Below are 109,326 nucleotides of genomic sequence, written 5' to 3'. Positions count from 1 at the left end.
TATTAAGCTGTTTGGACCCACCTGTTAATAAATAGAAGTATTAGGTACTTCTTTTGGCTTAGCTGTGCTGTGAAAAAGTTACTGCAACACTAAAGGGCACCATGAGCTGAGAAAGTATTGAGGACATCTGTGGCATAGGCAAAAATACACTAAAACCAAAGTCACTTCATTGTTCATTTTCTACCTAAGAAATTTTGTAAATAGTTATATATGAAAGGGAAAAAATATATACAAACGTACATACAAAGTTTGGATTTTTATTGAAATCTTGTGTTAGGTATCAAACAAAATCTGCTTTCTTCAGATAAAAATATTCTCTCAGATGTCTCCAGATAACTGCTAAGTCTAAGTTGGTCCTTTAATGTCTTATTTTACTTTTATTGTCCTCATGAAATGTTCGTATACACTCAGGATGTTCCCAAAAGGATTTTTATCGTGTAAAGGATCGTACATGACGACCTCTACCACTGCCTCCACTGACAAACTTTCCTCTTGAGCCTCCACTGCCGCTATTTGCACTTGCCCAGGAAGGTCCAAGTCCCCCACGACCTCTGGAAGCACGGTCACGAGGACTTGGGCGGTAGCCTATAAAAAAAAGAATATAGTTTTTAGTCATAACACCCTTTACATTCCCACTATAGAAATAGTAACCTATAAAACTGAGCTCAAACTAAGAGAGGAATTACTCTTTGCCCCTTTAAAATCCACGTGCAGGTTCTTTCTGTAAATGTGATGAAGACTGCTGAACTGTCTACCTTAAATAGGTAAATTGTATGATATGTGAGAATTATATCGCAAATAAAGCTGTTATAAAAAAGTAAGTGAATATGAAACCAAAAGCTACCTCTGACCAGAAGAATTCTGGACTTGATACAGTAATGTTTGAGGAAAAACAGGTTATGTGCCTACTCACACAGCACCAATATTATAAACAAAAATAGAATCCACTGTATGAAGATATCTCTATTACTAAAATACTTTGGTCAAAAAAGTATCTTAAGGATTGGCTTTCATTATCAGCACATCACTGTGAAACTGCTCAGATTATACGTGTATTCAGAATCCAGAATTTTTTTATTCCCACAGAATATGAACATTGGGCATTCATTTGCAGATATAAAATTAAATTGACTTTAGAATTATAAGTCTATGTTCTAAAATATCCTCTCTCAGAATGAGAGTATATGACATCTGACAACTTAAAAAGGATTCACCCCCGCGCCCCACCCAATTCCCTGCCTCAGCGATATCAACTTGGAAGGATGTATACCTGTAGAACTAAGTGGTCGCAACGGTGGAAGAGGTCCTCTGTTAAAATTGCTCTGGCCTCCACGACTTTCATTGTAAGTTCCTCGAGGAGTATTCTGAGCACTCCAACTGGAGCCTCTTGTCCCCTCCCGACGACTATAGTTTCCTAAAAAGAGAAAACACAATCAAAATCTACTATTTTCACAACTTCAACTGAATTAAAAAAGACTCAACAGGCTTTTCTTATTCTTCAAAGTAATGAAAGAGAAACAGTGAAATTCTGGCTTATATACTACAGTGTGGCAGCATCGTATGTGGTTAGAAGCAGAGGCTCTACAGCCAGACCGCCAGCATTCAAATACCGGTTCTGTCACTTACATTTATATATCCTGGTCAGCTGATAGTTTTCTCTTCTGTAAAGTGGGTGTACTAACAGAATCTACCTCAAAGGGTTGATATGAGAGTGTTTTACATAATAGTCCCAACACAGCTATGTATTTGCTATTAATATAAACTGCTATTCACTTTCACTACCAACCTCTTTAACTCAGCAGCATGAAAACATGTCAACAATCCACTAGCGAAGTATAATTTCTACAAGTATACCTAATTTCTGAAATCTTGAAACTTTTTTTAAACAAGGAATAATGTTTAATAAATCACAGAAGCAAAAAATATCATGCAGTAAGTTAAAGTAGCCACCTTTGACAATCAATAAAACAAGTTTTGTGGTTTTCTGTTACATTCCACAATAGTAGGGGCGCCTGGCTGGCTCAGTAGGTGGAGTATGCAACTCTTGATCTTGGGGTTGTGAGTCTGAGTCCCACATTGGGTATAGGGATTACATAAAAATAAAATCTTTAAAAAAATTTTTTCCACAACAGTAACTTAAAATAAAAGAAACAAGATTTGTAACTTAAAGCTCTGCTGTGCAGGGGCGCCTGGGTGGCTCAGTCAGTTGGGCGGCTGACTTCAGCTCAGGTCATGATCTCGCGGTCCGTGGGTTCGAGCCCCGTGTCGGGCTCTGTGCTGACAGCTCAGAGCCTGGAGCCTGTTTCGGATTCTGTGTCTCCCTCTCTCTGACCCTCCCCCATTCATGCTCTGTCTCTCTCTATCTCAAAAATAAATAAACGTTAAAAAAAAATTTTTTTTTAAAAAAAAGCTCTGCTGTGCGGTGGTCTCCCTAGAGCCCATAAGGAGGGTAGCATTCTGAAACAGGTATGACAGGTGTACAACATTTCAAATGGAATTCATTCACAGGCAAAATCTTGAAATAATTTAAAACAGATTAAATAGGGGTGTCTGGCTGTCTCAGTCGATAGAACATATATCTCTTGACCTTGGGGTTGTGGATTCGAACCCTATGTTGGGTGTAGAGATTTAAAAATAAAATCTTAAGGGGCGCCAGGGTGGCTCAGTCAGTTGAGCATCCAACTCTTGATTTCAGCTCAGGTCATGATCTGAAGTTTGTGGGATCAAGCCTGTGTCAGGCCCTCCACTAAGTGTGGAACCTGTTTAAGATTTTCTCTCTCCCCCTCCGCCCCTCTCCCCTGCTTACACATTCTCTTTCTGTCTCTCTAAAATAAAATTTAAAAATAAATAAATAATTAAATCTTAAAAAAAAACCCACAACAAATTAAATATAACATCAAGAAGCAAGTAGATAAGAGAATCAATGGTTAACTACGTAGAAGAATCCTAAGGAAATTGTTGGCAAGTAGAACTGTGAGATTGTATATGTACTATTCAGAAAGGATAAACACAATTTTCAATAAAAAAAGGAAAATAATTAGCCAACTGACTTCTTTTAAACTTATCGCTAAACATGCAATTAATTAAATATTAACCTAAAAAAGATTTTTTCTGGGGTGCCTCGGTGGCTCAGCTGGTTAAATGTCCAACTTCAGCTCAGGTCATGTCGTGGCTCGTGAATTCAAGCCCTGCACTGGGCCCTGTGCTGACAGCTCAGAGCCTGGAGCCTGCTTCAGATTCTGTGTCTCCCTTTCTCTCTGCCCCTCTCCTACTTGTACTTGCTCTCTCTCTCTCAAATTAAACATTTAAAAAAATTTTTTAAATTGTTAAAATTTTTTTAAAAATTAAAAAAAAAAAAAAAAGATTTCTTTTTTCTATCCAATAAAGTACTCAGCAAATAGTTGCCAGTGGTCTGAGAAGTCGCTTAATTGTAGTAACTGAAAAGTACTTCATCTGAATCACTTATATCTAAATCACTTCTTTTAAAAAAAAGTGATTTTTTTTTAACTTTTTTAAACGTTTATTCATTTTTGAGAGACAGAGAGAGACAGAGCATGAGCGGGGAAGGGGCAGAGAGAGGGGGAGACACAGAATCTGAAGCAGGCTCCAGGCTCTGAGCTGTCAGCACAGAGCCCTACGCGGGGCTTGAATTCACAAACTACGAGATCATGACCTGAGCCGAAGTCAGACGCTCAACTGACTCAGTCACCCAGGTGCCCCACATCTAAATCACTTCTATTAAATATGCTAATATTCCAATATTCTAACCCACTAGAAAATATACATAAATAATTACCTTTTGAAGCAGGTGGTGTGAAAAACCTATTCTGACTGTGAAAAGCACCCCGTCCTCCTCGATTGCCTGAAAATCCACCACGAGAAGAAATCTTCTGTGATACTTTGAGTGGTCGTTTTGGTGGGGGTATTCCATCTTGAGGGACCACTTCTTTACTTTCAGCTGCAACAAAGTCATCCACGTGCATAGATGGTGGTCTGCTTGTGTTCTGTTTTCTCTGACGAAAAATATCATGGGGTCGTATACCCTGTCCAAATCCTCCCCTGCCCCTTCCTCTTGGTGGTGGCACAACATGAGCTCGTTTGGCAGGTTCGATGTATTCAGACTTCCCGCTATTAAAATAAAAACACTCCATGAAAACTTATTCTTTTTTTTCCTATTTCCAATGAATATTTAAGTCAGTCTTTGTAATATTGAAAACTACATTTCAATTAGTTCTTATTTCAATTGTGTTAACACTGCAAACATCTCTATTCCTCTCCAGGGATGGACAACAAAACTAGCTAAGAATGGTACTCACATTTTATGATATGACTAACAATTATTTAAAATAATCCAGTTCACCTCTTGTTCAAACCTTCCAAACTCTCATAAAGTAGAAGAACATAACAAAAGTACCAGGGATATCCTGGCCAAAGTATTATCTTAAAAAAAATTCCAAACAATATTCATGACTCAAGTATTATGTCAACTTCCTTTTTTCTCTTATAGTTAGTGTCTATCTTAAAATACATTGCAAGAAATAAGCTTCCATGACCACTGTCAAGATCTTCAGTAGAAAAAGTTTTACCTTGAAGTTATAAAGGTCTCATGCTTGTGCTTCCCAAGTTTGAATCCTTTAGTAGTCTTAGTTCTCCCTGGAGACGATGGTTCTGACAAAAATGAGCGCTCTAATTCTGAGTGCAAGTCAAAGTCACTACAGCATTTTTCAGAGAGCTCAATTAGGTCAACCTTTACCTGCAATCATAAAAATTAAACAAAATGAAAAATAATCTTAAATATAATTATTAATGTAACATTTATTAAAATTCTTATTTCCTATAAATTAGCTTTGACTCTCATAATAAATAAATTACAGGTCGGCCTCTTTCCCTCATCCTTTTTTTTTTTTTAATTAATTAATTTTGAGAGAGCGAGAGAAAGAGAGGAGAAAGAATCCCAAGCAGGCTCTGCACTGTGAGCAGGGAGCCCAACACAGGGCTTAATCCCACAAACCAGAGATCGTGACCCGAGATGAATCCAAGAGTCAGACACTTAACCAGCTGAGCCACCCAAGTGCACCCCCCCCCACCTTTTTTTTAAAGAATTTATTTTTAAGTAATCTCTACATCCAACATGGGGCTTGAATTCACAATCTCAAGATCAAGAGTTGTATGCTCCATTGACTAAGCCAGTCAGGCACCCCTTTCCCTTATCCTTTCAAAAAGCAACATCATTGGTAGTTAAAAATCTTAGGAATTCAGCTGCATTTTGGAGGGATGGAAGAGAGTGGCATTCTTCCTCAAAGAAGGGTTGTCAAATTTGGGAGGCCTCTGCTGTCTGACAAGGAACTCAGAATTTATCTATATAAATTAATAAAGTAGCATCTCCAAAACGTTTCCCAAAGAATCTGAAAATAACATACTTTGTAAGCCCTGTATAGTCAACATATCTATTATAAAAGGATTCTGTGCCACAGATCTCAAAGTTCTATGCATTTAATGAGGGTCCAATCTAAGTTTACTTCCAGAGAAATAAAAATTATGTTTACTTAAGTTTTATTTAAATTTAGCAAACCTAAAACCCCAAATTTTCTAAACCATGTAAGGTTACAATAAAGACAGTTGTGATTCAATATAAAAGTTATAAAAAAAAAACAACATCCTTCTAACAAATATTTTAGATCTATGATGCTAGATATGGTAGGTAGCCCCTTAACCTCTTGCGCCTATTTAAATTTAAATTAATTAAAATTAAATAAAAAATAAAATTCAGTTCTTCAGTCACACTAGCAACATTTCGTTGTTCAACAGTCACATAAGGCTAATGGCTACTATACTAAACAGAGCACATTTCTGAACATTTCTATTACTGCATACAGTTCTATTGGACAGAACAGTTCTAAAGAATCATTGGCAATTTACACTAAAGAAGAAATTATTTTTTTTTTTAATTTGAGAGAGCGTGTTAGCAGGGGAGAGGGGCCGGAGAGAGAAAATCTTAAGCAGGCTCCATGTTCAAGGTGGAACCCAACATGGGGCTCAATCCTACAACCCTGGAACATGACCCAAGCCGAAATCAAGAGTCAGACACAACCAAATGAGCCACCCAGGCGCCCCTTTTTGTAATTTTTAAGCAAGCTTTACGCCCAATGTGGGGCTTTAACTGACAACGCCAAGATCAAGAGTCACATGCTTGCTCTACTAAGTCAGCCAGGCACCCCAAGAGAAATTAATTCTTTTTTTAAAAAATGTTCATTTATTTTTGAGAGAGAGAGAACAGGGGAGGGGCAGAGAAGAGGGGGACAGGGAGTCTGAAGCAGGCCCTACATCGACAGCAGCAAGCTTGATGTAGGGGTCGAACTCACATAAACTGAGATCATGACCTAAGCAAAGTTGGACGCCCAATTGACTGAGCCATCCAGGCACCGTGAGAAATTCTCTAATGCAATTTAAATCGGATTTTATGCGATATTAAATTTTTTAATGTTTATTTATTTTTGAGAGAAAGAGACAGAATGCAAGTGGGGGAGGGCAGAAAGAAAGGGAAACACAAAATCCAAAGCAGCTCCAGGCTCTGAGCTGTCAGCACAGAGCCTGACACAGGGCTCAAACTAACGGGTGGTGAGATCCTGACCTGAGCCAAAGTCAGACACTTAATCAACTGAGCCTTCCAGGCACCCCAGATTTTATGCAATAGTTTAAAAGAAGGGAAAGGAGCTCTCAAATATATTAAATACACCTTAAGCATGAAGTAAATAATTCTTTTAGTCTTATTGCATATAATAAATACTAACGCTTTTTGGACCAGGGAATAAGCAAATATATTTATTTTTCTGATCAAGAAAAAAATAATACATAGTATAATATGTGGCTGAAATCATCCTCCCTAATATGGCTCTGAGAAACATAAATCAGCATGCTTCTAATTTTAAATGTTTAACTATACTCTTACATGTTCAGCATTACGTTTAAGAATGCGAATTCCCTTTTGTACCTATGTTATTTTAATAAATAGATTCTTCACATTTGCCCCAAAATTAAAAGTAGATTGCCACAATACCATTCCTTTCCTTAAACCCCAAAACAGAAATGAATTATAATTCTGTGGGATACTTTTCTCTATTCTATACCCTACAAATATAAGAAAACAAAGTGCCTCAGAGTACTTAGGCAAAAACATAATTTTTCCCCAAAGAATCTCATTCTCAGGGCACCTTGGTGGCTCAGACAGTTGAGTGTCCAACTCTTGATTTTGGCTCAGGTCATGATCCCAGGGTCAAGACCTGCATCGGGCTCCCCACCAAGAATGGAGCCTGCTTAAGATTCTCTCTCTCCCTCTGGCCCTCTCCCCTGCTCTCACTCTCTCTCTAAAAAACAGAAAAAGAAAAAAGAAAGCATCTCATTCTCAAATATAGAGATCACTAACTAGAAAGAAGCAAAATAAGTAGCATAAGATACTGAATGTCCTGGATACCATTAAGTGGGCAGCCGATATGAAAATAATGCAGTACTGGTCCTCAAACGGGCCTTTTTTTGTTTGTTTTTAAGATTTTATTTTTAAGTAATCTCTATTACCCACCGTGGGGCTCAAACTTACTATACAATGAAGAGTTGCATGCTCTACGACGGAGCCAGCCAGGCATCCCCTCAATGGGCTTTTAACAGCCATACAACATGTATCTTATTTTAGTGCTAATAATACACACAAAAACCAAAAAAATCAACAATAACTTTTTTCTAAATATTTAGTAATAAAATTACTTATACCAAATCCAGATCTGTATCAATCTCTTCAGCCTGAAATGGAGTGAACCACATGGATTTCAACTGATCATCCATGACATCAGCTAGCACATATGCAGTCCTAGAACAGAAAAGACATTTGGTAAAAAGCAGAATTCCAAAATCAAATTATTTTAGCTTATCTTCTAAGCAAAATCTGTACAATGTACAATTTAAAATGTCACCCTCAAAACTGTTAGTAAAATTAGTACTTAAAAGCCAAGTTTATTACACTGTAGCAATGTGTACAGAAACTGGCCATATTTAATTTTTCTAAATTTAGAGAGTAATTCCATCACACTGAATAGTTATGCTCTAGAAGTATCAGTAAAGTATAGCCTCCATTCTGCCAGCCTGCTTGTGTATAGCCTGTAAGATAGAAATGATTTATTATTTAAGTTTTGTTTCATTTTGTTTTTAAGTAGGCTTCACACCCAGCACAGAGCCCAACATGGGGTTTGAACTCACAACACTGAGATCAAGACCTGAGCTGAGATCAAGAGTCGGATGCTTAACTGACTAAGCCACCCCAGGTGCCCCTATTATTTAAGAGTTTTAAAAAAACATATGAAACAAACAAAATGCTACAGAAGAATATGCAACATAGGCTGAATGTGGCCTACAAAGCCTAGAATTTTTATTATCCAGCCCGTAACAAAAATAGCTTGTTGGCCCTCTCTAGACCTCGGTCATTAAATATACAATACTCAACCACAAAACATTGCTTGTTTTACCTATTATTAAACAGATTCTGGAGAGATTCTGGAGCTGAAAGTACTGGTTCTATATCCTGGTCACCAAGAGGTAAAGGATCACCAGATGACTCCAGCATCTGCTTAAGTCCAACTACATTGTCCAACAAAGAATCCAGATTGTCATCATCTTTTGAATGTTCCTAGATAAAGACAAAAGCAGAATAAGATGATACAGGTAAAACTTGAACATTTATGCCCATAATCTACTGACTCTTTAGTAGAAAAGGTTGTATTTTTTGATTACTAAGAAATTTGGAAAACTGTCAAAAACTTATGAACATTAAACATATTCAAATAAAACAAATACCAAAAACATTTGTCATTTTATTTCTAAAGAATGGTAGCAGGGGACATCCTGCATTCAAATAGATAATTCAAAAACTAATGCCTTCTTCCTTAAGATTCATAACAGTATGGAGGACTTCACTCCAAATTATTAATTCAAAGAGTTATTTCAAACTTTATTACAGGTATCCAACTGAAGGTTCACTATTTAAAAAGGTCACTGAAAAACTTGCACTAGTCAAAAAGAGAAAAAAATATATCTTAGGAATGAGCAAATGTTTTTATTTTGCTTCTGTTTTTCTTTGTTTTTTGTTTTTTTTTGTTTGTTTGTTTTTGTTTTTGTTTTTGTTTTTGTTTTTTTTACCAAAACAAGCTTCTCTAGTTCAAGGAACAAATTTTCTGGACTTTCTTCTTTGCTTTGTAGAAGCTGTTTTAACTCTGCAGCATTAATACTCATTGTCCGTGACGGATGAGTTCCCTCTACTTCCATGAGACCACTATCATCTCCACAACATCCCTGTAAATGTCACACACAAGTTAAATTTGAGAGCAGAGAAATTTGCAAAGATGCTTCCACACTTATACAGATATTTAAGCCATTTGCTGCAATCTTCCCCTCAGTGTTTTGGTTTTACACCAGTATAAATGGCTAGTTTTAAGAAAGAGTTAATCAGCTTAAGGCTGAAATGCATTTTCTTTGAGTAAGACTCACATAATAAATAGCTAAACACACATATTCAACATACTAGCAGCAAGGTTTCTTAACAAAAATATCCAATGGCAAATACACTGGCACTTGCTGGGCATGTAACATACTGATTGATACTTAAGTTAATAAAATGCCTACTACTAAAATAAAGAACTGATGAAACCTGAATTTATCTTTCTAGAGATAAAGCAAAGAACTAAAGAAAACGGTAACTATTGTATTTAGGGCTATATTCTGTAATGAAAAAAGTTAATATTTCCTGTTTTAAAAAAAAGTAAGCCATATAGTAAAAGGTATTAAGATAGTGATACTCCCAAATTTCAATACAATTCCTATCAAAATCCCAGCAATCTTTTTGCAGAGACTGATATAGAGATGGAAAAGTAGATTAGTGATTGCCATGGGCTAAAAGGGGAAAAGAGGAGTTTCTGTTATGGGCACAGAGCTTCTTTTTGGGATTACGAAAGCATTCTGAAATTACATAGCAGAGATGATTGTACAATATACTAAAAACTAAAGGGGTGAATTTTATGAGATGCAGATCATACTTCAATAAACACATTACGAAAAAAGCAGCAGCAGGAAGGAAATCTAAGGTAATAGTGGTAAAATACAAAAGAAAATGAAATATGAAAGGTATTATAAATAAAACTGATACGAATGACAGCTGCTGAAGAGGATGAAGAAAAGGAGGAAAGTTGGCTACTATTTCATGATTTCTATCGTGAAGTTCAGGGAAGATCATGATATAAAAGTAAGACAGATAAATCAAGTTTATGGGGGAAGATAATGAATTTGATTTTGGATATTCAGAGATTCTATCAAGTAGCCAAGGGCAAGGAGAAACAGGAGAGGGAAAAGGTGCCAGATAGGATATTAGAAGGTGTAAGATATATGTCATAGATAGAAATGAAATGATGGGGGAGGGGCGGAAGGGATATTCTCCTCTGATTAAGGAAGGAAACAACAGGTTAGAAAAAACAGGGAAAGAATCTAAGGGAGAGTGAAAAGATTTAGAAACCGAACAGGATGGCCTTGACCTTCCCAATGAAGGAGGTAAGAAAAGGAAATGCACTGGTGAGGGATGAATAAAAGCATTAATTAGCAGTCCTCAGGGACCAGCAGCTTCTGGATAACAAGAATGAACACTGGTTAGTGGTTTTTGATTAGAAACTGTTTAATTGATGACATGCATAAGAAAATCTGTCAAACTGATTTATTAACAACACACCACTTAGGATCTGGTAAAACTAATTAGTCTTCCATTACATAAAAACTCCTAAAACTTCTTTACGGTAGCTATAGTGCTACCATTAAATATGCTCTTTACCTTTCAGAATCAAAATCTGATCTTTAATGATCAAAGCATCTGGTAAACTTAATCACTTTAATAAAGTATATCTGACACAAAGCAAACACAAATCTGCCAGTAAAATCAGTATAAAAAAAAACTACAAAAACAACAGGCAGCCAAGAGGTGCTTACTAGAGTAAAACAGAAAAAAATTTTTAAGTAGGCTCCATGCCCAATGTGAGGCTTGAACTCAAGAGCCAAGTCTCATGTTCTCCTGACTGAGCCAGCGAGGCATCCCTTACTGGAGGAGTAGATATTCTTAATATAAATTACACGCATTACATGTTTACTAAACAGTAATTTTACTTAATTTTACCTTATGAAATCATCCCATATTATATTTATTTTGGTAAAACTGAACTAAACAGGTCCTCCACAATTCTTCCCAAACACAAATCTTAAATATGAGCTGAATTTTTTTTTTTTTTTAAAGAAAGAAAGCGTGAGCAGGGGAGGAGCAGCGAGCTGTGCTGACAGCAGCAAGCTGGATGTGGCATTTGAACTCACCAACCATAAGATCATAACCTGAGCTGAAGTCAGATACTCAACCCACTGACACACGCAGGTGCCCTTGAGCTGAATTTCTTAAACCAGTGTTGACAGAATACAGACCCACAGGATGTTAACAGTATATGCACATGTACACGTACACACACACACACACACACACACACACACACACACAAAGTATTTTGCAGGCAATCCATTTGGGAAAAGCTAGATTAGACTATAGTAAAGCAAGTTTCTATTTATCCAGGAACTTTCAGAACTTTTACTATACTAATGTGCACAGTTAAGTTCCATCAGGGGAGACTTTTCCAAACTTATCTGACCAAAAACACTTTTTAAAGGCAAGCCTATTAAAGGTTTCTGGAATTGTGTCCACAACATATACTAGATTTTGGAAAATATGATGGGAGAGATTTTTTTTTTTAAGTTTATTTATTTTGAGAGAGAGAGAGAGAGAACGAGCGCACGTGAGTAGGAGAGGGGCAGAGAGAGATGGAGACAGAGAATCCCAAGCAGCCTCCACGTGGTCAGTGCAGAGCCCGACGCAGGGCTCAAACTCACAAACCATGAGATCATGACCTGAGCCAAAATCAAGAATCAGAGGCTTAACAGACTAAGCTACCCAGGTGCCCCAGGAGAAATTCTTAATTAGATTTTAACAGTAAGATTTTAGAGAAATAGATACTTAGTATCTATGATGGATCCAAAATACCCTAGTGTAATAAACTTTGCAATCACCCCGAAAGCACAATATCCAAAACACAATGAGTAAATGCTCAATTAAATGACAGAAGGTAAATATCTGATTAAGAGACTAATAAAATTTGACTGCCCTGAGTGTCCCTGGCAAGATAACTCAATGTAAAAAATTATATAAAAGATGAAGGCTCTGTAAGGAGTATTTTTCTCTAAGTTGCCAAGTTACAGAGTATTCACAAATTAATGATGTTTAATAGATTTAAAACGAGTTCAGTAAATTCTACTCTAAAACACCTATCTTTTTTAGAAATCAAAACCTTGCATTTATAGTCGGGTAAGGACACAGGAAAAAAAAAAAACATTATTCTAAGTTCAAACTTCCAAAAATATTTCAAGATATTTTTGAATGCAAGTGATTTTTTTTAACTTATGACAAAAGTCTATAAATTTAAAAAATACCAAATACATACATATACATTTATGTACACTTACCATTGTGTCAGAGTTAAGAATTTGTCTCATAAATTCCAAAAATGAAGATGCAAGTTCACCTGTGTCCTTACTAAACGTGCTGACCACTCGTTTCAGTAAACTATGCAGAGCATTACTGTTTTTCCTCAAAGAACTATAAATAAAGAGAGAATATGTCTCAAAATTTAAACATATAAATCTAGTATGAGAAATAAACGATCTCCAGTTCAGACAGAACAAAATTCAATCCATCATTTAAAAAATGTTTTGGTGTGCCTATGTACACAACACCATTTAACAAAGCAATATCTACAGGTACCTTCTTTTAAAAATAAGCTTCAAGCCCCCCATAAAAAAAGAAAAAATTTCCCCCAAATAATAAAGATATAAAACTTAGCAAAAGAAACTCAAAATTCCCTATTTTTTATACTTTTTATAGCCTGAGGGTTTCTCTAATACAAGGAGGTTATAGCCGTCTCAGAAGCCTGACCAGAAAGCCTGCTTTATGTAATAATTATTATGTAAATTATTTAATAATAATTATTATTATTACTATAATTTGACAGAAGAAAATCAAGGGTATAGACTGGGGGCCTGCAAACTTTTTATGTAAAGAACCTAATGGTACATATTTTATGCTTTGCTGGCTAAATAAAAACGCAGTCTGTTTCTCTCTATACACAACACCAGTGTCAGTCACTACTCAACTCATTTGTGTAGTGGGAAAACAGACATAAACAGCACATAAATGCTGGCTATGCTCCAACAGATCTGTATTTATAAACACTGGTGGTCAGCTGAATTTGACCTGTGGCCCATAGTTTGCCAATTCCTGATATAGGTAGATTTAAGTATAACAATCAACCATATCCAAGTCCTGCTAAAATTATTCTATACAATTACACAGCTCTTTGTTGATCAAAAGAGAATTTCAAGGACAAAGTATTCTAATATTCAAATGTGCCCTTTGAGTTGTAACAATTCATAATTAATCAAAATGAAAATAAGATTATATTAACACTAAACATGCAGTGTTTACATTTGAAAAATATAACTCAGATGGATTCTGAGATGCCATCATAGAAGACTTTGGTAAAACAATACAAAAGAGAAAGATAAAGACTCCTGCTCTTGAGAACTTTATAAAATACTGGAATGGACAAGGCACAACACACAGGAATGAGATTAAATACAAAGATAATATGATTAATGGAAAAAGAATGGATTTAAAACTGGACTACACCAATTACTAGTCTCTACATATAACCTTAAGCAAATACTTCCATGATCTATTAAAATCTGGGGTCCACTACATACCTATTAGAATATCTAAACTTTTAAGCTGGTATTTTTATTGCTCAACTTTTTTTTTTTAAGTTTATCTTTTTATTTATTTTGAGAAAGAGACAGAGAGCAAGTAGGGAAGGGGCAGAGAGAGAGGGACACAGAATCCCAAGCAGGCTCTGAGCTGTCAGCATAGAGCCTGACGCAGGACTCGAACTCACGAACTGTGAGATCATGACTTGAGCTGAAGTCAAGAGTCAGATGCTTAACCAACTGAGCCACCCAGCTGCCCCTGCAGCTCAGCCTATAAAGAAGTTGTCTATAAAAAGGTAGTACACTGATGGAACTGTTCTGTATGCAACTGTGGCAATAAACACATGACTCTATACATTTGTCAAAATCCACACAACTGCACAACATGAAACATGAATAAGGTTACAAGGAAAGAGAGAAAGCTAGAATCAACATCTAATATTAGAGTCAAAATGTCAGTATGGACTCATTTAAAAAAATACATACAAAGTGATGAATCACGGGAATCTACCCCCAAAACCAAGAGCATACTATATACACCGTACGTTAGCCAACTTGACAATAAATCATATTTTAAAGAAAAAAAAGAAGGAGGAGGAAGGCACTTCAATCAACCAGAGCAATGAGGCAAGCTGGATCCTGTCTGCCTCCCCTTGTTACAAACAGCCAAGCACCAAGCTCAGGAATAGAAGGGCTATTCTCCTTTGGGATATCTGATGCTGATGGCTGTTACTGAGCACAGAACCCAGTGGGAACCTGATGGCCATCCCTAGGAGCCCGCTGAGTAAGTGCCAGCTCCATGGCTCCTAAGGGTGAACGAAGACAGAGTCAGAAACACAGTAACAGAGGGAATCGCTGCAGTCAAGACCAAAGTGCGTTCAACATTTCCATCCAATGGGAATGTGATCAATGTAGAATAGAGATCTTTAACTTTATTTCCCTTAGGCCCAGCAAAGAGGCCAACTCCCCACTAATACATCTGGCCCAGCCTCCACACAAACAGCTCTCGGCAGGACCCCTTCTGATGCCCTAGGGCTCTGGATGTCCATGTAGTCCTAAAACCAAAAGGCCAGGGCCCCTTTGGCTCAACCTGTCCCACAGTCACAAGGGCTGGTCCACATTTGACATACACAAGCCAGAGATAGTGCTCTGAAAGACTGAATTTGTATGGACCCTGAGATGAACTCTGATGGATAATAAAGCAATGTCATGAAACTTGAAAAAAAATAATAAATAAAAATAAAAATACATACATACAAATAAATAGATACAAAAAGAAATGTAGACATATATATGCATGAGTTAGGACACAGGCATATATTTCCTAGCTCTATCCAATAAGAAGAAACAAAATCAGTGACACAAGCTGAGCAACAAAATGAATAACAATAGTATCAGATTATCATACAAAGAGAAAAAAAATAATGTCCATAAATTCATACTTATATCCCTGAATAAGTAAATAAATGAGGAGAAAGTGGTAATTCTTCTTTATAGAAGGATAATTAATAAATTAAAAAGGAATAAGAGAGAGGCACCTGCATGGCTCAGTCAGTTAAGCTTCCTGACTTTGGCTCAGATCATGATCTCAATTCCTGAGTTCAAGACCCATGTTGGGCTCTGTGCTGACAGCTTACAGCCTGCAGTCTGCTTCAGATTCTGTGTCTCCCTCTCTCTCTGACCCTTCCCCGCTCATTCTCTTTTGCTCTCTCAAAAATAAACAACCATTGGGGTACCTGGGTGGCTCACTCGGTTAAGTGTCTGACTTCGGCTCAGGTCATGATCTCACGGTTTGTGAGTTCAAGCCCCGCATCGGGCTCTGTGCTGACAGCTCAGAGCCTGGAGCCTGTTTCAGATTCTGTGTCTCCTTCTCTCTCTCTCCCTCCCCGTCTCAAGCTCTGTCTCTCTCTCTCTCAAAAATAATAAACATTAAAAATTTTAAAAATAAAAAATAAACCACCAAAAAAATTAAAAAAGGATTAAGAGAAATAGGAAACCAGCACTGGGATACCACAGTAAAACCTGCCACATGCCTAGATTCACTGATGAATACTAAAATTAGTGGACAAAAGGGTTTTTGTTTGTTTTTAACAATACTTTTAAATGTTTATTTATTTTGAGAGAGAGAGAGAGAGAGAGAGAGAGAGAGAGAGAGAGTGTGTGTGTGTGTGTGTGTGTGTATGAGCAGGGAGGGGCAGAGAGAGAGGGAAAGACAGAAAATCCCAAGCAAGCTCTGCACTGTCAGTGTAGAGTCCGACCCAAGGATTGAACTCACGAACTGTGAGATCATGACCTGAGTGGAAGCTGGATGCTCAACCTACTGAGCCAACTGGATGCTCAACCTACTGACTAAAGTTTTACACAGAAATAAGATCCTGTATTTGCACAATGGAAATATATTTTGGAAATATATTCTCCAAAATATTTAATTAAAAATGGAAAATTATTAAGTTTACAGTGCAGAATCCTGACAGACAGCACCTCAGTCAAGTGATCAAAGTGGATATCATCAGAAATATATCAAGCATTTCCTAATATGGTGCACTAAAAGAGGTATTTCTCTCTGTGTAATCTTCTCAATAAAGCATAATCTCAATCTAATTATTTGAGAAAAAATCAGACAAAGCTAAATTGAGGAACATTCTACAAAATAACAAGTACTCTCCAAAAATGTCATGGTCATGAAAAACAAGGATACAGGACACAAAGGATACATCACAACTAAAAGCAATGTAGGATCCTGTCTTGGATCTTAAAACAGAAAAAAACATTAACAGAAAAACTGTAAAATCTAAATAAATTTTGTATTTTAGTTAATAGTATTATGCCAAGGTTAGTTTCTCAGTTTTGGTAAATATTTAGTGGTTACATAAGACATTAACATAGGGGTAAAGGTGGATGAAAGGCATATCTGAACTCTGTACTATTATTTTTGTAATTCTTCTGAAAGTACAATTACCTCAAAAAAGAAAAGTTTTTGTGACGTGCTTCAGGGTTGTTGTTAGAACTATGTAAAAAGCATAAATAGTGACCTGCTCATAAGAAAAAAAAAGGCAGATAAAAAACCAGATCATTCTTTGCCTCTGCTCAAAATCTTACAATGGCCCTTATAATAACCCTAAAGGCCCTTGATCTGCTGACCCCCATCTTCCCCCCAGGTTACTTCTCCGACCTATGCCCTATCATTTTTCTCCTTGCTCTCTTACTCCAAAGATAGCCACAGTGACCTCATGACTGTTTCTCAGACACATTAGGCATGCTATTTGTGATTGTTCTCCCCCAGGATATTAACATGTTTCACCCTTCACCTTTGGGTCTTGGTCTTTGTTCAAGGGTCACCTCAGTGAGGACTTCCCTGATCACCTCCCCGTATTTCAAATGACAACTCCTACCCTCACTCTGGCACTCACCAGCAGCTTGAACTGCTCTATTTAATGTTTTTCTGTAATATACTATGTATTTTATTTACTCAATCTTTAGTACCTAGATCAGTATCTGGCCCAGAAGTGGCATTCAATAAGTATTTGTGGACTAAATGAATCCAGTGTCCATTTTTATTCTTTCATAGAGCCTACTATGTACCAGGTTTCTAAATGCTGGGGGACTAAAGTCAAGAAGACACAGTCCCTTTCTTAGGGTAGCTTATATTCAAATAAACAATAAATCTACATAATGCAATGTCAAACAGTATAAATACAGTGAAAAATATAAAGGGGGATAAGGAATGGGGACTCAAAAGATAGACTTATTTTAGTGTTTTGTTGTTGTTGTTGTTGTTTTACTTTAAGTAGGCTCCACGCCCAACATGGGGCTTGAACTCATGACCTTGAGATTAGAAGTCACATGTTTGGGGTGCCTGGGTGGCTCAGTCAGTCAAGCATCTGACTTCGGCTCAGGTCATGATCTTGTGGTCCGTGAGTTTGAGCCCCACATCGGGCTCTGTGCTGACAGCTCGGAGCCTGGAGCCTGCTACAGATTCTGTGTCTCCCTCTCTCTCTGCCCCTCCCCTGTTCGTGCCTGGTTTCCCTCTCAAAAATAAATAAACATTAAAAAAAAAAAAACCTCACATGCTCTACAAACTAAGCCAGTCAGGCACCCCAGGATACACTATTTTAGACAGGTATTTTGACAGGAAAAATATTTATACAGATACATGAGTGAAGTGAGAAATAAGTCTTATAAGGATCTAGAGGAAAAACATTTTAGGAAAACAAAACAAAACAAAAAAGTCTGGAGGTAGAAATGAGCTTGACAGGTAGCAAAACTGAGGATAAAAAAGCTATGAGGTTAAGTCAAAGAGATGAGCAAAGGCCAGATTGTATACAGCCTTAAAGAACATTATAGAGTTTGGATTTTACTGCAGTATAATAGGAAACACTGGAAACATTTCAGCAGAACAACAAATGTATCTGTTTTAAGTTTTTTGTTTTTTTTTTAACGTTTATTTTTGAGACAGAGAGAGAGCATGAATGGGGGAGGGGCAGAGAGAGAGGGAGACACAGAAGGAAGCAGCCTCCAGGCTCTGAGCCATCAGCCCAGAGCCTGACGTGGGGCTCGAACTCACGGACTGTGAGATTGTGACCTGAGCTGAAGTCGGACTCTTAACCGACTGAGCCACCCAGGCGCCCCTGTTTTAAGTTTAAAAAATCAGTCTGAATGCTCAGAAAATAGATTTTAGGGGGACAACAGTGGAAGCAAGAAGTAGACTGGAGGCTACTGAAATGAGTCATGCACGAAATGACAGTGAACTGGACAAGGGTGGTAACTACAGAGTGGACAAAAGTGATCAAATTAGGGATAAATTTTGGAGGTATAATCCACTGGACTTACTGATAGGTTGCACGTAGGAAGTAAGGAAAAGAGAGAAATCAAGATCTTGGTGTTTTGTGTGGACAGTTAACGTGATAACACTTACTGGGATGAACAAGACAGAAACATGTTTGAGAGCAAGAATTTCAAGAGCTCTCCTTTAAATCTGTTCAGTTTGAGATGTCCAATAGAAAGTCAAGCAGAGACATCAAATAAATGGATGGGTTATTTGGAGCTTAGAAGAAAAATTAGAGCTAAAGAGAGAAACTGGAATAGGTTAAGACAACTTAGGAAAAGATTACAATAGAAAAAAGACCAGAAACAGGAATCCAGCAAAATTAAACATATCACACATAATACTATGAGAGCTTAGGAATGGAGGAATCAAGCAAAGTTTTTTGGCTTTCCTGGAGATGGAGAGTAGAAGATGAGCTTTAAGGATATAGAGTAAATACCCAGGCAATAGGAAAAGGGGCATTCCAGAGTAAAATGTAAAGATTATGGTGAGAGACTAAGAAGGCGGGGTAGGAGGAAATGGAAAACTTGGATTTTCAGCAGGTGCCACCAACTGAAAGAGAATATAAAAGAGGAGACAGGTTTTTCAGGAGAAGGAAGTGGAGAAGGTAGGAGCCAGCACCAAAGAGCATTTGGAACGCAAGTTTTCAACCAATGTTACAAGAATTAACGAGAAGCACAAACATGTTTCCTTCTCCTTTCTGTCTCATAATCCTACAAACTTCTACAAATTTCCAAGCAAATCTACATAACATCTAGCTACCTTCCTAGAGAAGAAAAAGATGAGGGCATGGACAGAGAGACTGAAGCAGAAATTACACTTGAGGTTTACATCATCTCAAATTAATTTTATCTCAGCCACTTCTCTACAGAATAAAAAACACAGAATCAGCACAGAGTATCACAGCACCATCACAGCACCATCACTTCTGTTTGTTTGTTTGTTTGTTGTTTAAGTAGGCTCCACACCAATGTGGGGCTTGAACTCACAACCCTGAGAAAAAGAGCTGCATGCTCTACTGACTCAGCCAGTCACGCACCCTACACCAACCATCACTTTTAAAGGACTACAGGTAAATGTATCAACAAAACAAAAACAGTGTGAATTAATACCCCTGGAACAGTAAGATTCCCTTCTTAAATACTGTAAGATGTCCACATTAATTTGTCTATCTATTCAATTTATATTTTAATGCTGAAGATTGGATTACTAGCACACTTCACTACTAAAAAATCCTTTCCATAAATACAAATTTCTCCACATGAAAGAAATCATATCTTCAGCCTTCTACAACAGCAATGAATTAACTAATTTGGGGAGGGATGACAGAGTGAAAAGTTAAATCAAAGAATATATTAAATTAGATAAAGCATTACCTTTTTAAATGAAATAATCCATAATCATGCTCTGCAAGAAACATCATTGTTCTGACACATGTCAGTAGACAGCTATAACTGCTCTCAGAGTTAGCTAGCATAGCCAGTAGACAGTCACAGATTGAGGCCATCAATTCTTTGTTTGGTAGAGAATTGGAGAGCTGCTCCAGTTCAGAAATAGAACCTTCAGAAGAGTTTGGCAAAATAAGCGCAATGTCCTGTGAGGGTGGAGAGGAGTAGGGAAAAATTTTTCTTTCATTATTATCACAATCGATTAACATTTTTATTTCAGAAACACACAGCAACTAATACTTAGTAATTATCTCATCAAAACATTGTCACCTTCCCACACCAAATATAAATTCAAACACATTAAGAACAATGGCATCATTTTGCTCTTCTATAAAAGGTAATTCAAGGATATACACTTAAAGAAACAAAGACAAATATTTTACTTTACAATATTTTTACTTTAAAAGAATATCTCTTTTTAAGCTTGCACTTATTTATTTGTTTGATTGTTTGTCTGGCTCTATGCCCAACGTGGGGCTTGAACTCATGATCCCAAGATCAAGATTTGCATACTCTACTGAATGAGCCAGCCAAGTGCTCCTACACATTTTTCCTTCTGTACTGCACTGAGTGTAGTTTCTATCTTCAAGTGGTTACATTCTTTTGGTACTAAAAGATTTTAAATCATGTGTTATTGATTCATTTGAATATCTTTTTAATTTATAAAGAAATCATTCAATGAAATAAATTTTTAAATGTTTATTTAGTTTGAGAGAGAGAGAGAATGCATGTGCGGGAGAGGGGCAGAGATAGAGAGAAGGATAGAGAATCCCAAGCAGGCTCTGACTGAGCCACCTAGGTGCCCCCAGTGAAATTAATTTTAATGAACATATTGGAATTTAAAACATCACAAAAAGAAATGGATAGAGCAAATAAACATTTTAAGCACTGTCTTTCAACTAAATATTTTCCTCTAGTTTTTATATACTTTTAAAATTCAAGTTTTTCAGCACTAAGCAAGTTTAACCAACAATAACTAAAAACTCTCACCACTCTTTTTATAGAAGTAAATAAAGTAGATTTTACAGAAACATTTTTAGGGATGTCTCATTGCCTTTAATCACTTCAACATACTGTAAACTAGTATTCAACATGGGTTACAACCAAAAAACAAAGTTTGAATCAGAAGGCAAATATAGTAAGATGAGGCCAAGAATGAGGTTTACGTGATCAGGGCAGCTATGGTGCTATGGTGTCATTCAGATTAGTCATAAAACCTGACCTGGGTTATATAACAAACACCAGTCAAATGGACACTTTAGGGTATAAGGACTTAAAATATCCTCTCTGCCAGGTCCAAAACTATATTCTACCAGGTCCTCTTTTTGTGAAAACAAGTCACACCAAAAATGCTCCTTCTTAGGTGTTAAATGTAACCAAACTGGATTTTTGTCAGCTGAATAAAGATAATCTTCCAACATGGGATCCTATTAAAAATATTCTGCCTGGGGCACCTGGGTGGCTCAGCTGATTAAGAATCCAACTCTTGATTTTGGCTCAGGTCACAATCTCAGAGTTCGTGAGATCAAGCTCCCTGTCAGACTGCACTAACAGTATAGAGCTTTGCTTGGGAGTCTTTCTCTCCCTCTCTCTCTCTGCCCCTCACCCTGCTTGTGCACACGTGTGCACTGTCTCTCTCTCTAAGTAAATAAATAAATATTAAAAAATATACATTCTGCCTGAAAAAAATCACATCTGATTAGACAGGAGCATTATGATAAGCTAAGTACCATTAGGTATAGAAATCTTAAAAAATCTCAATCACAATGAGATTTAAAAGTTAAAACAATTTTCATTAACTCATGGAATTATAAACTGGAAGTCAATAATACACAAAGGTAGAAATACTACTACTTTTGGTCAACATCTGTAAGGAGAGTAGTCAGAAACACACTAAAACTGTAGTAGCCTATGATACCTTCAAAAGTTGTCCTAACAAAAAAACACATGGTATTAATTCAACCAATCACAAAGCTATAAATTTCAAGAATGAATCTGTGTATAAGTGGAATGAAAATGAACATGCTGGACATAACCAACCCCAACGAATATAGTGGCACATAAAGTAACTATCCAATGATGCAATCTCATAAAGAGCTCTTCAGAGAAACCTGTGAAGTACAAACCCAAAGAAAGCTATGAAGCACCAAACCATTTTATTATTGGTTCACTGGTCAAACAAGATCTCCCCGAACAACAGTAGGAATAATAAAACAGATGAGATCTCTGTGTTCACAGACAAGATTTATATCAAGGGAAGCTTTGGAACCATATACAAAAAATGAATTTATAAAATAACTATAAATACCTGATCACAGAGAGACTGCAAAATGGATGTGATATATTCAACACACTGTTGGCGAATAACACTGTCTCCAGGAGACCGCACCAAAGCTAACAGATCCTGGAATATCTCTGCATATCTTTCATCACCTTTAATAGTTCCATTAATTAGATGCAAAATAGCTAATTTACAAGCTTTGTGTGAAGCCAGAGCATCAAGAAGAGCAAGCAACCTGGTGGTTTGGCTAGTGTACTGTTTTTCTTTATCTTCTGAAGTGCTGAAATAAAATCAATACATTTAGTAAACAAAATTCTTAACTTTAAGGCATTATTTAACTAATATTTATTTTCCAACACATATCATCTTACACAAATCTTGTATAAAATATTTCAATCCTTGGATATTATGACTTCTTTGGAATTTTACAATTATTATAAAATTTTATAAATTCAGATTTCAATATATATTTTTTTAAATCAGAGTACTTTATAGTTCACCTTTTAAACACCCAAAATCAAGACCTTCAAGGTATCTTGCATGTGAAATAAAGTTTTCCAATTAAAAACAATCTACATATATTCATATACATACACAAATGTGTATGTATACCTGTGTATATGTGTACACACACATATATATATACATATATATATATATATATATACATACATATATACACACACACACACACATATATTATCTGAGCATTCTAAACCCTGGTTTCCACATTCTAAGTGAAAAAAAATGTATGTGTCAAAAATAACTTGAGGAAAAAATGTTTAATACCTTTGCAAGTCTTCTACAATCAAATCCAACACAGTTCTCATAATCAGAAGTGCAGTTGGTGAGGCAAGATCACACAATTGAACACAAATACGCCGTAACATATGTTGAATGGGCTGGCAGGTTGTGCCAGAGAAAGAGCGAACTATTTCTTGGAGCAACTTTGCTTGAACATGAAGGTGCATGCTCCACAATTTTCGGGTGTTGAGTGCCACTGATATATCATGTGGCTCAATAACCTGTTAAAAAAGTATATTGTGTGTGTACGTAGATTTTCTTTAATATTTATTTATAGTCACAAAAATTGTTCAGGAAGAACTGTTATGAAAAGAACACATGCTTAAAACATTTTTCTATTATACAATTAAACATTTGCTTGAATTCAATTCATCTAGAAAATCTTATTGTTCTCAGGTTAGCAGTCAGTAGAACAGAGTCCATTGGTGAACCAACCTAGTTAATGGCAAATTCTAACACATGATAAAGGGGAAAAAAAGGATTTAAAAATAACAAAAGTACAAGTATACATAACAGCATAATAAAATTCACATTAACAAAAATTTATTAAAATGTTGCCCCCCATATTTCTTTAATGACCAACTTGCTTCAGTTTTATCTCACCCTCATCCGGTTATTTTATGTCTTTTTTAGGGGAAGGGGATGAGGGTTGTGGGTTTGTTTTGTTTTTTTTTTAACAAAATCACTGGCTTTTTTTAAAGCGTTACTGCAGTCATTTATAAGATGCATGTTATATGGAAGTGATACCTGAGTTGTTTGCATGGGCAATGGTAGAGGCAGCAGCTCTGAAAGTAGTATGAGTCCAGAAAAAAATCCTTCAGGAACCTTCAAGATTGAAGAAAGAACTTCTTTTAACATTAAAGACCAAGTATTATTGGCCAGTGTCTCTTCTGAGATTGTGAGTTTTTCATTAACTCCTTGTGTAAAAGTCAGTAAGATATCAATGATATCATTTTGAATTTTCTGTTCATCACTATCCAAACGACCTGAGAGAGGGATAGAGCACAGGAGCATGTGTAAAGTCACAAGTGCTGAAGGAACACGCATGTCCTTAAACTCAAAGGATCCACCTCTCAGGAGTTCCGTTAACATAGTTTTAAGAAGAGTGAGTGTGCAGCGAGCCATTGAAATAGTAGTAACTCTGTGAAGGGTAGTCCCCATGTTGACATGGAGCCTCCAGGGCTGAGTCAGAATACTGTTCAATTTTTGTAGAACCCGAATAAAGGTGTCCATTCCTTCAGCAGAAAAAAGCTGAATAACGGCAAGATTCCATTTCAGGTCTTTCTGTTGACCTTTATATAGGATAAGGGGAAAAAAAACTAATTACTTATATGTTAATAATCAGTTAAGATTTTTTAATATTTTATTTAATAAATGACATTTATACTAGGCCTTAAGAATAGTTTTTAATGTATAATAGCCATATTACCTTCAACAGGAGGTGGTGGACACGCGACATTACAGAGAACACGCAAGGCAGTGGTAAGGCCAACTCCTTCTGGGGTCATCAAATTATCGATATTCTTTAAAAATAAAAATGAACAGAAAGTTTAATTCTTGGTGCTTTGATACAAATTGAGAAAAAATTCCCAAGAAGGCATTAGTTAAAAATACATCTCATAGTAAGTACTTACACTTTAAGTATCTTAATTAAATGTAAAACATGAATAATGCTTATGAAGTTTATAAAAGTTATTTTATAAAATGAAAAATTACAAAGTGCAAGTAGATTAAAAAGTGCTGATTAAAAACAAAGGTAACATACAAAACTGAATGAGACTCCTTGTATTAAGAATTTAAAATAGTTCTTTATCATATACTCTTTCTAAATACCCTCCCTCCCAAAAATGAAGCAATAACTGATTTTACAGAGCCTTATGGGCACTAAACCTCTTTTAAAACTGAGGAAGCAACAAGGAAAGTTTTAGCACTATATAACATACACTTAAATATAGATACCTAGTTGTGATGGTCAGTTAGGACATGGTTAAAGGAAAAAGAAATACAGTTGCCTATGTCCTTAGCACCTGCCCATGCCATGTTTCCTGACAATAGTTATGTCTGTTTTTGTAGTTTCTACAGAGAAGCACAGATGGTTTGAAAATCCTCAGAAAAAATAACATTTAAAAATGTTACTCTTTCAGCTTCTAAACCTCAGAGGAGGAACTTAAAAATTAGAAAATTCCTTTCCCTTATACATTTTTCACCTTACATCTTTTCCTCTGATTTCTTCCTTGCTGCCTTTCCATGATAATTCCACAAACTACATAAGGCAGCATGGAGCCACCAAGGGAAGTTTCAGTCTCAGATGAACTGCTTTTGGTATATCTTGGAATAAGAGTCATTCATTATTAAGTATAATTAACGAATAAGGATTTACAGAAAAGTCAAAATTCCTTTAATTATAGCACGTAATTTAAATTTCTAGAACTAAATTTCTTACTGGTTAAAATCTTGTACCCAAGTATCTGATGTTTACTGGATGTTTCCTTATATATTTTCCTGACCACACACAAGTACCCCGAATACATGACAACTTAAATTTACAGACCAAAAATGATCATATTTCTGCCAAATAAAAGACTGAATATAATGAGAAGCTCTAGACGTCATACAAAGCATAGAGTGAGGAACACAGAAGAATATGATGGCACCAAAGGAGATTAAAGTACTCTTAGGAAAGATGGAGTAAAAGGAGAAGATAAGGGAGACAAGTCAGTAAAGAAAAATCTAAAGCAGAGAAACCCAGATTAGAAAGAAATACATGTATGTTATTTTAATAACACATTTCAACTCCAAGACCAAGATGTTTTACACACACACATACACAAAAATACACAGAGTTTACCTGTTAAATGAAAGAGGAGATAATTCAAGGTTCATTCTTTTAGCTTAAACTTTTTATGCATCTATGACCACCTTTAGCCCTTCTTCCTATGTTACACTAACTTCTAAAACTGACAATACAACAATCTTAGTGAATTTTTAATTACTAATTACTTGAATTGTATATGAATTTTTCAAATGTACTATTATGAGTTTTATGATTTTCAACTTTCATGAATATTTTATTTATAGATGTGACCATCCCAAATTAACAAATTTATAACTAGTCCCCATTGTGCTTATCTGGAATTGACTCTTGTCAATTTTTGCCTAAAAATTTTGAAGGAAGTTCTTTTTTCACTAAAGTTTAACTTAAACAATTAATATGTTAAATTACTTAACTTTAAAACACTGTTGTAAATATCATCAAAATGGCAGTGATATTACTCCAATTTGAGAAAAAAAATATGAAAGAATCTGGTAGTGGAAAGTAGTACAGTACACAGGGTTGTCTGCATGTGTATTCCCATATACACACCGTCACATACCCATCTACATATATGTATGAATCTGCACCCATAAAGTCTAGTAAATCAATCAAGTATACTTAACAATTACTGCATTATCTACATAAATGATTTAAAGTAACACTACTATACACTACCATGCAGTTCCATAAAATCAAGGTACTTTTAGGTTTTACTTACCTGTTTAACGTATTCAATTAGGTTTGGGATGCAGTTAATTTCAAATCTAAGGTTTTTCAGAGGTTCAAGCCACTTGCCAAGTTCTTAAAAACAAAGAGGTCATTTATAATATAATATTTTAAAATAAAAGCCTTTATAACAAAGGAAGTAAAGGTATTCTTTTCCAAAGAACATTGTCAGATTCATACTGATTTCAATAATCTAAACTTCATACAGGGATGAGCTCATGTCTAATTTTTTTAAAAAAGTTTTAACATGAAATGTAAATGGACTACTACACTGGTTTAGAAGTAAGAAGTGACCATTCTTAGTTACTTGGTTTCTGAAAACTTAAGTGTTTACATGCTTAAACAGGACCATCAACTTACAACATTAAAAAGATTTATAAAAGACTTTTTATAAACTAACATAATAAAATAGTGTTTATTCACTTAATGCTACTGCTGCCTCCCACACCCCCCAAAAAGCATGCACAAAATATATTAATTTCCAACAGGATCAACCCTGTTGGGGGAGTGGTAGACATTTGCTGAGTGTCTTTTCTCTTAACATGAATTTTAAATTTTATCAATTTCCTTATTTGTCTTTATAAAATTAAAAATAATCACTATCATCCCAAAATAATAACACACTTTGCTTATAAACAATTATAAGTGAAATATACCATCTACCACAAATGAATTTAAAACTCTTCTAGAAAAAAATGAACAAACAAAAAAAGAAAAAACAGATCCATAAATATAGAGAAGAAACTGGTGGGTTGCCAGAGAGGATGGGGGTGGAAGGATGAGCAAAATGAGTGAAGTGGAGTGGGAGGTAAAGGCTTCCAGTTATGGTATGAATAAATCAAAGGGATGAAATATACAGTGTAGGAAATATAGTCAGTGGCATTATAATAGCACTGTATGGTAACAGATGATAGATACACTTGCAGTGAGCATCGCATAACCCTATAGAGTTGTGGAATCGCTATGTTGTACAATTAAAACTAATGTAACATTGTGTGTCAATTATACTTAAAAAAACTGAGTGGAATAATGTAGAAAAAAACCCTCTCCTAGAAGCTACGCTATAATACCTATACTTTATCACCAAAAATGTTTTAAGAAAAGCATTCTAATGTAAAAAGTGATATGCCAGTTCCAGACACTTTGTAGGAAAAACTAAAGGAAACAAAATAGTCATGTCTCTCCTTGGTTCTACACACTCCTCCATGAGGATTACAACCATGCACATGAGTATTTTTCCTATGTGTTTTTAAATTAACTCTTTCAATATATACAGAATATATTGTCCCAATGAAAAATATAAGGAATAATAAAACATATATGTGTACCCATCACCCAGAATAAGTAGTAAAGCATTAATAATACCTTTGAAGATGTTGTGTGACCTCCTTTTATATAGGCACACTACAGGGAAAAAACCTATTTCCTAGACGGGAAGCTGAATTTACTACCCAACTTTTACTGGTAGTACCACACATAAAATTTAAGATTAAAAAGAAAAAAGGCCACATGCTATTTATAGCATTTACTCAATGTTTTCAAATTTTCTATTTGGTAAGGTCAGAAAGCCAAAAATCAAAGCAAAATAATAAAAAACTGTGATTAAATACCTTTGATTTTTCAGGACTGCCCATATAAGCTTTGCCATAAACTTCACTCAACATTTAAAAATATTTAATTAAATATTTAAATATTTTAGAAAATAATGCTCGGGGTGCCTGGGTGGCTCAGTCGGTTAAGCATCTGACTCTTGATTTTGGCTCAGGTCATGATCTCGCTGTTTGCGGGTTTGAACCCTGCACTGGGCTCTGCACTGACAGTGTGGAGCCTGCTTGGGATTCTTTCTCTGCCCCACCCCTGCTCATGTTCTCTGTCTCTCAAAATAAATAAATAAACTTTAAAAAAAAGTATTAAAAAAAGAAAAGAATGTTCATATTCACTATCTTTCACTGTTAAAGATAGCACAATGTGTTAATGACAAATAGATTTCTAAGTTGTACTTAGAATAGTGTTATACTTAGAGATATATATAGAAAAACACACACATATGCAAACTATACACAAAACTCAACTTTTGAATTCACCTTTAAGCTACTTCTTCCATTTTGATTAGTAACTTCAACCAACTACCAATTACCATGATTTTCCAGGAAAAGGTACTTGCAACAACTTCCTAAAATTTTTTTTAAGAACACCATATAAAACACTTTCATATAGGGTACCCTGAGGCAATAACAGCATATTACTATGTATATTATCAAAACATGATAAAGTACTAATTACAGATATTCAAAGACTTTTCCCTTCACATATCATAAATGCTTAAACAACTTCAAGTACCATACCTTGTAATTTAGCATTATTTTCATCTGCTTTACAAAGCTTCAAGAGAGATGCTGCATGCTGTTCTAGCATTTGGACATCACTGGAAGACTGAACCACCACCAAAATAAGTATGCATGCATAATTATAAGCTACTGACTTCTTAGACTTGGAATCACTGAAACAAAATAAGGTTTTAAAGTTTTTGGTATGAAAACAAGTCTTCCAGGAACAATTTTAAACACTTTTTTTTTTCTATTTGGTTTTAAAGAGACCAGGGAATTTTACAATGAAACATAACTAACTTCCTGAAGACATGAAATCAGATTTTAACATTCACCTCCAATTCACCTGAAAGCACTAAACAAAGAACATGTATCACAATAGAAAGTGAAATTCTATTAAGAAATAAGATTGGAAGAACAATGAAATATTAACAATAAAAGATCCAGAAGTCTACTTCAATGGTCTCCTTTAAAACGTTTGTCCACTCCAGATAAGTAGGAACAATCAATCTACTGCCATCATCACTCAGTCTTCTGTGAAACTGCTGAGGTAGAGCTAGGCATGGAAGCCAATGGTGTTTCCTTTCTACCCCCCCCCCCCCCCCCCCACCAAAAGACCTATCACTCAAGGAGTCATAGCAAGACCCAGGCCAGCTACCTGGATGTCACTGCTCTGTATGACATGAGCCAGGAAGAGCATGTTTACCTCCTCAGACACTAAAATCCTCTGCCCTCCAGGGCAGCTCTTGAAAACTAGTATCATTCTAAAATCCCCCACATCCATTTAGTCAAAGTACTTCTGAAACCAGAGCACCACAGTATAAAGGTGAGGGAAAATTCAAGACAGCAAGATAGTCCTCATTACTCTGCAAGTATATATTTTGGTGCCTTAGGATTACTCTACACACAAATTAGCAAGGGTACTACAGTTGCAGTCTTGTCAACACCAAGGGGAAAGTGGAAGAAGCTGCAAAAAGATCCATTTCGTTGCTTTATAGCCATCTTATATTTTAGAGATTTCTGTCATACCAATCCTTAATTAACAAATTATGTATTATGTCAAAAAATAATTACAGTTTTTACTTTCAAATGCAACACCTACTTTTAAGAAACTAGCCCTTTACTGACACAGTGTTCCTGAATAATAAAAAATTTAACAAGTAAAAAGAAAATTACCCTAAGGCTTCTTTGGAATAGTACTCCATTAGAGTAATAAGACTTTGGAGATTTTTCTCAAGACTGAAAACATGACCAACAGCTGATCTTCCCACAGGGTTAAAAGTAATCAAATAAAGATTGTGAAGGGTTCCCAAGAGATCTGAATGGTCAGTTTCTTCACTGGCTGTGCAACGCTGAAAATGGCTGAAGAGCTCTGTAATACACTGCAATGTCTGTGTTGAGTCCTGTAGCCACAAGGCAAACGCATCATCAATGACACCATCAGACTGAAGACCCTCCTCTTCATCTTGATCATAAAGGTGACACAGAGCTCGGATCAACAAATTTGTTGCTTCATATTCCGACATAAAAAAAAGAAGACCCTTTTGTGACTGTGCAAGAAACTTTAAAACATCTTTTGTGGCTTGCAGCACACCAGGGTGGGCACTTGTTACCGGAATTGACAGAAGCAAGGTAACTAACTCCAAGAAGTGATGACTATGAAGATACCTGTAGAAAAATTAATTGATACGTGTGAAGTCAGTGCAAAACATTCTTCATTTACTCAATATTCGTTAGATAGGAGAGAGGTAAAAAAGTTAATGGCCACAATCTTTACCCTCAGCAATATACTACTTTAAGAACATAATGCAAGCAGCAAGTCTTCTCTCCACTGGGTCAAATAAAAGTGAAATTGCGTGAGGCTTTTTTCTAGCTAACATTCAATGGACGTTCAACAAATAACTGTGGACAAGTTTTCTCTTTCCAGAATCAACCTTGACTTTAAATTCTGGATGTTCTTTCCAGGCCACTTGTCAAATATTTCTTTTTCACCATGGTCTTCCTCTACTCATGGTATATACCAGTGTATCTGAATTAAGTGTATCCAGGAAAAATATAATACATGTACTACAAAAAATATGTAGTTTATTCAGATTTACTATAGGTAGTATATCTGAATTAGTACTTTCTACTAGAGTAAATAAATTAAAATTATCAATGTTTAGTATTTGAATAGTTAATACTATCATATAGCACTTTTATCAAATCTAAGAACCATTTTTTAGCATACATACTTTTAGTGGAAAAAAGCATGAACTTACTCAACACCCCAAAATAGACACAAATGCTACTGCGTTGTCCTAAAAATACTGTGCTCCATGTATTTATCCATTTCCCTCCCTCCAACCCCTGGCAATCGCTGATCTGTTTACTGTCTCCACATAGTTTTGCCTTTTTCAGAATGTCATGTATTTGGAATCATACAGTATACAATTGCTTCCTCATATTACTCCTTTAACGCAGGCTTCTACTTCAGGATAACAAACACCCCCCAGTAACTTCTTGACTACAAAAGCAAACAGAATCCTCAAGAAGATAAAATCCCAGAACCACTATACTCTAAGAGCATCTTTTAACTACTTTGTGGAGTGTTCAGAAACCGTTAATACTGCAGGCCTCAGACTGCTTACTCTTAGAAATGCCTTCTTTGAGGCTGGTCCTTGGCTGGCATCTGGGAACCCGGATTTGAGGAGGGGGAGGGTTGCATCCCCCAATTGGTAAGAATGCTCACTTTGCCTAAAATGTTTACGCAAACAACATGGTTTACAGGGAACACCTGCTTTCTTTCTGGAAGGAAAGCATTACTTCAAACTAATCTCTCCAAAATGCAATTATTTCTCCTTTCAAAATTCATTGCCCCTCCTAATTTACCAGGTTCTATCAATAAAATCCCAGTTCTAGTAGGTACCCTAGCTAGAAACCTCAAAACACCTTTGGCTCCTTCTCACTTTCTCTTAGCTATTAGGTCCAGTCACCAAGTCCTAGTAACTGCTCTTTCAAAACCCTCTTGCTATTAGCACAATATTTGTCTTTCCATTCCCTGTAAGTGCTACTATATTTGGTAAGTACTTAAAGTACAATCTAGACTGGCTCATCTACTTCCTTAACTCCAATTTCTTTTCCATTGCAATATATCTTAACAACATAAGATCTTAGAATGCTATTTTGATCAGATCAGATCTACTACTCTGAAACAGTGAAGAGTTTCCCACATTCTAAAAAAAATCCAAATTCCTTAGCACAGCATTCAAGGCCCTATATTTCAAGTCTGATATCTAAATGTACCTTCTCCAGTTACAGAGGAGAAAACAATACTTAATAAGCCTTGAATTATTGGTTTCCCCTCAGTAACTAAGAGCATCACTCCCTTCCTTAAAGTCACTACCCTCAGGTATCCTCAGTGCATGACTTCACCTCCTTTCTTATTAAAACTAAAGGGGTCAGTGTGAAGTGTCTTTGCTCTTTTACTGTCTCCATGTTATAAATGTATCTATATTTGTACACATAAGATTTCCTTTCTCCTGTTCAAAGCCAAACCTCTACACTTGTACTCTTGACCTCATCTCTTACCAGACCTTGCTCTAGCATTATCATCTTTTATTACCGTAAGAACTCAAACTAAGGCAAGATCTAATAGTTTCAGCGAAAAACAGGAATGGGTATGTACAGATTTTAGAATGGTTAAGCATCTCATCTTCTGTTAATGCAGTATGCCCTAAATCAAATGAAAAATTAATCACCGAAATAAGGAATAACAATTAAAATGCCATTTTCTCGTTAGCTACAAAATTATTTACAAGCAAAATGCCAAAAAATAAATTATCAAAAATTAAAACAAAATTTAAAAATCTACTGTGGGTGCTGATCCTAATAATGTCAAAACTCTATCAACAAAAAGAGTTAGATAGGGGCACCTGGCTGGTTCAATCTGTGAGCATTTAACCAGGTCTGTAAAATTAAGTTAGTAAAATGTAACTTTAACTTGCAACGTATTAAAATGATAAAGTACAAAGAGGTTCACACAGAAAAGTTCTCTCCTTCCTGGGCCATCTTCTTGTACCACCTTCCCAGAAGCAACTCTACAGTTTCTCATTTATTCTTGCTCATAGACATGCTTATGTAAGCACTGTTGTTAACTATCACTATCTTTAACTTAAATGACTATTACTAGTTTAAGTACTAATAAAATGCAGCTCTCCCACAGTAGCATACTTCTCAGTTTCACCACTCTTTTGAAATAGAGTATTCTTGGGGCGCCTGGGTGGCGCAGTCGGTTAAGCGTCCGACTTCAGCCAGGTCACGATCTCGCGGTCCGTGAGTTCGAGCCCCGCGTCAGGCTCTGGGCTGATGGCTCGGAGCCTGGAGCCTGTTTCCGATTCTGTGTCTCCCTCTCTCTCTGCCCCTCCCCCGTTCATGCTCTGTCTCTCTCTGTCCCAAAAAAAAAAAAAAAAAATTTAAAAAAAAAAAAATTAAAAAAAAAAAAAAAAGAAATAGAGTATTCTTACACAGATATGCACTGCCTACAGACAGATTTGAAAAACCAAAATCAATCACACAAAATTGCCTGTAGTGATTTGTGAAACGTATTTTCCCAAACTGAAAATGTCTTACCTAAAGAGAACAGGGTATGGGTCATCCCTTTCTGGAGGTCCAGTAATACGTGCCATCGTTGGGAAAGACTTAACAGGAGGCTGGATCATTGTATGAGGTGCAGTTTCCATTAAATGGAAAACTTCTTCCAGGAGGTTAATAAGCTTTTCTATTTCCCCTTCACTTATATTTGAGGATTCCAAAAGATCCATGTCCATTGAAGCCTCTACCTCATTTTCATATTCTGGGTTTGTTCTCTCAAGTCCTGCATCTGTGTCATGATCAGGTTCACCGTGGTTAGGAACAGATGAAGTCTTCTCTGCTAAATGGTCACCAAGTCTTTTAATCTCTGACAAGATTTCATAGAAATGGCACTTCTGAAGAATAGCGGAACCAGCAGTGACAACTCTCACAGTCTGATCTAAAAGTATGAGCTCCAAAAGTTTTTGATAGCCACTTTTTTCATTCTGCCTACCTCTTAAAAAAGCTTCCATTCCTTCTGTCATACTAATGACACTGTCCAAAGCTTTAAAAGCATTTAACTTAAGAGAAGATGACACATGATCAGCAAACAGGAGCTCAAATAATCCATTGATTACTCCTGCTTGTAGCAGTCCCATGACTCCTTGAGCCCCACATTCTGCTAGTGAGGACACTAATTTGGTCCCAGCTTTGAGTTGTCGGACATTTAAGGCAATGGGTTGGCGAAGAGCTACTTGTAAATTTAAAGCTTGCATGGTCCAGTCTACCAACTGGTCAAGAGAGTCTTGTTTTGTGTTTTTCAACTGCAAATAACTTAATCCTTTTATTATTAAACTTGGAATTTCTTCTAAAGCTGTTACCCACTTTGCACCTCTATCTTCCCGATACAAATCTAACAGTTCAGTTAACTTCACTGAGGCTTCTACTGCCCCTGAATTTTCTTTATCTGGACCTTGATCCTTCATCCTACTGATTTCAATTTCAAAAGTAGTCTTGTATGGACAGCTGAAGTATAAGAGTGGTACAAGTTCCCTATCATATGGATCATATGTCATAGGAGGAACTGAAGCTAAGTCTTCAGCAGTGTATTCAACATCAAAGTTTGGATACTTAAATGTTTCACGTTCCAAGTCAGCAATTCCATCTTCATCACTGGAAATTTGTTCATAACCATCATCCCCTGAAAATCAGTTTGAATATTTAAATATTACTGTTGTTTAATGCAAAAAAATCTAGTTAATCAAAAAAATACTTTATTTAGTACTATGGCAAAAAATTAGAATGATTTCCTCAAAAAAATTAACTCCTGATCCAACATCTTATCAACAATTACCAACATTTTATAATTTCTAGTAGAATAATTAATAAGAAACTTCATAAGCAAAGTCTTCTATCTGTTCAACTTTACAACTGACTCTTCTATGGATATCTTCTCTTCACAGAAATAAAACTAGAAATGTCTTGGGGTGCCTGGGTGGCTCAGTGGGTTAAGCGACAGACTCTTGGTTTTGGTTCAGGTCGTATCTCACAGTTCATGAGTTCAAGCCCCACGCTGGGTTCTGCACTGACAAGTGCAGAGTCTGCTTGGGATTTTTGCTCTCTCCCTCTCTCTGCCCTTCTCCACCTTGTGCATGAGTTCATGCTCTCTCTCTCTCTCTCTCTCTCTCTCTCTCAAATAAATAAATTTTTAAAAATGTCTTAAAGGAATAAAAAACACCTCTCTCAAGAAGGAAGAGGTTAACCTTGCCCTCTTTTAAAAAAAAATTTTTTTTTTAATGTTTTTATTTATTTTTGAAGGAGAGAGAGAGAGACAGAGCATGAGCGGGAGAGGAGCAGAGAAAGAGAGAGGGAGACACAGAATTCGAAGCAAGCTCTAGGCTTTAAGCTGTCAGCACAGAGCCCGATGTGGGGCTCGAACTCACAAACTGTGGGATCATGACCTGAGCCGAAGCCGGATGCTCAACCAACTAAGCCACCCAGGCGCCCCAACCTTGCCCTCTTAAGAGTATTTTTAAGATGGGGGAAAAACTGACAGGCAAAGATTATTAAATTTAACTGTAACACCATAATCACAAAGCTAAACCAAATTTTTCAGTGAAAGCATTTTAAGTTCTTTTTTAACATTAATTTCATATTCCCCAATTTTTTTTTAGATTTTAGTTAACATACAGTGCAATATTGGTTTCAGGAGAATTCAGTGATTCATACACTATCCAGTGCTCATCACAACAAGTGCCCTCCTTAGTACCCCCAACACCCACCTGGCCCATCTCCCACTCACCTCCCTCTGCCAACCCACGCTTTGTTCTCTTATCATTAAGAGTCTCTTATGCAGGGTGCCTGGGTGGCTCAGCTGGTTGAACAACCGACTTCAGCTCATGTCATGATGTCACAGTTCATGGGTTCAAGCCCCCTATCAGGCTCACAGCTGACAGCACAGAGCCCATTTCAGATCCCCTCTCTCTGCCCCTCCCCCACCCATCTGCGTGCACGCATGCACTTTCTCTCTCAAAAATAAACTTAAAAAAAGAAAATAGAGTCTCTTATGGTTTGTTTCCCTCTTTTCTTTCTCTTTTTTCCTCCCCTTCCCATTTATTCATCTGTTTTGTTTCTTAAATTCTACATATGAGTGAAATCATAAGGTATTTGTCTTTCTCTGATTGACTTATTTCGCTTAGCATGATACATTCTAGCTCCATCCATGTCGTTGTAAATGGCAAGATTTCGGTTTTTTTGTTTATTTTTGAGAAAGAGACAGAGCACGGGCAAATGAGGGGCAGAGAAAGGGAGATACAGAATCTGAAGCAGGCTCCAGGCTCTGAGCTGTCAGCACAGATCCCAACTCGGGGCTCCAAATCAAGAACCACGAGATCATGACCTGAGCCAAAGTGGGACGCTCAACACACTGAGCCACCCAGGCGCCCCCAGATTTCATTCTTTTTGATGGTTGAGTATCATATTCCTGAATTTTTATTTCTCTTCATTTACCTGCCACACAGACCTGTATTTTTTAAATTTTTCAAAAAAGTTATTTATTTATTCTTGACAGAGAGAGAGAGAGAGAGAGAGAGCGCGCGCACATGCACGTGTGTGCAGGGGAGGGGCAGAGAGAGAAAGAAAGAGAGAGAGAGAGAGAGAATCCTAAGCAAGCTCTGCACTGTCAGCACAGAGCCAGACTAAGCCACCCAGGCACCCCTCCTAGGTCTGTATTTTATTTTTAAAGAAAATTTATTCACTTAAAATGCTCAGTTGGACCAAAACAAAGCTTTCTTATCATTATACATGTGCAACTTTTTCCTGTATTTCAAATAAAACAAGGTTAGAGACAAAACTTGGTTTTACTTTTTAACACTGCTATTGCCTGGTTGTGGGAAAACTGAAATAATTGCCTACATAAGAAAAGGAAATGTTTCTAGAGTATTCTTCCAGCATCAGCCATCTGTAGACATCCTTTTGTTCAAAACAAGTTTGCTTTAGCCATATATACTCATCATTATTTGAAAAGATAAGGGCCTACAGAGGCCCGACTCTGGGATAAGCCAGATATCTTCTATTAAAAACCAAAGTAACCAGCCTCTTTCTCTCACCTTCTCTACAAAAATGATTAAGAAAACAGCCTGCCTGAAATCTAACTACTATTTGCCAAATACAATAAACATAAAAAATATTATTTGCTAATCTGGGAATGGGGGAAGATACAAAAGTATCACTCAATAACCTAATTATTTGTATTCTGTAAAAGGGCACCTGTGATACCAAAATGACCCTCATTCTCATGGAGAATAATCCTCACCCTATTTTAGAAAAAAACAAGGCAGTTTATGTTATTTTACATAAATGCTTTAACATTACATGCCGTTTCTTAGACAACTTAAGAGTCAATTAGCTTGAGTCGCTCTCACTTTTTGCTTTCAAAGGAAAAATAAAGCCTAATGAAAGGACTACATCATGCTGTCATACATCCCTGTATAGTTGAGATTTTTTTCCCCCTGAATTACTAAAAATGTAGCATTTGCTAAAGTATCTAGGTGGCAGGCATCTTTAGGAATTCCACCCAGCTTACACCATTCCTTTCTGAAAACAGCCTACCAAATCTCTACTCATGTATTTCCTACATGATCTTGCTTCCTGGCCAAAGCTGATGGTACCAAGGGACAAATGATATTGGAGCAAGCCAAACAATCTCCCAGAAAAATGCAAACAAGACGGAGATAGCACAGGTAGTGTAGGCTGGTTGGTTAAAAAGAGATTAAACCTGGGGTGCCTGGGTGGCTCAGTCAGTTAAGTGCCAACTCTTTTTTTCTTTTTTTTAGTGTTTATTTATTTTTGAGAGATAGAGAGACAGAGCGTGAACAGGGAACGGGCAGAGAGACAGGGAGACACAGAATCTGAAGCAGGCTCCAGGCTCTGAGCTGTCAGCACAGAGCCCGACACGAGGCTCGAACTCACAAACCGTGAGATCGTGACCTGAGCCAAAGTCGGACCCTTTACTGACTGAGCCACCCAGGTGCCCCAAGCACCCGACTCTTGATTTCAGCACAGTTCTGGGTTTGAGCCCCGTGTCAGGCTCTGCACTAGCAGTATAGAGCCTGCTTGGGATTCTCTCTCTCCCCTCTCTCTCTGCCCCTCCCCTGCTCTCTCTCTCTCTCTCTCTCTCTCTCAAAATAAATAAACTTAAAAACAAAAAAAGGAGATTAAACCTGTGGGGTGGGCAGAGAAACAACAGTTGGCTGACAGAAAATAAAGCAGAAACATAAAGCAAACAAAAAATGGAAATCCCCGTTCTAGTCAAGTCTTGAGGTGCAGCTAGAGTCTATCCCTTGAGTTTCTTGAAAGTCATTTATCTTTGCTATGAATTCTCTTGGATTGCTGAGAGCTACAGCAAGTCAGTTCCTAGTACTTAAAACCAAAACGTCCTTGGGGCGCCTGGGTGGCGCAGTCGGTTGAGCGTCCGACTTCAGCCAGGTCACGATCTCGCGGTCCGTGAGTTCGAGCCCCGCGTCAGGCTCTGGGCTGATGGCTCGGAGCCTGGAGCCTGTTTCCGATTCTGTGTCTCCCTCTCTCTCTGCCCCTCCCCCATTCATGCTCTGTCTCTCTCTGTCCCAAAAAAATAAATTAAAAACGTTGTCGAAAAAAAAAAAAAAAAAAAAAACGTCCTAACAAACATAACCTACCTTCACCTTCTTCATCCTCTTCACCTTCTTCCTCTTCATCTTCCTCTTCCTCCTCGGGGATACTGTCTACTGTATGGCGATCATCCTCATCCTCATCCTCTTCTTCCTCTACGTCCACATCATCTTCATCATCTTCTCCTTCTTCTTGCTGTTCCTCTTCTACTTCTCCTTCATCAGAATATTGCCCTTCTTGGGGAACAGAATTCCGATCAGGAGAAATGGGTTCAAAGTAATCTTCTCTGTGAGAAGCATCCTCTTCCTTATCACCAGATACTGAAAAATTGAGATTTAAGGTACAGATTATTTTAATGGTTTAAATAACATAAGGCAGCATACTGGATACTGCAACTAGTTAATGACATTTTGGATGATTTAGCTCATAAATACCCTTTAAAAAAAAAGTGGTTAAACTACTTGCTTTTAAAAATATTAAGAGTATATGTTGCACAATTTTACACAGTAAGAATTAATAAAGTATACTATTTTATGTTCTAACACCGCAAACTAATCCTTTTCTTTATAGCTATTAAGTACACAGGTTGTTTACTTCTTCCAATACATACTGCTTATTTTTAACTGGTATTCTTCTGTATACACCACTACAGTAAATTATTTTCAAAGCAATGCCGGTACAGCTTCAAATGAATTAACTGATTTTTTTTTTTTTTAAACAAGTTCATTTGCCAAAAGAAAACACAAGGAAATATCGCATAGGATAAAGTGTGAGGGGCATTCATCAAGATTTGATTAACGATATCTAATTTTTCCTTTAATCAAAAAGCACTATAACATTAATCAGGGGATGAAAAACTAGCACTGATTTTGTTCACACCTGGCAAAGGTATGGGATCATCCTCATCATCATCAGGTGGAGGTGGTCCTGGAGGAGTTCTTGGTCCCCTAGGTTGTGGTCTTGGAGGGCTTCCATTAAACTGATCTTCTTTCTCCCCATCAGCTTTTTTATTAAAGACAGAAAAAGAACTTTCAAATTATTAAAGTGAAATGAATGCATGACAAAAATGCTGTTATCAGCTGAGTCTTTCATCTTCAGAATTTATTGTTAAACTTTTCCTTCCTAACAGCTAACAAATTTTACAAATTAATTTATATTACAAACATTAGAATTTCTGACTTCCCACATACCAAAATATACTCTTGGGCATTATCCCAGAGAAATGAAGACTTATCTTCCTCAGGAAGATGTACACAAATGTTCATAACAGCTTTATTTGCAAAAGTCAAAAACTGGAAAACATCTAAGTGTCCTTCAATGATTGGATAAATAAACTATGATATATCCATACTATGTAATACTACTGAGCAATAAAAAAGAATGAACTATTGATACACACAACAGTGGATGAACTTCAAAGAAATTATGCTGATTGGAAAAAGCCCATCTCAAAAAGATACCTACTACAGGATTCCATTTATGCAATACTCATGAAATAATATAATTATAGAAATGGAGAACAGATTGGTGGTTGCCAAAGGTTTGAGATGGGTAGAACGGGTGTAGTTATTAAAAAATAACACCAGGCAATCTTGTGATGGTACAATCAAGTATTTTGATTGTAGTAGTGGTTATGAAAGGCTATACATGAATAAAACTGCATACAACTACACACACATACAGGCACACACACAAAGTGTACATATGACTGGTGAAATTTGAATGAAGCTCTACAGATTGTACCAATGCCAATTTTGTTTTGATATTGTTCTACAGTTGTAAAAGATGTTAACAGTGAGGGAGCCTGGGGAAAGAGTGCACAGGACTTCCTCATACATTTCTTTGCAACCTCTTATGGATCTATAATTATTTCAAAATTAAAAATTAAAAACACATACATCCATATAAATAAATGGATGAGCACAAATGCCAATTTTAAAACAATTCAGTAAATTAAACAAAAATTTTGAGTAGCCACTATATACACTAGGCACTGTGATAAAACTAGAAACACAAAATATAAGTAAAATATACTCTCAGCCCACAAGGAGCTCAGAGTCTGGTAAAAAAGACAAATGAGCACAGAAAACTAAAGGATTAAAAGAAAAAGTGAAAGATTAACCGCACTTAATAGGTAAGATTTAAGAAAAGACATGAAAATATGGTGTGTGACCATCAAAGACAAAGAGCTCACACGACACTATTAGATGATGTTTAAGAGAAGGTCATTTTATTTACTCATAAAATGCTCATTGTAAAGCAAAAGATTTTTCCTAGTGACCTCAATTATAACTTGAAAATGTATTCCTGAATCTCCATATTTCAACAGCTTACAGTAATAATACTGGAATAAGGAGATGAGACCCTCTGAAAGAGGAGTCCAACTACCTGCCTTATAGAAGGAGAGTCACTAAAGTTTAATGGAATTCTTATTTTTCTTGTCTCCACTTAATGAGCAAAAGGTTCTCAAAAATGGGGGGGGGCGGGGGGGAATCTGCATTTAGACATCTAACCAAATCTGAAATGCACTCCTGAAAAAAAAATACCATTAACATGAGTATTCTAACCATATATACCAAACTTACTGCCTATTCCTCAATTCCTTTGGAGATAATTTTGATATTAAACCATGAATAAACACTGGAATACATTTCACTTACAGATTAAAAAAAAAAACCCTCAGGTCAATTAAAAAAGTATCTAGGAAACTAGAGGAAGAAAACGTAACCACTTCAACATAAAAATAAACTCTTTTATAGGAAAGAATTGTGAGACTGACAAAGATATCTTCTCAAGTTTTAAGGAAGTTTCAAAAGCTCTTCAAAGTTTCAAAGAGCTACTTCGATTACCTTTTCCTATTATAATGAACATAGTGTCACTGACAAAGACAAATGTAAAATTCTCACCATGTTTTGGATTCCTTTTCAAACTTGGCTGTGGCTGGGGAGGAGGTGGAGGTGGAGGTGGAGGTGGTGGAGAGTCTCTGTCATGACTTATCACTCTATCCACTGATCCATATATTGCCAGTGTTAGACAATTATACCAGCCTCTTAGCACCAAACCATCAGTATTCACCTAATTTGTTGGGGGAAAATATCTTCCAGGTTAATCTTTTAATATGCCAAAAGTAAACTGATATCAAATTACTCTATGGTTAAACTAAAGTCTTTAAAAGTATGCTGAAAGTGCAAAGGTCAATATTGATGGAAATACATCCAGAGGCATAGCTTTTATATGGCTCTCCAGAATTGTCATACCTAAATTTGTCTCAAGACTACATCTCTCCTGTCTGATACTTTACATCAACTCTGTTCAAAATGCATAACCAGATTCCCAGTCAAGAGAAGGGAAATGAGAATGAAATTAAGTGAGAGTTACTGCCAATTAATAAATTAAACTCCAATAGTTATAGAGGTCATGGAGGTGCACAAAAGCACAAATTATGCCCAGTCTCAAGAATTCTAATCCGTAAAATTGTACAGCATTCTTTTTATATGCCCAACTCATACATGCAAGTATACTTAATGTGCCCATGTTGTACTTAAAAAGTAAGGGTAACCAGAAGCATTAAACAAATTGTTTTTGCAAAGAAACTTTCTCCTAAAAAGATCAAAGACTTTATCAATGCAATTAAACCTCAATATTTTCTTATAAAATAAAAAAAAAAACTTTTTTTCAATGCTTATCTACATTAATTGCCATATTTCCACAATACTATGAGAGGTAGCCAGAATGAGTACAAATATATAAGAAAATCAGAGTGTCAGTAGAAGAACCTGAACCAGAAACCAAAGCCCCTGACTTCTGAGTTCTTTCCATTCTACCATGTTGAGTAAAGATAAAGTAAGAAGTAGTAATGGGGCCCATTCTGGAGGCACGATAAGGAAGAATGAAATTATTATTCTCCTTGCGAACTCTAGCAAACTCCAGTAAAGGGAAACTGGGGACCAAAAGAACGGCTCAAAGACTATGCCCAGGAATTGACAGATTCTAAACAGAAGCCCCACTGGAAGACAAATAAAGAGATCAGGAAGATAACTTAATCTAAACAGCAAATAGAGGATTAAATACCCACCTCCCCACCAAGAAAAAACAAACGGCCTAAGTAAGTAGCCCCATACTAGGACAGTTTTTTTTGCATTTCAGATCACCCATGATTTAGCTTTTCTAGATGCTTATAGAATGGCATTTGTTAGGGGCGCCTGGGTAGCTCAGTCGGTTAAGCAGCCGACTTCGGCTCAGGTCATGATCTCACGGTCCGTGAGTTCAAGCCCCGCGTCGGGCTCTGTGCTGACAGCTCAGAGCCTGGAGCCTGTTTCAGATTCTGTATCTCCCTCTCTCTGATCCTCCCCCGTTCATGCTCTGTCTCTCTCTGTCTCAAAAATAAATAAACGTTAAAAAAAATTTTTAAAAATAAAAATAAATTAAAAAAAAGAATGGCATTTGTTATATCAAGAAAAAAGACATACTTTTGATACGAAAGGAATATAAAATATATTTGTTAAGAAACCTAAGGCACAGTGGTGTCTAGTAACAATTTACTTTCCTGTCATCTTCTGAACTTGCTCACCTAAATGAAAGAAGGGCAAGCACAAATGCTGGCCTCTTCCTGACTCACACTAAAATTAGAGGAAGAAAGAGCTTTATAGGTAGACAGTGACATTAGAATGTCTTTGCTCCATTTTAAAATAGCTTCTGGATGCAAGAGGAATCAGACAAGAAATGTTATCCTGCAGCACTAGAACCAAATAGGCCGATATTCTGCATCACTGGTTTATGTAGATCAAAACTCTCAATGAAAGTGAAAACAAACAGTAGTAACAAGATGAAAACTGACTTCTGCAATTACCTTTGAGTTGGGTCTAAAGATGATAGAAGTATTCTCATCATATTCCAGGCTGCCAAAAGAGTAGGAATAAATATATAGGCTCAAACACTGAACATCATTATTCATGAAGAAGTCTTTCTCAATTTATATGTTTTAATAAAACCAAATACTAGATTATTGTTTTAATAAACCACTAAGTTTAGTTTTAATTTACTTCCCCCAAAATGTTATCAAGTATAAAACAAACTCCCCAGAGATTCTGATTTAATTGGTTTGGGGTAAGTGTAGGTATCAGTATTTTTTAAAAAGCACCCCCAGTAATTCTAATATACAGCTAAGTAGAGAACCATTGCATTACAGCCTTCCTAAAATGTATAATGGGACCAAACAGAGAAAAATACCTATTTTTAAAAGTAGGTACTGACATAAGAAAAACATTCCATAATATTAAAACTTAACTACTTCAGATTATCTAGGTTTCCTTCATTTAAAAAAAAAGCCAAATTATCAATATAAATTAATATTGAGTGAAAGATCAATAAAATGACAACTGAAATCTAAAAAACTTAATTCATGACAGGGATAGAAGTTTTTCCATTTTTAACCTGCCTTTAAGTTTTTTTTATTTTATAAATGAGTTCTAGGGGGCACCTAGGTGGTTCAGCAGGTTAAACATCTGACTCTTGGTTTCAGCTCAGGTCATGATCTCACAGTTTGTGAATTTGAGCCTCATATCAGGCTCTGCACTGACAGTGGGGAACTTGCTTGGGATTCTCTCTCTCTACCTCTCTCTTTGACCTGCTCCAGCTTGCTCTCTCTCTCTCAAAATAAATAAGTAAAAATTTATAAATGAGTTCTTACTAAGCCCATTTAATGGTCAATTATTTTGCAGACATCAAAACAACTAGTTTTAGTAATACCTGGCAAGTATTAAATAATCCAAAATAGAGGTTTCTATTAACAAAATTCTCATTTTACAAAATATGCCCATGGAATTTTAAATTATGAAATAGTCTGATGTAAAAGATACAAATTATTAGTTACCAAAGTGTTTATACAGTTCTTTTAAAGAAATCAAAAAGCAATTTTTTCCAAATTAGAAGATTATTATTAAATCATTTGATGTGTGTATAAGAAATGTATACACCAATAAAAAGCAAACAAGATGGCTAATGTTTCACACATTTAAATTTTTACTCTGTAAAGAAACTCAACATCTTTCTAGGAGCTTGACATTTCTTTAATAATGCTAATTGGTAAAATAAACCCCGAGTTCTTGGGTCCAGCAACAGATACATCCTTTTCTTCTATCTAAAGAATAAAAAGGTTTTGCCTATTAACTCCTAAATTTCTGGTGCAATTACCTTGTAGGTACATACCTTCCCAACCTATCGAAAACTGGGGCACTTGGTTTGCTTACATTGTTAAAGAATAAGTCTAATTGAAATGTGTGTGGAGAGGTCTCCCTGTGAATGAAACAAAGTTGAAACATCAGCCTTTGCAATAATCAGTTCCTAAATTAAAACAAAAGACAAAGTAAGTACAAATTTAAAAGCAATCCTAGAATTATATCTTAAGATTTAAATAATAAAAATACACAGTTAATTGTAATTATTTTCTGTAATTTTTAAAATTCATATTCAATTTTTAAGTAGACACCTATGCGTTTTGAGTATTACTGAAAATGAAATTTTAATCAACAAGTATCTTTAGCTTGCTACTTGGGCCATTCTAATACACATAAATATTTTAAAGTCTTAATGTATTATAAAGACAAATGCTAATTAATTGTAACACCTACTTTTATAATTCATTATAGCATGATTCCCTTCCATTAGCAGAAAGAATCAGGAGTTAACTAACTTTGAGCTTTATAATTACAATTTGATTTCAACTTAACCTACATTAATACAAGATTATAATAATAATTTTGGCATTAGAGCCCTAAATTGTGACTTAAAGCCTAAATTCAAATTTGTATAGTAGCAATTTAGATAAACATTTTGATTTTTTTGTAGACTTACATAGTTAAGAGTAAAGCCTATTTAATTTGTGTTAGAATGAAATCTTACTTGATACATATTTTACCCTTGGCTGAAATTCCTCAGACTCAACTAAAAACCTTGATTCTAAACATCACATATTTTGTTATTTACAAAAAATTCAAATGGTAAAAGGAGTAATGCCCAACGTATATCAAATAGGTTCCCTTATGCACTGATAGAAGTACAAACACGCGCAATTGTTCTGAAAGGCAACATGGCAATAAAATTCAGGAGAATGAGAAAATGTTCATACCATCTGATGCAGAAATACCTTTTTTCTAGGTGTTTCTATGGAAACACTGATACACAAAAAAAGATTTTTTTTTCAAGAGAATGTTCATCATACTCTTATTTATAATTTGAAAAGTAAAAAACACCTAATGGTCCCCACATAAGGAACTAGCCAAACAAATTACAGTACAGTAGTACCCCCTTATCCACAGGGGATACATTTCAAGGCCCCCAATGGTTGCCTGAAACCATGGATAGTACCAAACCCTAAATATACTGTTCTTTCCATATATATTTGTACATATATATATGTGTGTGTGTATACACATATATACATACGTATATTAAAGTTTAACTTCTAATTAAGCACAGTAAGAGATTAACAATAATAATACAATAGGACAATTATAACAATATACTGTAATAAAAGTTATGGGAATGTAGTCTCTCTCAAAATATCTTATTGTATTGTACTCCCTCTTATTGTGATGTGAGATGATAAAATGTCTATGTGATGAGATGAAGTGAGGTGAATGACATGGGCATCACGACTTAGCATTAGGCTACTACTGACCTTCTGACGATCTGTCAGAAGGAGGATCATCTGCTTCTGGACTGCGGTTGACCGCAGGTAACTGAAACCCGGAAAGTGAAACCATGGATAAGGGGGGGACTACTGTACAGTCATTCATTAGATTATGCAACCATTAGAAATTATATTTTCAAATAGTATTTAATGATGTGAAAGTACTCCTGACGTAATGTTAAGTAAAAAAGAAATATACAAAACAGTATACAGCTGGGTTAGAGTAGCAAACATTTACCTAACCCAAATTCAACCGTATATGCGCAACATCTCTAGTCTCTCTTTCCTTTATTTCTTCAAACTAGACCCTAGGATACTAGGAATCCTTAGATTCCTTCAGTATCTAAGGAAAGGAAAAAGGTAACTCAAATGTAAATTCTTTACTTTTGAAGCCCCAAAAACTCAAGCACTGGTCAGTGAAAAGCAACTTAAAGAATCAATGGTGATTTGACTGCACTAGACTTCCATCTTAAAAGTTGACTCTAAAACCTAACCTCACATAAGATACCACACTTATAAAAAATAACAACAAAATATACAAACACCACATATAACAACAAAATATACAAATATACACATATATATTAAACAACACAATGCATCAAATGTAAGGATTTTCTTAGGAGGGAGGGATTACAGGGATTTTAATTTTACCTATACATTCCTGAATTTTATAATGAGAAAAAACTTCTTGTTAACTATTTTAATTTGTTGGCTAGATGTATAAAGATGTTTATAATGAGAAAAAACAATGCTGTAAAGTATGCTGCACAAATATCACTGGATCTCTAACATTACTTTCTGACATCTTACACTTATTTGCATTACTGTATTAATACTTTAATTTACTGTTCTATAACATATTAATGATGTATAAAGTTGTTTCTGATAATTTCATATTTGGAATTATTAAAACATGAACTGCCATTTACCCCCAGCTAAGAAATACAAGAGAGAAAAAAGGGAAAATTTAACAATACTCCTACCCATTGCAGCTAATGGAAGAGATCCATTTTGCCTGTTGTGCTAGCCAGCCTCCAGGACAGCCCCAGAGACCCCTCATTCCTGGTATTCACACCTTTGTAGTTTCTTCCCACACCATACCAGCAGAACATGTAATGAACAGAATATGGTAAAAATGATGGTACATCACTTCTGATACTGGGTTAGAAGTATGCGCTCTCACTCACTCTGGAGGAATCCATGTTGTGACATGAGCAGCACCATAGAGATCTCCTGGCAAAGAACTGAAGTCTCCTGACAACAGCCATGTGAGTGAGTTTCTAAGCAAATTCTCCAGTCCCAGTCAAATCACTGCAGCCCTGGACTATATCTTGACTATAATCTCATGAGGGAACTTGAACCAAATAAGCCACTTCTGGATTCCTGACCCTCAGAAAAAGTGTGAAATAATAAATGTTTACTGTTTTAGGCTGCTAAATTTGCTGTAATTTGTTATGTAGCAAGAGATAACTGATAGACCTTCTTTGACCAAAAGCAGTACAATTAGAGAAGACTGCTAGATTACACTGTCATCACTCCATCTTTTCCATTCTACACACATCTCCCTTTATAGGAAAAAACAAGAAGAAAATGATTGGAAAACATGTTTTTATTTCCTTAAACGCGGATAAAAAAGATATATGAAGTCAGTGATGATTTCTCATTATAAACATTAAATATTTTTATTGTTTCATTTTGTATTTGTTGTATTTTTGAATGATCTGAAAACCTATAAAGATTTTATATCTATTTCTACAAATAACCAACTACTTTTCATAATTATGAAGAAATGAGCCCTTCACTTTGAATCTGTACCATAACACTAAGTAGCTGGTTTAACTCTTTCAAGTAACAGAAATTAAGCTATTAGAACATGCACATAATAAAATGTGGTACTGAGACTATAAGCTAAAAACTCATATAAATATATTTACTGTATATGTTCATGCTTCCAAAACCAAAATTTGGCTTATACTTCCAATTCATGTAATTAAAATAAGAAGAAGAAAATGATTATTCATGGTACAACAGAGATCAAATTCCTCTGTTTTAGGTCAGCTGTTAAAGTTATCAACAACTCCACATCAGAGACCATGTCTTACATTTTGCTTATTTCCCACAGAGCCTAAGAAAGAGAAAGCATCAAATAAGTACTTGCTACTTAAAACTAAAGGCTAATGTGAAGCTACAAATTTATAAAAAGACACATGTATCAGGCTAAGAAGATCACCATTAAGTCATGAAAACTGATATAAAATAATATAAAAGATACATTTCTAAATATTCAGACTAATTCTTACTTATTTTCAAGGAAAAAGCCAGGTTAAAAATACTTCAATTACTAGACTGTACCACCCTAGAATATTTTAGAAAATATAAACCTATTTCACCGATTAAAAAAAAAATGAAGAAAAATTTTTTTCTGGTACTTAGATCAAATAATCGCTTTTCAAATTTATAATAATATGTGGATTATATAGAAAACCTATATCCAACATAACATAACTGAGTAAAGTTTTAGGTTGCTGTTTGTTTTACTTACAAAACATTACCTCAAATTTTTGCATTTAAGAATATGTCTAGGACAATCTTTTGTCACAAACACTTTTAAAAAGAAAGCTCACTTACCCGTATGCTCTATTATCTGGCAGGCTGCTATGGGCTCTTACTCCTGGGGGTATGACTCGGACTTCATTGATATAAACCACACATGGAAAACGTACTACATCTATATGAGAACTTTGCTTTAAAAAAAAAGAAGAAGGACAGGGACATACTGTAAGCAAAACCAAACACTTTCTCTATTCAAAATTTATTCATCTTCAATTTAATTTCTTTCAAAATGTCACAAATAATCTTAAACTCCATATCATTAAACAGCGTCTGGTGCCAGATGCTTTTCACAATCCTGAATTTCTGGGTTTTTAGAAAGGGAGTATGATACAAATATTACATGTTACTTAACACTCTCTGCTTCTGCTTTTGATTATCTTGTCATCAAAACATTAATATTTCTGCAGCTACATGTATAAACATTCATACTAAAAAAGATTGTAACTACCATGTCAGTTCAGATTAGACTGCAAGACCAAATGAATTCAGGGTGGACTTTTCTGCCATTTTTGAATTTCTGAATTATAAATAAGAGACTGAGACTACAGATCTATACTTAAATCAGTTTAATTTACTAAACTTACATACAACTAATAACAAGAGATGAAGGAGAGTCATTTAGGTATTTAATAGTTGAAGTTAAGCCCTCCCTGAAATAATCTGAATCCACAAACTGTTTATCAAAATAAAAGACATGGATAGCATGAATTATATTTAGTATACACTTACTTCTATGTATTATTTGACACAGTATCAAAGATAGCTCTCGTGATCAGTAATTTAAAATGAATGTTTCACATTGTTTTTGAACTATTTTACACCAACTTTTCCTAGAAGTTCAGCCAACCTGATTACTTAGTGATCAAAATTCATGAGAAAAATGGTTCATGTTATTTGTATCTAGAAAGAATGACTCTTGAGTCTCTCTTGGAAGCTGCAAAGAATATCATGCATATCAACAGACCAAAAGATTATTCAAGTTAGTCTTTCCTAAAATGTGACAGGATGACTTCCCAATTTTGCATTTTTTAATTTAACTTTTTAGTTTAGAGAGAGAGAGCATGTGAGTGGGAGAGAGGGGCAGAAAGGGAGAGAGAAAGAATCTTAAGCAGTGTAGGGCTTGATCCCACAACCCTGGGATCATGACCTGAGCCAAAATCAAGAGTCACTCAATTGACTGAGTCCCCCAATTTTGCATTTAAAAAAAAATTTTTTTAATGTTTTTATTTATTTTTGAGACAGAGAGAGACAGAGCATGAGCAGGGAAGGGGCAGAGAGAGAGGGAGACACAGAATCTGAAGCAGGCTCCAGGCTCTGAGCTGTCAGCACAGAGCCCGACACGGGGCTCGAACTCACAAACTGTGAGATCATGACTGGAGCTGAAGTTGGACACTTAAGCCAGTGTGAACACCTGATCATAACTTTTTAAAAAATTATTGAGTTATTTTATATTCTTTTCAAGTTTATTTATTTTGAGAGAGAGTGAGTGTGAGCATGAATGGGAGAGGGGCAGAGAGAGAAAAAGAGGGAGAGAGAGAATCCTAAGCAGGCTCCATGCTAATAGCATAGAGCCTGACATGGGGCTTGATCTCACGAACTGTAAGATCATGACCTGGGCCAAAATCAAGAGTTGGATGGTTATTAACCAACTGAGCCACCCAGGTACCCCATGATCACTAACTTCTGATCAATGGGATGGAAATGGAAATGATGCAGGCAACTCCAGATCATGTCCTTAAAGGGAAGGTTCAGACTTTAGAAACTCCTTCTACTTCTTATTCCAAAATTCTGCTGCCTTTCTAGAACACAGATGTTATCGGTGAGCTACCTTGGTTGGACAAGGCAGGCAATACCCTAAGGATGGCAAAGGAAAAGGACAGAAGGAATATGGGCCCTTGACACTGTGGAACTGTCATATGAGCCCTAGAATACTTAACAACCAGATTGAGAGAAAATCCTATTTTATCAAATCCACTGTTATTTTAACTTTTGTGACAGCAGCTGAACTTGTATACTTATTATTACAAATATACTATAGGTATTCTACATATACTACATAGTTTTACACAAAAGAAATTAGCATTTTGCCTCAAACTTTGGTGCTATGTTTCCTTCCTGTAAGAACTTCTCTACTTAACAAAGTATACTATATTGAAGATCCTTTGTTTACATATTATAAATTCTCATTAATATGTACAAAGGAAACTTAGAACAAAAGTTATTAATTGAATCCTCCTCTACCTTGCCCTCTACTGATTAATAGTATCAGTTTTTAGGGTGTAATCACTGTGGACCTAAAAAAAAATGAACTTAAAGTTTTATGAACAGACTTTCAAAATCCATTATTTCTGTAAGTAGAAGAGTTTCTGTATTAGTTGCTATCCTTTTATTCAATATTTATTTCTAAACATTTATTAAATATCTATTATGTTCCAAGGAATGGCAGGTCCCAAGGATACCAAGACAAAAACATAATCTCAACCATTAAGGAAGAGACCATCTATTGTGGTAGACAGATATATTGTTATGATACAGACTCACAAAGGAGTCTGTGCAAAGTCAAAGAGGTACTTACCTAACCCAGACTGTGAGCAAAAATTCGTGGAGGGGAAAAGAGGAGTGTCAGGAAAGATTTCCCCAAAGAAACAGCACTTGAGCTAAGTAATCATAAATCTTCCATGATTTTTTTTTAATTTTTTTTAATGTTAATTTATTTTTGACAGAGAGAGAAACAGAGCATGAGCAGGGGAGGGGCAGAGAGAGAGGAGACACAGAATCTAAAGCAGGGTCCAGGCTCTGAGCTATCAGCACAGAGCCTGACATGGGGCTCGAACTCACAGACAGTGAGACCATGACCTGAGCTGAAGTTGGATGCTCAACTGACTGAGCCACCCAGGCTCCCCGAGCTAAGTAAGTCTTTAAGGAAAACAAGAATCAGTGGAAAAGGAGGAGAAGGAATAACTTTCCAAGCAAAGGGAGAAGCATGCACATAAGGAAGGCAAACAAAAACCTGGAAGGTTCAAGAAATTGCAAGCATAGTTCACCATGGCTAGAGGGCAAAATGGAGGAGAAAAGTAGGGTAGAGTAGCTAAACACAATCAATAAAATTACAAGAAATAAAACTTTCATCCATTGCCATAAGTCAACTCCAAATATAAATCTCCATTTATGACCTCTCTCCCAAGCCCCGGACCACTATAACCAACTGCCAACTGGACATCTCCACTTGAATGTCCCTCTGGCACCACAAACTCAAGTCCAAAACTGAACTCTCCTATATCAGTGTTTGCAACACCATCCACACAATGACCAAGACAGAAACCATTATTATCCTTTGCTTCTTTCTCATTCTCTCACCTAAATCATTCATCTAAATATCAAGTCCCAGTGATTAAACCTCTAAAAAGCTCTCAAATCTGGTATTTCTCTCCATTACTGCTTCACTTCTCTAGTTCTAGACACTATTCACTCTAATCTGGATTACAGCAATAGGATCCTAACTGGTTTGGGGTTTCTTTCTTGCCCCCCTCCACCCATTCTCCTATTGCAATGTAGTCCTTCTAGAAGATAAATGTATCACTCCCCTGCTCCCCAGGCCAAATTTCTGGTCTTATAAACAAGTATAACCTCTTCTGATCAGTTCAAATTTATAGCCCCAACATACCATGCTCTTTCTCACCCTTCATGCCCTCACTCATGCTATATTATCTCTGCTCCCACACTCCTCTGTCCCAACTCCTTTTAGAGTCCACTTTTTTAAGAGTTTTTTTTTTTAAGTTTATTTATTTTGAGAGAGAGAGAGAGAGAAAGAGGAGGGGCAGAGAGAGATGGAGAGAAAGAATCCCAAGCAGGCTCTGTACTATGAGATCATGACCTGAGCCGAAAGTAAGAGCCAGACGCTTAATCCAGTGAGCCACTCAGGCGCCCCTCTTTTTATTATTATTATTATCATTATTATTATTATTGTTATTGGGGGGGCGGGGGTGGAGAGAGCAAGAGCACAAGAAGGGTAGGGGCAGGGGCGCCTGGGTGGCTCAGTTGGTTGAGCGTCCAACTTCAGCTCAGGTCACGATCCCACAGTCTGAGTTCGAGCCCCATGTCGGGCTCTGTGCCCGACAGCTCAGGGCCTGGAGCCTGTTTTGGATTCTGTGTCTCCCTCTCTCTCTACTCCTCCCCTGCTCATGCTCCGTCTCTCTCTCTCAAAAATAAATAAACATTAAAAAAAAAAAAAAAAAAAAAGAAGGGTAGGGGCAGAGAAAGAGAATCCAAAGGAGGCTCTGAGTTGTCTGAGCTTGATCATGAGATCGTGACCTGAGCCGAAATCAAACGGCTTACGAAATCAAACCATACGCTTAACTGAGCCACCCAGACACCCCTAGAGTTAACTTTCTCTTGGAACCTGTGCCAGAGCAAGTCTAGATAGATGCCTCTCCTTGTGAATCAAAAGCCTCTTATCAAACTAAATTGTAATTGCTTTTTTTATTTCTCCCATTACAGTTGTATCTCAAGAAGACAAGAACCAAGTCTCAGTTTATACTTTGTTATAATCAAAGTGCTTAGCATATTCATTTAATGAATGGAAGACTTTTAATAAGTGCTGAATAAAAGTTGACTGAATTGTGTTTTCAGAGAGTTGCAAATATTACAATGAAGTAGGCGCTTAAGATATCTAGAGGAGTACTTAAACCTAGGAAGACAAGGGGAATCATGGAAGATTTATGATTACAGAGATAGCAGGAATGTGAAGAATAAATTGGTCAAATTTCAGGACTCTGAACCACATTTACCTTCAGAAGGAGTCACTGTGTGTTTACAAGTCACAGTATAGCTGTCTCCCCCTCCTTATTCTTTTATCCTGCAACTATTTTCCCCTCTCTGTTTACCCTCTCCTTAAGGGTAAGCTAAAGCTATCTCATCTATTCCTACCACTTCCATTATCACTTCTGTTCAGATGAGTTCTAAATTAGTTTCTTAAAGAAACTCTAAAATGAAGCAGTACTTTCTAGCATCAATCATTATTGTAAGACTGTATTTTAACCTAGCAATTCTACTCTAGAAAGTAATATTCATGGGGCGCCTGGGTGGCTCAGTCGGTTAAGCGGCCGACTTCGGCTCGGTCATGATCTCGCGGTCCGTGAGTTCGAGCCCCGCGTCGGGCTCTGGGCTGATGGCTCAGAGCCTGGAGCCTGCTTCTGATTCTGTGTCTCCCTCTCTCTCTGCCCCTCCCCCGTTCATGCTCTGTCTCTCTCTGTCTCAAAAATAAATAAAACGTTAAAAAAAATTTTTTTTTAAAAAGAAAGTAATATTCATAAAATAACTTTAATATTTTTAATTTAAATAATTAAAGAATATCACATCATTGTAAAAAGTTAGAAACCTAAACGTAGGGGCACCTGGGTGGCTCAGTTGGTTACGCTTCTGACTTTGGCTCAGGTCATGATCTCATGGTTCATGGGTTTGATCTCCGTGTTGGGATCTGCACTAAAGGTGCACAGCCTGCTTGGGATTCTCTCTCTCAGCCCCTCCCCTGTGCACGTGTCCTCTCTCTCCCTCTCTCAAAATAAACCAATAAACTTAAAAAAAAAAGAAACCTAAATGTATGAGAATATAATATAAATAGCGTTATCACTTAAAGAAATATTATGCAGCCAGTAAAAATGGAATTATATAGAATACCTAGGCAAAGAAACATGATGGCTAGAGGACACGGACAAGAAAAAGCCATACTTTTTACTGTATACCCTTTTGTATCTATTGAATTTCTACCTCACACATATGTTACCTAGTCAAAATAAAAAGATACTGTTTTAAAATAAAGTATATTTTTAAAATGTTATACAAGTACAGGGCACCTGGGTGGCTCAGTCTGTTAAGCATCTGACTTCAGCTCTGGTCATGATCCCCTGGGGTTTGTGAGTTCAAGCCCCACATTGGCCCCACATCTGACAGCACAGAGCCCACTTTAGATCTGCTGTCTCCCTCTCTCTGCCCTTCCCTTGTTCATGTTCTCTCAAAAATAAACAAACATTAAAAATAAAAAAAATAATAATAATAGGGGCACGTGGGTGGTTCAGTCGGTGGGTTCTCAGTTTGTGGGTTCACACCCTGTGTCAGGCTCTGTGCTGTCAGTGTAGAGCCCGTTTTGGATCTGCTGTCTCTCTCTCTCTCCCTCAAAAATAAATGTTAAAAAATAATAATAATAATTGCGGCACCCGGGAGGCTCAATACATTAAGTGTCTGACTCTTGATTTCAGCTCATGTCATGATCTCACAATTCAAGGGTTTGAGCCCCGCATCTGACAGCATGGTGCCTGCTTGAGATTTTTTCCCTCTCTTTCTCCCCACCCCCACCTTTTCCCTCCGCCCCTCCCCCATTTGTGCTCTCTCAATCTCTCTCAAAATGAGTAAACTTTTTAAAAAATTGACTAAGTTTTTTTAATTTTTAATAAAGTGGCATACAAACCACAAACACAATTTGTAATTCATTTAACACGACTCAAACCCCTTTCAGTATTCCCCTTGGGAAATGTGACTAAATATTTTCTTCACCAGATAACAAACTTCTTTGAAGGCAAGGGCAATAGGTTTTGGGAGTTTTTATTTTTTTGTTTTCTTATTTGTATTGCCCCTCCTGGAGCTATACCTCACCTTCAGAAGTATTTTTCATAAATGAAATCGTTAAAACAAATTCCCAAATTCCTACTTGAGCAAATCTCTCTGGTGTACCACTAAACACACCAAAAACTAAAATTATCTTGTTCCCATCAAACCCAATTTCAGACTTTTCTATTATCAATGGCCCTCCCAATTCTCTAGTCTCTAAAACTATAACTCTAGAACTTTTAACTACTCTTTCTCTCTCACACAATCAGTTGCCATGCTATCAACTCTATATCCAAAATTTATCTTGTACCTATCCCCTCCTACTTAGCCCTACTGAGACACAGTATGGCATGGCTTTAGAGCCACATTACTGTGCCTTCATCCTGCTATGACACTTTAGGAAAATGACCTAACCTCTCACACTCACTCTCCTTATCTATAAAATAGGGATAAGGATCTTTCAAAATTATTAAAAGAATTAGAGATAGTATATTTAAATTACAAAAGCACCGCATCTTGCACAAAATGAGCATTCAATAACTGTGGACAATGATTACTGGCCATCTGCTAAACCCAAGCTTTCATGACGTCTCACTTTTTCTTCCTTATTTGCCATCTCTAATTTTTCTGAATCATTTTAGGGATTACTGATCAATTAATTGACTTAATGAATTTTACTAGTCATTTAATTTGCCTGCTCAAAAACTATTTCCTATAAAACAAAGTCCATACTCCTTTGCTGAGCATTCAAGGAACTGCATGATCTGGCTTCGAACTGCCCTGCAGCTGCCACTTAATACGAATATTTTTGGCATACTCCACAGAGGACTGACTACTCCAGGAGAATGCCCTGCTTTCTTATCTACAATTGTGGAACATTTCCTCTTCCACCAAAGACCAAGTTCACATGCTAACTGCCTTGATGAAGTCTTCCCTGATATTCTCAAAAGAAGAGTGATCTCTCCCTCCTCTGAAATCATGTAGCCTTATTGGTAGCACCAAACGGAGCTAAATATATACTCATCGGGGACCTAATACGTCAGAGCATTTTGGAATAAAGATGATAAACCCTAGGGTGCCTGGCTGGCTCAGCCAGTGGAACATGCAACTCTTGATCTCAAGGTCGTGAGTTCGAGCCCCACACTGGGCACAGAGTTTACTTTTAAAAAGAGAGAGAGAGACAGAGAGACAGAGAGAAAAGAGAGAGAGATGATAAACACCAAGGGATTCCCACTGTTTCTTTACACACTCATTGCCTTCTAACTTGAATCATACTTTTGTGGACCTAACCTCCAATAGTCAGTTATAAGCTCCTTGAGAACAAACAGCTCAATATTCCATATTCCCCCCAAACCCTTAGTCTTCCTTCAAGACTCTGTTCCAATGTGATCTCTACTAAGCCTCCCTGAATCATTGCCAGAATTGGTCCTGACCTCTCCTGGCCCTCAATGTTTGTCTAAGAATGAACGAAGAAACACTAGATATTTATTAATTTTTTAATGTATGTTTATTTTTGAGAGAGCGAGCGAGAGAAACACAGTGGGGGAGGGGCAGAGAGAGAGGGAGACACAGAATCCCAAGCAGGCTCCAGGCTCCGAGCTGTCAGCACAGAGCCCGCCCCGGGGGCTTGAACCAACAAAGCTCCAGATCGCGACCTGAGCCGAAGCTGGGACGCTTAACAGACTGAGCCACCCAGGTACCCCAAGAAATACTAGGTTTTTAAATATACAAGTGAATTAACGCCGATTTACCTAAACTCATCACCAACTCATCACAGCCTTCTTTCTTTCACTTTTAACAGTTCTTTATTACTGTACACATGACAGGTTCGTTCTGATCCAACTACTAACTCCATCATGAGTTTTCTAAAGCTTAGCTGGAAGTACAGTCACAGAAGTACGGGCAGTCGTTGGGACAAGCAGAGCTTACTGACCCACAAGAAATGAGACCACAAACTCACTCATTGTTAGTAAGACATGCTCAAGTTTCCAAAAGTTTTTATTTTTACCCACCTATAAACCACTCGTCGAAATAATTAGAAGGCCACCAAGTTGTCAATTTTTTTTATTTTGCCAAACAAAGCATTAAGATACAACCACTACCCACTATCATCACTAGCTCCGAAGAAAGAACCGTTCACTAAACTAAGTTTACACTGGAAGAGAAATGGGAGCTCTGGGGCCGTTTTCATTCTCTCTGTGGACCTGGTTAATGTTCATTTGGGCCAGCTTTCGGGAACCGTTAGTCAACTAGCTCCTTTCCACTTAAATATCGCAGAGCCACTCCGACGTTCAGGGGCACTCCGGTCATCACAGAACGAGGAGTCCACACCACCCCCACCCTCGCCCCTCCAAACGACAAGACAGTTATGCTGCACAGACAGATGAGCTACAATCCTCTCAAGTCTCTCTTCTTCGCAAGTATTCTCCACGCAAAGGGCGTTCCGTGTAAGAACTTCGCGTCCTAATGTGTGAAATCCTTCCAAGAGGTAAGGATTAAAGTCTCAGGGCAAACCGGAGAACGCCGCAATCCTGAACCGAACGAGTGTCACATCTGGACAGCAGAACTCCTGTCAGGACGGAAACCTAGGAGGAGGGATTCAGGAACCACGAAACCTGCGGGACCCTACTCAGTCACCTGCGCTGTCAAACTCAAGCTGTCCAAGACCCCTCCCAAACACCACCTCAGGTAAACTTGAAAACCGTGATCCTTCTCAAGGTCCGAAGCTGACAGGAACAACAGCACAACAACAAAAGAACAAGGCAAGCGGAGCAGCCAGCTCGACCAAAGGCCTGGGGAACTAAGGGAAAGCCGGGGGCAATGGGGGGGTCTACCGCCGCCCTCCCTCAGACGCGGTGCCTACACCCAAGCTGGGGGGAGGGGGCTATGTCTGTGAGGCGTTAAAGCGGCAAACGGCGGGAGGAAAAGTCGAGGCCCGCCTAATGACTTTTTGTAAGGGTCCACGAGTCGGCAAGCAGGATCGGAATCAAGTCGGGAAGCCTTACCTCGGCGCTCGGGTGCTTAAAAGTATCTAAAAATAGCAGCTCCATCGCCGAGTCTACCGCCATGTTTGCCGCGGGCGGGGGATAGGGAGAGGACTTCCGGGGCAGAGCTCCAACCTCGGCGACCGCGGCCCCGGAGAGGGAGAGACCGCAGCACTTCCGGTGACCAGAGCGCTGGCGCCGCGAGCATTGGCCTATCCCGAAGAGTGGTGCTGCCGGAAGTCTCCGACCCCGCCTTCTCCAGCGCGGCGGAGGGCGCAGCAGGAGCACCGAGAAGGGCGGAGGGAAAAAAGGAGGGGACTACGGCATCGCTAGTGGTCCAAACCCTGTCCTTCCACCGCGTTGCAGAGCCACGACTGCCTTCGGATGGCAAGGTGCCGAGCGGGATTCGAGGAGGGTGGAGGAGGGGTAAGGAGCATCGCCGGGTGGACGCCCGGCCCAGTGAAACCTCTTCCCCAAGCAAGCAGCCTTTCCAGGGCTGACAGGAAAAAGGTTCAATAAGCGAGGCTGAAAAGTAAGACTTTTTTTTTTTTTTTTAAGAAGCAACTGTAGTCTAAAAACGAAGAGATTTTTTTTTGTTTTTTTCATCTGCAAATGTGAATAATAATGCCCAACCCAGCCTTAGGGTGAGAACTAATTGAAGCAAAACAAGAAATTATATAACGTGAAATGCCATGAACATAGAAATGTAGAGTGAAAAGTAAGTCTCATGGCCTCGGGGTTGATGAACATTGAAGCAACTGGAACTGTTTTGTAGTCTAAATTGGCACAAGTGCTTGGGAGAGCAATTAGGAATTATTTAGTGAAACTACATGTGTCTGCCCCACTTCGAAGACAATTCTCACGCATGTGCCCAAAGAAATACCTACGCATACGAGAATGTTCATGATAAAACTTAATAGTTGCAAAAACATCTGTTAATTGACATTAACAAGAAGCAATAAGTAAATTGTGGTATATGTATACAATGTAATAGCGCATAGAATAGAATGAACTAGTGTCATATCTAACATGGATCATCTGAAAAACGACTAAGCGAACAGACTGAAGAACCTGTAGTGTAAGATAGTATGTATCGTGTTCAAAACATGCAAACAATATAACTTTCCAGGGGCATGTATATAAATTATAAAATTACAAAATGCGTTGGAATGACAAACTAAAATGTCAACATAGGAGGAAACTGGAGGGAGGTGTAATTGAGAAGCGCACAAGGGCTTGATTATGGTTTATTCTTTAGGCTGGTGATGGTTTCACAGGCATGCCTCACATTACTGTTTGTGCCTTTTGGTATGCTTGAAATATTTAATAATAAATAATTTTGAAAAATTTTTAAAGTAAATCTCCATTCACCCCCTTCCTCAGCCCACTAGTTTCTGCCTTTACCTAACAGTTCATCTCTTTTACTATTTGTTTTTTCAAAGAACTCGTTCTTGCATTCATATTTATTATTCCCAGCATTCTTCTCTTTTCTGATTTTTCAGTTCTGCTTTTTTTTTTTTTTGTTTTTTTGTTTTTTTTTTAAGATTTTATTTTTCTTGGGGCGCCTGGTTGGTTCAGTCAGTTAAGCGCCTGACTCTTGGTTTCAGCTCAGGTCATGATCTCACTGTTCGTGAGTTGGAGCCCTCTGTCAGTCTCTGAGATGACAGTGTGGAGCCTGCTTCAGATTCTCCGTGTCCCCCCTCTCTCTGCCTCTCCCTCACTCACACACACTATCTCTGTCTCAAAATAAATAAACTTTAAAAAAGTATATTTTATTCTTCTTAAATGAAGAATTTCAAGCTCTCACCCCATATCTGCTGAGTCAGAACCTGAATTTTTTTTTGTTTATTTATTTATTTTGAGAGAGAGGGAGAGTAAGTGTGCATTAGTGGGCAAAGGGCAGAGAGAGAGGTGAGAGAGAATCCCAAGCAGGTTCTGTGCTGTCAGCTCGGAGCCCGATAGTAGGATCTGAGCCAAAATAAGAGTCCCACACTTAACCAACTGAGCCACCCAGGCTCCCCTAAGATTTTATTTTTAAATAGCCCAGTGTGGGGCTTGAACTCACAACCCTGAAATCAAGTAGCACGCTCCACTGACTGAGTCAGCCAGGCGCCCCAATTTCTGCTTTTGAATTTACTAATTCGTTTCTTCTGCCTTTTTAAGGCCTATATGCAGTTCTTTTTCTAATTTCTATGGTGATGCTTAAATTGTTTATGTTCATCATTTGTTGTATATGTCTACAAACTTTCCCCTAAGCTCTGCTTTAACTGTAAGTAATATATGATGTAGTACCTTTATTATTGGTATTTTTACATACTCTGATTTTCTTAGTTTTAATTTTCTTTTTGACCTAAGAGTAATGTGAGGTAGATATTTTTTTTTTAATTAATAGACTGTTTTTTAGAATTGTTTTAGTTTTAGAGGGGGTATAGCTCAGTGGTAGAGCATTTGACTGTAGAATTGTTTTAGTTTTACAGGAAATTGAGCAGATAATACAGGAGTTCCCATTTATTCCCTTTCCCCCCCTGTTCAGAGCATCCTCAATTATTAATATCTTGCTTTAGTGTGGTACATTTATTACAATTGATAAACCAGTATGGATACATTATTATTAACTAAAGTCCATAGTTTACATTAGGGGTCACCATTTGTTTTGTGTTGTACATATATGCTATATGTGTATTTGAATTTATAGATTATCTCTGAAAGAATTATTTAAGAAACTGGTAATAGTTGTTGCCTCTAGGGAGGGGAGTTTGATGGTTAAAGTATAAAAATAAAGGTAATGTATTACCATGTACATATATTACCTGTTAGCAAATTTTTAAAGATGAATAAGAATCGAGGAGTAAAGGGGCACCTGGGTGGCTCAGTCGGTTGTGTCCAACTTCAGCTCAGGTCATGATCTCATGGTGTGTGAGTTTGAGCCCCACATTGGGCTTTGTGCTGACAGCTCAGAGCTTGAAGCCTACTTCAGATTCTGTTTCTGTCTCTGCCCCTCCCCACTCATGCTCTGTCTCTAGTTAAAAATAAAAGAATCGAGCAAAGAAAACTTGAAAACAACACCTCTTTCAAGAACTTTTGTTGCATAAAAAGCAAAATGAGGTGGTTGTGAGAGGGGGACCTGGGGTCAGGAAAAAATGTTTTTAAGATGGGAAATAACAGCATGTCGACTGGTGGGAAAGAAGCAATGGAGAGAGAAACAGTGATGAGAAAGAGGCAGCAAAATAGTGAGTAGGTGGGTTTGGGAGGGTGGTACCTGGTAGCCAAGTAGAAAGTGACCTTTGCTAGAAATGCCTACTCCCTGGTGACCAGGGGCAAGAAGGAGTCCATGAGTACACATGCAAATGGGAGTAATGATTTATTGTGTGGAAATGAAAGAGTTCCTTTTTGATAGTTTTCTATTGTCTCAGTGAGATCATCAGCTATGATTCAGAGGACAGAAAAATGTATAGGAGGTCAAAGAAGATATAAAGTACTAACCAGACTTCTAGGAGAGCCAAGAATCCCTAATTGACTATCACTTCTCACAGAAGTGTCTATCACTTCTCAAATTCGCTTTTACTTGCTCAGGTTTTCACCTTTTTCCTACTACCATTTGATCATTCAGCCATTCCCAGCTAGATATGGCTCCCTTAATACAAAGGTATTTCACATCACTGTGCCCTATGGCTTACATGGTTTCCTCTGCTTTGAATATGACTCCTGTGAAATGGCTTTCAAAAACCTACATACAGTTACAGTAGCATCCAAAAGAATAAAATACCTAAGGAATAAATTTAACCAAGGAGGTGAAAGCCTTGTACACTGAAAACTATAAAATAATTGCTTTAAAAAAATTAAGACAAATGGAAAGACGTTCTATATTCATGGATTGGAAGACAATATCGTTAAGATGACAATATTACCTAAAGTGATCTACAGATTCAGTGCAACCTCTATCAAAATCCTAATGGCTTTTTTTTTTCAGAAATGGAGAGTCTGATCTTCAAATTCATATGGAATTCCAAGGGATCCCCAAATAGCCAAAACAATCTTGAAAAAAGAAGAACACATTTGGAGGACACACACTTCTTGATTTCAGAACCTACTATAAAATTACAGCAATCAGAACTGTAGTAAAGCCATAAGGATAAACATACAGACCAATGGAATAGAATTAAGAGGCCAGAAATAGGACTCTTGATTTCGACTCAGGTCATGATCTCATGATTCGTGGGATCAAGCCCACTGTCAGTGCAGAGCCTGCTTGGGATTCTCTCACTCTCCCCCTTCTCTGCCCCTCCTTCTCGAGTGTGCTCTCTCTCTCAAAATACATACATACATAAATACATAAACTTAAAAAAAAAAAAACCTCAAAATGAGTTGAGGACCTAAACTAAAACCGTTCAACTCTTAGAAGGAAACATGGGTAAATCTTCATCACCTGGTTTTGTTCACCAGTACATCCTTACTTAGTATGTGGCATACACTAAACACTCAAAAATGGTTATTGAATGAACCGATTTCTTGTTTGCTATTTTGAATCACTTAGAGCATTATATATTGTATATGTGTTATATATGATATGATTAGGTTGTACTATTATTCTTTCATTTTTGTCTGTCTTGCTCATCAGATTATCAAACTCACCCTGAACAGTGCTCTGTAAACAGTCCATAGTAACTGTTGCTATTTGGCCAGCCATAGTGTCTTTCCCTCTTTGATTTCCATCACCCCACAGTGAAAAGAGCAACTTGAAGGAAAGCAAAAATTGCCTTTGATGTGAAAAGCAATTTGTGTGGATCTGAATGCATGCCAGGAGCAACTTGACAAAAAGGCAAAGATGTGGGAGGGAGCTAACCAGTCCAGGATAACTCAAGGTTGCATTTATTCGGTAACAGATGAGCTCCTTTCCCAGGTGACTGACATGCACACAAGTATACAGAGCAGGAGGAGGGTCTGAATGAACTGCCAAGCATTTCAACCTCTCCAGAGACCAAGTATATCAAGAACAACTGATTGGGTAATCTGGCAAACTGCCAACTGTAAGACATCCATCCACCAGCAGGAACACAAAGAGCTTTCATTTTTCTCCCTAGCTGAGCACACTGATTAAAAGTAACAGCTGCCACCCTCTTTCCATGAGACTTGATTATGATAATTCCCTACAGCCAAAGGCTTGCTGTGAAACCTCTACATCATTCTTCAAAATGTAGTCTGGAAATTACCTAAAAATTTGAGAAACAAGGATTGTAAGCTATTATCTACACAAAGTATCTTGAAATAAGCACAGCGATTAGTGCCAATTGTTCTGAAAGGTTTAATGACTCCAGCTATTTTTCAATTATTTTGCAGCTTAATTTTTTTTTTAACGTTTATTTTTGAGACAGAGAGAGACAGAGCATGAATGGGAGAGGGGCAGAGAGAGAGGGAGACACAGAATTTGGAAGCAGGCTCCAGGCTCCGAGCCATCAGCCCAGAGCCCGACGCGGGGCTCGAACTCATGGACCACGAGATCGTGACCTGAGTTGAAGTCGGACGCTTAACCGACTGAGCCACCCAGGTGCCCCATTTTGCAGCTTCATAAAGGCATTAACACTCTGGAATCCTGGCTATTTTAAAGATAGGCAAATAGGGGTGCCTGGCTGGCTCAGTCAATAGAGCATGTAACTCTCGATCTCAGGATGGTGAGTTCTAGCCCCGTATTGGGTATAGAGGTTACTGAAAGGTAAAATCTTAAATTTTTTTTTAATGTTTATTTATTTTTGAGAGAGAGAGAGAGAGAGAGACCATGAGCAGGGGAGGGGCAGAGAGAGAGGGAGACACAGAATCCAAAGCAAGCTCCAGGTTCTGCGCTGTCAGCAGCACAGAGCCTGATGCAAGGCTCAGACTCACAGACCATGAGATCATGACCGGAGCCGACTGAGCCACCTAGGCGCCCCTACTTAAAGATTAAATCTTAGGGGCGCCTGGGTGGCTCAGTCGGTTAAGCGGCCGACTTCGGCTCAGGTCATGATCTCGCAGTCCGTGAGTTCGAGCCCCGTGTCAGGCTCTGGGCTGATGGCTCAGAGCCTGGAGCCTGTTTCGGATTCTGTGTCTCCCTCTCTCTCTGCCCCTCTCCCATTCATGCTCTGTCTCTCTCTGTCTCAAAAATAAATAAACGTTAAGAAAAAAAAAAAAAAAGATAGGCAAACAGCCAAAACTTCGTGGCTCAGTTCTACCCTTCAGTACAGAGCCTGCACTATGTAGACTATAAACCTTACATAAGGCACTTTTTTTAAATTGCTCTACTGTATTTAGCAGATGAATAATCTCTCAAAGCATGTTCCCTTAATAAGCCCGTGGGAAAAGGTTTCCGTGATAAAAAAATAACGGGAAATTCTGTATACCCTACTTCCCTCTTAGAGCTTCATCATGCATATTATAAGCTCTAAAAAGTACACAGAGAAGCTTCTCTAACTTTTTAGAACTTAACCACTAGCCCATGCAGCTTAAACTTGCTCTTAACAACTTCAATGATTTCTATACCCTCAAGAGCTAGTGACAACAGCCTTACGGATTATTCTTTCAGCACTTTCAAAGAAAAGCATAAATACAAAGGTTAGGTGGGATTTGAATGAAGATGGCTGTAGAATGAATAGAGTTGACTAAAAACTTACTTTTATATAAGAACTTTATGTTAGTTGTTGAGCAAATATTAGTTAGGTTCCTCTCCCTCTGGATCCACTTATACCCCCGCATCAGAGATTCTACCCCTATCTAAATCTTCCTCAGTTTGTGCTCTCCCAGCTTCAGCTAATTGGAACAAGGATAGTCACCTGGCACAAGGCAGGTTGTAGGGAGTCCTCAATTGGCAGCAAGTTCTGACTCAAAAAGATGAGATATCGGAGTGAAATTACCAGCTGGTAGTGAGACAAAAGGATGCAGATTCATGGAGCAGAACCAAGTCAAATTAATCACAAAGGATTAGACTGGAGCAAGCATTGATGGTCACCTGTGCTGAGGTCCCAGTGCTGAGGTAGGCCCAGCCATGTCACTGCTCTTGTTTGAAATGAATGCTTCTTACCATAATCCCCTTGTATTTAAATAATTTGTGTGGGTCTCTATTTCTTGCAATGAAACAGTTCTACATTAAAACAACTGTTTACCAAGTGTTCTTCTGAGATCAATGAGACATATGCTACAAAATGAAATATGGTAATGATCTTAAATGAATGAACAATAGTTACAGAAATAAAACATAATTGTTAGATAATTGATCATCTAAGAGTATTTATAAAATTATAGAATATAGTATAAAGAGTATGACTGGACTTTATGAAAACATGAATTTTGGGGGCTCAGGACTCAGGGTTTCGACAGGGAAGAGGTGGCACATTCAAAATGTTTAATTCAAGAATGTTTAATGAGGGGCACCTGGGTGGCTCAGTTGGTTGAGCGTCCAACTCCTGATTTCGGCTCAGGTCATGATCCCAGGGTCATAGGATCAAGCCCAACATCGGGCTCTGCGCTGAGCTTGAAACCTGCTTAAGAATCTCTCTCTCTCCCTCTGTCCCTCTCCAGCTTGTGCTATGTCTTTATCTTTCTCTAAAATAAAAATTAAAAAAAATTTAGTAATATGGGGTGCCTGACTGGCTTAATGGGTGGAGTATGTGACTCTTGATCTTGGGGTCATGAGTTCAAGCCCCATGTTTGGCACAGAGCTTTAAAAAATGAATGTTTATGGGTGCCTGGATGGTTCAGTCAGTTAACCATGATCTCATGGTTCATGGGTTCAAGCTCCGCATCCAGCTCTGTGCTGACAGCTGAGAGCCTGGAGCCTGCTTTGGATTCTGTGGGTCTCTCTTCACCTCTCCCATTCACACCCTGTCTCTCTCTCAAAAATAAATAAACATTAAAAAAAATTTTTTTTTCAAAGAATGTCTAGGGGCACCTGGGTGGCTCAGTCGGTCAAGCATCTGACTCCGGCTCAGGTCATGATCTCATTGTTGTGAGTTCCAACCCCGTGTCAGGCTTTGTGCTGACAGCTCAGAGCCTGGAGCCTGCTTCAGATTCTGTGTATCCCTTGCTCTCTGCCTCTCCCCCACTCACTCTCTGTCTCTGTCTCAAAAATAAATAAACAGTAAAAAAATTGTTTTACATAAAAATTTAAAAAATGTTTAATGATAATTTTTTTAAAAGAAAGAATGTTTAATGAAACTTTTGAGGTAGAGTATGATTATTGATCATAGTGATAGGTTTAAAGTGTACATTGTCAAAATTCGCGTGCTCCACACTTTAAATTTGTGCACTTTATTGAATGTCAGTTATGCTTCAATAAAGCTGGGGGGAAAAAAGGATATTTCATGAAGGAACTATTTAGGAAGTCTGAGCAAAGTCAAGGGTAATGCATCTATGGACAAACAATCCTGAGAAGCCATTACCACCCTAGGGCTAAAGGAGCACTGGGAGGAAACTTCACAGGAAATCATCAGAGCTATAGCTGTAAACATGGGGCCAGCCATCTACAAACTGTTTGTAACCATCTAGGAAGAGAGAAGGACAGAAACTGAGAGTGAGCATTTAGAAACTTCTATACCAATTTTACAGACTAATGTTATGTTTTTTTAATCAAATGTTATGTTTTAGAAAACCTGAGTATTATATTTTGTATGTATTTAGTTTTTAATTTCACTTTTCTAGTAATTCACTTTTGTTACTTATTTTTTAAGGTGTTGGTCATTGGTGGGGTGGTAATTTAAGAAAGGTTGTTCATCACTAGTTTGAGAAACACTGATCTAAAGAAATTCAATCTCTGATAAAACTTGAGCTATGCATGGAAAAAGCTAGGGAACATGCATACGTCAGTCACTTTCCTCCCACACTGATCTCTGTCTCTCCCCTGGACCAAACCCAATTAGAAGCCAGGTGACAGAGAAGTTCAGGTGATGCAGTATATAGCCAGCCATGGCAAAGAGCCCAGCAGGGAAGGGTGGATCTGGAGTAACATACAGAGAATAAGTTGTACTCTGGGCTGTGACACTCAGATGTGTGATCATCAGAGAGTAATTTAGTTTCAACGATCCTTAGTTCACCTCACCCCCAAAGAAATGGGGATCCCTAGACCACCATTCACTTATTCTACCACTCTGCATTCGCTTCTTAAACTAGAGACTTGGCAGTCATGTTTCATTCTCTTTACTCCCATCCCATCCAGTCAGTGCTGATTGGCTCACCTCCATAATGACATTTACATGTGACCCCTCCTCTCCATTCTATGCCCTGCCTGAGCTGATAAATTTTTTGGCATTTGTCCACTGAGCTGCAACAGCTTTCTAACTGGTCGTGCTCTATTCCAGTCCATCGCTTAGGGTGACAGATACAGATTTGACTAGCTTATTCCCTAGATTAAATGCAGATCTGGAAAGAGAGCATTTAGAAAAACTTAAGTGTTTAGAATCCTTGAAAATTTTGGTTTGCTTTGATTTTGGTCTTCAGATTATAATGCTTTCTTGGGGCACCTGGGTGATTCAGTCAGTTGAGCATTCAACTCTTGATTTTGCCTCAAGTCATGATCCCAGGGTCATGGGATCGAGCCCTGTGAGGAGCTCACATCAGACTGCACTGAGCATGGAGCCTGCTTGGGATTCTCTCTCTCCCTCTCTCTCCGTCTCCCTCTCTCTCCCTCTGCCCCTCTCCCCTGCTTGTGCTCTCTCTCTCTCACAAATAAAAATAAAACATATTTTCTTATGCTTCCATGCTTCTAATCATGCTCTATGTCTCTCTATGTAGCTGTTGTCTACTTTGCCAGCTAATCCTCTATACACCTTTGAGAACTTGGGAAAATTTCCCTGACCACCGCACCCAATACAAGCAAGGGGCGGCTATATGCTTTTATTGTACACTTTATTACATCACTTATTTCTGCATTGTAATTAACTTTAGCTTTAGAAACTGTAAACCTCTTGAGGCACCTGGCTGGCTCAGTTCGCAGAGCAAGTGACTCTTGATCTCAGAGTTGTGAGTTCAAGCCCTATATTGGGCATGGAGCCTACTTAAAAAAAGAAAAGAAAAACAAACCATAAACCTCTTGAAGAAAGGAACTACACCATTGTCATGGTTGTATTCCCATGCCTAATATTACCTGAACACAATAAGTGCTCTCTTTATGTACTTGTTGAATGAATGAATAAATGAGAATTGGGGTGGTCAGTTGATCTTCATGGACATAGAATTTGAACTAAATTCTGAAGGACATAAGAATGAGATGGCCAGAGCAATCTCAATCAAAATAACACCAGCATTCTTCACAGAGCTAGAACAAACAATCCTAAAATTCGTATGGAACCAGAAAAGACCCCAATAGCCAAAGCAATCGTAGGTTTGAGCCCTGCATCCAGCTCTGTGCTGACAGCTTGGAGCCTGGAACCTGCTTCAGATTCTGTCTCCCTCTCTCTGCCCGCTTGTGCTTTCTCTCTCTCTTTCTCTCTCTCTCAAGAATAAACATTATTTAAAAAAAACAACAGTGGTCTCTTATGACAAGCATAAGTGCATGCAGCTTATCATTTACTGATTGTTTGACACTGTAAAATTCTGGTCGGTACCAATGACAGAAATAAAGATGGGACAAGATGATGACACGATGAATCCATCTGGTTCCTAAAGTATACTGCTGTTATTATTTAAATATAAAAAGTTATGTTGAAAATTAAAATCTCAGGCAAAAGATTTTACATTTTGAACCCCAAGGACTGGTTGCGATATCTACTGCCACCTGCTGGCAGAGGTACAGTGACTATAGTCTCTTAATTGTGAAACCTGCAAGTTGTGGTTAACATTATATAGTCATCTAAATGTCAAGCATCTGGATGGTAATAGGAGTTTCTATTCTTTATTATATACTCCAATAGCCATATCAGTACCAGCTCAAGGAGCCCTATGGATCTGCTACTGACTGATCAAGCTTGATGCCTTATCCCATTTTCATTTGACTATTCGTGAATGGTTTTAGGATTTCCTTAGATTAACAATGTCCTCACTTCTAAGACTGAAATAGTAAAACATTGCTAGTTACTTTTACAATGTCGTAAAAAAGAATGGAGAAAAAAAAGCATTGAAAAGTAAGGATGTTTTTCTTTTGTTTGTACCAGGCATCTGTTTTGTTCTACAAATTGATTTTTTTAAATTTTTTTTAACGTTTATTTATTTTTTGAGACAGAGAGAGACAGAGCATGAACGGGGGAGGGGCAGAGAGAGAGGGAGACACAGAATCGGAAGCAGGCTCCAGGCTCTGAGCCATCAGCCCAGAGCCCGACGCCGGGCTCGAACTCCCGGACAGTGAGATCGTGACCTGAGCTGAAGTCGGACACTTAACTGACTGAGCCACCCAGGCACCCCTACAAATTGATTTTTTAAGAACTTCGATTCAGTACCTTAAAGTTTTTATTCTTGCCATGTTGTAGTAATATATTTTAAAATATACTAGCCTGAGGCACTTGGTTGGCTCAGTCGGTTGAGCGACTGACTCAATTTCAGGGTCATGAGATCAAGCCTCGAGTTAGGCTCGTAAGATTCTGCTTAAGGTCCTCTCTGTCCCTCTCCCCTGCTCACACTCTTTCTCTAAAGTAAAAAAGAAAGAAAAGAAAAGAAATCAATGTAAAAATTTATAAATAAATGAATAAAATATACTAGAGTGATCCTACGTTTAAATGAATATTGATAGGTTGATATTAGTAATACTGGATCTAAACATATATCCATAAAAGATTCATGCCCTTTGACCCAATACTTTTCATTTTGGAAGTTTATCTTAAGGATGTAATCACAAAATGGTAAAATCAGCTTTATTTACAAAACATGTATCACATCATGTGTAATAACAAGAAATTAGACATGTTAAATGTCCAATAAAATAGTAGTAATTTTAAACAATGTTATAATCATAAAATGAAGTGTTTTACAGCCATCAAAATATTTATGAATAACTTAGAATCACATAGGAAATGTATAATTACAGCTATGTAAAACTAAACAAAATTTTAATAATCCATGAATATAAAAAAGCTAGAAACAAATATACCAAGAGGGGTGTTTCACAATGAATCTCATTTTAATTTTTTTCTATATTCTAATTTTTTAATGTTTATTTTCAAGAGAGAGGGGGTGGGAGAGGGGCAGCGAGCGACAGAGACAGAATCTGAGGCAGGCTCCAAGCATTGAGCTGTCAGCAGCACAGAGCCCAACTCGGGGTTTGAACTCACAAGCAGTGAGATCATGACCTGAGCCGAAGTGGCTATTCCCTGAGAGTATCTGCAAGAAAAAAGTACCTCTCTGTTACTACAAGTGTGCAATTCTCTGTTATATGAATGCTATGATTATTATGCTTTGTTATATTGAGACAGTACTATGCTATAGGGATGAAGCTACATTCTTGCAGGTCTCCCAGGAAGGGTAAGGTCACTTCTGATGTCAGATATGAGGGAGGAAGTGTGTTTTTCAGATAGAAGCTTGAAACAAAGAGGGAGGTCCAAGATAAATAGTTAAGGTGGTTTTGCTGAATGAAGGGTTAAATGCCTAGGAACTAAAGGATGTTATCAAGAAAGTGAAAGGGTAATTTACAGAACAGGAGAAAATACTTGTAAATCATATACCTAATAAGGGCTACAATCTAGAATATATAAAGAACTTTTACAGCTCAACAACAAAAAGACACTTTAATTAAAACATCCAACTTTAGTTAAGCGTCCAACTCTTCTTGATTTCAGTTCTGGTCATGATCTTGAGGTTCATGGGTTAAAACCCCCATGTTGGGCTTTGCACTGATGGCTCAGAGTCTGTTTGGGATTCTCTCTTTCTCTCTCCTCTTTGCTCCTCCCCCACTCCCTCATGTGCATGCATGCGCACATGTTCTCTGTCTCTTTCAAAATACATAAACACTAAAAAAAAAAAAAAATGGGCAAAGGACTTTATAGATATTTCTCCAAAGCAGATATGCAAATAATCAACAAACACATGAAACGATGCTCAACATCATTAGTCATTAGGGAAATGCAAATCAGAACTACAGTGGAAAAAAAAAAAACTACATGAAGAGGGGAGGGGTGGAGATATGAATTAAATAGATGGGGATTAAGAAGTGCACTTGTCACGATGAGCACCGGGTGATGTATGGAATTGTTGAATCACTGTACTCTACACCTGAAACTAATATAATCACTACATTGTACACCTGAAGCACTATATTGTACACTTGAAACTGATATAACTAATATAAGAATTAAAATAAAAACTTTTAAAAACCAAAAAAAAAAAAACTACAATGAAATACTGCTTCACACCCAGTAATATGGCTATAATGAACAAAATATAATTAACAGGTGTTGGTTAGGATGTGAAGAAATTAAATGTAACTGGTGCATCTATTGTGGAAAACAGGTTGGTGGTTCCTCAAAAAGTTAATCACAGAATTACCATGTGATCCAGAAATTCCACTCGTAGGCATACACCCAAAGAAATGGAAATAGAGACTCAAATATTTGTATATACAGCAGTATTCACAGTAGCTCCAAAGTGGAAACAACTCAAGTGTCCATCAACTGATAAATTGGTAAATTGTAATGTATCATACAACAGGCTATTAATCAGCCATAAAAGGAAATGAACTCCTAACATATGCTGTAGTATGAATGAACATTGAAAATATTATGGCTAAGTGAAAGAAGCCAGGCACAAAAGACCACTTATTGTATGATTCCATTTATATTAAATATCCAGAATAAGTAAATCCACAAAATTAGCAGATTGGTAGTTGCCAGGGACTGAGGATAGGGTGGGAAGGGACGTAACTGCTTAATGGGCACAGGGTTTTTTGAGGGAAGATGAAAATGTTTTGAGGGTTATAAAATGTTGTGGTTGTGCAACATTGTAAATGTACTAAGTGTAAATGTAATTGTTCATTTTACCTTTTTTTTTTTTAGACAGAGAAAATGCATATGCACGAATGGGGGAGGGGCAGAGGGAGAGGGAGAGAGCTAATCTCAAGCAGGCTACACCCCCAGCGAAGCTACTCCGGGCTCAGTCTCACGAATTGTGAGATCTTGACCTGAGCGGAAGTCAAGCTTAACTGATTGAGCCACCCAGTTGCCCCTGAATTGTTCACTTATAAGTAATCAGTTTTAGGGGCACCTGCGTGGCTTGTCAGTTAAGGGTCTGACTCGATCTTGGCTAAGGTCATGATCTCTTGGTTTGTGGGATGGAGCCCCACCTCGGGGTCTCTGCTGTGAGGAACCTGTTTGGGATTCTCTGTCTCTCCCTTGCTCTCTGCCCCTCCCCTGCTCATGCGCACAAGTGCGCGCTCTCTCTCTCTCTCTCAAAATAAATAAACTTAAAAAATTAATTAATTTTATATTATGTGAATTTTGCCTAAAAATAAATAAATATAACCAAAACACCTAGGAAATTGCTTCTGGGTATTAAATGAAGACAGCTTCTTCCACGGAGAGAAAAGGGAGGAGCCAGGAGGTGAGGGACCTAAGCAGGCTACTTTGGGCCAACTCTTTGGAGCTACAGTGAAAATATCTCAAAAGGGCAGTAGAATAAGGACAACTGTGCCAACTGTGGAAACTTCTTTGTAAAACAGACGTTTATAATGCTTCCAATTTTTATATTTATTTCCCATAATTTTGAATAAAATTGTTTGGAAAATTTGAAACTCTTAGACTGAGCTTCTTCAAAATCAAGAACTGTCATATTTTTGAACCCTTCTTTCCTGGTACAGAGTAGGTTCTATAAATGCTGATTTGATGACATTGGATCAGGAGGGTTTGATTACACTTATACAGGAGCGTAAAAATGAGAATAGCACGCTTTTGGAACATCGTTGTCATAGCAACGATAAACAATTACAGATCTCAAGGGAAAGTGAAACTCTGAAAGTCAACTTCAAGAGGAGGGGTGAGAGGAGTCAATCTTCCTTCTATGGTTAAATAGGTACTTATTTTCTTAAAAGGGTCTGCAAACCTTTATAGTGTATGTCTTACTATGGTAAGCAAACTCTCATCAGTTAGTAGGAATTTCATCACAAATAATAGAAAACCAAACTTAACTGGCTTAACAATAAAGGAAATCTATTAGGTTGTACATAAGATGTCCAGAGGCAGGGCTAGCAAGCTCCAAGTTCCCTGAGGACCAGTTTCTCACTGTACACTCTGCCTTCTTTGTTCTTGCCTTTGTCTTAAAGCTGGCTCTCTGCATTTCCAGGATGATAGCCTAAAGTTCCTATGATGGCTTACTTTCGTACATCCAACAGGAAAAAGCCGGCACAATTCTCCCACATGAATTTCCAAGAAAATTCTGATTGGATTGGTTTTGCTATCTGCCCACCCCTGAACCCATCACTGTAGTCTGTTGGATGGAACACACTGAATGGGATTAGCCTAGGTCATATGTTTCATCCCTGGATTGAGGGGCAGAATCAGCCTCCCTAGAACCTTAGGATCGCAAAATGGAAACTGAGGGTTGGAAGAAGGGAGAAGAAGAAAATGTTGCTAGGAAGACAACTGACAAAAATGCCTACATAAACTGTCTCAAAATCACGTTGTAAAATCCATCTTTTCTGGTTAAATGTTAGTCCTATGGGATGCTCCTCAAAAACAAAACAAAACCAGAAAAGGAAAAAAAAGTCCTATGATCAAATACATTTGACAAATAGTATATACTGTAACCTCCTCTTAGAGGTTCCCATTGCACATTAATATAGTGAAGGCTTTAAGAAATGCTTCAGCAGAGAGAGTGTTGAATTTTGTTTAGTCAGTTGTTTCAACAACTTCTTTGGAGAAACTTTTTTCTGAGGAACACCTTTAATAGCCTTGGAACATGTTTTGGAAAAGACTGTGTCAAGGCAAACATCTGACGTCTTCAGACTTGGCTGTCTCTGGTGGTTGGAACTGGTCTGTACTTAGTTACCAAGTCAACAATTACAGAACCATACTAATGTAACGTTGTATGTCAAATATCCTCAAATTTAAAGAAACAATGTAAAAACAAACAAAAAATCAATTACAGAACCAGGAGTGAATTTAGCAACCATAAGATTAAATGCCATTTTATAATTTTTTAGCAATATGAAGTGATTGTTTCATAATTTCACTAGACTTTTGTCTGCCAAAGAGTTCTGTGCCAAATCTTTTTGTAACTGGTTTTGTTACTGTGGTTAGAAAGAAATGAATCAACATTAAATAGTTATCTCTGGGAATGGCAAATTGTTAAGGGCACTGTCACAGTGTAAATTTTAGAATCTAAATGCACAAGAGCTCTAAAATCACAGGAGAATGGCACCCAGACTTTCTAATATTTCCAGAAAATTTTCCCTATTAAAAATCATCTTTGGAGCACCTGGGTGGACTCAGTCAGTTAAATGTCCAACTTCGGCTCAGGTCATGATCTCTTGGTTTGTGGGTTTGAGCCCAGCTGTGCTGACAGATCAGCGCCTGGAGCCTACTTCGGATTCTCGGATTCTGTGTCTCCCTCTCTCTCTCTCTGCCCCTGCCCTGCTTGTGTTCTCTCTCTCTCTCTTTCTCTCTCTCTCTCTCTTTCTCTCTCTCAAAAATAAACTTTAAAAGTCTTTAATCCACCCTATCCCTATTTCACAAAATGAAGAGGTCTCATACATGTCTTTGTAAAAAATCCTGTGGGAATCTTTTTAAAATTAAACTTAACATGTGTTAAAAAAAAATTCAACTGAGTAAAAATTAAAGATCTAATTGGCTTTACTCAATGAGTCATGAATCAGGCAGCATCCCATATAGCAAATAGAAAGGCACAGCCTCTCCAAACTGCTGCACAAAAGGGGAGACTTCTATAGGCAGAATGGGGCGGGGACAAAGAGTGGATTACTCATCTTTCTTTGGGGGATGAGAGGGGTCTATTAGGTGAATTACCTCACTACCGCAGACCAGGAAATTCCAGACTGACCAGTTAAAATTATATTCCTGGGGGAGGTTGAAACTGCAAAGTAGGTTAGGTATTAAGTTTCAGTTTGGTGATATAGTCTTAGCACAAGTGACTCCATTTTGATGCTGTTGTCTTTTTTTTTTTTTTTTTTTTTTTAACATTTGCCATTACCATTTGAAAACTTCTTCCCCAAATATCTCATTGATTTAGAGGGCACTGGAGAAAAAAATCTGGGAAGTGAGTAATGTATAAAAGAAATGTGAAAACCATGATTCTCCATCAAAAACCAGAAGAGGGGCACCTGGGTGGCTCAGTCAATTAAGCATCTGACTCTTGGTTTCACCTCAAGTCATTATCTCACCGTTCATGGGTTTGAGCCCCGCATCAGGCTCCATATTATTATTGGGATCTTTGGGATTCTTCCTCTGCCCCTCCCCTACTTGTGCCTCTCTCTCTCTCTCTCTCTTAAAATAAATAAATAAGCTTAAAAAAAAAAAAGCAGAAGCAATGTGGGCACAGATGAAATTCCCTTTGAATATCCATCAAAGAGATTGAATGGTGTCAGCTTCCCAGTGTGATGGTGGGTAATAACCTCAGATGGTCTGAGGCCTTTATTTTCTTCCTGCCTTTATTCCCTAGCTGCCTTAGTTCTCTCCATCACTATACTTTGGTCTTCAGTTGTATATTTATATCAAATGTCCAGTTTCAACCTAAACTCTGGTTTCAGAAATTTTTCAAAACCTATCATAACAGGCCGATCAACAAGTGCCCAGCTAGGTATGTGGTTTTTTATAGACAATGACAGCTGGGATTTGCTTATTTCCTCCACTAAACATTGCTTAGTTGATAGGTCATCTGGCTTTAGTTGTTTTATTGCAATGGTGATTGAATCAGTCCTTTAAAATCTATATTCTTATTCATATCTCCATGATCCAGGAAGAGCAAAGTGTGAGAAGGATCAATAATATTCGTGGAATGAGTTATGATCATGTTAGGCAGATTTTCCAGTTTCTCTTATTTAGCAGCATATATATTCTTGGTGTATTTTGCATATTTGTGAAATTATTGCCTGGAACTCCAATATGCGTGATGAACAGTTTCAGATACTAAAATTCTAGTTATATAATGCATTTAGTATTTTTAGCATATGTCTCAATCATTAAAATTTATGTAATAAGCATAAATTTATGTAATAACTAGGGGTGCCTGGGTGGTTCAGTCAGCTAAGTGTTTGACTCTTGATTTCAGCTCCGTTCATGATCTCACAGTTCATTGGATCAATCCCTGCATCAGGCTCTATACTGACAGCACAGAGCCTGCTTGGGATTCTCTCTCTCCTCCTGTATCTGCCTCTCTTCTGCTCATGCTCTCTCTCAAAATAAATAAAATAAACTTAAAAAAATTAATAACTACAAGGTACTCTGGAATTTTTTTTAAAAAATCACCACTTGTTTTAAAACCCCAGGAAATCCAAAGATTGAAACTTCAAATTAGGGATACCTGAATGGCTCAGTCGGTTAGGCATCTAACTTTGGCTCTGGTCATGATCTCAAGGTTTGTGAGTTTGAGCCCTGTGGGAGGCTCTCTGCTGTCAGCACAGACCCACTTCAGATCCTCTGTCCTCATCTCTCTCTGCCCCTCTCTTGCTCTCTCTTTCAAAAATAAATAAACATTTTTTTAAAAAAACTCCAAATGTAACTAAATTTTATAGTGACTGATAAATTACAAAACTGGATGAAATTCATATGAAATATATCTTTCAAAATACATATTAAGCATGATATGATTTAATCTTTTTTCCTTTGAACCACTGGAGCATGACTTCCTTTTAAATTTTTACCTTTTTTAAAAAAATTTTTATGTCTGTGTCTTCATTAGGATAAATAGGCTATTTGGGCCAGAAAGGATCACAGAATGTTGAATCTCTATACAAATAATCTAAACATTAAGAAGGGTATTCAGACTGAAATTTTTACATTATCAATGTGAAAAACCCACAAATGATAAATTTATCCCTGAATTATTGAGTGCCACTTCATATGTTTTTCTTTCTGTTTCAGTAGACTATGATTTTGTTAAGAAAAGAAATTTGGGGGGTCTCCTGGCTGGCTCAGTGGGTAGAGCATGTAATTCTTTATCTTGGGGTCTTGAGTTCAAGCCCCACATTGGGCATAGAGCTTGCTTAAAAAGAAAGAAAAGAAAAGAAATTTTTGTATTCCTTTCCTAGACTTAGTATAATTAGGTGGTTAGTTGGTGTTTACTTAGCACTGGTTAAAAGAACAATGAGTTTTAAGGGCACACATACATACACACACGCGCACACACAAGTGAAAATGAACATTGGTCAGAGCCTTTCAGAGGTAAAGAGAGATTTAGGTCATTTGAATCTGGGGCAGCTATTGATACATTAAGAATTGAAGAAGTACCAAAACAGCTTGTAAGAATTGTGGTATATTTTTCAATGCTTATATTTAACACATTAATGCTTTTTAATACAAAATATAGAATGCAATATAATTAATTTCCTAAATCACAAAGTAATTAGGGGGGGTTAGTTAAGAAATATGTATAGTATCCCCTAGGCTGTATAGTCTGGTAACAGGACAGGAATTTCAAGTTCCATGACAAATCTCTTCTGTCCTTGTAACAGTATCTCTCTGTAGGAATCATCCCCATTGGGCAGGTTGAGCCCCACTGTGAATCTGTGGTCAGCGCCAGGAAAGACCTGCTGGAACTACCTGCGAAAGAACACTTTGATATTAGAGAATCAAAAGATGGCCTTCATCATAACCATCATGACCAACACAAAGAACAGTCGAACCACATGAAATTGCAGCTGTTTGACACTTTTTGACCTGAAACATCCACAGTTTTAGCCTAAAAGTATGCCCTATGAGCCGAGTTGCTGAGGACTCAAGGAGGTACAAGGCATGTATATGGCCCTCTGGGGCACTGGGGTAACTGAATTAGAATGAAGGTTCTGTCTCCCTCCACAGAATCTAGCCTAGGTTTGACAAGGAGTAGAGACTCCCAACAGGAGAAGGGCAGCTGGATCTCATTGCCTCCAGTCTTGCTGACCTCACATCATGTTCCCCTGGATATCTTCAGTGCTAGCCTTCAGGTGCACTCCTTGAAAATTCTGACCCCTTCACAGACACGCTCCCTTCCTCCTAACTCTCGGTGACAATTACAGATGCCTTTCTTTTATTCGCAGAGGTAGCTAAACTTCTGCGAGTTTGAGACCCACCTTGGGTGTAGAGATTACTAAAACAACAACAACAATAACAACAACAACAGCAAGGCAGGAATTAGTGAATTAGCGGCAAAAGACCAGGGAGAAGAGGGGAGATTAGGAGACAAGAGTTGGGGTGGGCTGGGACATACCTAGCATTTTTGACACCATGGGTAGATCATTTTTAATAATCAAGAAATTTATGGGGCACCTGGGTGGCTCAGTAAGTTGAGTGTCTGACTTCGGCTCCTGTCATGATCTCACAGCTTGTGAGTTTGAGCCCCATGTCATGTCGGGCTCTATGGTGACAGCTCACAGCCTGGAGCCTGCTTCGGATTCTGTGTCTCCCTCTCTGCCCTTCGCCTGCTCACATTCTGTCTCTCTCTGTCTCTCAAAATTGAATAAACGTTTAAAAAAAATTTTTTTAAAGTGCAGACCACACACTCCTTTATTACAAACAGAAATAACAATAATAAAATTTCAACTTGTTTGCTCTGTTGTATAGTTAAGGTACTATTCACTATAAAGTCTTTTCTAAAGATTTAAAAGCAACAATCGAGAAATCAAGTAGAATATGCACAACTAGAGAATGTAATCTACAAAATCTCTCTCAAGTGCACAGTACACACCTGTGTAGTTCAGGCTCTGCCTGCTGTGGACAGAATTGTGTGTCCCCTCACCCCCTGCAAATTCATATGTTGAAGTCCTAACCTCCAATATAATTGTATTTGGAGATAGGGCCTATAAGGATATAATTAAAGTTAAATGCGGTCAGAAGAGTGGGATCCTAATCCATAGGACTGGTAGCCTTATAAAGAGGAGGAGGAGAGAGAGCAGTCTCTCTACATGCACAAGCCAAGGAAGGTCCACGTGAGGACATAGGAAGAAGGTGGCTGTCTGCAAGCCAGGAAGAGTGCTCTCACCAGGATGGAACTGGTGGCCATCTTGATCTTGGACTTCTCAGCCTCCAGAACTATGGGAAATAAATTTCTGTTGTTTAAACCACCCTAGCCTATTGTATTTTGCAATGGTAGCCTTAGCAGACTGAAACACTGTCCCTTGTAGTGAACTCTACCTTTGCCCTTACAGGAATTGATAAAAGAGGTAGCGCTAATCAAGAAGGATATTCAGTCCATGGCAAGTCAAGCAGGAACCTCTGGGGCCATAGAGCGCCCCGACTGGACTTGGCTGTGGACTTGGTGAGATGAGCTCCAAGGGGAAGAGGTTTGCATGAGACGAACTCCTATGCCTCAGTGTCAGCTTTCCTCTCACCCCAGTTTATGACCAAATCTGTGTTTATACGTATGGTCTGTGCACATGCACTTGCGCCTATTTTATCATGCTTTCAAATATCTTTGGAATCAAGACATTTTAAGTATATCTTTTTTTTAAGTTTATTTATTTATTTTGAGAGAGCAAGAGAGAGAATCCCAAGCAGGCTCCAAGATAACAGTAGATCCGACATGGGGCTTGAACTCATGAACCGTGAGATCATGACCTGAGCTAAAATCAAGAGTTGGATGCTTAACCAACTGAGCCACCACAGTATTCCTAAGGATGTCTGTTTTAAGAAACTTTGGCAAAAGGCAGACAGGACCCGGTTGTAATTCTGAAAATTACTGTACTGACTCCATGTGGCCACCAGAGGGAGTCAAACTATTGAGGCTCTGTCTATCACCAGAGGCATTAAGTGTGATCTATGCCTTAGACTTGCTCCAACACAAACATAGATCTAAATTAGGGGATCAAATTGCAAAAGGCAGTCCAGTCCTGTTTTCCTCATATAAAAGCCTGGGAGCCTTTTCTATTTATTTACTCCTCCACCAAAGTAGTTAAGGGGCCAGTGTGACAAAGTAAAAGTTCTAAACGAAAGTGAGGTCCTACAGATCCAAATCCTAACCACTACTTGCATGAAGACATTGTTAAATTCAAAGAGGTTATAGAAGTTTATGTATATATACACACATACAGATAAAACAGTTTATACATATACATACAGATATACATATGTATACATACATCATACATATATATGATATAGATGAAATGTAAATAATTGAAAGGATATACACCAAAATGTTACGGTTATCTCTCTTTGGATAATGGGATCATAGGTGATTTTTATTTCCTGGTTACCTTTTTTTTTTTCCTGGTTACCTTTGTTTTCCAATTTTTAAATATTTTTCATTTATTTTTAATGTTTATTTACAAGCAGGAAGGGGCAGAGAGAGAAGGAGACACAGAATTCAAAGCAGGCTCCAGGCTCCGAGCTGTCAGCACGGAGCCCGATGCGGAGCTTGAACTCACAGACCGGGAGACCATGACCTGAGCCAGAGTCAGATGCTCAACCAACTGAGCCACCCAGGTGCCCCTAAATTTTTATTATAATAACCAGAAGTTATTTTGGTAATTAAAAGTAAAAGTTTGGATTTTTAAAAAAAATTTTTTAACGTTTATTTATTATTGAGAGACAGAGAGACAGAGCATGAGCATGGGAGGGGCAGAGAGAGGAGGAGAGACAGAATCCAAGGCAAGCTCCAGGCTCTGAGCTGTCAGCACAGAACCTGACGTGGGGCTCGAACTCACAAACTACAAGATCATGACCTGAACCAAAGTCAGATGTTCAACCGACTGCGCCACACAGACACCCCTAAAAGTAAAAGTTTGGATTAAAAATTTTTTTAAATCTACAATATATTACCTCTAGAGAAGTCCCATATAATTACCAGTTACAATGCACACAGTTCTGGGTTTTTCCCAAAGTCCTAATTTTTTATTAAATAGCATTTTCTAGGGGTTGCTCCATTTAATAATAGTAATTCCCACTACAGGCAGAGGTTTGGGAAGACAGATTCAATCTCTTGTAGGTCCTTGAAGTTGAAGCAAACACAGAGCTGGTTCTGAAAGCCTAGAGATGGCCCTTGTTAGGAAGAGGTATTTAAGCAGAATCTGGGCTGGCCACAAACCACCTACATTTGTGTGTGTGTATGTGGCAAAGTATACATGACATACAATTTACCTTGTAATAATTTTTAAGTATACAATTCAGTGGCATTAAGTAAGTACGTTAACAATGTTGTGCAACCATCACCGCTATCCATTTCCAGAACTTTTCCATCTCCAAGAACCCAGTAACCACTTTTCTGTCTCCATAAATTGATGACTCACGTAAATGGAATCATACAATATTTGTCCTTTTGTGTCTGGTTTATTTCACTTAGCATAATGTTTTCAAGGTTCATCCGTGTGGTAGCGTGTGTCAGAATTTCATTCCTTTTTACAGCTGAGTAATATTTCATTGTTTGTGTGTTCCACATTTTGTTTATCCACTCATCAGTTGATGAACACTTGGGTTGTTTCCATGTATTAGCCATTGTGAATAATAGTATTACAAACATTGGCATACAAGAATCTGTTCAAGTCTCGCCTTTTAATTCTCTGGGGTATATATCTAGGAGTAGAATTCCTGGGTCATAGGGTAACTCTATGTTTAACACTTTGAGGAACTATCAAACTATTTTCCATAACAGCTGTAACCACTTTACCTTCCATTCAGCAATGCACGAGGGTTCTCACTTCTCCACATCTTTGTTGTTTCCAGTTTTGCTTTTTTTTTTCTTTTCATTATAGTCACCCCACTGGGTGTGAGACCCACTCACATTTTCTATGCCTTATATATCCTTATCAGGCACACTACCAATAAACAATTATGCTTGTTGGTTAAGATTTGTCACACTAAGTGTTATTTGACCCAGGGAATTTAAAAAGCAAAGTTTATTGTTTGCTTTCCCACCCCTAGACACCTCCTGAACACTTTGTATAGGAAAACAGGCATGGAACCAGACAGCCATAGGAAGCATCACAATTGAGGGCAGGAAGAGTCTGAGGGAAACACGGAAGAAGGCAAACATGGAGCCCAGGGGAACCAAGAAAGCCAAAGGATGTGACACAGAGATAAAAGATAAGAAGAAAAGAGAAAGATTACAGAGTTAAGGGGGAGGAGCAAGGAGAACGAAAATTCAAAGGAAGATTTTACCCAAACAGAAATATCACTAACTGTCACTCACCCGGACCAAGCCTGCCTCCAGAAAAGCCAGTTTGGCAGCTTGGAAAGAGGAGAGGGTAAAAGTCAAAGTTTCAGATTTGAGCATTAAAAAACATATCTGGACACGACCCTTTTACATTTTCATCTTTTCTGGTTACTTTGCTAATCCCCACCCTGCTTTGAGTGATTTCTGAAATTAACGTGGGCATTACATAATCACAAAATTATTCAGGCATCTACAATGAAACCCCTTCCACTAGTTTTTGGAAATAGATGTCTGGGTGTGGCAATCAGGTAATTACCAAACCTGCATGTCTCTTAATGCCATTCTATCTCATAAAAGCATTTGGTGGATCAACAACACACTTTACATTTTAAAAAATTAAAAATTTTTTTGCATTTCCTAATGTTTTGCCAGAATTGTTAGATTTTAACAGAAGCCTTCTGTTTTAACTGTAAAGAATTAACTTCTGGTGGGGCACCTGGCTGGCTCAGTCCCGGGAGCGTGAGACCTTGATATCAGGATTGTAAGTTTGAGCCTCATGTTGGGTGTAGAGTTTACTTAAAATCTTAAAAAAAGAAAAAAATAATTAACCTCTGGGGCACCTGGGTGGTGCAGTCAGTAGAGTGTGCAACTCTTGATCTTGGGGTCATGAGTTTGAGCCCTAAATTGGGTGGAGATTATTTTAAAAGAAAGAAAGAAAGAAAGAAAGAAAGAAAGAAAGAAAGAAAGAAAGAAAGAAAAGGGGCTCCTGGGTGGCTCAGTCGGTTGAGCGACCGACTTCGGCTCAGGTCATGATCTCACGGTTTGTGAGTTCCAGCCCCGAGTTGGGTTCTGTGCTGACAGCTCAGAGCCTGGAGCCTGTTTTTGATTCTGTGTCCCCCTCTCTCTCTGCTCCTCCCCCTCTCATGCTCTGTCTCTCTCTGTCTCAGAAATAAATAAACATTAAAAAAATAATAATTAACTTCTAAGCCTCAAATAAAGTAAAAATATATGTAATATATTCTGTTGCAAAAATTAACTCCTATTCCTAATGACTCACTTCCTCTGTTTCATATTTGAACTTGGTGGTCTCAAAAGAGATTTTTTTTTAATCTTAAAATTAAAACATTTATGAAAAATATTTTAAACTCTTTTGAAATATTTGTCACAGGGGGGAAAAAACTAAATAAAAAATAGAAAGATTCTAAATGGAGCCCTGATCTTGTATGCTATTCTCCCAAACTAATTTCTTTTCTAGATATGACTAACTGGACATCTTTGGAGTCCTTCAGGAAAACCTAGTGTGCTCAAGGACATAATACAAGTGATTTAGTAAGACAAAAATCCCTTCTGAGTTGGCACTGGGACAATATTGTTTATACTTAAAAAGATACATAAGACATAATCTCAGGCTGAAATTTTAAGGTGCCAAGTAAGCATTATCTCATCTATTACTATGTGACATTTCACAACATATTTATTTACAACTCATTCTCTCTTTCTTAGTCTCTGCTGAGGGTACTTTTTTATATCATCTGCCAATTTCTCTGTACCAGAGAATCAATCAAACACTACTCATTGAGCATCTTTCATAAACATCACACTGGCAGACATTGTGAGGGATGGAAATGAGGGAAAGTGTAACTTTTGGTGCTTAGAGAAGTGACTTTTTTTGTTTGTTTGTTTTGTTTTAATATTTCACAAGAGCTGGGATCCTGGGTGGCTCACTCTGTTGAGCACATGACTCTCGATTTCGGCTCAGGTCATGATCCCAGGGTCATGGGATGAGCCCCACGTTGGGCTTCCACTGAGCATGGATCCTACTTGAGTTTCTCTCTCTCCCTCCTTCTGCCCCCCTTCCCCACTCGTGCTCTCTCTTTCTCTCTCTCAAAATAAGATAAATTATTAAAGGAAGATTAAAAAATATTTCACAAGAGCTATGTGGCCTGTGTTGTGTATGTTTTGCCTTCTGTTATATTTAGTTATTTAAATGCCTGTCTCTCCAAATAGAATCTACATGTAAATTCCTGAAGACAAGAATAAAAACTGTCCAGAAAGTAGGTTTTATTCTTCCATGAAGTCCTCACAGTGAAGCCCTCATAGTACAGGGAATATTTGTTGATATATAGAAACAGATGGGCCACAACTTACAATATCATGATGTTCTATAACTTATTAGTTAGTTTTAGGGACTCAGCATCAGATTTCTAACAGAAACTTTTAAAATTGGTGGTTCAGGGGCGCCTGGGTGGCTCAGTCGGTTAAGCGTCCAACTTCGGCTCAGGTCATGATCTCACAGTCCGTGAGTTCGAGCCCCGCGTCGGGCTCTCTGCTGACAGCTCAGAGCCTGGAGCCTGCTTCAGATTCTGTGTCCCCCTCTCTCTCTGACCCTCCCCCGTTCATGCTCTGTCTCTCTCTGTCTCAAAAACAAAAATAAACATTTAAAAAATAAATAAATAAATAAAAATAAAATTGGTGGTTCAATGGCCAAATTGGTAAAAATGGGAGTTTAGTGGCCAAACACACAACACTGAAAATTGAATTTTAAAATTATACAGGTCTTCCTTCTAAATTGTAAAAGTATAACCCTAAATTAAGATAATCATATACTTCAATAAATAAATAAAATGTAAAATGTAGGAGAGCAGAAAATGTGTCTGTCTTGGTGTATCTGTAAGGATGCTTTTGCTACAAACAGTAGGAATCAACTCTGGGGAGTCTGATGTGTAAAGGAATGTAATCAGTGAAGAAGTGTGACAGAGGAACACAGAAGGTACCAGAAGAGTACAAGATGGGGAAGGCACGTGGAAAGTTTCCAAGAGGCGTTGTTTCATTTAAGGTTGAATCTTAGAGGACAAACACATTCCTAGGCAAACAAGAGAGGAAAGACCACCCAAACGGAGGTGGCAGCCCATGCAAAGGTCGGGGAGAAAGAGGTCAACTGAGACATCCAGTGAATGGCTGCAGTTTAGTATGGCAGGAAATAAAGCTTTCAAGTATTCATTCATTGCTTTACATTAATAGGTTTATTGAGTGCTTCCCATGTGCCAGTGTAATGAATGTTTGTCTTTTTAGCTACCATGTATCCATTTGTCCTATCTAACATTACTTTATTCCTTTCAAGAAATTACCTCACCTCTATTGGCCAGTTATATGGGACTTCATCAGGGACCTTGCTGTCATGGCTAGGGATGGGCATAGCTATAATTGGGTAATCCTTTTTTTTTTTTTTTTAATGTTTTAATTTATTTTTGAGAGAGACAGAGAGGGTGAACAGGGAGGGGCAGAAAGAGAGGGAGACAAAGGATCTGAAGTGGGCTCCACACTGACATCAGCAAGCTGAATGCAGGGTTTGAACTCATGAGTTGTGAGATCATGACCTGAGCCACCCAGGTACCCCCAAGGTATTCCTTTCTTGAAGCCTGCCCAGCCAAAGAGACAAAAAATGGTTGAAGTCCATTTAGTTTGCTCCAGTTACAAGATTTTCTCTCCACCTCTGTTTCCTATCTCTCAAGAACAGCCCTAAGCCCTTCCTACTTCCAAATTGACGCTTCCCATTGAGTCTGCAAACTGATATCCCTCCTCTAAATCCCTTTTGGTTTACGTTGATCAGAGTCAGGCTTCCACGGTCAATAGAAGACTCTCACCAATACAGCCAGTCTCTGTGTTAGCAATGAAAATATACCACTAAAAAAGATGTGGGTCTTATTCAGAAGGAAGCGTATTTTCCAGAATGGAATGGGGGGAGTAGTGAGGATTATATAACCAATATAATTGAGTTATGTAAAAGATATAATGGGAGCAAAAGAGAACAATCCTAAGACCCTCTGAGAAAATCAAAGTAGGCTTCAAAGCAGAGGAAGCTCTTGTGCTTTCTCCTAAGGGAGAAGTAGGAATTTATGGATAGAGAAGTGTAGAAGGACTACAAAAAAAAAAAAAAAAAAAAAAAAAAAAAAAGAACCATATGCAGGAAGGAAAAATCATGACTAATCTGGGGGAACTGAAAGAATATTTTGGAATGTGGAGAAGATTCTGTATAGGATTCAGATATGCCTGGAATTTATCTCATAAACAGTGACAGGTCATTCGAGAATTTTAGGCAGAATTATATGACCTGATTTTTATTTAGAAAAATAACTCTGCAGACCACTGAGGATAGAGTGAGAGAAGGTAGGAGATGAGAAGGTGGGAGAAGAGTGTGAGGAGGAAGGCAGTGATAGAGAGGAGGGAAACATTAGACTGGAAACAGAGTCTAGAGAAGCAAAAGGGTTACTTACATGAGAAATGGCAAGGGCACAAACTCAAAAAATTGCAGTGGGAAGGACTGAGTCCAGCGATATTTCAAAAAGGAATTGATAGATGGGGCGCCTGGGTGGCTTAGTAGGTTAAGCATCCGACTCTTGATCTCAGCTCAGGTCTTCATCTCAGGGTCATGAGTTCAAGCCCCGCATTGAAAAAAAAAAAAAAAAAGGTAATTGATAGACTTGAAATCTGTTGGCTGTAAGAATTGAGGGAGAGGTGAGGGTGATAGTCTAAGATGAAGGATAAATCACTGGGTAATTGGTAATAACTAAGATAGGGTATGCAGGGAAGGAGCATCTTTGGGAAAAGATAATGTGGCTCCTCTAGGAGGTGATACCTGTATGTCAAGCCTTGAGCTCAGGAGATAGGGATGTGGGAGTCATCATGAGCCACTAATTAAAGGAAAAAAAGTAGGTGAACTTTCCTGGGAGAGTATGTATAATGAGAAGGAAAAAGGGCCCTAACAGAAGCCTGATGTGTTGCAAGTCTTCAAAGGTGGCCCCAAACTGCCTAGGTGGCTCAGTCGGTTGAGTGGCTGACTTCAGCTCAGGGCATGACCTCATGGTCCATGAGTTCGAGCCCTGCGTCAGGCTCTGTGCTGACAGCTCAGAGCCTGGAGCCTGCTTCAGATTCTGTGTCTCCCTCTCTCCCTGCCCCTCCCCTGCTCATTCTCTCTCTCTCTCTCTCTCTCAAAAATCAATAAACATTAAGTTAAAAAAAAAATTACTAGAATAAATTTGAAATATTGTACCGGTTAACTTGAGATTTCACTAGACTGTTTACAGAACTGGCCGAAAGTACACAGCAGTTTTTAGAGAAATAAAAAGTCATGCCTTGCTAGAACTGACCAATCTTGAGTGATTAATTTTGTGACCTGATTGTACAATTTGTGCTATACAACTAAAAGATGAGCCTCCAGCCCCAAGACCTTTCAATTAACAGTTTCCTGGAGTCTGATGGCCCTAACCGATGAACTTCTTATACTGGAAAAAGTATAGTGAACTAGAGACTGAAGGTGAGTTATTTGATTATCTCAATTTTAAAGTTTTTTATGTCTCCTAAAATATAAAGTGACACAACCACCTTGGAAAACTGGCTCTTTCTTTCTCTCTTTCTTTCTCTCTCTCTTTCTTTCTTTCTTTCTTTCTTTCTTTCTTTCTTTCTTTTATATTTATTTATTTTGGGGAGAGAGAGACAGAGACAGAGACAGAGCAGGAGCAAGGGAGGGGTAGAGAGAGCAGGAGACACAGAATCCAAAGCAGACTCCAGTCTCAGAGCTGACAGCAGAGAGCCCTACGCGGAGCTCGAACTCATGACTTGAGGTGAAGTCTGATACTGAACCGACTGAGCCACCCAGAGGCCCTAGAAAACTGACACTTTTTAATAAACTCAAATATTTGCCCTATGACCCAGCAAATTCTGCTTCTAAGTAATTTTCCAAGAAAAATTAAAACATAACATCCGTGGGACGCCTGGATGGCTCAGTCGGTTTTGTGTCCGGCTTCGGCTCAGGTCATGATCTCAGGTTCAGGGGTTCAAGCCCCTGTGCTGTCTGTGCTGACAGCTCGGAGCCTGGAGACTGCTTCGGATTCTGCGTCTCCCTCTCTCTCTGCTCCTCCCCTGCTCTCACTCTGTCTCTCTCTCTCTCAAAAATAAATAAAGATTTTTTAAAAATTAAAAAAAACCCGGGGCGCCTGGGTGGCTTGGTCGGTTAAGCGTCCGACTTCGGCTCAGGTCATGATCTCACGGTCTGTGAGTTCGAGCCCCGCGTCGGGCTCTGTGCTGACAGCTCAGAGCCTGGAGCCTGTTTCGGATTCTGTGTCTCCCTCTCTCTCTGACCCTCCCCTGTTCATGCTGTCTCTCTCTGTCTCAAAAAATAAATAAATAAACGTTAAAAATTAAAAAAAAATTTAAAAAAACCCATAACATCCGTGAAGAGCTGTACACAAGTGTTCACAGTAGCTTTATTTATTTATAATAGCCTGAAAAGATCTGGAAGCAGTCTGAACATCCATCAACAGGAGAATGGATAAAGAAATTATGCCATGTCCATACAATGGAATTCTACTGAGCAATAAAAAGAACTATTATATGCAATAACATGGATAAACCTCAAAAATATGCTGAATGAGGGGCACCTGGTTTGGCTCAGGCAAAGCATGTGACTCTTGATCTCGGGGTCGTATTTTCAAGCTCCACGTTGGGCGTAGAGATTACTGAATAAAAAGGTTAAGTGAAAGAAGCCAGAGGCTCCCCCCCCAACCCGCCATACATATTATATAATTCCATTTATATGAAGTTCAACAACAGACAAATCTAACCTATGGTAATAGTCAAAATTCAGTTTATCTCTGGAGAGTAAAAAAAAATTATCCTTCCCAAGATGTTTTCTGGTTTAGGAAATTACATGTTATAAATCCCTTAGTTTGATTAATTTTTATGAATAGGAAATTAGTTTCTCTCCATCCTCACTAAATAAATGTTGAACACTTACAGAATATCTGTTAATTTGAAGAGTTACCAAATTCTCATTTCAGCTCTGAGAGTTCCCTGTCGTGAACAAGGGACATGGAGGAGAAAAGGGAATATACCATTGATGGGGTGATGGGGGTAATTCTGAATACAGAAATAGCTTGACTGTCACCAGGACACAGAGAGAGCCAGTTCTCCTGAACCCCCTTGAGTGGAGAGATTCTCCAGCAATTGGGTTCTTCTGGGAATGGAAGCTAGCTGCTCTAGAAATAGGAGTGCTGTGGTTTCCATCCGAGATGTGTTTCCAATTTCAGCTACTAGGGGGCAGAATTGCAGCAGCAGGAATGGTGGAATGGTTCCAGAAATGGAGAAGCTGGAGGCAAAATTAGGCATCTAGCCAGTAAAAAAGCAAGAAAAGGTATAGGCCAGAAAAGGCACAGGAAATATGGGCTCAGCTGAGCTGGTAAGCAAGAATGAGGGTGTGGACAGACCAGGAACATCACGCTGAGGTGGTAATAGGCTACCGAAAACTGCTGAGGTGCAAGGTGGATAAAGATCACCCGACCCCCAGAACCTGACATTGCCTCTGAGAAGAGTACCCAAGGTGTAGCTACTGCAAACAAGAATCTGTAAGCCCGGATGTTCAAACATCTATTAATGTTGGGGTGGGGGGTGTGGAATTCAACTAGGGAAGAACAGTTTTCTGAGGGAACCTCCCAGGAAAGTTGGAGGGGATCCAGAAGCAAGTACAGACATTAAACAGGGGTGGCCTATAAAAATAGAGGTATGATTTTTCAGGGGAGTGGTGAAGAAATTCTCCTCAGTCAGTAAATTGATAATTAAAATCTTACCAGCTTGCTTTTTCCTGATCTTAAAGCTTTGAGCCCAATTAAAATGTAACGCCCAAGAAAAATGGAGTACTTGGAGCACTTGTCAGACATTTACACTCTGGTGTGAATAAGTGATCTATTAAGCAAATGTTAACTGAACATCTACTTTGTGGAGCTAGAGCTTGCATTCCAATGGGGCTGGACCAGCAATAAGCAAGTAAACAAATACGTAAATAAAAATTTCAGAGAGGGAAAGGGCATTGGAGAAAAGCAGTCAGGTAATGACAAAGCGAAAGACAGGGCAGGTTCAGAGTCTTCAGAAAAGTATCTCTTAGGGTGATGTTCAAGCCAAGACCTAAATGTTGAGGAGTCCATAATGCAAAGATCTCTGGGAAGAATCTTCCAAGCAGAGGGGACAGCAGTACGAGGGTTCAGGGCTGTGTTGTTTAAACTTTGTAAGCTCCAAAATAAGGAGTTGGAACTTATTCAATTTGCAGTGAAAAGTCATTAGAATTTTAAATGGGAGAGTGGTCTGACCTCATTTACATTTTTAATAGTGTTCGGTAGAACATCAACTCAGAATGGAAGCAGAGAGACCAATTAGGGAGCAATTGCAATCATTGCTGAGAGATCATGGTGGCATAGTCAGAGAAGTAGCTGAGAGACAGTAAGTGGAGAGGTTCTGATGGGATTTTGTAGGTGGATGGAGAGGTAAGCAGAAGCACAGATGACTGCTAGATGTTTACCTTGAACAACTGCCTGGATAGTGGGGCCATAACATGACAGGAGTAAGGCTGCAGAAACAGCGGTGGTGTTGGGGGTGGTCAAGAGTTCTCTTTTGGACATGTTAAGGTTGAGATGCCTAGTAGATCACCAATGGAGGTGTTGAGCTCTGGTAGAAGATCAGCTGCGGAACTGTAAATGCCATTAGCATCTGGGTGGTATATGTGTTGCCAAAGTGAACACAACAGATGAATGGTATTGAAAGCCATCTGCCTAACTGGGATCACATAGGGACAGAATGCAGGCCAGGCAGAAAAGGGAGGCCATCAGGAGCTCTAGGAAAGGGAACTGGCGGAGTGAGGCATGGGAGGTGGAGCCTGCAAAGGAGCTGAGAGGGAAGAATCTGAGAGGTAGGACAGCCCAACATGGCAGAAATCAAAAGGTGAAAGTATTTCAAGCCAAGAGGGTGTGCCACCAAGTCAAAAGCTGCTGAGTTGTTGAGTAAGAAAAAGAAGTGATAATGACCTTGACAAAGGTAGTTCCAGGGAGTGAGGTTGAAAACCAACCAGAAACCAGCTTTTGATAAAAAGGAAAACGTTTGCGAGGACAGATCTTCCAGGAGAGAGGAAGACCCAGGGATATCAGAAAAAGTCCATAAGACGCATGAGAAATAGAGGAGGTTCTCAACCTGGCTGAATGTCAGAATCATCCAGGAACTTAAAAAATAAAACAAGGGGCGCCTGGGTGGCTCAGTCGGTTAAGCGTCCGACTTCGGCTCAGGTCACGATCTCGCGGTATGTGAGTTCAAGCCCCGCGTCAGGCTCTGTGCTGACAGCTCAGAGCCTGGAGCCTGTTTCAGATTCTGTGTCTCCCTCTCTCTGCCCCTTTCCCGTTCATGCTCTGTCTCTCTCTGTCTCAAAAATAAATAAACGTTAAAAAAAATAAAATAAAACAAGTTTTGGGGTGCCTGGGGGGCTTAGTCGGTTAAGTGTCTGACTTTGGCTCTGGTCATGATCTTACAATTCGTGAGTTCGAGCCCTTCATCAGCCTCTGTTCCTACAGCACAGAGCCTACTTGGGATTCTCTGTCTCGCTCTCTGCCCCTCCCCCACTCATTCTCTCTCTCTCTCTCTCTCTCTCTCTCTCTTTCTCAAAAATACATAAGGGGCGCCTGGGTGGCACAGTCGGTTAAGCGTCCGACTTCAGCCAGGTCACTATCTCACGGTCCGTGAGTTCGAGCCCCACGTCGGGCTCTGGGCTGATGGCTCAGAGCCTGGAGCCTGTTTCCGATTCTGTGTCTCCCTCTCTCTCTGTCCCTCCCCCGTTCATGCTCTGTCTCTCTCTGTCCCAAAAATAAATAAACGTTGAAAAAAAAATACATAAGCCTAAAAAAATAAATTAATTTAAATAAATAAAACAGGTTTCTGGTCCCCTCCCAGATTTACTAAATTAGTAGGAGTGGGAGTTGAAATACATATATATGTAGATTATCTTTTATTGCCATTAGTTTCTTTTTAATTTTTTAAATGTTTATTTATTTTTGAGAGAGAGAGACAGAGTGCAAGCAGGGGAGGGGCAGAGAGAGAGACACATACACAGACTCTGAAGCAGACTGCAGACTGAGCTGTCAGCACAGAGCTCGATCCAAGGCTCAAACCCCCAACCATGACATGGTGATTTGAGCCAAAATCAAGACTTGGACACTGAACTGCTTAACCGACTGAGCCACCCAGGTGCCCCTATTGTCATTAGATTTGAATTTAGTTTTTACTAATGGAATCTATATATTTCTTTAATTTTTTTTTTATTTTAATTGAGGTATAATTGACATTGAGTCTATATATTTTTTAAAACTCCTTCAGTAATTCTGATTTAGCTAAATAGAGTAGAGGTGAGATGTGCAAGAATATTCCCACCAAAACAAAAGAAATACCTTCTGAGGGGAGAGGTTAATAGGAAGAACTTCCAAGTTTTAAGTTTACCTCCCCTAGGGGGTGCCTGGGTGGCTCAGTCAGTTAAGCGACAGACTTGGGCTCAGGTCACTATCTAGTGGTTCCTGAGTTTGAGCCCCACATCCAGCTCTGTGCTAACAGCTTGGAGCCTAGGGCCTGCTTAGGATTCTGTGTCAATCTCTCTCTCTGCCCCTCCCCTGCTCACACTCTGTCTCTCTCTCTCTCTCTTAAAAATAAACACTTGAAAAAGAAAATAAAATAGTTTATCTCTCCTAAACTTTTCACAACCTTTAGAGCTTGATATCACTTGTCTTCTGCTGAGCTTCGAACACAAAATGAGTATTAACAGAAACACTTAGAAACAGGCAGCCAGGCTTAGATATCCTGCTCTTTTTCAGGGATATGAGGGCTCATGACTGTGATTTTATACTGCATATACAGAATTAAATGTATTTTCTTCTGCCATTGAAATTGGTTCTTGTGTTGGATCCCGGAGCTGTTTTTAGCAATTTTGACAGTGTTTTGCAAATTGCTAGTAGATTTTGAGGTACTCTGTCATCAGAACAGGTTTGAGAATGCTTCAAAAGAGCCCTGAAAGCTTCATGCACTCTCCTTCTCCCTCTTCCTCTCTCTCTAAGCCTCTCCCTCCCTCCCTCCTCCTCTTCCCCACCTCTCTCTCTCTCTCTCTCTCTCTCTCTCTCTCTCTCTGTCTCTCTCTCCCTTGTTCCCTCCCCACCCTACCACCTCTCTCCCTCTCTGCTCAGGTTAGCAATTTCCTCAAGGGAGGGCTGAAAGTTGAACTTGAGTCCCCCTGAGTTTAGCTGGCAGGAAGAAAATCCCAAAATGAGAGTAATTTGATATGTCTGGAAGCAGGAAAAACAAAATTTAAAATAGGAGCTTCCTTCCAAGAGGCGATTATAATAATGTCTCACATGCATACATCACTTTACAGTTCACAATACACTGTTGTGTCCATTACTTTATTTGATCTTAGTCCTGAGAGAAGCTCTGCTCTTACCAACTTCACACCATTAAAAAAAAAAAAAAAAAAGACAGATGAATAAATGGAGGCTTAGAAGGGTTAAGACCATTTCCAAGGTCCCTCAGGTAGAAAAGTATAAACTTCTTTTTTTTTAATACTTATTAATGTTTATTTATTTTTGAGAGAGAGAGAGAGAGAGAGAGAGAGAGAGAGCGAGCACAAGCGGGGGAGGGGCAGAGAGAGAGAAGGAGACACAGAATCTGAAGCAGGTGCCAGGCTCTGAGCTGTCAGCACAGAGCCCTGTGCAAGGCAGCTCGAACCATGAGATCATGACCTGAACTGAAGTCCGATGCTTAACAGACTGAGCCACCCAGGTACCCCAAAAAGTATAAACTTCTAAGTGACTTGTTCACTATCACAGAGTAAAAAAGTAAATGAACTCAACAATGAAAAGGAACCAACTACTGATACTTGAAACAATTTGGATGACTTCCCAAGGACTTATGCTGGGTGAAAAAAGCCAAACCCCTAAAGTTTACATCCTCTTTGATTTCATTTATATAAAATTCTTAAAATAATAAAGTTTTAGAAACACGACAATGGTTGCCAGGTTGCTATTCAATATCTACACTACGATGGTGGATACAGGAAACTTCATGTGTGAGAAAATTGCATAGATCTAAATACAAGTGAAGCAGGAGAAGTCTAAATAAATGAACTACACGAATGTCGATATCCTGGTTCTGATGTTTTACCATAGGTGTGCAAAATGTTCTCAATGGGAGAAACTAGGTAAAGGGTAGACAGGAGCTCTCTGCTTAATTTCTTACAACTGCAGATGAATGTATAATTATCTCAATAAAAACTTCAACTTAAAAAAGTGAATGAGTCAGGATGTGTCTCTGCTTCTTGCTTGTGCGTTATTTACCTTCCCACAGTGTAATGGAATGAGAGATGACCTTGCTCTTGGGATCCCCAGTTTGATTTGATACTCTGTGAGTGAGTGAGTTGGAGATGGGGGTATATCCAAATTTGACCCCGATTATTAAATTAGGTAAGGGAATAGTGTCCCCAGAACGTTTCCTACATTGAGAGTCAGGGGAAGCTTAATTCTGTACCAAGCGCTGAAATGTGTTAATTTATCTGAGTCACCTATTCCAGCACACACACTCTTAAGTCTTTCCTGGCTTTTTGGTCTCACCTGCTGATGGGGGGCAACGTTAAGGGTAGAGAAAGGAGGGAATGGGAACAGAGCCTCAGACCTGTGGGGTGGGGCAGTTGGGGTCGCTGGTAGGGTTAGTGATGTTGTCTCGGTGATCGGTGATCGTGCATGCAGAGCCAGAAGCTGAGGGTCACCTCTGATACCTATCCATTCCACGCCTCAGATTTTGTTTACCCTTTCCTTCTCCTGTTCTCTTCCTGTCATTTAATTTTAGCTGCTTCTCTCTACCCTGCCCCCACCCCTGCTGTCTTTTTGTGTCTCTTTCTCTTGATTTTTCTTTCTCTTTTTTGCTATATTTTTCTACTATGGTCACATTTTATTGTTTTTTTAATGTTTTTTTTTAAAAAGAACTTATTCTAAATTTTTTTTTGTTAATGCTTATTTATTTTTGATATATATACAGAGACAGAGTGCAAGCAGGGCAGGAGCAGAGAGAGAGGGAGACACAGAATCTGAAGCAGGTTCCAGGCTCTGAGCTGTCAGCACAGAGCCCGACACGGGGCTTGAACTCATGAACCGTGAGATCATAACCTGAGCCGAAGTCAGATGCTTAACCGACTGAGCCACCTAGATACCCCATGTTTATTTATTTTTGAGAGAGAGAGAGCAGGGGAGGGACAGAGAGAGAGGGAGACAAGAGGATCTGAAGCGGGCTCCGTATGCAGGGTTTGGACTCACAAACAGTGAGATCATGACCTGAGCTGAAGTCAGTGGCACAACTGACAGAGCCAACAGGCACCCTGACTGTATTTTAATTAGTACACAATTTTATTTTATTTTATTTAAAAAAAATTTTTTTTTAACGTTTATTTATTTTTGAGACAGAGAGAGACAGAGCATGAACAGGGGAGCATGAGCATGAGCAGGAACAGGGCAGAGAGAGAGGGAGACACAGAATCCGAAACAGGCTGCAGGCTCTGAGCAGTCAGCACAGAGCCCGACATGGGGCTCGAACTCACGGGCCGTGAGATGATGACCTGAGCCGAAGTCGGATGCTTAACCGACCAAGCCACCCAGGCGCCCCTAGTACACAATTTTAAAATATTAACTAAAAAATAGCAAGAAAGTCAGTGTAACCTAGTACAGGTCTTGCTGTAAAAGTCACACGACTACAACTCAAGTCCAGTGGAGTCTCTACTAAGAAACAGCTTCCTGGTGCAGGAGTGCTTTTTGCAGGGTAAGAAAACCCAAATTAAGGTCTGGGTTCCACCACTGACTTTCATTTGATCTACCACAGTTTGTTTCCTCAGCCACAAAACAAAAGGGACAGACTCCAAATTCCCTCCCTAAATCCCTGCAAGTTTTGTCCGAGTCTAGAGAAACAAGCCTTCCTGGCCAGGCGTGGTGGAATGCTAAAAAAACAAAAATTAAAAACTGGTGAATCTAGGTAGAGAGTGAGATGTTCGAAGATTGCTTCATTTGGAGGCTTTCCCAGAGGCTGGGTATTCCAATGGGCCCGGAAGTTGTGATCCAACCAGGTGCCATCAACCCAAGGCTGTGCAGGCCAACACTGTAATTACGCTAAGGCCTCAGTAGCAGGCAAGGCCTGTGGGCGTTGGACCACAGAGAGGGGCGGGTTAATCAAGACAAGAGGAGGGATCTGGCCTGAGCAGAATGAATGTCTAACTAGAAAGGGAAGAGGTGAAAAAAAAAAAAAAAAAAAAAGAAAGGGAGGAGGTGATTTGGTTCATGCATCTGGGCAAAGATTTGGGTAGGGTGATTCAAACAGTGGCAAGGAGAAGAAAGAGCCGGCTCTCATGAGGGTCAGAGTGGAGAATAGAAAGTGTAAATAAAGGGGCGCCTGGGTGACTCAGTCGGTTGAGCACCTGACTTTGGCTCAGGTCATGATCTCAGTTTGATACCTGCGTGGGGCTCGGTGCTGACAGCTCAGATCCCAGAGCCTGCTTCGGATTCTGTGTCTCCCTCTCTCCCTCTCCTGCTCTCGCTCTGTCTCTCTCTCTCAAAATAAACAAACATTTAAAATGGTTTTTTTTCAAATGTAAATAGAGTCAAGCAGTGGAAAACATTGAAGAAAAAGAAACTACTATTCCCAAGGCAACAACAACCCATAACCACTAGGCTCTCACAGGTTAGGGTCAAGGTGGAGAAGGAATTTTTATCACTGGGGCAAGGTAGATATTTGTTGTGATCTTAGTATGTGCCAGGCACTTTCACGGGTGCTACCTGCCTTGATCTTCACAGCAGTTCTACTAAGTATTAATATCTTCATTTTATACCTAAGGAAACTGACCTTCAGGGAGGTTAAGTCCCAAAGTAGGACCTTGGGGAGAGCCAGCATGAAAGCTGAGTTTGTCTGAGTCCCAAACCTAACTCCCAGGATTACTGAATGCTTTTTTTCACGTTTTTTTTTTTTTTTAATTTATTTGTTTATTTTGAGGGCAAGGGAGGGGAAGAGAGGGAGGAAGAGAGAACCCCAAGCAGGCTCTGGCACCAGAGAGCAGAGACTGACGTGGGGCTCAAACTCACGATCACGACCTGAGCCGAAATCAAGAGGCGGACACTTCACAGACTGAGTCACCCAAGCACCCTTTGGGTGCTTTTTTGGAGCCGCTGAAGTCCCCAGTGTCACTTTGCCACTGACCACATGCGCTCGTGTGCTAACAATAACACCAAGAATGCTGTGTTATCTAGCAGTGGGCAGGGAGCTGTGGCCCTGATTTTGAGTCAGAAAATCCTGCATTTGAATCCTGACTCTGCTAACCTGTGCCTGGGGGCAAGATAAAAACTTCACGAAACCTCAATATTAATTTCTTTAAAGCGGGAGTAACAATACTAAAGTTCTAGAGTTGTTGCAAAGATTATATGTAAATGTAAATGAGAAGTTCAATGCTTGGCACATTATAAATGCTTCATAAATGATAGCTATTAAATTATATTAGCGTGAGCCGAGGCAGTGGGCTTCCAGCTTGGGTTGCACGTTGGAATCACCTGGGGAGCTCTAAAAACACTGAGGCCTGGGCTGGCTCCACCCCCCAGGGATTCCAGTTTAATGGGTCTGAGGTGCAGTCTGGGTGTGGGAATTTACAGACTCTCCAGGTGACTCTAATGTGTGTGGTTTGCAAGCCTTCAGCACGTGCATCAGAATCACCTGGAGGGTGTGTTACAACAGAGTTTCCCGGGGTCCCGTCCCCATCTGAAACCTTAAATCTTTCAGGAAACCTCCAAACTTTCCAGCTGCCTTAATGAAAATAACATTTTTATTGAATACCCATCATATGCTGGATGGTGATGCTAACTGCTTTACGGGTAGTATGTCTCATTTCATCCTCACAACAACCCTGTGATTATTTTTCGTTTTACAGGTGAAGAGTCTGAGGCTCAGAGGTTAAGTGATTTGTCCCAAGTCCCATAGCTGCTAAGTGGATAGGGCCAGTTTGGACTCCCAAGTGCATCCTCTTAATCGAGACCTTGCAAGGCTGCTTTTCCTCTTAAAGCACTGTTCTTTGATCTTACTGAGACCTCCAGGCCTTAGCCCCTTTTTTCTCAGTCTCTCGCCTATCATCCTTCCATCCTTCCCTTTCTAACTTCTAGCCGTGCCAACGGTGGAGCCTGAGAATTTGCTTTTCCAAGTTCCTAAGGTAATGGTGATGCTGCTGGCCAGGGGACCACGCTTTGAGAACAACTAGCCTAGAAGAAGTGGGGAGGGACTGAAAGGAGGAAGAGCACTTGTTTTAAAATCTCACACCCAGGAATCACAGTAGGTCTTGAGTGACTCACAAATTATTTGCTTGCAAGAGCAGAACAGGGTTCCAAGCCTGGATTTCATTGCCTGATAAATGTGTTGGACACCGTTGTTGGGAGATGTGGTTAAAGTGTTCAGGACCTGGTAGGTGGCATTGAGTGGGCAACTGGCATCTGTTGTATGTGGCAGAAGGGCCACCTTTGCCCTAAGACCCAATATCTGTAGAACAGATGGTCCAACCAGGAAATAAAATGTTCTTACAAATTCTTCACACATTCCTAGACAAACACTCATGCCTTCAGCACAGCTTTCCTTTAGTGCCCCCATTCAGGGAGTCCCACACAATGGCTTTCTCTCCAACTCTATACAACAGGCATAGTGGGTTTACTCTATTATCCCTCCCTGGAATGTTTGCAATTTAAAAGAGGTCGATAGAGAGTATGAAGTTAATCACAAAGAACTCAGTTACTATTAGATGCAACAGTCTAGAACTAATAAAAATGCCTTTCATGATGGAGAAAGAGAGCTGAGCAAGAAGCCTTCAGTCTGTGCCACTGGTGCACTGGTCCTTCCTTTGTTGACTCAGAATCACTGTAGGGTTTAGAGACAGGGTGACCCCGTCAGAGTAGTGTTTTAGGGAGGTCACTGGAGGGCAGTGGGATTTAAGAGGGCAAACCTGGAGCCCCTGAGGTCAACCCAGAGGCACCTAGAGTAGTTGAGATGAGCATACAGAAGGCCTGCACCAGACGAGAGGAAGCAGAAATAAAGAGGAGGCGCTGGGCAGGAGATTTTAAGGAACAAGAATCTGCAGGGCCTTGTGATACATTGAATAAGAGGAGCGCCAGGGAAGGAAAAAATTCTAGGCATGGCGCAGGATTCTAACTAGCGTGGCCCAGCAGGGACTTTAGAAGGACGAGTGGATTTATAGGTAGAGAAAGTAATCCGTTTACTTTGGAACATACGGAATTTTTGTCTGTGTTTGGAATAGCTGAGTGGAGATGCCACATAGCTAACATTTATTGATCAAATATGATAGATACTGTGATAAGTGCTTTACAAACTTATTTCTCAACTGTTTGGAGAGGTACTCTTGTTTTCAGATGAGACAAAGAATTAATGGATTAAACAAATGGCCTAAGGTAGATGGTAGAGTGAGGACTGAAGCCCAGCCTCCAACCTAAAGGATATTAGCATTGTGAGGAGAGGTCTGCATGGAAGACCAGAGACTTGAGGGTCATCAACAGAGTACGGCGGGAGCCATGGCAGTGGAGAGAGGTGGTGTGCAGAGGAGAAGAAAGCCACACAGGCCATCAGGAAGGCCTGGTCAGAGAGCTAGAAGGAAAATTAGGATAGGCTGTTTCCTTAGAAACCAAGCAAAAGGCAGTAATACACCATGGGAAATGCCATGTAGGAAGGGACAAAACAGTGGCCTTGGGGTTTAGCAACATCTCATTGGTGACCTTTGCTAAGGTAAGTTTCAACAATGTGTGGGTACCTAAAGCTACAAGATTATTGCTAGGTTGAAAGAGGGACTGGGAAAGGAGGAGGAAGACGCTATTTTTTTGAGATACTGGCTTAGAAGAGCAGGAAAGAGCAAATGCTTTATCTTGAGGAGACCCAAGAAAATGTTTCCTTAATGAGAGGGAAAGTTTGAAAATACAAAAAAAAAAAAAAAATTATATATATATAATTTGAAAATACAATTAAAAATATATACATTGACTAAAATTATATAAATATATTAGATTTATTAATATTAATATATATTATATTTATATAATTTTAGTCAATGTATATATAATATATATTATATACAATTATATACAATTATATATAATTATATATATAACAATATATATAAAACAAATATATGTATACAACAAAAATATAAATAAATATATATATATAATTTTAGTCATCTAATCTTTTGTATTTTTTTTTCAATTTTTTAAAAAATTTTGGGGCACCTGGGTGGCTCAGTCAGTTAAATGTCTGACTCTTGATTTTAGCTCAGGTCATGGTCTCAAGGTTCCTGAGTTTGAGCCCCGAATTGGGCTCTGCACTGATAGTGCAGAGCCTGCTTGGGTTTCTCTCTCTCTCCCTCTCTGCCTCTCCCTCACTTGTGTGTGTGCACGTGCTCTCTCTCTCACTCTCTCAAAATAAATAAACTCAAAAAAAATTTTTTTAATTTTATTTTAAGTAGATTCCACACCCAATGTGGGACTCAAACTCACAACCTTGAGATCAAGAGTCACATGCTCTACCTACTAAGCCAGCCAGGCATCCCCTAATCTTTTGTATTTTGAAATACAGAGTGTAATGATGTAAGGAACATCAGTGCATCCTCCACCCACCTTTGTCATATCTTAATGTTTTGCCACATTTTATATCCATATATACATTTTATATTAAAAAAAATAATAACCACATCAGGGCTGCCTTGGTGGCTCAGTTGGTTGACTCTTGATTTCGGCTGGGGTCATAATATCGAGGTTTCATGGGTTTGAGTCCCTTGGGTTTTGCGCTGGCCATGAGGAGCCTGCTTGAGATTCTCTCTCTCCCTCTTTCTGCCCCTCCCCCACTCTCACTGTCTCTGTCTCTCTCAAAAGAAATAAATTAAAAAAAATAATAACCACATCACGCTTAAGTTTTCAAATGGTGAGTATTATTATCTGCCTTCTTAGAGTCCACTGAGATAATGATCTGACTTATTTTCACTCCTTAAGTGCAGTGGCCCCTTGCCTTTTGCAATGCTTGTGGTATAAGCCTGCTTAGACAGTGTGGGGAGGGCTCAGCTCTGTCTGTGTAGCAGAGTTAGATTACACCCATATTCAAAAACAGGATTAACCAGTACATTTTTTTCTTTCTGGTTATTCTTCTCAAGTTTTTAGAGTTAAAACCACACTAGCCTCATAGTGACCAAAGTGTACCAAAGTACAAACTTTCAGTTATATGATGAATAATTTACAGCATGGTCACTATAGTAATAATAATACACTATACACTTGAAGTTTACTAAGAGTACATCTCAAGTGTTTTCACTACACACACACACACACAGTAGTAACCATGTGAGGTGATGGATAGGCTATTAGCTTGATTGTAGTATCATTTCAAAACCTCATGTTGTACACCTTAAAAATATTGCCTTTATTTGTCATACATCAATAAAACTGGGGAAAATAAAATTTTAAAAATGCATTAATTTCATAAAAGAAGCAAAATTGTAAAACATGTCCTTATCTTTTTGTTAAAAAAAGATGGTATGTAATGTAATGTAATATGGGGATTGTACAGTTTTTGAAAATTTGGAAAAGTCTTCTAAGAGTCTTTCAAGTGATCCTTTTTCCCCTAACAGAAATACCTTCATTGATTTTACCAATTTTAGTCACTGTAAAAAAAATCAATTAGAAATGTTTTAAGTAAAAGGGAAGACTTCATTCATATCTCATTCACTAGAGATAACACTATTAAACAGTTTCATATACATCTCCTTAGCCTTTTTTTTCTTTTTAAATTAGGTTATACGTGCATACCTTCTATAACCTGCATTTTTTTTTTATCAATAGATTTTGGTCATCATTTACGTCAAACATAGAAAATTATACTGTTTCTACACCACATCAAATTAAGATAGTTGCTAAAGTTTTATTCTTTTTTTAAAAATGTTTTATTTATTTTTTGAGAGAGAGAGCATGAGTAGGGGAGAGGGATAGAAGGAGAAAACAAGACAGAGAGAGAGAGAGAGAAAAAAAATCTCTAGCAGACTCCATATTCACTGTGGAGCCCAATGCAGGGCTCTATCCCACGACCCTGGGGTCATGACCTGAGCCGAAATCAAGAGCTGGACGTTCAACAGACTGAGCCACTCAGGCACCCCCTAAATTTTTATTCTTAAAAATATTCTGTGGTGTGGGGCGCCTGGGTGGCTGGGTAGATAGACTGTGTGACTCTTGATCTTGGGGTTTAAGTTTGAGCCCTATGTTGGGTGTAGAGATTACTTAAAAATAAAATCTTTTAAAAAATAAAAATAATGTGTGATGAGCAATCTCTCTTTTGAAACATTCATATTTAAACATTTCTTCAGTAAAACTTTCTAACGTACAATTGCTGGGTCAAATGGTAACCACAAAAAAACTGTGATATTTCTAAATGGTACTCCAGAAAAAAATTTCTACTCCCAGCAATAGTGTATGAAATGGTCACCCTTTTTGTTGTTGCTCTATTAATAATTTGTTAAGTACCTATTTGTTTCTCTGCTGTATGTATCTTCCTGGTTTCTTTCTGTGACCCCCTTGAGTTTGGTGTCCTTACAGTATCATAAGCTGGTCTTCTCTTCCTCTTCTTTAGCATATTCTATAAGCTTGTGGCATAATATAACATTACTGTCATTAAAAAATATGTTCGAGTTATGTGACCTTTTTTCTGTCCATGATTCTGTTACTTCGAATTTTTCTTTTATTAACTAATCTGGTGGTTTCTCATTTTTCCCCCAAGGCAAACTGTTGATTTGTCATCAGTTATAAAATAAACACAAAAGGCACCTGGCTGGTTCATTTGGTGGAGCATGCAACTCTTGATCTCAGAGTTGTGAGTTCTAGCCCCACGTTGGGTATAGATATTACTTAAAATCTTTTAAAATAGGGGCGCCTGGGTGACTCAGACATTTAAGGGTCCGGCTTGGGCTCAGGTCATGATCTTGCGGTTCATGAGTTTGAGCCCCATGTTGGACTCTGTGCCCAGAGCCTGAAGCCTGCTTTGGATTCTGTGTCTCCCTCTCTCTGTGCACCTCTCCCGCTTGAGCTCTGTCTCTCTGTCTCTCTGTCTCTCTGTCTCTCTCTCTCTCAAAAAGAAACATTAAAAAAACCTTTTTTAATCTTTAAAAACAAAATAAAATTGGGGTGCCTAGGTTGTTCAGTCGCTTCAGCATCCAATTCTTCATCTCCACTCAGGTCTTGATCTCAGGGTCTTGAGTTCAAGCCATGATGGGTGTGGAGCCTACCTATCTACCTACCTACCTACCTACCTACCTAAATGAATAAATAAAGAAATAAGTAGGGGTGCCTGGGTGACTCAGTTGGTTGAATGTCTGACTCTTGATTCTGGCTCAGGTTGTGGTCTTGGGGTCATGGGATCAAGCCCTGTGCCCAGCTCTGTGCTGAGCATGGAACCTGCTTGAGATTCTCTTTCTCTCCCTCTGCCCCTCTCCTCTGCTTACATTCTTTCTCTCTAAAATAAAATTTTTTAAAGTTAATTTAATTAATTAATTAAAATACAGACAAAAAATAAAATTGATAAGCAAACCAATATAATTCTTTAAAAATTAACAGAACACGGGAGCCTGGGTGGCTTAGTTAAGTGACCTGCTGACTGACTCTTGATTTCAGCTCAGGTCATGATTTCAGCTTTGTGGGATTGAGCCCTGCATTGGGCTCAGTCCGGACAGCATGGAGCCTGCTTGGGATTCTCTCTCTCCCTCTCTCTCTCTGCCCCTCCCTTGCTCACACTGTCTTTCTCTCAAAATAAATAAATAAACTTTAAAAAAATTAACAGAACTGATTTTTCAAACCTGTAATTTCATATAAAATATGGCAAAATGTTAAGATACAACAGAACTGGACTGTAAAGAAATACTTTGTTTCTTTTCATACTCTTTAGAGAAAGACTTAATTTATCATGCTTCTTTCTTAAATTTTTTTCTTTTTGCTACGGGGCGCCTGGGTGGCTCAGTCAGTTGAGCATTCCACTCTTGATTTTGGCTCAGGTCATGATCCCAGGATTATGGGATCGAGTCCTGAGTTGGGCTGAGCGTGGAGCCCTCTTAGGATTCTCTCTTTCCCTCTGCTCCAGTTCCCCACTTGCACTCTTTCTCTTAAAAAAAAAATTATTTTGCTACTATAAGCATTTAAGAGCAAAGAGGTTTTCTTCCAAATACTGACTTAATAAATGATATGTATATTTTAATTTTTGTTGTTTAGAAAACTGATTATAGTGTGAGCTGGTTTTATGACTTAGGTTTTATTTAAGAGTATATGTGGGGTGCCTAGCTGGCTCAGTCCTTAGAACATGTGAGTCTTGATCTCTTGGTCATGGGTTTTTGAGTTTGAGCTTCATGTTGGGGGTAGATATCACTTAAAAAAAAAAGTCAAAAGTATATGTGTGGTGTATATATATATATACAGATACATATACGTGTTCATGTGTTTATTTTAAAAGATATTACATTAAGAATGTATTTAAAATTTTGTTTTATCATTGTCAAAGTATACTGTATATAGAAATAATATATTGAAGGGTGCCTGGGTGGCTGAGGTGGTTGAGTGTCTGCCTTCAGCTCAGGTCATGATCTCATGGTTCGTGAGTTTGAGCCCCACATCAGGCTCTCTGCTGTCAGTGCAGAACCTGCCTCAGACCCTCTGTCCTCCTCTCTCTCTGCCCCGGCTCTGCTCTTTCTTTTCTCTTTCTCTCTCTCTCTTTCTCTCTCTCAAAAATAAATAAACTTAAAAAAAAAAGAAATAATATCTTGAGATATTAACTATGTGTATCTTTGTCCTGTAATACAGGATCAAATTATGTGAATCCTACAACTGCATCGAATAGAGTGTGTTCCCCAAATTCTACCAGTAAGATATTTTCACATGTAAAGTCTACCACAAAGTTTCTAGTTCTGTAGTTTCCTTAGTTCTTTTGGTATTATGGGACTGATGTATTAACTTTTCAAATATACTTTAGTGTTACGGTTCCTTTTCATCTTTCACTGTCATATTTCAAAATGAGTTTGGTAGCTCTGTGATTTGGCTCATCCAGGCAGTGGGAACAATGTGCACAAAGGAAAAGTGCTATACCACACACCAGGTGGGTTACTATGAGTGGTTTGGTGTGGCTGGAGGATAGAGAGTAAAGAAAGGAAAAGTGACGGCCAGCAGAAAGGGAAAAAAAGGAAACCAAGGCTTCTGAGTTCTCAGTAAGATCAAAGAACAGTCGCTTTAGGAGGAAAAGAGGCTCTTCAGGGTCTCCATTAAGAGGACGTACTTGGGATCCCAAACTGGCTCCGTCTACTTACCAGCTGTGGGACTTGGAACAAGTCACTTAACCTCTCTGAGCCCCAGATTCGCCATGTGTTAAATGAAAAATACTCACAGGGTTCTTGTGAGGATTAAATGAGATATAGTACCTATAAAGCAGTTAGCACAGTGTTCAGTATGTAATAGCTAGTCAATAAACATGAACTCATGGTTCATGAGTTCGAGCCCCATGTCGGCTCTGTGCTGATGGCTCAGAGCCTGGACCCTGCTTCGGATTCTGTGTCTCCCTCTCTCTCTGCCCCTCCCAAGCTCACACTCTGTCTCTGTCTCTGTCTCTAAAAAATAAATAAACATTAAAAAAAATTAAGGGGAGCCTGGGTGGTTCAGTCGGTTGAGCGTCCGACTTTAGCTCAGGTCACGATCTCACAGTTCGTGAGTTCGAGCCCTGCGTCAGGCTCTGGGCTGATGGCTCAGAGCCTGGAGCCTGCTTCGGATTCTGTGTCTCCCTCTCTCTCTCTGCCCCTCCCCCATTCATGCTCTGTCTCTCTCTGTCTCAAAAATAAATAAACATTAAAAAAAAAAAATTAAAAACTCAAAGGGAACAGTTCTCTACTGCCTTATTTACACACAGAGTGAGGTAGCTGCCTCCTAGGAAGTCAGACCTTCCTGTCCCAGCAAGGGGTGATAGAAAAAGCAACCAATCAGAAGTAAGAGCTGAGTTCCCAAGCCAGCTTTGTTGCTTACTAGCTGTGTGACCTTGAAGGAAATAATCTAACCTACCTAAATCTCATTTGTGTCATCTGCAAAATGAAGATAATATTTGCCCTACCCTTTTTTCTTTTTAATAGATTTGAGTATAAAATGGAATCTTGCATGTGAAATCCTTAAATACTATATGGTTCTATTCAAATACAAGATAGTATCTTGCATTCACTAGAACTGGTTTTTTAATCTTTCTAAAATATTGCTACTAATAGTCCAATAGAAAGGCTTCAGCCCAACATTGGATACTATACACATATTAACATAGTTTACTTATTTGCTGCTATATCCAGCGCCTGGCATAACACCTGGCAAAAAGTAAGTGCTTGATAAATATTTGCTGAATGAAGGAATGAAAGAAGGAAGGAAAGAAGCTGGGCAGCCAGGTGCGAACAGGTTTTTGGCTTTAGAACTGTGTGAAAGTAGGGCAGAGTAGTTGTGTGAAAGAAGCATGATGATCACCTGGGCTTTCAAAGCAGGCTTTCCACTGTGGCCAGAGCTGGTCGTGACAGCCGACGATGAAAATGTTTTCCTCCTCTGTTTCGCTCTAATTGGAGCACTCTCCCTTGTAGATTTTGAGTAAACTAATGGAGTAGGAAAAGGCATAGGGAACAAGTAAATGAGACCTAAGAACTGGCCTTTGGTTTTAAATATTTAATTTGTTTCTATAAACCTTGTTAATAAAAACAGTAGATCAAAAATCAAAAAGAAAAGAAAAAAAAAGAAGAAAAGGTGTAAGGGAGAAAGGTTGAATCAGCATTTTGTTTGAAAATACTTTTAATTAGCAAAACACCACGAATTAGCCAAAATATTTAAGGACAATTAAAAATGGCGCCTGTTTGGGGCACCTGGGTGGCTCAGTTGGTTAAGCTTCCAACTTTGCCTCAGGTCATGATCTCATGGTTTGTGGGTTTGAGCCCCTCATGGGGCTCTGTGCTGACAGCTCAGAGCCTGGAGCCTGCTTCGGATTCTGTGTCTCCCTCTCTCTCTGCCCTTCGCCTGCTCACTCTCTCTCTCTCTCTCAGCAATAAACATTAAAAATTTGGGGGGAAAATGTTTTGGGGCACCTGGGTGGCTCGGTCAGCTAAGCATCCAACTCTTGATTGTGGCTCAGGTCATAATCTCATGGTCCGTGAGTTTGAGCCCTGTATCAGGCTCTGCCCTGACAGGGTGCAGTCTGTTTGGGATTCTCTCTCTCCCCGTCTCTCTGCCCACTTACACACTCCCTCTATTTCAAAATAAGTAAATAAACTTAAAAAAAAATGGTACATGTTTACTAGGTAGTACCACTCTTACCACCCATATCTGGACAGCTTCCTTTTCTATGTCTCCTAGCCAGATGGGATTTCAGGTTGCTCAAACTCGGTGCCTTTCCTTCTCTATACCTCTGCCCAGCCACCAATAATCTTTTCATTCCCACTGCCTGTCGAAGTCTTAAACTTCTTTCAAAGATGTCAGTGAATGAATTATTGACTAGCAGGTATTTATTATGTTCACTGAGTACCTACCATATGTAAGGATGAAGGGAGTTCATAGTCTAATTCCAGTAGGAGGACAAATACATAGAAAGACATAATTTTAATGTTATATGATAGGCTTTTTTATATAACAGCTTTATTGACATGTAATTCACACACCATAAAATTCATCCTTTTACAGCATACAGTCCAGTGGGTTTTAGTATATCACAGAGTTATAAAACCAACATTACTATCTAAATTTCATTGTCCTCAAAAGAAACTCCATGTTTTTTGTTTTTTGTGTTTTTTTGAAACTCCAAATTTATTAACAGAAATTAGCCATTTCTCTCTCTTTCCCAATCCCTAGAAACCACTAATCTACTTTGTGTCTCTATGGATTTGCCTATTCTGGGCATTTCATATAAATAGGATCATATAATATGTGGCCTTTTGTGACTGGCTTCTTTCATTTAACATAATGTTTTCACGTTTCACCTAGGTCGTGGCATGTATCAGTATTCCATTCATTTTCATGTCCTTCATTCGAGATCATGTCCTATGTATCTGTAACTTCTACAGAGAGATTTACTGATATCAAAAGAATGCACCTGTTAAACTTTCTTTGGACAGCTTTATATTTTTTTTTTATAAAGTTTATTTGTTGATTTATTTAGAGTACACGAGCAGGGGAGGGGAAGAGAGAGAGGAAGAGAGAGAATTCCAGGCAGGTTCTGCACTGTCAGATCTGAGCCAAAATCAAGTCGGTTGCTTAACTGAGCCACTCAAGCACCCCTGGACAGTTTTAAACTAAAAATGGCTCTAGGGGCACCTGGGTGGCTCAGTCGGTTAAGTGTCCGGCTTTGGCTCAGGTCATGATGTCACAGTTCGTGGGTTCGAGCCCCACGTCGGGCTCTGTGCTGACAGCTCAGAGCCTGGAGCCTGCTTCAATTCTGTGTCTCCCTCTCTCTCTGCCCCTCGCTTGCTCACACTCTGTCTCTCTCTCTCTCAAAAATAAATAAACATTAAA

At 38.4% G+C, this 109,326-nt stretch overlaps 1 protein-coding gene and 1 long non-coding RNA gene across 4 annotated transcripts; one reads left to right on the top strand and one right to left on the bottom strand.

The window, feature by feature from the left end:
• Positions 1-237: 237 nt before the first annotated feature.
• Positions 238-58,818, bottom strand: VIRMA (vir like m6A methyltransferase associated). 3 transcript variants are annotated; one of them, XM_049633115.1, is made up of 24 exons: positions 58,718-58,818; positions 49,125-49,240; positions 44,996-45,097; positions 43,653-43,701; positions 41,710-41,878; positions 39,683-39,805; positions 38,851-39,123; positions 33,716-34,856; positions 30,281-30,772; positions 29,123-29,277; positions 26,770-26,852; positions 24,666-24,759; positions 23,984-24,528; positions 23,222-23,457; positions 22,460-22,712; positions 20,080-20,297; positions 12,583-12,715; positions 9,184-9,336; positions 8,514-8,674; positions 7,765-7,861; positions 4,587-4,753; positions 3,797-4,128; positions 1,271-1,414; positions 238-585 (listed from the first exon to the last, which is right to left on the bottom strand). In XM_049633115.1, exons 1-24 carry the CDS (start codon positions 58,778-58,780, stop codon positions 431-433), a joined length of 5,454 nt encoding a protein of 1,817 aa, XP_049489072.1. In that variant the 5' UTR covers positions 58,781-58,818; the 3' UTR covers positions 238-430. The 3 variants fall into 3 exon arrangements, with proteins under 3 accessions (XP_049489072.1, XP_049489073.1, XP_049489074.1); XM_049633116.1 differs by having other exon boundaries at positions 45,011-45,097; XM_049633117.1 differs by lacking the exon at positions 9,184-9,336.
• LOC125924537 (uncharacterized) lies at positions 58,809-63,608 on the top strand. Its single transcript, XR_007458456.1, has 2 exons — positions 58,809-59,228; positions 62,667-63,608. It is a non-coding gene; the product is annotated as an uncharacterized LOC125924537 (long non-coding RNA).
• Positions 63,609-109,326: the final 45,718 nt, after the last annotated feature.

Source organism: Panthera uncia, chromosome F2 (genome assembly GCF_023721935.1).
Source record: "Panthera uncia isolate 11264 chromosome F2, Puncia_PCG_1.0, whole genome shotgun sequence".
Taxonomy (NCBI): Eukaryota; Metazoa; Chordata; class Mammalia; order Carnivora; family Felidae; genus Panthera; species Panthera uncia.
This window is presented reverse-complemented; position numbering and strand designations above follow the sequence as displayed.

What these genes read in the sequence shown, in the direction of transcription:
- VIRMA (XM_049633115.1), bottom strand. Translation starts at nt 58,780, where the DNA reads ATGGCGGTAGACTCGGCGATGGAGCTGCTATTTTTAGATACTTTTAAG. An exon ending in AGAGGATGAAGAAGGTGAAG is followed by an intron (nt 34,857 to 38,850) that starts GTAGGTTATGTT and finishes ACTGATTTTCAG; the next exon opens with GGGATGATGGTTATGAACAA. An exon ending in TAATTGAATACGTTAAACAG is followed by an intron (nt 24,760 to 26,769) that starts GTAAGTAAAACC and finishes TTATTTTTAAAG; the next exon opens with AATATCGATAATTTGATGAC.